Source organism: Megalobrama amblycephala, linkage group LG19, assembly GCF_018812025.1.
Source record: "Megalobrama amblycephala isolate DHTTF-2021 linkage group LG19, ASM1881202v1, whole genome shotgun sequence".
Taxonomy (NCBI): Eukaryota; Metazoa; Chordata; class Actinopteri; order Cypriniformes; family Xenocyprididae; genus Megalobrama; species Megalobrama amblycephala.
The window spans coordinates 35,304,834-35,449,012 of NC_063062.1; the positions used below are offsets into that span (position 1 = coordinate 35,304,834).

The 144,179-nt window shown below is 37.5% G+C and overlaps 3 protein-coding genes across 17 annotated transcripts; 1 reads left to right on the forward strand and 2 right to left on the reverse strand.

Annotated features, from left to right (window-relative positions):
- Window positions 1-11,395: 11,395 nt before the first annotated feature.
- ets1 (v-ets avian erythroblastosis virus E26 oncogene homolog 1) lies at window positions 11,396-64,304 on the reverse strand. 9 transcript variants are annotated; one of them, XM_048167800.1, is made up of 11 exons: window positions 63,898-64,304; window positions 61,593-61,691; window positions 53,627-53,777; window positions 27,533-27,652; window positions 27,279-27,308; window positions 26,345-26,545; window positions 24,865-24,942; window positions 23,651-23,896; window positions 22,027-22,287; window positions 16,133-16,251; window positions 11,396-14,192 (listed from the first exon to the last, which is right to left on the reverse strand). In XM_048167800.1, the coding sequence occupies exons 2-11, from the start codon at window positions 61,659-61,661 to the stop codon at window positions 13,977-13,979; spliced, it is 1,491 nt and encodes a 496-aa protein (XP_048023757.1). In that variant the 5' UTR covers window positions 61,662-61,691; window positions 63,898-64,304; the 3' UTR covers window positions 11,396-13,976. The 9 variants fall into 9 exon arrangements, with proteins under 9 accessions (XP_048023757.1, XP_048023758.1, XP_048023764.1 ...); XM_048167801.1 differs by having other exon boundaries at window positions 24,865-24,939; window positions 63,898-64,037; XM_048167807.1 differs by lacking the exon at window positions 23,651-23,896 and having other exon boundaries at window positions 24,865-24,939; window positions 63,898-64,041.
- Window positions 64,305-88,830: 24,526 nt separating this feature from the next.
- On the forward strand, window positions 88,831-129,702 carry fli1 (Fli-1 proto-oncogene, ETS transcription factor). Of its 6 annotated transcripts, none has more exons than XM_048167940.1 (10): window positions 88,831-88,974; window positions 91,791-91,905; window positions 101,062-101,273; window positions 101,376-101,527; window positions 102,485-102,688; window positions 115,082-115,150; window positions 126,024-126,083; window positions 126,402-126,464; window positions 126,705-126,752; window positions 127,439-129,702. In XM_048167940.1, exons 2-10 carry the CDS (start codon window positions 91,834-91,836, stop codon window positions 127,966-127,968), a joined length of 1,410 nt encoding a protein of 469 aa, XP_048023897.1. In that variant the 5' UTR covers window positions 88,831-88,974; window positions 91,791-91,833; the 3' UTR covers window positions 127,969-129,702. The 6 variants fall into 6 exon arrangements, with proteins under 6 accessions (XP_048023897.1, XP_048023898.1, XP_048023902.1 ...); XM_048167941.1 differs by having other exon boundaries at window positions 91,791-91,878; XM_048167942.1 differs by lacking the exon at window positions 88,831-88,974 and adding an exon at window positions 89,061-89,240 and having other exon boundaries at window positions 91,791-91,878.
- A 1,714-nt stretch (window positions 129,703-131,416) lies between these two features.
- Window positions 131,417-141,323, reverse strand: LOC125253809 (ATP-sensitive inward rectifier potassium channel 1-like). Of its 2 annotated transcripts, XM_048167947.1 has the most exons (4): window positions 141,185-141,323; window positions 137,269-137,350; window positions 134,938-135,036; window positions 131,417-133,150 (listed from the first exon to the last, which is right to left on the reverse strand). In XM_048167947.1, the coding sequence occupies exon 4, from the start codon at window positions 133,135-133,137 to the stop codon at window positions 132,019-132,021; it is 1,119 nt and encodes a 372-aa protein (XP_048023904.1). In that variant the 5' UTR covers window positions 133,138-133,150; window positions 134,938-135,036; window positions 137,269-137,350; window positions 141,185-141,323; the 3' UTR covers window positions 131,417-132,018. The 2 variants fall into 2 exon arrangements, with proteins under 2 accessions (XP_048023904.1, XP_048023905.1); XM_048167948.1 differs by lacking the exon at window positions 137,269-137,350 and having other exon boundaries at window positions 141,185-141,274.
- Window positions 141,324-144,179: the final 2,856 nt, after the last annotated feature.

The following is a 144,179-nucleotide window of genomic DNA, read 5'->3' on the forward strand; positions in this document are numbered from 1 at the left end:
ATCTTTTAACACTTTTATCAGTTTTTCTGTTAACTCACCATCTCGGCATAGACGTAATACCACCATCACCACTGAATGATGCAAGACACACATCATTACACCATTTATGACTGTTTATAACACCCTACCAATATCTTTGTCTTCTTTTAAAATAAATACATGAGCTTTACAGGAAACTGAATTAATTATCACACTCAGTCAAATGAGTGTGCTACCTAGTGAGATGGCTTTTGCGATAACTGATTTGCAATAAGATGGTGGTGGTTTTAGGCTAAAAGAGAATCTGATGAGTGCATGAGAAGTAAGTTAAGATGATTCATTATGGAAAATGTCAAAGTGGCTAGTACTATTTTTCCTCCCTCATATCCTTATCTTGCTTTGCTCATGTTATACTTATTCAAGAGCCTGATGGGGCTGATTTTTTGGTACTAGCCACTATTTTTGCATGCATTACTTTTCTATAAATAGCCAGATGTGGGCAGCTTAGGAGGAGAACATGATTTGAGCTGTGAATTTGAGATGAGGACATAAATGTCATCTTTCACCACTATTCACTGCCCACTGCAACAGAAACTGACAGGTCAGACCGCTGCCATGCATACTGAGTAATAGTAACATAACCATACCATAGATTTATTAAGATAAGTTCTTTGCTGATTTAAAGTAAAAAAACAAAAAAAAAAAAAAAAAAAAAAAAAAACAGTGAAGTAAACCCTATGGAGTTAAATATAATTTCTTGTAGTGTATAAAGGAAGCACAGTCAGCACACTGGTCAATAAATCAGATCAAGATCAATTGTTATGGCATAAGCGCTCATGGTTTAACAGGAAGGAAGCTCATATACTGTAAGCTGCCATATGCCTATAATAGCATTTATTTTTTTTCTATACACTGTTTACTTTTGACATATAGTGCAACAGTTGGTTCTGGAAGTTAAAACACTTGATTTTCTCCATAAAAATGAGTTGGTTAAACTTTATTTTGATAGTAGCATCACTTCTACCATAGCAGTGGGCCACCAACTCCCATGGAGCATTATAAATTATATACAACATTTTATATTTGTATATGTATATATAATCAATGATTTATAGCCAATAGTTTTATATTGAATCGTCATTATTGATTAGCATACATCATTTGTAATGCTTCATTACTGTGAAAGAGAGTTACTTTTCTCCCCCTTTTTTTAGATTTTCAAATATATTTTTGCCTGGAATCATGTTGTAATGTTATTATTATTCTCTGAGAAGCTTGGTTAACAACCTTTTATTGATATTTTTTTTTAACTGTTTATGAAGAAAAAGGATAGGAAGAAGTCTGCTGAAAAAGTGGCAAATGACTGTTGAGCTTTTTAACATCAAGTTTTTCTTTAAGACCTTCTTTCTATATAACTCACTGAAAAGGCACATTATAAAAGAGTTTGTTATGTTGCGTAAAATTCACCTGTGGACCTGTGCAGCGTTCTTTGCTTTGGAGGGATTGGATTCTTTCCCATTACCCTAGTAAACAGAAAGTAAACTGGGTTGTTAATCTTTCTGAGGGATGTTTATGTCCCCCCTTTTTTTCCACCACAAAGAAACAGTTGCTTTTCCAGATGCCAGCATCCAAATATCACAGAAGCTCTTGAAGGCTGAGGAAAACATGGAGCCGCTGGTAATGGGAATCCATGCTGCTGCTCCATCTCTTGTGTGTTTGTTTTAGCCCTTAGTGATCCACGAATCTAAGTTGTGAATATTTACGGTAAGTACCTGTTATTATTAGCCTTTGCAGCTGTTTATTTTCTCAGTACAGTTGAAAGTCATGCAGAGAAAAACTGCAAAAGCGACCACACATGAAAACTGTGTTTGATGGGTATTGAAGGGCAGTGAGACAATCGGTCGAGAGAGAGAGAGAGAGAGAGAGTGCTGACCTTGGCCTCAGTGGCTCTAGATGTCGTGGGAGAGCACGCTTACTGCAGCAGTTTGGTGGTCTAGCAGCCCTCCCCAAACCCTTTCAAAACCACTTCAAACATGTATATATGAGGCAGCAAGACTCATCTTCATCCAACTACCGTATGAAGGCCAGTTTTGCCTTGCAGTTTTTGTGTTTTTTGACTGCACAAAAGTGAGTCATATGAAACAAAGTGGGGCCCTTTTTTTCCGGCTGGGTGTAAAAATGCATTGCTCTGACTTCAAACAAATTGATTTTTAATATATTTTCCCTCTTTTCCCAGTAAAAATATACAAGAAAAACAAGATAAATTTAAGTGTAAGATATTAATAGTTGTTTTTAGAGAATATCATAAATTTATATATTTGTCTGTCTTTTGCTTAAATTAGTAGCTTAGCAAGAACATTTCTGTTTTGTTTTTTTCCAGTAAAATATCTTTGGAAGCTTGATACTGCCACTAAATATAAAAATAAAAACAGTAATTGCCACTTTTTATCTCACAATTCTGACTTTTTTCTCAGAATTGCAAGATTTAAACTCACAATTGTGAGTTATAATATCAGAATTGCTAGATATAAAGTTTTTTTTTTTAAAACACAATTTTTTTATCACGCAAATATGACTTTTATTCTCAGAGTTGCAAGATTATATCTTGCAATTCTGACTTTATAACATGCAATTGCGATTTATAAAGTCAGAAAATTCCTTCACAATTGCACATTATAAAACGCACTTGCAAGTTTATATCTCACAATTCTGACTTTATAACTCGCAATTTTATTTTGCAATTCTAACTTTATATCTTGTAATTGTGTTTATATCTCACAACTCTGACTTTATAACTTACAATTCTGAAATTAAAACTCACAATTCTGACTTTATATCTCAAAATTTTTAGTCTAATTATTTTTTAGTTATTTCTAATCTATCTATCTATCTATCTATCTATCTATCTATCTATCTATCTATCTATCTATCTATCTATCTATCTATCTATCATCTATCTATCTATCTATCTATCTATCTATCTATCTATCTATCATCTATCTATCTATCTATCTATCTATCTATCTATCTATCTATCTATCTAACCATCTATCGCTATATTTGTTAATAGGGTGAGAATAAGCTTAATTTGTTTAAATCATTTTAATAAATAAATACATTTATATAATTGAATAAATAAATGTTTTTTATTATTTATTTTATTTTATTTTATTTTATTTTTTGTTTGGATGTTTTTTTTGGTTTTTTTGTTTTTTTTTTTTTATGGGAAAACAAGACAAACAATTGATTGGTTCTGTTTTCGTGGTTCTTGGTCCGATAATAATTTTCAATTGGATGTCTTCTTCATGTGGCTCTGTCATTTATTCATTGTAATGCTCATACTGTTGAATCATTCATAAGGCCATGTAAGCGCTTACATATGAATTTGGCAATTTCCCTCCAAGAAATCTTTTTCCCACAGTGTTCACCATATTCCCCCCCATATTGGATGGAGCAAAGTCTGTGTTTGAATCATTCTAGGCCAAGTGTTACGTTTATCCAGATGCGTTTTCTATAAAACCTCTTAAACCTCATATAGGGATGAGAATCAGCGTTCAAGTCAGTACAGGCCCGGAGTCCATTAGGAGAATCCCAAGAACAGTTCTCCAGTGGGGGCCCTTGAAAAGTGGAGGGAGGGGGCTCTCTCTGGAGAAACTGTGATTGGAAGCAGATGTTGGCCCGAGAAAGCCACGGAGGAGGTGGGGAGGTTTCGGAAAATTCTCAGGCCTGAGTCTTCACTTTCTGGGCCCTGCCTCCGTCGACCAATCGGAGGACATCAGCGGCCCATTTGAAGGGTGTCAGGAGCGTCCCGATTAGTCGAGAGGCCAACCGTGGGCGCAGGGAGCAGATGTCCTGGGAAAGGCGTGCAAACTCCCAAACGAAGAGCAGTAAAAGAGAAGTGAAAACATTCAAACCTGCAACTGGACATGGAGCAGATTCTGCGCTCAGCCAGCTGCGCTTACATACACACATGCACGTCGTACACTTGTGCAAACATGTGCCTGGAATCGCATTCTGCGGCCAGCAGAAATGGACTCGGACATATAAATCTGGCTCAGAGGGGAAAGAGGTTGAGATGATGTTGATGACAACATAAGCACATTTTTCTCGCAAATACCAAATATTACATTATTGATGTGGGTTTTGCAGGCACAGCCACTTGCCTTTTTATAACAATACGAGCATAATAAATGCATTCAGTGCGCTTCATCGCGAGCGCTGACATGCGGCAAGCTTTTAGCACCGGAGTGTCAGGTATTGAATGCGGTGGAGATCGTCCACTGACCCTCCGTCTACCTTTTCTGCCCCTGTCGGCTTTGCCCCAACAAACACATTCGCTTTTCATTGTACCTGTCTGCCGGTTTATAAGCTGTCATGCCTTCTGAAACAAAAATCAATCAGCATTCTTGATGGAAAGTCCACATTACCATCTGAAGACATCTCCATTTCCCGTCTCGAATGGCAGGTCTGCAGCTTTTGGCCCCTCATGAATACGCCGCGGCCCCGGTAAGGGTGCTTTCATCTGGGTAGGGACACGATGAGGTTGTGGAGGTGTCTTTGTGAGTCAATGGCAAATTATGGGAGACCTGGACTAGGACAAGTGTAATAAAAATGCAAATTGCAGACAAAGCTGGTGCGGCCCAAGCCCCGACCCCCCTACACCCACATAATACACTCCCCACCTGTGGCTAAATCTGGGTCAGGACGTCTTCACTCAGAAGCAAGAGAGAGAAACATCAAAGTGCCTGTAGTACGCCGAATGAATGAAATGACATTTATGAGGTCTTTGTTGTTTCTTATTTTGTCATATTTAAAAGGGAATACAAATTGGGCTCACAATAGCATAACGAATGTATTTGTTATGAACATAAATGAGTAGATTAACCCATTAATGCCCAGATTCAGTGGCATATTTGTTAAATAAATAAATTTGTTGTCACGATAGTAAAATTAATGTATTTATTATGAACATAAAAGAGTAGATTAACCTATTGATGCCCAGATTTTAGTTTTATTTATTTATGTTATATTTATTTTTTTTATTTAATTTATAACAGATTAATTTGCATATTTAAATAAATAAATATAATAAAGATAGATAAATAAATACATATTTTTATTTTGTTTATTTTTAACTAATTAATTTATTTTCAGCCAGAGATTTCTTAATTAGAATCATTTGTATATTTGCAATAAATAAACAAATGTTATCATTTTATTTAAATGTCAGTACAAAATATAATTAATATAATTATTATGTACATAAACGAGTAGATTAACAAATTATTTGTTTTATTATTTGTTTATGTATTTATTAGTATTGTCTTAATTATAAACATTTGTATTTTTGTTCATTTGTAATAAATGAATGAATAAATAAATTAATTAATATCTAAGTAAGTATGTATGTATGCATGTATGTATGTATTTACCAGAGATGTCTTAATTAGAATAATTTGTACTTTGTTAATTTGTTATAAGTTATGAAAAGATTGAGATATTAAGGTGTTTTGTGCATGGTTGGTGCAACTTTAAAAAGTCATTTAACACCCTGAATAAATGACATTACATTACATTTATTAGGCCTTTATTGTTTCCTATTTAAACATATTAACATTAAGTACAAATTGGACTCACAACAGAATAACTAATACATTTACTGTGAAAATCATTAATGCATAAATTCTTCCCAGAGATGTTTTAATTAGAAAAAAAAAAGAAAAAAAAAAGTTAGCTATTTAAATATTTGATGTTAAAACAATCAAATTAAATAAATTAACTGTTGCCAAGTGTATTTCTGAGTGTTTCCAGGTAAAAAAAAAAAAAATTAAAAAAAAAATCACAAGCACCTTTATACATCGGCTTACAGTAAATGGGTTAAAATAAATATTATAATTTGCCAGCAGATCATGTGTCATCGCAGAAACCATGAGAATGGAGATAGATCAGACACTGATAGTCCAATAGGGTCGGCTATTGGGCTGTAATGAAGTCCCAAGACAGTGTTACTGATCCCTGGTAATATTGACCCGAACCAGATTCGACCGTTCAGGACAATGATCCCAGAATAGAATACACTGTTATGAAGAGGACATTGGGGAACCAGGAACGGGCTCGTATTTCACAAGCTCTGGCGTAATGGAACCACTGAGAAGAGCTTAACATGCGTCATGAGGGCCATCTCTCTCTCCAGCTCCTCACGGGGATACATGGCGCATTTTGCAAGCTAATTTATCACAGAAAGATCAGCTTTTGGAGCACAGATAGCCTCCCATCACCACTGACAGAACCAGGCGTTAGAAGAAATCACTCAGCAGTTCAGTCAGATGTTATTTAATATATGATAAAGTTTTTAAAGTAATTAGCGCCATAATAGAATGATTACATGGATTAATTTTTGTCAATGCAATTTCACATTCTGAAAGTTCTGTTTATATTAACCCTAAACGTTACAATAAGATTCAAAGCCCTGACCCGTCGAGGCATGGACTCCTCTGGACCCCTATAGGTGTGCTGTGGTATCTGCACCAAGATGTTAGCAGCAGTTCCTTTAAATCCTGTAAGTTGCGAGGTGGAGCCTCCATGGATCTGACTTGTTTGTTCAGCACATCCCACAGATGCTCGATTGGATTGAGATCTGGGTAATTTGGAGGACAAATCAACACCTCAAACTCATTGTTGTGCTCCTCAAACCATTCCTGAACCATTTTTGCTTTGTGCCATTTTCACAAATTGATAGAGACCAGGAACACCCCACAAGAGCTGCAGTTCTGGAGATGCTCTGACCCAGTCATCTAGCCATCACAATTTGGTCCTTGTCAAACTTGCTCAAATCCTTACGCTTGCCCATTTTTCCTGCTTCTAACACATCAAATTTAAGGACAAAATGTTCACTTGCTGCCTAATATATCCACCCACTAACAGGTGCCGTGATGAAGAGATGATCAGTGTTATTCACTTCACCTGTCAGTGCTCATAATGTTATGCCTGATCGGTGTACTGTATGTATTCTGAACAATACTTCAGCAGCTGAAGAAACTATTGAGATAATGTCACTGGAGCTGTGAGTATAACTATCGTTTTCTGTCTAATTTATGTCTTGGTAAATAGTCAGTCCCCTCCAATGACCACTCTGTAAGACGTAAATAAAAATAAGAAATAAAACATATGTAAACAGAGATCTAATAAAAAGGCTCTGGTAAACATCACGGCACTGCACAATGTGCACAAGGTGTTTTTGAATCTGATTGAGAAGATAGTCATATTAAAGCATTTACAGTAGATGCTTTGTTTTTTTCCCGTTGATTGGATCAGGCCTACACACCCCTTTCAAACCCATCGAAATTTCACTCAGATCAAGCTAAATCAGATGGGGTGAGGTGTTTAGATGAGACATCGATCCAATTATAAACTGATTATTTGGGATGTATGCATGTAAACAAAGCTATTGTCTCATGCATAGGCTATTCCATATTTCCAATGTTGTCATTTGATATTTTGTGTATAATAAACAAACATGGTAACACTTTATTTTGATAGTCCATTTAGACCTTCTACTAACTATAAGTAACTTTGCAACTAGATGTCAACTATCACTAGCAGTCATTAGAGTTTTAGTTCTGTTTAAGATCACTTTATTTTGATGATCCCCAACAGAAATTCTACTGACTATAAGTAACTTTACAACTACATGTCATCTTATTCTACAAACCCGAACCCTAACCTAACAGTCCACTAATACTCGAATGACTGGTAGTTGACATGTAGTTGCAAAGTTACTAGTAGACTAAAGTGTAATCAAATTTAACCTTAAATGTGTACTTTGTGTGTTTTCTTTCCACTAGTCTGAAAGAAGACTAGTTATGAAAGCAAAATAGCCCAACATGGCAAAATGGACCAATGTAAGCAAAATAAAAAACAGTGGTTTCGCCTGTAGAGTCTTGCTTTAAATGTTTCATTCGTTGAATATCTTGTCACGTCCACAACTGACCGCACACAAGCACACAATGTTCAAGGTCTGTGTGTTCTCGACATCATTCAGCACTAATGGGTTCACGTTTGCAGGTGGTTCCTCTCTTACCTTGTCCGCTTCAGATCCGCACGCAACTGCGATCACACACGTCACCAAACACACACTAACACTTTACCTCGTCACTTGTTCATAAAGAATCTGATCTTGCAAAAAATAACACCTTCAATAGCTACCCTAAATATGCATTTAATTATAAATATGGCATGAAGTTGATGAAGAAGATCTGTGTTTGGGAAGCGTGTCTCTCTCTCTTTTTGCACTTTGCAGTAGAAAAATTATGAAAATGGTTGTCAGGTTACACAAACACGGTGTATCTGTGGGTTTGAAGGCACCTACAGTTGGGGATTTCAAAAGGGTAATTTTCATATCTGACTGAGGTAATTTTCCATTACGGTTGAGTGAAAAAAACGAAAGAAAGGCAGAGAAAGAAGAAAAAAAACATCTTTGCAAGTGCAAAAGTGTTCTAAGTGGTGAAGTTAGGTGATGTCCTATGCCTGCACGCTGTTGAAGAATTTCTGTCTCTTTCTAGCGCACACACACACACAGTTTCAACCGTTGTGCACAGGAGATGGAGTAGTGTGTGGAGTTTGAGCACAAATATTTATGCGAAAGTCTATAGCTGGCCTCAGCTGTCTCCTGTCAGAGCAGAAGCAGACAAACAAGTGACAAAGTCACCCAAAATGCCCCACAAAGTCAAAATATAAGCAAGTATATATATATTTAAAAAAAAACAGCATCAGCAGCACCAAACAGAATGGCAAAAATAACGGCTATTTTTTAAATTCCTCAAAAACACTCCTATCAGACCTTCCCCGTTTTCCATTGTTTGGACAAACAGTTAATTCCACCCCAAACTCATACCACTGGTTGAGCCATGTTTTTGCAAGCTACAGCAAAGCAAAATTTACAACTTAAATCTATGTGGTTACACTTTATTTCAATTGTCCACTTTCCACTAACTATAAGTAACTTTGCAACTACATGTCACTTAACTCTCATTAATTTGCAACTGCATGTCAAGTAACTCTCATTAGAGTATTAGCAGACTGATAGGTTAGAGTTAGTAGTCACGTATAGTCAGTAGAATGTCTGTTGGGGAGCATGAAAACAAAGTGTTAGCAGATATTAAACAGACATTCTACTAATACTCCAATGACTGCTAGTTGATATGTAGTTGCAAAGTCATTTATAGTTAGTAGAACGTCTAAAGTTGACCATCGAAATAAAGTGTTACCCCCAAAATGAGTCTTTTTCTCCTGGACTGAGTCAGTAATTTCCACTTCAGCAGCACTCACATACACCAAACTTTACAGTTATATTCCTATCTGTGGTCCCACTTTATATTAAGTGGCCTTAACTACTAAGTACTTACATCAAAAAATAAGTACAATCTACTTATTGTGTTCATATTGTATTGAAAAACACTTTTGCTGCTATTGAGGTGTGATACGGGGAAGGTTAGGGAAAGCTTTGGTGGTATGGGTAGGTTTAAGGGTTGGTTAAGGGATGGGTCAACAGTGTAATTATAAATGTAATTACAGAAATGAATTACAGATGTAATTAAATGCAGGTGTTTTTAAAATATAAGTACAATGTAGAAACATGTATGTACACAATAAGTGCATTGTATCAAATGATTCATTTCAATGTAAGTGCATAGTAGTTAAGGCCACTTAATATAAAGTGGGTCCCTATCTGTATTCTGAAGGCTTTTACAGTGGGATTTGTCAATATGTATTTCACCTGATTTATATAACATTTGATTTCTTTTGAACCTGCAGGCTTTATCCACTGTTTGCTATTTTATCCAGATTGCTGTTCTGGAAATGTATGCATAGTTAATTAGACCATACCTAATTTGCATATTTAATCATAACATTTTAGAAAACTTGTAATATGAAACAATTGTCTTGTTTATTCAGCTGGGAAAAAGTGTTTTTTGTGTGTGTGTGTGTGTGTGTGTGTGTGTGTGTGTGTGTTGTCGGAAAGAGCCCTGAAAAAAAATTGAATCCTGCAATGCTTTTTTTAATGTCTAAATGTCAAAGCAGAAACTACATCTAGTATACCAGAATATGATATGTCTCTAAATAGAAAATGCTGATTAGCAGAATATCTGACCACCATGACCGACTAAGAAAAGCCCTGACTATTTCTCGATTCCCAGACCTAGTTACCAAATAACAATGGTAAAAAATCGTTTCTTGACCTCTGCTCTGATTAAGCACAAACCACTGACTCTTTCTTTCCACAGAAGCGAGACCTGCACAAAACTTTTCAGCTAAATTGTGAAGTCTATCATCCGTACCTTTGAGGTGAATCCCCTGCAAGTTCAACAGCAGCAGCAGCGTAGGAACAAAAATCAAAAAACGGGCATGGACAGCTTAAGGTATGAATCTTTGCAAAGTAAGAACATTTCCCAGAAAATGGAGAATGAATGTAGAAATGTTGATGTGTGTGATGAAAAGGGCAAGCAGTGGGTTATAAACCCCAGACAGAAACGGCACATCAAAATGTACGCAACATATAGAAGCAACTGCAATGCACATACATAACCTTCTGACGTTTGTGAAAAATAAAATGTACAGTTTCAGTGAAACATTGATCACAGTGATGTAGGCCTACACAAATGTACTTATTTGATTAATGGCCCAGAAATCAAAAAATGTTTCTTTGCATTGTTTGAAATGTTAAACCCTCCTAAAATGGTTTATTTCCAAGTTTCAATCAGATTTTGTAGCTTCAGATATTTGGACTCTACTGTATGTGTGACTTTTTTTATGCTTTGGCAATATAAACCTATATTTATACAGCCAAGAAAGCTTCTTTGGATCTTGATGGAGAGGACAAACAATGACAAGAAGAAGAGACGGCCCTTGCCATTTGTAAGTTACGTACTTGTGAATGGATTCATTGTGCCTGCTTTAGTTCTTACGTCAGTGGGCTTTATTTAGGGTCTTCGGTGCACACACGAGCAACCACAAATGAGCATATTCCCTAGCCCCTTCCTCAGAAGAGCCTGTAAGTCATAAAAAAGCCCCGTATGATGCTGCACGCATGAGAATCAGAGGTAGCAGCCTGTCTTTCCGTGATACGACGGCTTACGCTTGATGAAAAACTGCAGCTGCGGTATGTATGATGATTAGCAATGAAAGAAAGGAGCTGCTCATTTAACCAAGACTCATAATAAACAAAACCACAAATCTGCCGCAAAGCCTGCAGAGCGCTGCACAGAGAGGTGATAATTTGCATGCGTTAGCAACTTCATACCTGTGTTTATGTGAGTTACTCTTGGTTGATATGGGCGTGTCTTCCTTCGTGCTACTTTTGATTCAGCATTACTGCCAAAAGATTCATTTGGAAATGAATAACGAAGCAACACATGGATCGTTTTGTCCACATATATTTTAATAACATAACAATTTAAAGTACAATAAGAAATAGAAGCTACTGTTTATAAAACTCTCCAGCGGAACGTAATGATGGGCCAGCATCAGCCTTATCTATACAGAACTGTATAAGCAGACAGGTCTTTAAATTCCTTAAATTCAACTTTTTCTTTTTTTTTTTTTCCTTTTCATTTTCATATAAAAGAAAAAATCGCTACATTTTGTCCTGCGCTACCTTTTTTTTTTTTTTTTTTCCCCACGAAAGCACCAGCTGTCTGCATCTCATATTTCAAAGTTTATAAAATATAAATTATTGAAAAATATCAAAATGTTTGTGAACTAAATACATTAAAATTCTCATTTTAACAAAAAAATACAGAAATATAAAATATACAAAATAAGGCAAAATTGTGGGGAAATAAAAGCAACACTCCTCAGTGTGAACAAACATGTATGTATGTATGCATCTTTTCACACAAATGCATCACTTTTTACAATCAGGACAAAGACTGCATTATGATCTGGACCTTATTAAAATAAGTCATGTTTCCATGTTACATGTGGCTGGCTTTTGGTGTGGTTTGAGAATATGTCAGGTAACAACATCACTGTGGGCTTTAACTAAAATCAGGCTTGTTATTTCAGTGAGACTTTTTTTTTTTAGCTTGTTCAGGTGATGTAGCATTTTTTTTGTTGTTGTTCATAACTAAAACGAGCTTAAAGACTTTATTCTGAGCTCTTGTGAATATGGTTTATTTTATGAAATGTTATCTGTAAAAATAGACAATTCCAAAGCTCCACCAATTAGGATGGGTAGCATCCGCCTGTGTAAACAATACGATTTGTTTTCTTAGAAGAACGTTCTTTACTTTGGCTTTTCCCACAAGGTCTTGTGCTCGAGACCCTTCCCACACAGTGAATCAGTCGAAATGCTGCGCTGAAGACGGCGCAAAACGATTCTAAAACTTTACATTTCAGTGTCAATGTTGCACATTTTTCTGTGCAGTCTCTCTAAAAACAACTACATCTAAAGTATGTTTTTCATTTCATGGAAACTGCACTATATAACTCTGGCTTAAGTCCCACCCAGCGATGACTCAAATGGCCATAATACTGCATTTTAAATGAACCGTTACGAAACGTACTCCCATTTTCGATCTTGTGACATTTGTTAGCCAGCAGCAGCACACGCCATCATCTTTAAAGCTGCCGAAAGTATCAGCACGATCTGGTGGTCCTCCAATCTTAACGTTATATCAGCCACTACCATTAACAGTCACTTTCACAAACCATCTCGGAAATTCAACACCTCCCCAAAAGATCTTTCTTTGCCGCTGCAAAATCCATCTCACGTACTTCGACTATCCAGATGCATGCTGCGGCGTGCGCTTTTTTAACGTGGCTAAAGCGCACAGGATCGTTCTCAAGGTGCCTCACATGGTGCGGGTTTATGGCTTTCGGTTCAGTCTAGCGCTGCCAGCAAACCGTTTGATTGCAAAGAGGCCCGGTCGAATGACATTTCAGATGTCACCTTCCTACACGTGTTTCAGCTTGCCTCGAGAAGACACAGTAAGTTCATAAATGTGCTATATTAAGGCAAGACTTTATGAAAAAGGATTCACGTACAAACAAACCAAGGCAAGAAACGTTTGATGTCTTTTGTCTTAAAACAAGTGATGAAACGACACCAGCGGTGACATAAACGCACACTCTCTTTTTCACCACAAACGTGTGCGTGTGCTGCGACTGTCACCGTTGAGAAGCCAACGGCTGCTTTCGTTTGTGTCTCTCAGTTTGACTGAGGTATGTCTCTTTCAACTGAAAAGGTCGAGACTCTGGTATCTATTTTGATCTGGTGATCAAAAACAGCATTTTCAGCTATGGACATTGTGGTAAGAGCAACCGAACGTGACCTTAAAAGAAGCGGAAAGAATATCTAAGCACAGTTCGACTTCAATAAACCTTCATCTTCTGCATATGAAAATGTACAAAACGGTGCAATCTCTGTCCGGACAGCATCTCAATACAATTGGTCTCTCCACAAATTAATACTGACACATACAGATCTTTAAGAAACAATAAAAATAAAAAATACAAATAAAAAATATAAACTTTTGGTCCGGCTGAGAACTCACTTCCTCCTGGTGGGTATGCAAGGAGACAGAAACAGTAAGTAACTTAATTGTAAATATTTCTGCGATATTCCTCTTGTCTCTAATTTTGGCAACGCATTTAATAACAGGAGCATTCAGTCCAAGAAATGTCCATCTCTTTGTCCTCTGTTCCTTCCCGGTGTTTGTGCTACTGGGACAAAACGGCAGTTCTACCTGAACTTAGAGTTTTCCCTTCCCCGCAGAACTATAAACAATATAGACGCACAAAGTCTACAGATTCTAAACTTTGGTAAATGTTTTGACGCTTCCTTTTGTGTCCCGTATGAGCTCAAAACAAGACTGGACCACGACTAAGTGATAAGATGGAATGTGATTGGACCCGAAAATGGACGACCCGTTTTTTTTTTTCTTTTCTTTCCAGGGTCTGTGAGGGACTTTTTCAGCCTTTTACTACCCGTCCAAACTTTACTCGTCCGTGTCCGGCTTGACGTCTAACATGGTGTGGAGCTCTTCGGGAGTGTATCCCAGCAGGCTTTTCAAGTCACACACGAAGCGGTAGACGTAGCGCTTGCCGGACGTCTTGTGGATGATGTTTTTGTCATAGTAGTAGCGTAGACCACGACTCAACTTCTCGTAGTTCATCTTGGGCTTGTTTTTCCTCTTGCCCCACCTACGTGCAACCTAGGGGGGTCAGGGAGACACGGGTCAGGATCAGGAACCCAAAGAAAGAATCATTCGCAAAATACACGTCTGCTCATGAGATTCTATTGCGTGTGCAAACATGCAGCTCTCTCACTTGCAGTGGTTGCATAATGATTGTATCAGATACACTAGAGATAGACCAATAGTTGGTTTTCAACTGATAAGTGGTTGCTCCAGAACAACAGCCCCAAACACACTTAATTAATGTATGCATTTACTTAAAGGATTAGTTCACTTTCAAATTAAATTTTCCTGATCATTTACTCATCAAGATGTTCATGTCTTTCTTTCTTCAGTTGAAAAGAAATTAAGGTTTTTGATGAAAACATTCCAGGATTTTTCTCCATATAGTGGACTTCAATGGGCACCAAACGGTTGAAGGTCAAAATTACAGTTTCAGTGCAGCTTCAAAGCGATCCCAGATGAGAAATAAGGGTCTTATCTAGAGAAACCGTCACTTATTTTCTAAAAAAATGTTTTAATTATATACGTTTTAACCATAAATGCTCATCTTGAACAGGCTCTTCTTCTTCTTGTCTATTTGAATTCCGGCAGTGTAGACGCTGCTAAGTGTATTACTGCCCTCCACAGGTCAAAGTTTGAACTATATTCTCATATACAATATGCTAGTGCAAGTATATAACAATTAGTTCAAACTTTGACCTGAGGAGGGCAGTAATACACTTAGCAGCGTCTACACTGCCGGAATTCAAATAGAGAAGAAGAAGAAGAAGAGAGCTAGTTCAAGATGAGCATTTATGGCTAAAACATATATAATTATTATTATTATTTTTTATAAAATGAGCGATGGTTTCTCTAGATAAGACTCTTATTCCTTGTCTGGGATCTTTGAAGCCGCAATGAAACTGTAATTTTGACCTTTAACCGTTTGGGCTCCACTGAAATCCACTATATGGAGAAAAATCCTGGAATGTTTTCATCAAAAACCTTAATTTTTTTTCGACTGAATAAAGAAGGACACAGATATCTTGGATGACATGGGGGTGAGTAAATTATCAGGAAATTTTAATTTGAAAGTGAACTAATCCTTTAGCTAGCTACTACTTTTAACCAATAAAATTGGCTCTGTATTTTGGTAATATAAGCATGGTTGCATTTTATGTCAACTACATTCCAATCATGACAACTCTCTGAATAGTTTTAGCATGTTACTGAATATGGCAATGTTAATGTATTTGGTCTTGATGGACTAGACCTGCTACGCTGCTGCTGCTGCTGCTGTATGTATGGACATGCTACTCCCCAGACAGCAACACAGTGTCGGCCCAGATCCGGCCCACATCTGGTACATGTGGATTCCACGCGGTCCAGATGTGGGCCGGATCTGGGCCGACACTATGTTGCTGTCTGGGTGCTAATAGATACACAGACATGCTGCTGTGAGCATGTAAGAACTGCTGCTGCTGCATAAATAGACAGATCTCATAGCAGATCTAGACGGGTGGAGCTGAGTGTCAATCTCATTGGCTGCAGGACCAGCAGGAGCCAATCAGCTTGTGCCATGCAGTAATGATGTGATTGCTTGTATGTAAAGGACCATCAGCCTGCGCCATCTAGAGTTTCATGACTGAACTATGTCTACTAACTCATAACTCTCAGTATCAGCAGATGGTTAGGTTAGGGTTAGTAGAATATATTTATAGTTATTAATTTTTCAGTTTTAGTTATGATTTTATGGTCTTAGTTTTGGATTCAGTTAACTACGATGACCCTGTATAGTCCCATGTCCAAAACAAAACGTAAACAAATAAAACGTTTAATTAATTTGAGCAAAGATACATTTTTAATAAATTTTGAATTTCTTTTTTTTCTCTCTCTCTCTCTCTCTCTCTCTCTCTCTCTCTGAGTCTATCCTTCCCCAGCTCTACAGACAGCATGTTGAGTGCATAACCCCTCACCTCATCGGGGTCGGAAAGCTTGAACTCCCAGCCGTCTCCAGTCCAGCTGATGAAGGACTGGCAGGATTTGTCTGTCAAGAGCTCCAACAGGAACTGCCAGAGTTGGATGGGTCCGCTGCCTGAATAGAGAGAAACAATTCCACGGCTTAATACAATCCTGTGGAGGGTGTTCATAACAAAATAGTACAGTATGCATCATATGTCAAAATACCATATCATTACCATTCTAGATTTCCTTCTATATTACAGTATTAAGTATAAAAGAAATGTTAGATTTCATATAGCATATAACGGTTTCACATGCCATTAGCTTTATGTCACACTGCATGAAAACAGAGACGTGACACAATGGAGTATTGACTGGCTACTGCACCAGACTGCATGTCTTACTTGAGCTTTGGACTCTTTATGTGAATTCCAAACCACTGACATCATTCGGATTTTGCCCCAAGGCTAAATATCTGGCAGATAAATGCGTTTGATCACGCAAGCCATGATGTATATGTCTGCACGTCGCTCGGGTGCATTTGAAAGCACACATATGTGTGATGTCTACATGTGTGTGAACGACTGTGTGGGTGTGAGAGAGAGAAGCCCTTGGTGGCCATCTGCAAAACGAGAGGTTTTTCTCACAAGCTTTAGCACTGCATTCGCCCATAACCATGATGGGGTCAACTTTAAAGACTTTAGCCTTTCTGCACGGTGATATATTTAAGGAGACATTTGAAATATTGCAATCGTGCATCTTAATGCATTTAATTTTGAGAAGCAATTTAAGGACTGGCGTGAAGGGTTTATGCGGTCGTGATGACCTATAGAGATCCTGCAAGGGCTTCACAGCGTGTAGGCAACAGCAAAGCAGCTCGTGTACCCGTCTAGATAAGTTTTGGTTTTTCTTCATCTTGTGGTTTGTGAGCATTAAAATGAACTGTCACTTCATATCACACCTGCTGCAAAACAACAGCGAAAAAAAAATAGTCTAATTCCCTGCAAACATCAAGTCCTGCAAGTCTAGGGATGCACTAGTACCAGATTTTTACATTTATCAGTAGACCATCAGTATTGGATATTAAATTGTGCATGCTCATTTTCCCTATTTTAACATTCAGAATGCCTCTGACGTCATCTCAAAGCAAACCTTGAAATTTTTTTTTTTGTTTGTTTTTTTTTGTTTGTACGTTACAATGTTGTGATGCCTAAATTCACTAGTAGCATTTAAATTAATTTTATTTTTCATGTATTTAAACAAAATAGAATAGGATTTTAATGTCATTTATCGCATTTAAAAAAAAATAATAAAATAATAATTATCAGGCAGAATTTATTAAAATCATGCAAACCCTTATTTCTATGCATCCTTTCTTTGTAAATTGTAAAATTATTTTACAAAGTTTTACACACAATTCATGTCACATTATTTTCGGCTAAGATTGTGTGCTACATTATTTCAGTTATCTTATCAGCATAATTCTTTTGGTGAATTGGGTGGTAAAGCAAAGCAACGCACATGCAAAATAAATGGTGATAACAGCAGTCACAACTCATTCTTAGTGAATTCCCCACTGTGCGTTACATCCGGCTAAAAATATCCTTGCCGATAATGCAATAAAACACTAATGCAATTCTGAAACAGATTATCTCATCAACAATTCAACAGTTCATTCTAACCCTCTCCCTCTCCGTCTGCCTGCCTCTCCTTGTCTCCATCTAAACATATGAATCACCAAAATCACTCATCTGGATCAATGTAGTAATCTGTTTATGTAGGTAAATGCATTAAAACACATTCCACACGCACGGCTACTGTAACACACCCTCATTAGACCCAAAGGAGCCGGGAATGGAAAGCAATCGGTCTGTCCTCTACATGCCTAAACCAAACCCTCAGACTGACAGAAATCCAGCGCTGACTTTCAGCAGAGCTTTGAAAGTACATTAAGGCCACTTTGCTTGAAGTGAGAGCATGATTACAAGCAAAGGCAAGGATTTCATGAGGTAGATCTGTGAAAACAACTCAGACCAAAAGCATGGGGCTTAAAGGGATAGTTCACATTAAAATAAATATTTGTGGGTGAATATTTGTTGTTCCAACTCTGTATGACTTACTTCTTTCGTTGAACACAAAAGATGATGTTTAGCAGAATGTTCACGCTGCACTTTTTCCATACAATAAAAGTGAATGGAGAGCAAAACGCAACAAAAGAGCCATAAAAGTAGAAAAAGTAATGGAAACACTTTTCAGTAAGCTTCCATTTGTTAACATTACAAGAACTAACAAGTATTTTTATTCATCTTAAAGGTGCCCTAGATTATGTTTTTAAAAGATGTAATATAAGTCTAAGGTGTCCCCTGAATGTGTCTGTGAAGTTTCAGCTCAAAACACCCCATAGATTTTTTTGTATTAATTTTTTTAACTGCCTATTTTGGGGCATCATTATAAACGTGCCGATTTTATGCTGCGGCCCCTTTAAATCCCGTGCTCTCCGCCCACAGAGCTCGCGCTTGCCTTGAACAGTGCCTTAAAGTTTACACAGCTAATATAACCCTCAAAATGGATCTTTACAAAGTGTTCGTCATGCATGCGGCATGCATGCGTCGGATTATGTGAGTATTGTATACTGTTATATTGTTTACTTCTGATTTTGAATGAGTTTGATAGTGCTCCGTGGCTAACGGCTAATGCTACACTGTTGGAGAGATTTATAAAGAATGAAGTTGTGTTTATGAATTATACAGACTGCAAGTGTTTAAAAATGAAAATAGCGACGGCTCTCTTGTCTCCGTGAATACAGTAATAAACGATGGTAACTTTAACCACATTTAACAGTACATTAGCAACATGCTAACGAAACATTTAGAAAGACAATTTACAAATATCACTAAAAATATCATGATATCATGGATCATGTCAGTTATTATTGCTCCATCTGCCATTTTTCGCTATTGTTCTTGCTTGCTTACCTAGTCTGATGATTTGGTTGTGCACATCCAGACGTTAACACTGGCTGCCCTTGTCTAATGCCTTTTATAATGTTGGAAACGTGGGCTGGCATATGCAAATATTGGGGGCGTACATATTAATGATCCTGACTGTTACATAACAGTCGGTGTTATGTTGAGATTCGCCTGTTCTTCGGAGGTCTTTTAAACAAATGAGATTTATATAAGGAGGAGGAAACGATGGAGTTTGAGACTCACTGTATGTCATTTCCATGTACTGAACTCTTGTTATTTAACTATGCCAAGATAAATTCAATTTTTCATTCGAGGGCACCTTTAATGCAAATTTCAACATTAAAGGGATAGTTCACCCGAAAATGAAAATTTTGCCATCACGTACTCACCCTCAAGTTGTTCCAAACCTGTATACATTTCTTTGTTCAGCTGTATACAAAGGAAGATTTCTGGAAGAATGTTTGTTACCAAGCAGATCTCGCCCCCCATTGACAACCATAGTATTTTTTTCCTACTACGGTAGTCAATGGGGGGTGAGATCTGCTTGGTTACAAACATTCTTCCAAATATCTTCCTTTGTTTCTCAGCAAAACAAAGAAATATATACAGTTTGGAACAAATTGAGGGTGAGTAAACGATGACAGAATTTTCATTTTTTAACTAATGCACTATTAAAATCAAAGGTTGTATCTGTTAATATTATTTAATGGAACTGTGCTAACATGGACTAACATTAACAATGATTAATAAGTACTGTAACAAATGTATTGCTCATAGTAAGTTAACGCATCAACTAAGGTTAACTAATGGAACATTATTGTAAAGTGTTACCAAAGTAGTTATGTCATTGGTTCGTTAGTGTCTTAAAACCTTAAGTTTGGTCTATTTTTCACACAGAGCCATCATATCATTTTAGAAGAACTGAACTAGTGTCTGCAGTCATATGAACTACTTTTATGGCACTTTTGTGGTGCTTTTCTCCATCCACTTTCAAAAAACAGGGAGAACATTCAGCTAAACATCCTTCAGTAGTCTACGGTCTAAAAAAAAATGAGTGAACTGTCCCTTTAATGTGTGCGTGCGTCTATCAGGAAGCCGCCCTATAAAGTTAAAAATCAGCCGTCGCTGAAGAAAGTGTGTTGCGGTACTGTGGTTGTGTTGCTCTCCTCACAGATCTGATGGATTTGTACTTGCATATGTGATTAATGATGACAAACATGAAAACCTCAGAGCTCTGCGAGCAAATGGATCTTTTTTGTCACTTGCTGACTTAATCTACCTCATCTCTGAACTCTGTTGTGATGACACTGTGGCTAACACTAGTAAAAACAGGTAGTTCAGCCCATATATTTCTTTGCAGTGTGCATATGCACATATACACAGAAACAAACACAACAAAACAGATACAAACAAATGCGCAATTTACACTCTGCAGCATAAAATATCCACAACATGTCTCTTTTTTTAGCTCGGATCCAGCATAGAGAATTCCACAAGAAAACCAACTCAGGTACATGCAAAACGGTCCTTTGTAAGTTCAAAGGAACCTAAAATAGAAATGAAATGTGCCACACATCGAGTGGGCTCTGTGTTCTTTCTTTTACGGTAGGGGAGTGTACTCTTTTCTGTTGCATTTTCAGATATATGACATGCGCAGGTAGGTTTGAGACGTATGGCACAAGGTTAAAAAAGCCCCTCGAAGATGGGCCGATAAAGGAGCTCTCATCTTAAGTGCACAGGGCTGCTATCACTTTGTGCTGTTGCCAAGACGACCTGGGAAATGGGTTGAGATGTGGGCCGCAGATAAGGAGAACAAGATGAAAACAGCGGAGAAAGAAACGGAGAGCTGGTGGCAGTGACAAAAGCGACAAGAGAGAGACAGAGGGAGAGAGAGAGAGAGAGAGAGAAAGCCTGCCTCTATTTTGACTTGAAGAAAGCCGGGGTGTGGCATGTTTGCTGGGTACACGAGCTGCACGAAGAAGCCGCTGCAGCAGTTGTGCTGAGAAAAAGATTGAGATGACATTCTTATAGCATGTAACAAATGTGGCTCTGTGGTTACGATGTGCACCAATGCATTCAAAACTGGTGCACAACACTTTTTCACTGATCCAGTAGCAACTATGTCCCAGTAAGACATTCAGCAACGTACTTGTGATTCCAAATGCTTCCTGGTTGCAGAATTCAGTTTTTCATTACAGATATTTCTTTTCATTTGACATGTGCATGTATATATTATATGGGTTGTGATCAAATGTATGGAATAACAAATATGGTATAAAATATGATATTGTATATATTAAATAGCATCATATTTTTGATTTGATATGGTATGTGATATTATATATATATATATATATATATGGAATAACATATGGTTTTTGATATGACATGGTATACACTATATGGCATGGTACGTGATATTATATATATATATATATATATATATATATATATATATATATATATATATATATATATATATATATATATATATATATATATATATACAGAATTAGGACTTTTTCTCACAATTATGACGTTTATTTCTAGCAATTATGAGTTTATATCTCACAATTTTGACTTTTTTTCTCGCAATTGCAATTTATACCTCGCAATTCTGACTTCTTTTCTCAGAATTGTCAGATATAAACTTGCAATTGCGAGTTAAAGTCCATTTTTTTCTCAGAATTGTTCACATTTCGAAACCATTCCTCCTCTGAAATACACTTAAGTGCTGGTGTTCCCCAGGGTTCGGTTCTTGGTCCAGTACCGTTTTCCCTTTATATGCTTCTATAAAGCTGTCATTTCAGTCTTCGATGGCTTTCAGTATGAATCTAAAACTTTGATATATCTCAAGGTACTGGCTTTCTGCCTCATGCATTAAAGCCAAATGAGTCAGAATTCAAATGAGCAGTGACTGAACGTGGGTTAATGCTGACCTGTGTACCCAGCGAGCGCAGCTGCCGGGATGACCGGTTTGTCCTTGCTGAGGTCCGAGCGCTCCCGCACGTAGTCTTTGAAGGTGCCCTTGGGTTTGTGTCCGTGCAGTGCAGTGGGATAGTCCTCCGAGTCGAAGCTGTCGTAGGAGGGAACTCTCTGCAGGCTGTTGAACGACGACTGACTACTCCAGGACTGCGTCAGCCTGTCACAGCTCTCGAAACTGTCGATGCTCTCGAACGAATCTTGACCTCCCAGCTTACCTGAGATGGAGATTTCAGTGTTATTAAACGTTATCCACAGGCATTTTCCATTCCACATATTCAAACAGACAGGGTTTGTTGTATGGAAAAGAGGAGCATGTACATTCTTCAAAATATCTTCACAGAACAGACGTGTGCAGAATTATCCTAAATGTATATATTACAACTTAATGAATTGATTTAAGTGACGTCAAATCACAAAGAAGTTGCTCGTTTGATGAAGGGTGAAAGTATAGGACCCTGACCTCATATTTCTAACCAAAGACCAATGTCTTTTGATATAAAGGGTGCAAAGTTTCAGCGACTACACCAGGCAGGGAAGTTCAAGACCCAACCACGTGGAAAAATCTAGAACTGCTCCACACCGCACTGTGTTTCTCTTACACAATATCCATGTGGGAATATTTGGGTTTTCTCTAATTGGAAGAAAATCAAAACAAATTGCTTCTCTATTTTTGGCCAAACTGGAGATAAAAGGCCGGTCTCGATTGAATGTCAATTACAGAATGAAAGATAATACAGAGCTGGGCCTGATCCTGAAATCTTCAATTGAAAAATTGAAGCCACATGTGAGTTTGGTGGCACCACAAATACTTTCCCACGCAGGAAAAACACAGCGCGGTTGCCAAAGCTGGGATTTACTGCACATAAAGCCTACGCGTACCTAGAGGGCGAAAGCCCAAATCTCTGCGTCGTTCAATAACATACAAGCGACTTTGACAAATCTCAATGTCCAATCCAAATCTTGATCATTTGTTCAGCTGCATGAAGAGCGAGACAAGCTGTTAATTCGACGAGTGGGAGTGAAACCAAACGTACGTGAGGTAAAGTTACTTCGTGAGAAGCCGGAACGCTCTTTTCACGCTTTACACCTCTCGCTCCTTACGAGAACCTAAGGCTCACAAAAACACCTCGTACCCCAGTACCGTAACCTCACAAGGACGCGCTGACACAAAAGACGGCTACCAGCACTCTGTGGCTTCAAACATCTCTCACTTTGAAGCAAACATCTTTGTTTTTCTCTCCTTTTCCCCCACCGCAGTCGAGAGCATCTTGAGATGGTGTATGATAGAACCACAAATAAGCCTAACGGTCTGCTTCATTCCCTGGCGACGCGTGCATGACTGCAGTAATGCGAGACGAGAATGTCGTGACAGAGTTCGTTTTGAAGACCACACACTGCTGATCGCTGCGAGGGCGATGGGGATACATTTAAGCCCCGACGGGAGATTGTAAACATGCATCTAAGACGAGGGGAATTAGCTTTTGTTTATAACGCCGTATTAATCGATGCCTCAGACGTTATCTTGCATCATCTCAGTTTCAAAAGCATTGAAACACATGACCTTTGGCCCATACTCACCTCTGCTAATGCGACCCACACACATGTTGTCGGGTGACACGACTTCCTGTTTGACTGAAAAATAGTCTCCCTGCAGTGGATTGAGAGGTGTGTCTCGCAGTATAACGTTTGGATACTCGCTCTCGTATTTGAGTGACAGCAGGTCTTCTGAGCTTATGGGGTGAAGGGTCTGGTAAGACTCTGTTATGAAGCTCGGCTCTGAGTATTCGGAAGGAGGGACGCACTGAGGATGCTCAATGCCATAGTCTGGAGGACAGGAAGATGAAGAGAAGACAAACTTGCATTTAAAAAGATGACAGTTCATAGTGACCAAAAGCTGTTTGCACCAGGATCATTACGGTTAAAAAATAAATACATTTTATATTTATTTAAAATATTTTAAAATATTTACATATTTAATTATTATATTATATATTTAGATATTTAATTGTTTGTACTCATTTCATGATGTTTTACACTAAAGTTAATTAACGGTTAATATGCAAATATAAAAATACTGGCAAATAATGATACTAATTTTAGTCCATAAAGGAGAAATTATTGGTTTTGATGTTGCTGCATCTAAACTAAATTTTAGTTTCTTCGTCACACAAAGACTTCATATGAATAAAGAACAGTCATTTGTAGGGCTGTCAAACGATTAATCGCGATTAATCGCATACAAAATAAAAGTTTGAGTTTGCCTAATATATGTGTGAGTACTGTGTATAATTATTATGCATATATAAATACACACAAATGTATGTATATATTTAAGAGAAATGTGTTATTTATGTAGAAAATATTTTTATTTATATATAATAAAAATGATATCAAATATAAATAAATACATATACTTCTCAAATATATACACATGAATGTGTTTGTATTTATATATACATAATAATTATACACATATATTAGGCAAACTCAAACTTTTATTTTGTATGCGATTAATCGCGATTAATCATTTGACAGCCCTAGTCATTTGAAACACTTTCATGGTGCTTTCTTGCTTGACCGCAACAACTCTTTCTGTATGGACAAGTCTATGTGAATGTCATTTGAATGGCATAAGGGTGAGTTAATAATGACAGAAATTTCATTTCTCCTTCCTTTAAGGAAGGTTTAACTGCCTTTACAGACAGATAATTTCCTATTATAGTCATGACAGAGGCGGCGAACGTGTACTCAGGTACTGATGACACAAACTGAAAGAAACGACAGATACTCACTGAAAAAGTAGTCTGAGGGGTAGCGGGATTCCTGGAAACTGGAGGTCAGACCGTTGACAGGGAAATGCTTCGGGTCTTCTGTGTGAAAAAAAAAAAACACACATCACTAAACCTATGCACACTTGCGAAGCCGAACCTGTTATATAACAGATTAGGTTGTGCGAGGCAATGCAACAGAAACTACTTTGATCTGCGTGTCAGGGTGGCGTTTACTTTACAGGTTTTTTAAAATGTGACACCTCTTATGTGCTTCCAGTGTTTGATTTGACAAATCACAGCGAAGATTATAAAATCTGGAATCTAGACTTTTTGCTGAAGTTGATTGACTGTACTGCTTATCTTACTATTTTGCAAAAGTTACTTTATAAATGATATTAAACTGTAAATTCTGACAGGATGAACTGCATTCTGAGTTTCGGATACACTCATAAAAAAAATAAACTTGCAATTCTGAAAAATTTCAGTCAGGATTCAGACCTAATCATAGCACAGAAACTGCACTCGTTAAAATTACAAATGACTTACTTTTAGCTTTTGACCAAGGCTGTATCTCAATACTAGTTTTACTTGATCTTAGTGCTGAGATAACGTCAGTAATTTATGGAGTGCTGCAAGGATCAGTGTTAGGCCCTCTGTTATTTTCAATATATATATGCTGCCACTTGGTAATATTATAAGAAAGCATGTAATTAGTTTCCACTGTTATGCTGATGATACTCAGTTATATATTTCAACACAACCAGATGAGATCTACAAATTATCCAAGCTGGCAGAGTATTAAAGATATAAAAATTGGATGACCTGAAATTTTATTCTGTTAAATTCAGATAAGACTGAGGTATTACTTATTGGACCAAAAACCTGAACACAGAATCTCTTAAAGTACAACTTGCATTTAGAAGGATGTACTGTTACTTCATCCTCTACAGTTAAAGTCCTGGGTGATATATTAGACAGCAACTCGTCCTTCAAAAATCATTTCATATGTTACAAAAACAGCCGAAATTGTGAGTTTATATCTAACAATTCTGACTTTATAACTCACAATTCTGATTTTTTAACTCACAATTGCATGTTATAAAGTCATAATTACAAGATATAACCTTACAATTCTGAGAAAAAAGTCAGAATTGCAAGATAAAAAGTCGCAATTACATTTTTTTTTTATTCAGTGGCGGAAACAAGCTTATATATTATATATATATATATATATATATATATATATATATATATATATTATTTAATTTAAAGTTGCAGTACTAAAAAAAAACTAAAACTTAACTTTATAGGCATATTTAAAAAAAAAAAAAAAAATACTAAAACTTTAATTAGTATTAAAATGAAAACAGAAAATATGAAAATAAAATCTAGCTAAAATATTAACAAAAACTATATTAGTATTTAATTAATACTAAAATGACTGATTGAAGGCTGGTGTGTTTCATGGTAGTGCAGATGTTGAGGCGGTGAGGATGTCTACCTTTCTGCAGCATCTCTAAATGTTCCCAGAGGATGTCGCCCACAAAGTCCGGTGCCAGGTCCAGGAAGCGCTCTTTGCCCAATGCACAGAGATTGGCTCCGTCCATGCTGAACTTATGGAAGTCCACATTCTTCAGACTGAACTCATTTACCGTCCAGGTCAACCATTCTCTCACGTGTGCCTCTGTCCACTCACGGGGGTCTAGAGTAGCGAGAGTAAAAAGACATCTCAGTGTTACATGCATATGCAGATTGCATCATAAATTGCATGCTTATTTTTGTAATCGACTTCAGAAAATGTCTGGTAAGTAAGTATGCTATGCCTCAGAACTATAAACTGTCTAATATTGTGTACTAGTAATGCTGATGCATACAATATTTTAGTCGCAGGTCCGGTGGCTCATGGGAAATTATCAGTTGAGTTTGCTATACATTTGATGTCATGATGGGAGGAACTGAAATGGCTGTAATTTTAGCTCACAGACCAACTCTATCTCTGTCTCTGTTTCTCTTGACTGCGCACATGCTCACTGCGAACAGCTATTTCCAGACAGACGCAGACCTGACACAGACTTCAGCCACCCTAGACACAGCAAGCAAAGCCATCTTGTGGTCTGCCATAGTTTGGGATAGTTTGGGAAGCATAATTCATAACCTCTGCTGCTTCAGAGTACAATATGCCTATCTAGCAAGATTTTTTTTAGAGTGGCATCTGAAAAACAGCCTAGTGCTACAGAATACTGAGACAGAAACGATTTCCATTTAATTCCCTTTCTTCTTCTCTCTCTATCACTCCTTTCCTCCTCCAATTAATCTGATAAATAAGAACGAGTAGGAAAATATGTGTAATGTCGTTAACAGTCAGTGAGGTCACAGAAGTGTGTTTAAAAGGGAAAGTTCACTTAAAAATTAAACTTCTGTCATTATTTACTCACCCTGATGTTTTTCCAAACCCGTATAATCTCCTTTTGTGTTCCATGGAAGAAAGAAAGTCATACACGTTGGGAACAGCATGAGGGTAAGTAAATAATGACAGTACTTTCATTTTTTAAGTGAACTTTCCCTTTAAGAGAGAGAGCTACAGAAATGAGCTAAGAAACATGGATATACGATTTACTCTAGACAGTTAGAGAGCTTTTTTTTTTTTTTCTTTTTTTTTTTTAAAGATATAAGTGCTTTAGAGTTGGACCTTTAGGGATGGAGAGTCGCTGTTGTTCCCTGGTGAAGCCGCTGAAAGTGGCCAAAAGAGCCTGTGACATCATTTCTTTACTTCCTGGAGTCAGTAAAGGAACATCCGCACACTCCAGATCTGTTGGACCAAACAGAGACAAAATATGTCATCACCAATCACACACGTTCTCAAAACAGATGAATTGTTCTGATATACTACATTTAAAAAAAAAAATTAAAAAAAATAAGGTAAAATAATTTACATAAAAATTTACAAAAAAGAAATTAAAAAAAAAAAAAATCAAGCTAATAAAATAAAAATAAAAAGTAAAATAAAGTAAAATTAAATTAAATTAAATTAAAACATAAACAAATAAATAAAATAACAAAAATAAAATATAAATATATAACAATAAAAAATAAAATCAAAATTTAATCAAATTAAATAAAATAATATAAATATATAAAATATAAAAATAAAATGAAATTAAATAAGTTATAAAATTAAATTAAATAATAAAATAAAATATAATAAAATCAATAAAATAAAATGAAATAAAATAAAATAAAATCAATTAAAAATAAAATCTCAGATGTAGACATCTGCAGCCTGAGTTTCAATTCCACAAAATCAGTCTCCAGAGGTAATATAAGTCAATCAGCGTACTGCAAGAGCTACATAATCACATACAGGAAAAAGAAAAGAAAAAAAGAAAAAACACCAGCATCCTCAGCATCACACAATTAAGTGTAGTTGTCCTACATGTCTGCTGGCCATATGCACACCATCCACCTCTAACCTGACCTCCTAGACTGCTTCTCAGAGCCAAGGATGGTCTGCCAACACACAGAGTGAGCCATAGGTCAGATTCTACATCGATGATCACCTTCCCACAATCCCTTTTGCCCAGCAAGCTGTTCCATCTCAGTCTGCAGCCACAGACAGAGGGGCCTGTGTTGGCAGGGGTCAATAGTTAGGGGTGAGAGGTCATAGCAGAGGGGTGATGATGTCACAGCAGGCTGCAGGGTGTCGAACAGACACTGCAGTGTTGGAAAGCTCGCCCTCTCTGCTCGTGGGCACCCAGCAGGACACAGAGAGGTCTTTGATGAGTTAAACAGTACCCGATGACTTCCACTGATCCAATTAGGACTGCCGGGGTGGCAGTTCGAGAGAAAGAAAGGGTCTAGAAAACCCCCTGAGGGTCTAAAGAATGCCACAGAGCCAAGCGAAGAATCCGCCGTAATGCGATCAAAGACATGCTGGATGTACGGTGAGGGGTGATTATTCTATTACTGGTGGCCGTCAAAAAACGTCCGACTGTGACTCAGGCACAATGAATTCGTCTGGGAGCTAAATGCACAGTCCAGACTGTGGAAAGCGAACACTTTGTGTCTTTTTTGTTTTGTTTTTTGTGCAGTCTGCGACTGCTTTTCTACTGACACCCAGATGTTCTGGCATCTCCGCGCGGTTTTTAAACTGCCAGCCCTGGGCGCCGTATGGGTTTGCACTCGCTGTTGTCGATCCACATCACGACATAACCCAGCCAGGAATGCACAACAGCTGTCCCTCCTAACCTCATTCCCTCTCCTTCTCCCGATCTGCTACCCCGGTTGACTCGAACAGGGAAGGATTTGCAGTGATACATTATGCAGAGTGTCTTAATGGAGAAGAACAATGTAGTGCTCTTGTGTGATTCGATTAGAGCGAGATGCTGCAGTCTCCATTTACAGTGTTTAATTGCGCATTAGAGCCAGCTGGACGTCAGAGGCTTCATTCACTAGAGAAGAGGCTCGTTTTCACATTAGGTGATACAAGGCCAGAACTGCCAAAAAAGACCCTAGTAAAGTGCAAATGTTTCTTTGTAAAGGAAACATGTTTTACTTGGACAAAATATGACGCAGCAGCTTAACGAATCACAGGTTTTTACATTCGTGAAAAATGCAAAGTGTCTTGTGAACAATAAAGTTTGAAAGGGTTATATGTTTAGAAGACAACAAGGCAAATGACAGCTCTCACAAGCTGTGTAATAAATTATAGAGGACTTGAGAATGCTATGAAAATCAAATCAAGAAAAACCTCAAAAAATGAACCATCCATTTGAAGTACACTTGTAAAAAAAAAAAGTGCTCACTTGGCCAAAACCATGTATCTTCAATGACACATGAAACAAAAGGATTGTGAGATGTTTTCAAAGAAAAACTTTAATCTCCATGCTTTACATCAACAGATATCATCTGCATGCAGTGCAGTTACCACTGAGATAGCTGGAAGATGTATTCTGTGAACTCAAATTATCATTGAACAATCACACAGTATAACAAACACAATAAAGCTTTACTGTAAAGCTAGCTGAGAAAACAATCCACTTTTATATACCATTGGAGATTTATTTTAGCGAATTATCCCGTTCATGTCAATAAATGATTCACTGATTGAACATACAATTCATTGAGCAAATAAACGATTCACGGATTCATTTTAACCCCAGTGTCTTCTTTGTTGAAGGTAAATATTTAGTTAAATGTTCATCACATACATACACTTACATTCGTACATTCATATAAAGATATATCTTCCTCTTAAATACTAGTAACCTTTTTGGCAACTTTCTTAAAAGTGTAGCTTGACTACTTTAAATGGTGATTAGCTGTAAATCAGCTTTCCACACTGTATCACATGGCAATTTAATCAGAGAAACCAACACTATATCCTTCTATGAAGCAAATGAATACCTCAGCAGGTGAAGTTCAATGAATTTCCATAGAGAGTAACTAAACATTGCTACAGACCTTGGGCCTGAGCCATGCAGCCCCACATGGAAAAACCTTAATAACTTACAGTAACAGTGCAGGTGTGTATTGGTTGGTGTGGGTGTGTAAGACCGTCTAGGCTGTGAAATTGTGATTATGGTCATGAGGCCCTGGTGGTCTCATGGAGTCGGGTGGGGTGGGGTGGGGTGGGGTGGGTTCGGATGATTCACTTATCTGTAATGTGAGAGCGTCCAAGACAACATGAATGGAGTCCCCGAAGGGATGACATCACCGTTGGCATGACCACAGGGTCCCGCCCATCCAGTCCATTCAGTGTTTTCCTTAGTATATTCAGCGATTTAACGACTTCTAGCCAGGGCCGATCTACAGCCTAACAGATCACACATTGATGATAGTGTTAACGCGCCATTCTAATATTAGACACACTTCAAAGAATGTGTCTGCATTTATGCGTGTGTGTGCAGGGTCTGTCTTAAGTGCGTGAGAGACAGCGAGTGGGTGTGTAATAAAAGCCAAATAGCTCATTTGAGTCCCTCAATGGTCTGGACGGTATTTGAGCTTCTGAATGTTTTTTTGGGTCTATGTGCCAAATTAGCACATCTTACCACATTTTTCTTTCTTTTTGTTTCAATTCAGAGTTGACATCAAAGTCCAGTCTGAAAATAAGGTTGTGAGAGGATGTAGAACAAAAAGAAAATACTTCAACCCGCAAAAAGGTTCTGCCCTTTGACAATTGCGTGTCTCAGCAGGGTGTCAGGGTAGCCCATAAAACACCTTCAGTTCTTTATCTCTCGCATTATCTTTCACAGATCTTGTGACAGCAAGACTGTTAAACCTGGCCCGCATGAAGGAGGGCCATTCACACAGCAGGTCCGTGCTGAACAAGGCACGGTCAAGGGTGGGGGATCTAGTGAGAGAAGTTCTTGTTCTGCCCACTGTTTAGATTTCCATCTGAAAGCATGCAGACCGGGCCGGGCCGAGACAGGAATAGCAGCGGCCCACGATCGAGCTCCCAAAGGCAGCGCAGAGCCCATCCACCCTGCTGGGGTCACGCGTCGGGGGCTTTCCCGCCCTGGAACACTGTGGCTATTCTTAGAGACCCAGCCAGCGGGTGCCCCGGGTTCACTAGATGGTCTCACACACATGCACACACCACCATCAGTGGGTCACACAGTGAGCATTCAAATCACAGTGACTGACAGGAACCACTTTGAAAGGGGTAGTTCCTCAGTATAGTTAATTGTTCAGTCCGGTAGGGTTGAAACGGTGCCACTACTGTACATAGGATCTGCTGCTGACAAACCATAACAGTTTGCACTACCACAATCTAGCTGTTATCAGCTTCTTTTGTCTGCAATCATGCTTTTGAACTGTCCGCTACTGGCATGCTATGCAATACAGAGATACGTATAGCGATGCTACTATGCATACTGCAGAATGAAGCGGAGGCGGTTTGCAGCATGCAAATTCAGAGAGCATAACTGCATTGTAGGAGTGAACACCTCTAAAAGAACATGAGTGCACTTGGATCAGTGAATCTTACTGTTTAGACTTCTGAACAAACAAATGATGATCTTGACAAACAGTTTACTTTCAGCGACATTCTTCCTAGAAACCTCCTCTAAGTGTACCTGAAATTGCAGCACTTCATGAGGAGGGGAAAAAAAGACATGTTTCCAGCACTGGATATAAATATGTCCAAAAGCATTTCTGATCAAAGTGAATTCACATACGAGTAGTCAGTCGTGCCTGAGCTAAGTTTATGAGCAAGCGGCTTTCAGTATCAGGGAAATGAAGGAAGGAAAGCTCTGCATGCAATTAGCAAGCTAATGGCTAATGGTTTCTGCTATTGTGGATCCAGCCAATGACCAACAGATGCATTCTCAGTAAATTAATTCCCCAAAGACCGTATTGTTTTTATGTATCGTGCCACACATTCCTGTCTTGTTTTACAATCGCTAATGTGGATGGGATTTTTGTGTGAGTTTGTTCTGTGACCTAAAAACCAATGTGCCTTTGAGTTCAGCTCTAAATGGACCAATTACACAATTAACTGTACATAGTACCACAGCTGTAGCAAAGAAAATAGAGCACACAAGCCCAAAATAGATGAATGGGAGGCTGGAAAAGAAGATGCAATGTTCTGAAATACACCACAAACTGCAAAACACAATGGTGTGCTAACGCATCATCAAAGCGAATAAAGTGATGCATCATTTCAGTCAAATTCTCTATGGTGACAAATGTCAACATCAAATGTGTCAGAAAGCAGAAGCAGAGAAAAGCAGAGTGACATGCCAAATTAAGTCTCTGCAGTTCTTAACTGCATAAGAAATAGTTTGAAATGCCTTAAACAGGTTCCATTTGCACACTTTCACAAGTTAAAAAAAAAAGTCTAACTAACCCTGCTCTGTGGTTTTATGAGAAAGGGGCGAGTTGTCGGATCCCACCATGTTCAACTGGTGCAAGTGAACAAAGTCAAAGACTAGCCCTCATTATGACTGCCTCTTGGATCCGGTCCAGACACCTACACAGGACGCCTTTAACTGCCCTCATCCCTAAATCGCCTGAGCAGAGCCTCTCTGTCAGAAATATGTAGATAGCGGGGAGAAGGTTGAACGAGAAAGAGTCCCAGCTGTGGCGGCTCTTGTGACTGCCAAGGATCATGTGCCTTCTATTCAGCTGTACATCAAGTAGCACTCACAAACAGAGAGACTGTAAACCTAGCTACAGCCAAACACCTGGACCTCAGAGAACAGCTTAAGATCCCATATGTAACCGGACTGGTAGCCAGAAGCATTCCTTCAATATGCCTCTAAGGTAGGAAATGTGTTCAAAGAGGTGAGACAAAAGTAGGATAATTACAAAACCAGCTCTGACTACTGAGCCCTAAAACAGGTGACTTGGTGAAAGAGCATACACCGATGGGAGAGTGGAATCTGGGAACAGGTCTTCCTCTGCCTCCCTAAACTGTGAGACATGTAGCCAGAGCCAGTCAGGATGCCGCTCTGATCTCAAAACCAGACCCAACGCCACCCTCCGTGTCTCTCCGTTGTACTCGGTAGACATCTGCAAAACAGCCACAGCACAAAAACAAGAGTGGCATGGAAAGGCAGGCACCGGTCCGGCTGGCTTACTCACCTCAAGGGCCTCCCACCACCCAGGAGGCGGTCTGGAGCCCACCAGAGAGCCTCAGAGTGACTGGGAAGGGCTAATGTCTTATGGGAGGAGGGGTGGGTGCTGGAGTCAGCTCGGCAGGGGCTGTGACTCAGTAATTAGCCTGTAGCACGCGGCGGGGATGAGAAGACAGCACTAGGCAGACGCCACATCAGGGGCCAGGGAGACGAGGCGAGAGCCCATGTGGCCCACAGACGGTAGAGAGACAAATGTGAGGGAAAAAAAAGAGACATGGAACACAGGGGAGAAAATGGGTGCTGTAAAATGTTGGAAAAAATACACTGTGGTTGTTATTTCTTCCCTGCTCTGGGACATGCTGTGTCTTTTGCTTTTGTTTTGGTCTTTTGAAGTTCAGAGAAGCAGGGCCAGAGATAACTGTTGGGAAGACTTCAAAATGAACACAGTGAAGTGGGTCAGGACGTTTTTTGCAAGTATGCTACGGCTCTGACGTATCGTTCAGTCATTGTGACGCACGTAACGGTTCAGAAAGAGTTTGTTTGTGCTGTTACCTTGTACCAATAACTTGAACGAATAAAGGCTAGGACCTCCCTTCACGCTTTGATGACTAAACTTTAAAGGGGAACAATAAAAACGTATGTTCACCAGAACGCATTTCTGACAGGGGAGTCACTTAACCAGTGCACATTCTGCGAAGGGGGAGTCATTCACAAACAGTAGGCAACACATTCTGATCAAACAGTGTTTCATATTAGCCTCAAGGGCCGAGTCTGGTGAATCAATTCTGAGTGTCAAATATTAATCCAGCCACCTCAAAAACCTTTTGAATTCCCTACACTTCACGCAAGTAGATGTGACTCGTGCACTGTTCAACAAACTATAAAAATTGTGTTCAGGCTGAGTCATTTGTTTGGCTCCATCAAAGACCCACATCAGACTAACCTTGATTCCCCAGGTCTGTATTTGCACAGCTGTCAGGTAAGCAAGGCATGCTTAGGCCTGGCGAAAGTGCGAAGAGGCTGACATTACAGAAACCTCTCTGTTATGTAACTTGGGAATCCAGGCCATATTCATGACTATCTGCTTGAATTATTATATCTCTTCACACACCTAATAATACTTGGGTAATGCTTTTGAACTAGTGCCCAGTGTGTTGATATCTAAAGCAAGGGTGTACGAGCGGGGCCTAGCAGGGGTTTGGGATGAGAGAGTGCAGTGTCTTAATCAGATAAAAGCGGGCAATAGCCAGCCCACCCAGTCTTCAGACATTCCTGTCACTCACTGAACCTTGAGATGGACACAGGGCAAGAGTGAGAAAGAAGGCGAAAGGGAAGACCAAATATCCTCATCAAGGGTTATTTCTCTAGGACGAAATGAGTGGGAGGTGACCCCTGGCTGTCTCTCATGTTGTTGCTGACTCATTTCACTGTGCTAAGTAGTCTTTGGGCAAAGATGAAAGGAGTGACCCCATTATCAAGCATTCTGACTACGCCCCTTTCAAAGCAGAGCTCTCAGAAGATGCAGAAGACTTCTGGCACAGCAAAACTGGCTGGGTTGGAACAGCGTTAGCCATTTTAGTAGCAGATGTTACACGGGTTTATCTTTGACCATAAGGCCGTTCTAACATCTGTGCTGCGCCACAACACATGATTCATACTTGTGAATGACTTGTGGGCTCGCACGGTCAATTTTTCACGTAAACACTTTGGCTTCCAGACTCGCTGTGGGTTCTTGGAGATTGTTTTGTGCTAACTCCACGCAGTCTTATTTTAGCAATTCAATTAATGAATGTAAGTGTGTTTATCAAGGCTGTCCTGCTCTTGTGTAGGTCCCATTGTCTCTTCATGCACTACATGTCTCCAGGGTAAATCAGATAATCTTGACTGAACTCTAAACAACTTTTGTGTGACTCTTGATTGAATTCAACCATTCATCACTTTTGTATAAACAGAGTCAAAAAGCAAATGGGGGCAGGGGAAGGCGGGCTTGTTTTTGTACTAGCCGTTGTCTTCTCAAGACACAGCTCGCTTGTCTTGATTTAAGACCCAATACAAACCGGGATCAGGTGCTTAATGTCTACGGCCTCTCCGCATTAATGACGCGTGCACGCTAGAAACTATCATTTGTGCCAGTCTGCCAGGCGCATTGTGCTTAACATGGGACCCACAAGGTGCACATATCCATTCTTCCAGAAGACTAAAGAAGCAGACTAGCAGTAAACGTGTCTTAAGTGGATTTTACAGTCTTTGCCAGTGAGCTGCGTTCACCCTGGCCTGAACACTCACGGTTGACTGAACTCGAGGGAGCTCGTCTTGAGAAATTGTTTTGCAAGATAGCACGATATTTTGGCAACCCCCGCTGCAAGTATCAGCACTTTTTTTAACAGCACACAACTGTTTTTCCATGCGAGGAGAAAGCTTGTGCTTGTGTGTTGGTGAGTGTTTGCACATGTTCATGTGCCAGTGCATTTGTAAATGTAAACTCTGTGACTATGTGTGAAAAGAGAGCCGGCCCGTGTGCATGCGAGAATATGCAAGGGTGGTAATGATTCATATCACATCTTGCACATCTTCATTATGTTTTAGCTTTCGTTCTGACATGCTTGAAAAGTTGAATGCCTCTTTCCATCATGTATTAACAGCTGGTGGTGTGCGAGAGAGGTAGTAAGTCGGAATTCTGCGTGTATAGCCACCAGCTGTGGTCGAAGCCAGTCAGCATTTTATCGTAGGGAAACTAGCGGCCACTGAACTCACCCTGCCCTTCCGGGCCAAAGAAGAGGGTCATATTCTTAAAGAGTACAAGTACATGGGGCCAAGGCATGTGCTAACACTAACATCCCACTTGCATACTCGTCGCTTTATTCCACTCCTCAGGAGTACAGAGGGGGAGTGTGAGACTGCTGACTACTTAACCAGCATGGCATCTTCCCTCCCTCTCTCCCTCCCTTCCTTCACCCTGGTCAGGCATGCGGCCCCTCCTGAGCCAGGCTGGGTCAGCAGCGGTGGGGGTTAATGGATGTGGTATGAATGGACAGTGAAGCAGCATCATGACAAACTTCATTCAGTTGACATTGACCACTCTTTAGCCAAAAGGGAATTTCCCTGCCATGACAAGCATGCGTGAGATTGCACAAGCACACTCACATCAAAACACAAAAGTCGAAAGAAAGAAAGAAAGAAAGAAAGAAAGAAAGAAAGAAAGAAAGAAAGAAAGAAAGAAAGAAAGAAAGAAAGAAAGAAAGAAAGAAAGAAAGAAAGAAAGAAAGAAAGAAAGAAAGAAAGAAAGAAACTTTAAATCACTTAGCAACAAGGATGCCCATAATATCTGCATAAAAAGAAAAGAAAGCCCAAAGCTCAGCCAATGACCAAATAATGAACTTACACTAAATGCACAAGCACATTATATGACGCAATGTTCTGAAAGTCAGTTTGATATAAAAAATAATCGCTCTTGAAGCCTGCTGGACATGCATAAATGAAACACGACTATGTGAAGCTGTAAAGTGTGTCATGTCATGACAGGCCATGTGTGGCAGTCAACATCAGTCTGATGTCAGACACAGGATTTGCTAAATGAATATATAGCGCTCGGTCTTGCAACGTAGCGATAAAAGTTTTGAATAGATATAGCTGCTTAAATGACAATCAAACAACAAAAATATGTTCTGGATATCCTAATGCAACATCACAGTATTTAACCCAGCAGATAACATTTGCAAAGAAGTCAACTATAAAAGTGAAGATTGACTAAATTTCATAAGAGAGTGTTTACATGACTGGTGTAAGTAGTCACATGACCAGAGCTGTTAATTCCAATCTGAAAGATTCATAAAAAGAGGCATCATGTATGCATGTCATAACATATTTGAGAACTATAGCATTTAAAAAGTGTGTGAATAATTTATATTTGCTGCCTCATGATCGGTGGTCACATTTGTAGCCAGTGGGGGGGAAAAACACCTGAATAAATGACTATTTGATTCACATAATACAATTGGGAAAAAAAAGAGTTTAAAACTACTGTTACATTAAATGCAACAAAGTAAAAATAAAAAGAAATTGCATCATCAATACCTCGCCTGACAGTGCAACATGATGTTCGTCTATTCTATGCAACTTTTTATTGCATCTTATTGAGCAATTTTCTCCACCGGTTGCAATTGTGACCACATATAAAACATATTTCACTGACTTGTTTGAAATTAGGCTATTCTGTGAGTAAACTGCATGTTCTCACTTATCTGGGTTAAAATCTGGGATGAATTGGATAATGTTACTATATTACATAATAAAGATTATTTGTATACCAATAAATCAATGACTGGCACATCTGGAGCGCCGCATGCAGGCTGTTATACCTGTCCATCACTCACAGATCAGAAACATTTTACACTGCAACGAGTTTCAGAAATGTTCTGTTTGACATCAAATCATGAATGTATCTCGATTCCAATGCATTTCACAAAGGCAAGACATCAGTATGCACAAAAGTTACTCATAACTGACTGGACAAGTGACAACGACGCGTTTTTGCAGTAGGCTAATATAAAATCAAAACGATAAGGATGAAAAAAACAAAAACAAAGGCTACTTACCGTCTACTTTTTCAGATTTTATTATAGTTAACGGCTTAATATCGACAGCTGCCGTCATGGTCACGCATTCAGTGTACAAAGTCTGTTTCTATGTTTTTAGTCCCAAACGTGTCCTCCAAAGTCCGTCTATGTGCCGGGAGTTTCTTAGAAATTACACAGGTTTTCCCTTAACAAGATCCGATCTCTGAAGTATTCAAGTGTCTCTCTTCCTCCCTCTCTAATTCTCCGTTCTATCTCAATCAGTCTTTCATTCCCTCCCTCTGTTAGTTACCCCGGTCAGGGCGGTTCTGTGTGCGGCACGGAAGAGGCTGATCCCCGCGTAAAGGGGGCGGCGTTACTCGCTGATCACTATAAAATTCAATTACACTCCACTCAGCTGTCTATCACTAGACGCGACCTATGACGCGACGCACGCGACGCCACGGCACTGGAAGCGTTGAAGCTGCTCTTCATCTCAAAATGTTCACTAAACCGACTAATCAGCTGTGTGCTCAGTGCTCACAGTTCAACAACAATAAAATTGACTAATAACTAGCCTATATAAATGAACTTTTATATATATATATATATATATATATATATATATATATATATATATATATATATATATATAATTTTCATCTTGTTTTCTATTGGCTGTGCACAAGACTCAGCACACAGCTTCTGGCACATGCTTTTCCACAATTGTGAGTCATATGTAAATACTGTACAGTTATGCCACCACTGTGCATTTAAAAAAAAAAAAAAAAATGTGTAAACTTTTTTTTTCTTTTTTTTTTTTCAAATGTGGCTTTTGCATCCCCACCCCTTCTTTTTGCACTAAAGTGAAGCTCCACCAATCAGATGGCGTGTTGCATTTTAGTGTACAGTAATCAGGGATCACAAAGCTGTGATTATATCTGCCCTGGAAACGAGTTTGGTCATTTATCGGGCACAAATGCCACTTAAATAGTAATGGGAACTTCCCATTTGTTAATTTCACTTACTGTTACACACAGAGAAGCTGATATTGACAAAGAGAGCAGTTTCACAAAGAAACGCAGATCACATCTTGTCCATTATTCTGTGTGAATAGTCTTGAGCAATTTCTTCATCTTAATGAAAACAGTTGCCTAACACTACTGATGCAATCTACTGCTGAAAGTGTCATATCACCATAATAGTTCACAAACATCCATGTACTTGCATGTGCTGTTCTTTGGAGATTTTAAAAGCCAAGACATGCTGACCTCCAAATGATGAATGTGACACACCTCACTCTCTCAAGGAAAAGCTGCCAAGGACAAGAAAACTATTCGGTCTATTTAAAAACACAGATAAACAGTGTAATCCGCACTGGCTCGTGTTTTAGTATCTCATTTGTCATTGGGAATGGCTGATGCTATGCTCAGTTGAACTCTCACCGGAGCGCCGGAATCATTCAAGGAACAAAAGAGGATAAAAAGATATGTCTCCCGTCTGGCTAATAGTCTGCAAATGATCTGAAAGTAACGAGCGCTCTCATAACTTCGACCCAGCCCTCATAAACACCTCAGCGTATTTCCTGCCCACCTTGACTAGATCAGTAAAAATCCAACCCAGGATTTTACAGAGGATCCTCTCGCCACACCCACAGCGCTGGATTTGAATTGTTGCCAACTTTTGGAGGACATTTGCATTTCTAATAAAAACCTTTAAAAATATATATATACTTTATTTGCATTAAAATACATATATAATGCTCATTTTAAAGTTCATAATTTTATTTTTGAGGTTTGCTAGAATACATTTACATGATTTAAAGGGTTCTTTGATTATGATTTCACTTTTTTTTTACTTTAGTTAGTGTGTAATGTTGCTGTTTGATCATAAACAACATCTGCAAAGTTACAACGCTCAAAGTTCAACGCAATGGGAGATATTTTCTTTTACAGAAATCGCTTTTACAAATGGCTGGTAGGGACTACAACAAGCTTCTTCCTGGGTTAGTGACATCACAAACCCTAAAATTTACATAAACCCCACCCCCGAGAACACACAACAAAGGGGGCGGGGCCATGTTGGGCTGCTTTAGAGAAGAGGAAGAGTTGTTGTAGTAGAGTGTTGTTGTCATGCCGTCATTTTACGCTGAACTGCTTCACAAACGAGGGTCAATTCAATGCTGGATTTGCACAAAAGATTAACATCACGATACATTCTAGTGGATGAGTTGAATCAACTCCACAGCAACTACATAAATTTATCCACTAACCATTCAGAAACGTCCAGTTTCTCCATCAGTGTCGACTCCGGTTTGAACAATGTAAGGCTGAACACTGTTACTGACAATCCTCATTTTGGCTGCGTGAGATTCTCCAGCTTTGTTGTTGTTGAGCTGTTAAAGCTCCGCCCTCTTCTGGAAAGTGGGCGGGAGCAGCAGCTCATTTGCATTTAAAGGGACACACACAAAAACGGCGTGTTTTTGCTCACACCCAAATAGGGGCAAATTTAACAAGCTATAATAAATGATCTGTGGGGTATTTTGAGCTGAAACTTCACAGACACATTCTGGAGACACCAGAGAATTATATTACATCTTGTGAAAGGGGTATAATAGTTTAAAGTAAAAAAAAAAAAAACACTTGTTTTCCATACTGTACATTGTGCAAGCACCTGTTTTCATCCTCTGCCTGTTTTAGTTCCTGTCTCTTTAAAGCCCACCTTTCTGAAAATCCCAGTCTTCTCTGATTGGTCAGCTGGCCCAGTCTGTTATGATTGGTCAGAAATGTAATGCCCCTTACCATAACCGGTGCTTTTCATTTCCCAGTTCTTCATGAGCAGCTGTAAACACTATTATATCTATGGAGTATAACTTTGGCATTGGTATTGGAAGTTCATTTCATCTTTTTTGTTGTTGTTGTTTTGGGGTTTTTTTGCTCTCAAAGTAGAAGCATCTCCTCAAAATAGCGAAATAATTTACTCAACTGTTCTCTGTGGGTGGGTCAAAGCAGTCAGTAGGCGGGAATTATGAAAATGTGCAACATGATGACGTATCTAAGTTATGAAAATAATGGAAGGACTACAAATGAGGCGTTTCAGGCAAATATTTTCTGTTGGAGAAATGAACTCCTTTTGTGTTTTGCAGATCGTTTACATGCACAAACACCTGTCTTACACAAAAAAGCACAACTGGTGCACTTTAAAACAGCACTCAAACCTCAATGAATGTATATCTGGTTGGTCATGTTGTGAACAGATGAAATTCAATTTAATAAATCAAATCACCCTACTTATGGATTTGAGGAAAGATTGGCTCGCGTCTAAAAGGAGGTGAATGGAGGCGGAGGGATAAGGGCCTGTGACTGCTCTAACTTAATTAGCTGCCATGGTAACAGATTGCCTTTGCAATTTTCATGTGCTGATCCGCTCGTTTCCTAAGTGGAGCCCAACGGTTTTGACAACTGTGGGAACGGCTGCCTAGAACACTTAGCCACGTCATCGCCGATTGTTGCGTTTCCGTAAAACTAATTCTGACCTACCGTATTTTCCACAAAGAGCCTCAGCGATGGAAACCTGATGTAAGAAATGTGACCAGCTCAGGTCTCTGTATTCAGAATAACCCTATTAGCCGGGTCAATACTAGGCTGCAAGTACCGTGGTGCACATCTGCAAGTGCTGCTGAGAGGCCGGGGAGCCAGCGTTATTGATTATGTATGGATTTTGAAACAGGGATTCTACAGAGTGTCCATTAAGCTGTCTGGATAGTGTTTCATCCGACAGATATGAGCGATTATGGAAATGGCTGAGCCTTTATGGGGCTTCTGTGGTTGCAAGAACCCGTCAATGAGAGCTGGGTGGGGGAGGGGATCTTAATGGAAGGAGGAGCTCTCGTCCCCCCCTTCTGTCACTCACCCATTCACTCGTCCGCTCGACCCCCTCTCACTACCTCGCTTTGTTTTAAGTCTTAATGAGCTCCTTGTATGTAGTTTTAAAAGGATAGACCAGGCTCCCTTGCGCCCAGAGGCAGCCATTAAGACTAATGGGGTTGCTGACTAATATCAGAGCCAGAGGTTTGCTGAGTGGCCCTTTTTCTTCTTATACTCCCGGTCTGCTATTTTGATACCAGTTTAATAATCTCATTTTGACTCTATTGTATCACGTCGGATTGGATGCCATGGCTCTGTTTTTGAATGCATTAAAGGAATAGCTCACCCAAAAATGAAAATGATCCCATAATTCAAGCCAAACTAGGTGTATATGACCTTCTTCTTTCAGCCGAACACATTTGGAGTTATATTAAATAATATCCTGACTCTTCCCAGCTTTGTAATGCCATTGAGTTTTTGAAGCTCCAAAAAGCGTATCCACTCATCAAGTAATCCATACGACTTCAGTGAGTTAATAAAGGCCTTCTGAAGTGAAGTGATTGTTTTTTTTTAAGAATAATATCCATATTTAAAACTTTATAAACTGTAATCACTGGCTTCCGGCAACGGCCTTACAAACGTTTACAAGAGAGTTGAGTTGTAGGTATAGCGTAAGCTTAGGTGAGACTTGACGAACACGGAAATGCAGAGAATTGAGCAAAACCAAATGCCAGTCACGAACTAGAAGTCTAAAGGCCCGTTCACACCAAGAACGATAACTATATTTGTGTTCACACCAATGAACGATAACATAATGGTTTCAAAGTGTGTACAACGTGCTTTTGCTGTTCTTGTTGCATTTACACAGCTTTAACCAGCAGATGTCCTCAGCATGCTCTGTTTGGAGTGAATAGCTAGTGTAATCGATCTAATCTAACAGTGAATTTAGCTGACGAAGTCGATGTAGTGGAATAAAAACAACGCCTAGTCTTTTTCACTGCAACGTCAAAGGAAGCAAGACAATGTTGTCGAAACTAGCGCTGGATACCTGAGGTCATTTTATGTTATATTGTTTGCTAGCCTGGTATGATCTCATCATTAATACTTTTCACCATTTATTCCGAGGATATGACGTTTGTTTTCCATATATCCATTTTCTTTAAAGTATCCTTGAAAAGGGAGTTTGACTTGTCAAACGGTGGTGGCTTTTTCTGGACCTCTGCGATTAACTTCTCGCAATGTCGTCTGCCATTTTAAATGCGCGAATCCTTAAATTAGAATGGATTCTGATTGGCTGTCAATGTTTTATCGTTCAACAGCTGGAAAAACAAAATTGTTCTGAAAGTGATCCCATCGATATTATTTCTCTATATCATTATAGTGGTGTGGACAGTGCTATTCTTTTATATATAGAATGATTTTTAGAACTCTGTCTTTATTGTTATCTTTATAGTTATTGTTCTTGGTGTGAACGGGTCTTTAAACAAGACATTTTAAAGAAAATGTCGGAGGATTTCAATATAAGACAAAAAGGAGCTACGCCTATGTCCTACGTCAGGTCAGAGGTCACCCATCCGCTGGAACTTGACTCTCTTGTGAACGCGCGTACGGCTGTTTCCGGAAGCCAGTGATTATGATTATTAAAGTTTTAAATATGGATATTTTTCTTACAAAAACCCATCTCTTCATTTATTAACCCACTGAAGTCATATGAATTACTTTTATGATGAATGGATGAGCTTTTTGGACCTTCAAAAACCTTTCAATGCCAATACAAAGCTGGGGAGAGCCATTATTTAATATAACTCCAATTGTTTTCGGCTGAAAGAAGAAAGTTATAAACACCTAGGACGGATTGAGGATAAATTATGGGATATTTTTTATTTTTTGGTGAACTATTCTTTTAATCTTAAGTTTGTAATAGAAATTGTTTTTGAAAGAAGCTTTGGTAAGCATAAATCATAATTATTCCAAACTTCTAACCAGTAGTGTATTTGATCCCTGAAGGTTTCAATTGTATTGGCCATTGACCTTTTGCTTCATTCAGTGGTCAAATATATCCTTATGTTCACTGTCATGGATTAATTTTCCCATGTTTATTCTGTCTTGTGGCCACTGTATTATAAGATGGAAAAAAAAGAATTCAAAAATCAATGTTTACCAACCGGTCCTGACCAGGATAAGTACTGGTTCTGAACCGTAGGGTAACAGGATTTCTCAGAAACCTCTTCTGTACATTGAAAAAATATGGTAACATCTGGTTTTAGTCAAATCAAAAAATGTAGTATCATGGATTCAACCTAAATACTTTAATCTTCCAACAAAAATATATTTGTTATGGGTTAAATCAGGTAAAAATTGCTCTTAAACGTAGAGATTGTAGCTTCCCACTCTTTACAACGCACGTAGCCAAAGCTTCTGGAATTATAAGACATTCTGCGTGAACACGAGGGAGTCTTGGTTTTGATTCATAAAATTGAAATTCATTCATTCTCCAACTTGGATCGCAAGCAACATCTTAAGTTGTTGACTCCCCAAAACAAGCAGTCTCCAGGATACAGCAAAGGAAAAACACGTCTTGCTTTTTCTTTCTGGCCCGTCACACTTACTGGAAGCATGTGCTTTGCCTCAGAACTCTTCATAGTTCTATGGGAATTTACCCTGAGGAGAGAGTCAGGCTGTGTTAAGGACTTCATTAAGCTTCAATCATGCAGCCACCCTCTCAGTCAGACACTGGTGGAAGACCTCAGTGCAGACACAGCTTCTCTGGTCTCCACTGTGCTGTTGTCATGGTTTCGACAGTTATGAGGTATCAGATCAGGCTGGGTGAGAGTTGAGCAGCACAACATCAGGATAATGGCAGCGATCGACAAACAAGCCATGGATGCTAACAGGAGGAGTTTATGCATGACATGAAATAACATTTATGCTATATTTTATACATATTTTTTTTTTTTTCTGAAAATGCAAAATGCTAAATAATTAAATCAGTACATCAAATAACTTAAAAATGAGAGGTACTGCTTGATTAATGGATTATTTTCTCTTATTTGTATTATATTTGGAGCTTGTTGGACACAAACCAAAAAATGTATATGCATAACAAGCAAATGATACGTCTGGCACTAGTGCAAAGTCAGTTTAACATTATATAACAATAATGGCTAATAACCAAATTCTATACCAATTCTATACCAAATTCTATTATTCAAACTCTATACCACACTGTAAAACAATCTTAAAACAAAGATTATTGAAGTATGTTTTACAAGAAATAAATTAAGTTACTTGCCAATTTTTTGTATCTCTTTGTGAAATTTACTAGCAATTTCTAGGTGAAAATTGTTTTTTTTTAGTGAATTTTGTGTAAATAAATTAAAAATAAATTTTAAATTATAATAAATAAATATTTATAAAAGTCCATAAACATAAAATTTAAACTTAAATCAATAATTTTGGTTTAAATGAATGTTTAGCGTAAACAGTATGAGAAAATTTATATTGATTTTGAGATTTAACAGCGTTATCAAATGTCATCAGATCAATTTGTTTTTAAAAGATTAACTTTAAGTGAGCCTTAGATGACGGCAAATATTTAAATGTAAAAATAGGCTAAATTAGTATACACAAATAAAAATCCAATATTGACTAATAGTAATAAATATGTAGGGGTGAATTCAGGTTGATTGGGACACTTTTTCCCAGTCATCTCAATGGCAAAAATGTATATATATATATGAATATGAATATACCTTAAAAACAGTAAAGTAAAGTATCCGCCAACACATTTCACCCCACAGTACTGTAATGCTGCAATATAAAATAAAGCAACATGAGGAAATTATTATTGACTTTCTCATGGTGATACTGATCATTAAACAATGAACACACTTCTACACACACACACATAAAAATGTAGCAGACACACTTGTCTTTGTGTATTTCTGGTGTGTGTGTGTGTGTGTGTGTGTGTGTGTGTGTCCGTGCATGCGTGCGTGCGTGTGTGTGTGTGTGTGTGTGTGTGTGTGTGTGTTTGCAGAATAGTTAATGAGGACCCTGGAAAGCAGATGGGGGTTTACCGATGGGGGACTGGTTGAACAAAGGCTAAGCTCTTTCTTATCAATTAGCACTGCTAAAAAGGACATCTCTCTCCTCCATTAGCTCCACCACGTGTCTGCTATTCACCCCATTGTGTGGCAAATTAAATTACATCCCTCCATCTCGCCCTGTCTCCTCCTCCCCTCTCTAGGCGTCTTTGCCCCCCAGTCTTTCTCTCATTCACACACACACGCAATAGTCCTCGTCTGACAGCAGGCCGCGGTGCTGCCGCTCCTCAGTCCATTGATCTGAGAGGTCAGAGGCCTGCGGTCTTACTGAATCCATCATATACTGCAGGAATGCAATGATACGCTGGCCGTGTGCCTTTAAAACACTGTATTCATTAAATCACCCTCATGTTATTTCACATCTGTATGACTTTCTCTCATTTTGTGAAACATAAAATGATGTCTTGGACTGTTTTATTCCATATAATGAAAGCAGATTTAAACCTTTAAAGGATTAGTTCACTTCATAATTAAAATGTCCTGATAATTTACTCACCCCCATGTCATCCAAGATGTTTGTGTCTTTCTTTCTTTAGTCGAAAAGAAATTAAAGTTTTGGAGGAAAACATTCCAGGATTTTTCTCCATATAGTGGACTTCACTGGGGTTCAACGGGTTGAAGGTCCAAATGTCAGTTTCAGTGCAGCTTCAAAGAGCTCTACATGATCCCAGACGAGGAATAAGAGTCTTATCTAGTGAAACCATCGGCCATTTTATATATATATAAAAAAATGAACGTTAAATACTTTTTAACCAGAAATGCTCGTCTTGCACTGCTCTGCGATGCGCCATGCATTACGTAAACACGTTGGAAAGATCATTCGTGAAGTAGGCAGAAGAATCACAGTAATTTAATTTTCTCCTCCAACTTCAAAATCATCCAAAAACATTGTTTTACCTTTTTTTGTAAAGGCCGTTTGACTTAGTCTTTCCACATTCACTTTGTAAACACTGATTCGGTACTTCCGCCTATGTCACACGTGACCTTTCCAACGTGATTACGTAATGTGTGGAGCATCACAGAGCAGTGCAAGATGAGTATTTCTGGTTAAAAAGTATAAAATTTTTATTTTTTTTTTAAAAAATGACCGATCGTTTCTCTAGATCAGACTCTTATTCCTCGTCTGGGATCATGTAGAGCTCTTTGAAGCTGCACTGAAACTGACATTTGGACCTTCAACCCATTGAACCCCAGTGAAGTCCACTATATGGAGAAAAATTTCTCAAAAACCTTCATTTCTTTTTGACTGAAGAAAGAAAGACATAAACATCTTGGATGACATGGGGGAGAGTAAATTATCAGGACATTTTAATTCTGAAGTGAACTAATCCTTTAAGACATCATTGACACTCGCTCAACAATTTTATGTTCTTGCGGGAAGTCTGACAAATACAACCACAAATGATATTTTATGTCTGTTTCTCATCCAAGTAATTTTTATGGTGCTTTTTGCATTTTTAAGACATAAATAAATACCCATCCACTTTCTTTGTGTAGAAAACATGAGCTAAAACATAAGATCCTTCATGTTCCACAGATAACACCTCGAAGGTGAGTCTATGACAAAATGTTCATTTTTGTGTGAACCATCCCTTTAATTATGCAAATTCTGTTCTGCTTGTGTAACTGTTGCCTATACATTTGATTTTGTAACATCATGTTACATGGATCGGCTTTGCGAAAATCATAATGAAGAAATAAAGTGATTTGGAGAGGAACTGATGTTAGTTTCGACACTTGACCTTGTTAAGTGGAGCTGTAGTCCTAAACTTTTGCTCATGCGCACTTATAGCTGAAGTTCTCTCTCTCTCTCTCTCTCTCTCTCTCTCTCTTGTTTTGTTTTACAGTTGGGGGAAGTGTGTGCAGGACTGATTAGCATCACTGTTTCCTTCTTTCCCATAACCCCCAGACCCCCGCCAGTCGTCTGTTTATTTTAACCCAGAAAAAATGGGCCTTGGCCCACGAGGACGTGCCCCTCATCAGAGACAGCACTCTCCTCCAAACACACACATCTATATACAGAGATACAGGCTTAGCAGCGCACACACACACACACACACACACACACACACACTGGAAGGTGCTTCTACACATCATGTATGTGTGTAGACACATACACACACACACTTCTCAATATCAGTTCTGCAGTTTCTCCTAAATTCAAATGTCCAGTTGTCAAATCACGTACAATGTAAGCCAGAGGTGCCAGAGCTGTATAACACAGCTGTCAGTGTGGCCAAATGTGTGTGTGTTTAAAGAGCACGCACACACACATACACAAACACATGTTTGGTTTTCATGTTTTATGGGGACTTTCCATAGACATATTGATTTTTATTCTGTAAAAACTGTATATTCTACGCCATAACCCTACCTCTAAACCGACCCATCATAGAAAACTTTCTGCATGTTTACATTTTAAAACAATTTAGTATGATTTATAAGCTGTTTTCCTCATGGGGACCCAAGACAGTAGCAGACAGTCTACTAATACTGCTAGTTGACATGTAGAGGCAAAATTACTTATAGTTAGTAGAATGTCTAAAGTGGACTATCAGAATAAAGTGTTACCAAAAATTATTGCATAATGGTTGCATGGCTTATCTGTGGAAACACTGTAACACATCTAGAGCAAGAGTCCACTCTATTTGTTACATGGTTGCTTGCGTACTAAACAGAAGAGCGTAGTCTACTAATGCACTACATAGTACAGATGAATAATGACTTCTTGATGGACTTGAGGTGCAACAGAAAACTGACACAAGCTTTCTCACTCCACATACAGGTCCCATATGTGCAGAACACAAAAGCCGTTTACAGCTTGTCTCTGGTTTAACTGCCAGCACCTGCGTCTACAGCCTACAGATGCAGGACAAGTACAGCTACGCTGAAGCTGTCTGAAAACATGTGGCCGTCTGCGCGTGTCTGTGTGTGTTATGGTGTGTCGCGCGGCACGTTTCACGGCACACCTGGAAACCAAAGGCCGGCCTGCTGTTTCAATAATCATGCAATAAATTCCACCTTCATATGCAACAATATGGCACTGATTCATTAAACATCATAAGTCAGAGCTAAGGTTTTGCACGTGATTGCATCGTACAAAAAAAAGTACAGAGGAAAAAATGACGTCTGGAAAGCCAAATCGTGTAGTCAAAAGAATTTTAGTGAGCGTTCTCATTGGAAATTACATCAGGAACAACATTTGGTCACATCTTTCCGAAAGATATTTGCTGCCGTGAAAATGACGGAAAAATTGACATAATCCCTAACGAAAAAAAACACAGTCTGTCAGCTTTGAGGTAACGCTTAATATCATAACGTCATGCACGAAATTAGTTATAACCATGTATGACCACAGCATAGAGTAAGTGGAGCCATTCATTATCCATGTGAGCTAATCAGAAGGCCTATGTGGGAGCGGAGAGCCGTGAGAGCATCAAAAAGTTGCGAAATGCTAAACTTCCAGCAAATGATGGGTGAAAAGCAATGGGAAGCCAAATCACAGATGCTGCTTGAATTTAATTTAGTTCTCAAATCCGGTTTAGTGTGTCAATGGAGGGGCTGGGCCAATAAAAAGTGTATTAAAATGACAAATTGATGGCTAATTTTCCTTGTAAAATACGCTTTTAAACAGAGTACTTATAATGGAAATGATATACTTTAAAATGATATATTTAAATGGATAGTCCACCCCTAACAATGAAAATCCTGTCATCATTTACTCAACCTCATGTTGTTACAAACACATAATCGTGTCTCTTCAGAAGACTTGGATTGATTCATGTGGATTTCTAACGTTTTGAACCATTAGAGTTTTGGGGGAATAGACTTTCAATGCAAGGACAGAGATATCTCAGATTTCATTAAAAAATATCTTAATTTGTGTTTCGAAGATGAACCAAAATCTTACGGGTTTGGAACGACATGAGGGTGAGTAAATGAGAATGTTCATTTTAGGGTGAACTATCCCTTTAACTGTGAACTGAAGAAAAAGACACATTTACAACTGAATGAAAATGTATTATAGCTCAACTTTATTTTAAATGCAATTAACAAAGTGATTTTTTTTCTGACCCACTTATAGGGATAGTTCACCCAAAAATGAAAATTAATAAATAATAATTTGCTCACCCTCAACCCATAGGTGTATATGACTATCTTCTTTCAACACAATTGGAGATATATTTAAAAATATTCTGGCTCATCCACACTTTATAATGGAAGTGAATGGGGCCCAATATTTTGAAGCCCAAAAAAGTGCATCCATTCATCATAAAAGTCATCTATTGTTTAAAAACATTACTGTATTGCTTGCTTATAATGGGCCCAAAGTATGTTGGATTTTTTTTTTATATGTTTAATAAATGAACATTTATTAATAAGTTTCATGAATAGTAATTAAACAATAAACATTTATTAAATTGCTTATTAATTAATGTTCACTTTTGATTATTATGTGTCTGATTTTTAATTTCCAACATATTTTGGGTTCATTTTAAGCCAGATATACAGTCATTTTTAAACAATAGTTGGGTTAAATAAAACTACCCAGCACGCTTATCCCAATCACTGGGTTTGACCATTTTTAACCCAACTTGGGTTGTTTTTAACCCAGCATTTTTAGAGTGTACGGCTATTACAGGAAGTCATTTATTCATTAAGTTTTAAATATGTACATTTTTCTCACAAAAACCCATTGCTTTACTTCAGAAGGCCTTTATTCACCCCCTGGAGCCGTGTGGGTTAGCAGGTTGGGCAAACATTTAACCCAACCGCTGGGTTAAAACAACCCAATTGCTGGGTTTGTCCATTTTCAACCCAACTTGGGTTGTTTTTAACCCAGCATGTTTTATACATACATTCTTGAGAGAGTGGCGTGTTATGATGTAGGACATCGATGTTGTGTAGGCGACTCTCGCGAGAACCACATGTTGTTTACAGCTATGGAAAACCGTGAACAGAAGCGAGTTGTTTTAGCTATGCTGTAGATTTGTAATTGTCTTAAAATGGTGCATTCGTGCGTCTATCCTCTCGAGAACACGTGTACGGCTGTTGAAAGTCACTTATTATAGTTCATGAAGTTCTAAATATGTACATTTTTATTACAAAAACCCATCGCTTTGCTTCAGAAGGCCTTTATTAACCCCCTGGAGCCCTGTGGATTATTTTTATGATGTATGAATGCACTTCTTTGGGCTTCAAAATTTTGACCCCCATTCACTACCATTATAAAGCTTGGAAGAGCAAGGATATTTTTTAAATATATCTCTGAAAGAAGATAGTCATATACACCTAGGATGGCTTGAGGGTGAGTAAATCATGGGGTGATTTTGATTTTTGGGTGAACTATCTCTTTAAGTAGGACTTCAGTACATCTTTGTAATGTAATAATTGTCTTTGAAATATGGTTAAAATATACTGCCAAGTGTACTGACAATCATTCATGGTGAACTAAAACATGCCTTAATGTCATTTCTGATTATGATTTTTTATGTCATGTATTTATATATATATATATATATATATATATATATATATATATATATATATATATTTAATGGTCACAATTTTTTTTTTCTTTTTTTTTCTAACTGTTCTAATGCATATGTCTGAAGACTTTAGATCAAAGTATAAGGTAAAAAGTCAGAGTAACTTCTCCAGACAAGAGCTTCAGGGTGACAGGAGGGCGGCCCGTTTCAGTCTGACTAACAGCTGTAGCAGTCCAACGGTTTTTGTATGTGGTGGCTTGGATGACAGTTCAAGAGTGTGTTTTGAGGTTACCGTCTCACACAGGCGAGCTCGTTCGCTGGTTTAGACTTGACTAAACTGTGCCTCACCCATGACTAAAGAAACAACCGAGAAACAACATCTCTGGATTCTGCTGGCATGTTTCAGCCTCCTAAAAAACTCTCTAAACACACAGCCCATCGGATTAAATAAAACACCAAACATCAGAACATTCACAGCGCTCAGCCCTCACATGCATCACCTCCGAGGAAAAGGTCAAGAGGTCGTTTCTTTCCAGTTGACATTGTTTATGATGGTGCAACATACTCAGGCGAAGCTGGAGGCTTTTAGTGAGTGTCTCCAGCAACAAACATCAGCAAATCCCATCAAACCCGACCCGGTCCGATCCTCCTCGTGCTCCCCAAGGGGCCCTGAGGCTTGGGAAAAGGACGGCCGCTGCTGAGCCCTTGCGCCCTTGTACCCTTGTGGCCTTGTGTCCCGTTTGGAGAGGTGTCAACTGATAGTTGGTGCCACTGCTGTATCCACCCCAACACACACACACACATATTTATACATACAGATGGCGCATGTCGCCACTTTTTCCAGCATTTTGAAAAGCAGGGAGGCTGATGTCAAACACCGGGAGGAATGTACTCATTTTGAATAAACATTAAAAAAAATGTCCTGGACAAAAAAATCCAGAGCATGCAGTCACCTCCCCCATCTAACGTCACACACACACACACAAATAAAACACACACATACTCACACATACACTGAGTGTGGCAGAGAAAACATTGTTCTCTAGGGGATGACAGGGACATTGACCCCCAAAGAGATGCTTTTACCAGATGCCTCACGGTTTCCTCCTCCTCAAAATCTGAAGTGTGTGTTCGCGCGCACATGCACGTTGCATAGTTGCACATACAAAGATCTGTGTTACGCCAAACAGCCCTCAACTTTACATTTTGTCAAGAGTGTATTGACCTCATTCTGAGACACACAGTATTCCTGCACTTCAGAATCAATGTGAAACTACTCGCAACACAATGTACTTCTCAAATGTGATATTTTTAGAGTGAAACAGAATTTTCAATGAGATAAAGTGTTGGTTGGAATGATTTATTCGATCAGGAATTGACTTGACCAAAAAAGAGGGATTTTTGATGTCAGCAGAAAAGGAAAGTTATTTTAAAAGCGGAGCAAGTAAATAACAAGGCCTCTTTTCAAATTCAGAAATTATGTGAATTGATAAATTGTAATAATAATAATAATAATAATAAATGAAATATTTAGTATTATTAGTTATTAAAATATTAGTCAGATAAAATGTATATATATATAGATATATATATAGATATAGATAAGCTATAAATATATACATTTTATATAATTGTTTAAATAATTATTATTATATATAATAAATTATATACACACACATTACATTAAATACAATATATACACATAAATACAATTGTACATAACAGATGTGCATAATCCAATAATAATAATAATAATAAATGAAATATTTTGTATTATTAATTATTAAAATATTAGTAATGTATATATATATATATATATATATATATATATATATATATATATATATATATATATATATCATTGTTTCAATAATTAATTATCATTATATAGTAAATAAATAAATATTTATATTCATTTAAATATTATATATAGTAAATAATATATATATAAATTTATTGTAATTTATATGATTGTTTTAAAAAAATATTATTATATAGTAAATAATAAATTATATATAGTTAAAATAAGCTATAAATATATACATTTTATATAATTGTTTAAATAATTAATTATTATTAATTAATTATTTTTTATATATATATATATATATATATATATAATATTATATTATATTGATCCCCTTTATATCCTCCAAACACTCATCCCAACACACACAGCTCCTGATCTCTTACCGTTAGGGCTGTATTCGGGTCCGTTGGGCACCTCCTGCAGGGTGATGTGGTGGGCGTACAGGGGTCTGGGTGGAGCTGGGTTTTGTGGGTGGCACACTGCAGGAGGCTGCATATGTGTTACCATAGTAACGGCCATCCCGCCACTTGCCCTCTACAGAAACAAAAACAGAAGCACAAACTACAGCAAACTCTCTGACTAACTCTGGGCAAACAACAAAGCTGTGATGCTGAAAGTCACACAGATGATAGGTTAATTTTTGCAGTTTTGCAGCACTTTAAGCACAGAATAGTGATTGAAATATATATTTAACTACTTTTTTTGTGTGAAAGCTCTCTTGTCTTTCAAGAGGTTTGATTCATGACCGCTTACCACCGGTGATCGGCAAAGATTTTTACATATGAAATTCCCTGTGTGGCCTGAGGCAGATTGAGTTTCTGTTGAAGCAAAGTGCTTGAGAAGCATTTTCGTTCTTTTGATCTCGGTGGGACTCTGACGTCAGGCCAGGAGAAGGGGAAGTCAGACAGTCAAAAAAGAGACGAAAAGAAAGAGACACACTAGTAGAGAACTTTGCTGAGTCAACCCGTTCCTTATTGGGGTCATAGGACATTTTTTTTTTTTTTAGTTTTGGATTTTTCTAAAGTCCTCTTATAATGTTAGTCAAGTTTTATTTTCTAAGAAACATTTACATATGTAAATGTAGGCTGTAGGGTTTTCTGTCAGGTCTAATATAGTGTTCAAATGCCCTATTTTTCAATAACAGTCTAATGTGCAAATTGTGATGTAACAATCTGTGCTGAAATGTTTTCCTAAAAACAAATCAACCACGTTTTTATCATCGTTTATGTTTTCGTAGCTCTTTTATCTCAGAGAAAAGTTTGATTTCTCATGATGTGACCCCTTTAATAACAAAATATACTCAAAACAAAACAAATGGCTGATTATTTATGAGTCTAAATTAAAATATCAGTCAATGTTTTCTGTTTTACCGAAAGAAAGCAGACCAAGGATCAACTCTGGCCTTTAATATACGGATAAAAAAGCCAGTAAACATGCAGAAGCGAATTGTAGATTCACGCTCTAATTGTATCAATCACTCAGAAATCTCCAAAATCATCCACTGCAATCTGCGTCTAAGAGGCCAGCTGACTACAAACAGTCTGCGTCCGCGGGATGTTTTCTAAGCACAGCCACTGAGCCCCATTCGAAGGGAAAATACCTCATACAAAACAATTTGTTAACACATAAAGGTCCATTGAAATAGGCAAATCAACTTTCTTTGGCCAGAAGCATATGCCATCACATGTAATTGTGTGGAAGATTGTGAGTGTACAGTAAACAGTCATTGTCCTTGGGTTGTTGACAGTCTCGGTTAACTTCTTGAAAAGAATGTTTAAGATTGATGAAACAATGCGATTTTTGCGACCAAAGCATAACGGACCCTCAGACTATTGTGCATTCTTGTTGGCTCTGCTTTAGAAACCTGGTATGCAATCTACAGCCACACGCATGACTCAAAAATTATGTCCCGTTTTCAGTGGGGTTTTGATTCATGTTGTGAACTGCTGGGTACAGAAACAGGTTAAATGGTATCGGCATATCTAAAGCATCTTTGTGGTGAATAAATCAGCATTAATGCAGGGCAAGAGCATACGTCTGCTCTAGATTTATCTGTCTGAAGTGTTATCTGTCTGTAGAAAAGAGAGGTTTCCATTCCAAAGAAGCTGCAAGCTCTCTTTGATATGATTTATCAAGACCAAAGTGTTCAGCATGACTGCATGGTTGCGGTGCAAATAATAATTTGACGTGTGTCCGGTAGTTCATTTAGATCATCTGTACGTAAAATTAAAGGGACAACATGAGTCCAGTCATTTTTAAAGCCCATATCTGACTAACATAACTTATTTCATAACTATGGAAACTTGTTTCTGCCACTAAATAAAAAATAAATAATACAAATTCTCAGAATTGTGAGATATAAACTCAAAATTGCGAGATACAAAGTCCAATTCTGATGAAAAGAAGATTTACTTTTTTTCTCAGAATTGACATTATTTCTCACAATTCTGACTTTATATCATGCAATTCTGAAAAAAAAGTCAGAATTACCTTTTTATTTTTTTATTCAGCAGCATAATTCATTCAATTCAGTATTAATTGAATGAATTCAGTGTAATTATTTGTGAAATGTACTAGCAATTTCTGAGTGAAAATTGTTTCAAATTGGATGGATGGATGGATGGAGGGAGGGATGGATGGATGGATGGATGGATGGAGGGATGGAGGGATGGATGGATGGATGGAGGGATGGAGGGAGGGATGGATGGATGGATGGATGGATGGATGGATGGATGGATGGATGGATAAACCAAAGAAAAGAATGATTTGTTCAACTACTTTTCATTATGTCAAGATTTTCCATGAATAACCACAAAGATTTTAATTTTGTGATACAAGTTTTTGCACCACTTTTGTGATATTATTTTTTCCTTATGATGGAAGTCAATAGGGGAAGTCAGTCAACTGTTTGGTTACTCAAATTCTTCAAAATACTTTATTTTGTGTCCCGCAGAAGAAAGAAATTCATACAGGTTTGGGACAACTTGAAGGTGAGTAAATGATGACAGAATTTTCATTTTGGGGTGAATTATCCCTTCAACGCTGCTTTTCTGGTCATTTTGGAGCTTGACAGTCCCAGTCCCAGTTTTATTTAAATAAGTCCACATAATATTCATTTTCACGCGAACTATTTCTAAATTTACAAACATAAGAGATGCATAAGAGTACCCCTGCATGTTGAAAAAGATAAAGACAAAAAGAAAGAGAAAGTATGTCCACTATATTCCTCTTCAAGTGACAACGATAGCTTGTCAGTCTGTGGTGACAGAAGCCGCAGGTCTCTGAGCTACTGCCCGTCTCCAGTGCTGATCTTAGCGTCCGCAGCCTGACTGACTGCCCATCTGATAAAGCCTGCTGTTGAGGCAAGACTGTGGTTATCAGCCAAGACCTGGCAGCAGCTTTATAGAGCTGTGGTCGTTGGAGAATTGGTAGGGGGCTGGAGGGGATCATGGTTAAACTGTCCATTGCTGGAGTCATGGGGAGTGGAGACGAGAAGTCGAGAGCGGAGAGAGATATAGATGATGTTTGAGGGAGAGACGGAGGAAGTAGGGAGGACGGCAGTGGGATTTATGGGGAACAGGAGGGTCCCTTCCGATACAAAGGGCAATGCCACCCCTGCCCCCATTGACATGGCTAAATCAGGGAGCCGCGATAATGCAGAACATTTGTAGTACAACATCAGGTTGTGCAAAGAGGAAACTAGGGATGGGAATCTGAAAGAATTTGATGGTTCAGATTCTCAAACAGTTCCATTAACTGTTGATTTACAACTTTCTAAGGCATAAATAGTTTGGTAATCAAACTTTTTCACAGCTTTTTTAGAGGCAGCATCAATGCAATCTAATAATTGCGCCTTTACAATATATATATTACTGAACCTAAACATACAAGCTTGATAAAAATGCTCATTTTTGAAGAAAATTTCAGATGGCACTTAGAGGCTTTTGCATCTGAACTCTTCATATATATATATATAAAGAAGCTGAGAAAATTGCATTGAGAAATATGTGGAGTAGATCAAGTCCATCAACGCCCTCAAAGCTTCACAGTCCTATAACTCGTCCTGGGTCAACATTTCGTTCAGTAAGGCAGTTTCAATGTATATGCTTTTTAATGTTTGATGATCGTGTTATTTTATATGAGAATAAGCAATGCTTCAACCATTTTTTCTGCTTCTTCTTTGCCTGTGTTTTGATCTGGAGATTCTGTACTCTTTCAGAATAAGCATAATAGCGCCCCCTACCATATAACAGTGAAAACATGGAGTGACGGAAATGTGTTGTATGTGTTTTTTGACTCACTAAGAAGAAGAACCGGCTCATAAGATTCATTCATTCGAAAATCAGACTGCACGGGTTGTCCTGTCTGTTTTGCCTGTTTTACCTGGTTGTGCTTTATTTTGTGCTTTTTGAATCACTTAAAAGAACCGGATCATTTGTTTGGGAATCGGACTGCGCAGTGTGGTGTTGCAGCATTGATGGAGTATTTTAGTATACAGTGTTCCATCCGTTTCAGTGAAAGAAATTCTGATTATTTATTTTTTTATTAGTATTGTCCCCACTTTATATTAGATGTCTTTAACTAACATGTACTAACATTTAAATTAATCATTTGATACAATGCACTTATTGTGTACATACATGTTTTCACATTGTACTTATATTTTAATAATACCTGCATGTAATTACAGCTGTGATTAATTTCTGTAATTACATCAATAATTACACTGTTGACTCTTCCCTTACACTTAACACACCATGTGTAACGGTGCATGTATTCATCCCGAACCGTATGGTACAGACGGTTCAGTACATACAGTGAGACGATGAATACAGTCAGTCACAGGCAATTCACACTCCAATCCAGAAGGGGGTGCAAGCGGTAATGCAACGCTGTTTGCTAACCGCCACAAAAGGAAAAAGAGCAGAAGAAGAACAGACGATCTAGAAATGTGTGTAATTCACTCAACCAGTGTTTCAACACGGAAAGACATCAATAAAACAGCTTGAGAATAATATCTTGTGTAGCATTAGATTTACCTCAGGCAAGTCATTCTGTGTCCACACTCTACTTACACAAATCTACATATTTACCTACATATCGGTCCCTGTCTCTATGTCAGAGGAAGTGACGTCACCTGCATCTGCGCAGTGCGACCTGATGCAGCCCCTGAAGTGAGACACAGGAAACAGAAATACTGCAAAATAATAATAATAACTCGACTAAACGAGACGAAATAACGTTATAACATTTCGTCTCGTCTCGTTATGGTTAATGAAAATGAAGAAACATTTTAGCATAGTTTTTATTTTGTAAATCACATTTAGTCTCGTTTTTATTCGTCAACAATATTGCATTATACATTTAATTTTCGTCATCGTCACATGACCAGCATTTACGTCGCGTCTCGTCTCGTTTTCGTCATGTGATAAAGGTTCGTTGACGATGATATTTAGTCATAATTTTCGTTGACGAAAGCAACACTATTATAACCTTTAATATTATTGTAATGTTCTTAGCAATATAGCAATTTTATGTTTACCCCCTGCTGGACCGAACCTGTACCGAACTGTGACTTCAATTCAGAGATACGCACCGAACCGTCATGTTTGTGTACCATTACACCCCTAATATTTATTGATTTATTTATTTTATTTTTGCACTCTTTGTGGATGCAGTTCACAATCTGCATCTTTTTTTTTTTTTACAATGTGCTTTGCAACCCAAAGAACCTGAATGTGACTGTGAAGAGTGGATTTCGTGATGAAGTGGATTTTTATAGAATAGTCTTGTACAACCCTCAAGAAAAATTAAGTGTATCGTGTCAACAGATACTTAAACAGAAACAATAACACCAGACAATCTTGTTCTTTTAGTCTGTAGTGCTAATGACAAACAATATCTGCCTGTCTTCCTCAGGTTCCCTCATCTTCATGAGCGAGAGAGGGCTGGAGATGAGATCAGAGAATGTCTTTTCTTCCTCAGCGCATGTAAATTAATGAACCGGGAGGGAAGCCCCCTCCTCACAGCCTTTGACCATAGAGAGAGACAAGCGTCTCAATTTCAAAAGCCACAAGGCCACCTGAGCAGATTAGCTGAACGCTGAGTCGGGTGTGGATTAGCATGCGACCCTTTCCGGCTCAAAGACTAACAGCCCTGTCTGTGCATACTGATGGCTGAATGTCCTTCCTGAATCTTTATTAGACACCTTTGATTCTGCATCACCTGCACGGAATCCCAATATGGCCCGACCGACTCCTCGCCAGGACTGTTAAAATGTTCCCTTTTTACAAGCCCAACAAACTACCTTGACCCCACTAACCCCTAGACGGGGTGGATGGGGGTTAAAAGGAGGTAAATGTTTTTCCCTCAAAGCATTCCCATACTAATTCTTCTTGCACCTTGTGTATTGTGCATTTATTTAAATTTCCTCATCGAGAAAAGCCTGTAGCTCTCGAGTCACACACAGCGTTCTGCGTCCAAAACAATGTTCTGTGTTCAGGGGCGGATTTGGTGTCACCCCTGGGTTCACATCCATTTAATACCATTGATATTCACCTTTCTGCTGCTTTTGCATCTGCTCAGGCAATAGCAAGTGCATATGAAACCCATAGATGCAAGAAACGTGAGGTGACAGAATATTGTGACATAAACAAAAGTAGAAAAGTGCATGAAACAAATATGTTTTAAATGAACATTTTGATTTAATTGAAAACTGTTCGTTAAGCTCAATCAACAGCATTTGTGGCATAATTTTGATTACTACAAAAATAAATGGTTAACACTTTATTTTAAGGTGATGTACTACATGTAATAACAATAAATTATACATAATTACAAGTAACTTACCCTAAACTAACCCTAACCCTAACCATGTATGTAAGTAGTTAATGAATATTACTCAGTACTTATTTGAGTAAGTGCAACGTTACCATAAAATAAAGGGTGTTTGTGTAACAGTGTAATTATATATTTAAGTACTGAGTAATAACTACTTACTGTAAGGTAAAGATAAGGGTTTGGTTTGGTTTAGGGTTAGTTGCACATAATTATGCATAATTTATCATTGTACAGTAACATGTGTAATAAGGACACTGTAAAAAAGGTGTTACATTGTGAAAAAAGAATAGTTACTGTATAAAAAAAAGTATACTTAAAAAAATATATTTTATATTTATACTTTTAATACTTAAAAAAAGTTACCTGGTTGCTTTAAAATTTGGAGTTCATTGAAATTAAACATTTGAGTTAATGCAATGAAGGCGATTGATTTAATAATCAGAAACTCAAAATATGTTATCTGAACTACATTAATTATCTAAGTTGATTTGACAAAAGAAAAAAAATATGATAACAAATCATGAAAACAGTGCAAAGTGTAACCAAAAAAAGTTACTTTTAAAAGTAATGCATTACAATAGTGGATTACTCCCTAAAAAAGTAACTAATTGCGTTACTTTTTTATGGAAAGTAATACATTACATTACTTATGCATTACTTTTTCTCACCTGGGCTGGTTCTATTTTTGGCAAATGCAAAGGCCCTTTCACACCAAAAGTGAAATGAATAAGCATCAGACTGATCACAAATGTGATGTTTATCTAAAGTCAGTTTTGCTTTTCAGCAAAGTGCTTATTAATAAAGTGAGATCAAATATATAAAGTATAATTGTTTAATTTAATATATTTAATTTTTGCAGGTTTGTGCAATAATTTGTGCAATGAGTTTTTCATTCATTTTTCATTCATCTCTCATAGCGACAGAAGAGCTGTCAGTCAGTACATTGGTTAAGAAAGTAACTTGCATTACTTATTTGAAAAAGTGACTCATATATTTTGTTGTAAATTTAAAAGTAATGTGTTACTTTACTAGATACTTGAAAAAAAGTAATCTGATTACATAACTCAAGTTACTTGTAATGTTTTACCCCCAATTACTGCCTTACAATGTCTTGCTAATAAATGTGTAAAATCGGATATCATTTTACCTAAAAATAGGTTATCAAGTTAATGTTTGTTTATTTCTTCTGGCTTTACTATCTTAATGCTTATGGATTGGCCACATTTGATTCCATTGCAAGTGCATCACTGTAACCCTGATTTTTGTTTTTATTAAGTGAAAATGAATGTTTGAATTAATCAACATTATGCCACAAATGCTGTAGCTTTAGCATAAAACCTGGAACTGAATGTCATGCAAACAGATTGTGGGTTTGTGTTTGCTGTAACACAGAGTCAACCAATCCTTCAAACAGGGGTGTGTGTTCACTTGCTTCTTACACATGGCTAGTGTGGTGGGCAGCTCAGGCCAAACAGGGGTGATTTATAGTGCAAGGTTGAGGGGTCTTACCATTACACCCAGACAGTCAGGCGGTTGAAGAGCCTGACAGGAGGAAACTGGATCCAAGTAGTAACTCATTCTACAAGATGGAGCTGCAGCGATGGAGGCCTGCGGACAAGACACACACATGACCACACGAGAGGTGAGAGCGGCGAGGGCACGGACCTCAATCCATCAGACACTGTTTATCCAACAGACAAGCCTCCACCAGGCGTATGGTTAATCTGGATTAGTAATAACCTGCCACTCAAACACAGAAATAACATGAAGTGACACAAACGCAGCACAAGGGTGGGAACTGATGGTGAAGCAATAGAGCGTTGATCTATTGCAATTTTATGTTGCTTAATCGACCGGACTGGGTGGTGATCAGATCAAAGCAGAGTCATCATACGTCTTATATTTACATGACTGTGAAAGAAAATACTTTGTTTAGTGACTGTGTCCATTTTAAATAAGAATAAATTATTATAAATAGTGGTCAGCTGACACGGGTGGTTTGTGGCTGATACCAACACACCTTTGCTTAGATATCTAAATTGGGACATTGCATATCCTTCCATTAGGTTATAAATATTAAATCCAAAACCAAAACAGAAAACATTCTGCATGTTTACTTTTTAATAGGTGCTTAAATTATTTTTAAATCCTAATAAATTTTGAAATTGAGCTTTTAGTTATACTGTAATGTTGAATGTCTATACTTAATGATTACAGAAATATAAAAAAAAAAACATATTTAATATATTTTATCTATATTAATTTGGAGAGAAACTGAAATTATTATATGAAATATTATATGAAATTATTACAATTAAAAATAAAAAATCCAATGTTTTTTAATAGCAATTCATTTTTTTAATAGTGAATATATATATATATATAAAATAATTTAAAATATACAAAAATATACAGTCAATATGGCTTATTTTGATATTAATTATAAATAATTATTAATTATATATTATACATATTAAATATATACTCAAATACACAAACAACATTTTGAAATCAGAAAAGAACTTGATTATCGCCAAGCAGGTTATCAGCTGATAATATCAAAACAACAAGATATGGAATTGGTTTCAGTATAATACTAAAAAATAATAATATACTAGTTTTTCCAACTATTTTCAATGGAAAGTTTCTAAAGCTTGCTCAAAAGTCGTTAAATATCGCTAGATGATGTAATGTGCCAAATCTCGGCACTTTGAATTTTTTTTCTCTCTCTAATCTGTGCTCACATACTGTATTTTAATATAATATAGGCCTATAGCCGAATGTCCAATAAAGCTGTGCTCATTTGTCAGACAGTGGAACAAGTATGATATAGTGATCTGACTACATGTTAATCAGCAGTCCAAAAAGTCACTTTTCTGAAAAAGGGGTGTGAAAAGTCGCTAATCTAGTGACAAATCCAATATAGAGCGATGCTAAAGATTAACCTCATCAGAGACAGTCCAGTGCCTGGTGTGTGTCTCTTCTTACCCCTCCTTTTCTACCCTCCCCTCTCATTCTGTCAGTGTCCTCTTACTGTTACCCCTTTATCATTGTTTACTAGAGCGGGCATGAGAGAGAGAGCTGGAGCCCAGCTGTGAGGATTCTGTTTCTGGAAGGAGTTCACGATGCGCACATGGACAAGCTGGCCAACAACTGAGGATTCACCTAAAACAGCAATGTGTGTGTGTGTGTGTGTGCGTGTGTGTGTGTGTAAGAGAGAGAGAGAGAGAGAGAGAGTGAACATCTTGAAGTGCTTAGAGAGTGTGGCAACTGATGTTACTCTCAGTCAAAGGTTGAGTTGACTGATCTTCCAGAGGTTACCACAACAGTCTCTCATTTAATGGACATGTCACTATTCCAAATAGCCAGTATGTAAGAACAGAATTCAACTGTAATTTTAAATGCTGCATGTGTTGTACAAACTATGTAAATTGTTCTTTTGTATATCAGTTTCATGTAATTATAATTAAAAATTAACCATGCAGAATGTAAAATCGAAAACATCTCTCCAGACAGTTTACAAAGAAAAACATTAGAAAGCTGGATTTCAAAAGTCACATTTGAAGTCATAAAGTTGTAAAACATTCAAAAATCAACTTTTTCTCAGATAAAAAGACAGATTATCGGAACAATTCCTCTCGGGGTGTCAGTTTTGAGCTCTGTGAATAACGCGCGATTCATCCTGATCCAAACAGCAAGTTGAGAGCGACGCGCGCCGGGTGTCTGATGGTTTTACGCGCTCAGATTCTGTACTATAGAACCATTTTCTACTACAAAACATCAATAGAGGAATGAAAACAAACTTTAGTCTTACCGTTGTGAGGTTGATTCGCTGAAGGCTGTCTGCGGTGGGCTGTCAGCTCAGTGTGTACCTGGCTCCTCTTTGGAGAGGAAGGATAAAGCGCACTTGCTGGAGTCCCACCCTCTCCAATTACTGTATGCGCTCCTCTCCAAAACCATTCAGGACTTTACCACATCAAACAAGTGTTCAGCGATTGATATGAGAACAACGACTTCAGATGGGAACAATGGGAATATTGACTCTTCTTTTTACCCCCTTTTATTTTCTTCTTTTCTTTAAATCACATTTTGGTTAAAAATATGTCAGACTAAATTCGCATTCAGCACGTAAATGACATTAATGAACATTTAAAATGATGTTTGGGTGAATTACCAAAAGAGGTCAAGATGTTTTTTTTTTTTTTTTTTATCTAGTTTCAAACTAAAAAAAAAAAAAAAAAAAAAAAAAAAAAAATATATATATATATATATATATATATATATATATATATATATATATATATATATATATATATATATATATATATATTTCTTTCTTTCTTTCTTTCTTTCTTTCTTTCTGTCTTTTCTTTTTTTACCATTTTTTTAAACAAACGTTTAGATTTAATGATACTGAAAATGTCAAGTAAAGCTTCATTAATAATAATAATAATTATTATTAGTAGTAGTAGTAGTAGTAGTAGTAGCAGCAGGAAAAAATACATATTTTTAATTAACAAATATTTTTCCTGATTTCATGTAATGAAAGTCCTTTTTATGCAAATGTTATGGAAATATTGAATTTTCTTCTTTTTTTCCCCCCTTCCATTTATTTATTTATTTATTTATTTATTTATTTATTATTATTATTATTTATTTTATATTGTTTACTTTATTTAAATCACATTTTTGTTTAAAATGTACAAGTCAAAATTCAGATTCAGCACAAAATGACATTAATTAATGTTTAAAGTATATATTTTTTTTTTATTTATTTATTTTTTTAATCAACAAATATCATGATTTTTCCTAATTTCATGTCATAAAAAAGTCCTAATATTTATCTATCTATGTTTTGACAAAGTGTAGAAACAAGTTTTCTGTTTAACACACAAGCTCTTCCTGGCTTGACGGCGTAACAAAGGTTCAAGAGGAAGTGGAGCGAATGACTTTTCCCAGTTACTGCGTTAGTGGCCGACGGTGTCCAGCAGCTTGCGCTGATTCGGTAACGGGCTGGAGGAAAATGTCCATATAGAGAGGAAAAGGAAGAGAGAGACGGCCGGGGGTCACAATGAGTGGATTTCCTCTGCTCATGTCTGTCCAGCAGGTTGCTGGGCCGTGGAGAGGAGGAGAGCGGCACTGCCGGAGAGTCAGGGAGAGGTTTAGGGAGCGGTTTTGTTTGGACGTTCTGTCCAAGGTCCCTCTTTATGCTGCTGGTGGGAGGAAGCCAGTTTTGGGCCGGAGCGATGATGTGCTGCTGAGTTAGGATGAGTTTTGGATAAAGGAGAGGAGAAAAGAGGCTATTTATCGTGCCTGGTTCCTAAATACAGCTGCGTTGCTTTGACCAGATGAACAAAAAATGATGAGGCCTGGGTGGCCGTGACCTGTGTGCACGTGTGTGTTTGTATATTCATGTGTGTATTGGAGAGAGACTCCACCTGTGTGTGACAGAATACAGTCCAGAGATTGTCTTCTTTATGATCTGATCTGGCCTTGTTTGAAACAACAACATATTTACTCAGAAGTGACACTTGTGTATAATCACATCTGTCTGTTTGTTATGTGCATGAATACCAGAGTTATTTTAGCATCATTGAGGTTCTATTATAGTGGTATTAATAGTTTGAATTTGTTATTCATTTTCAATTTCCATTTTTGTTTATGTTTTAGTTTTAGTAATTTTGTTGTGTAATTTGGTCTTTTTTGTCCTTTCTATTACTTTTTATTTTAGAAAAGTTAAGCTAGTTAATCAGGACAAACTTTCATGTTGGCTTGGCAAAGCCTTGTCTGAAAGTTTTATAAGCTTCCTAGCATATTTTATTATGTTGCTAACAAGTTTTATCATGTTATTAACATGTATTAGCATGTGTCTAGCATTATTTTGCATTTTGCAAGCATGCTTTAGCATTTTATGTTGCTAACATGAATCAATACATTGTTAGCTTGATTAAGCATGCTGCTACCAAGGTTTTAACACATTTTTAGCATGTTTTGAGACATTGCTAACATGAATTAATATTTTATGTTGCTAACATGAATTAACACATTGTTAGCTTGATTAAGCATGTTGCTAGCATGTTTTAGCATGCCGCTAGCATGAATTAACAAGTTGTTAGCATTGTTTTAACTTATTGATGGCATGTTTTAGCTTTTTCCTAGCATGAATTAGCATGTTGTGTTACTAACATGAATTAACATATTGTTAGCTTGATTAAGCATGTTGCTAGCATGTATTAGAATGCCGCTAGCATGAATTAACAAGTTGTTAACATTGTTTTAACATATTGATAGCATGTTTTAGCTAATTTGCTAGCATGAATTAGCATGTTGTGTTACTAACATGAATTAACATATTGTTAGCTTCATTAAGCATGTTGCTAGCATGAATTGACAAGTTGTTAGCATTGTTTTAACATATTGATGGCATGTTTTAGCATATTGGTAGCATGTTTTAGCATTCCACTAGCATGAATTAACAAGTTGTTAGCATTGTTTTAACTTATTGATGGCATGTTTTAACATATTCCTAGCATGAATTAGCATGTTGTGTTACTAACATGAATTAACACATTTCTAGCTTGATTTATAATGCGGCTAACATGTTTTAAAATGCCGCTAGCATGAATTAACAAGTTGTTAGCATTGTTTTAACATATTGATGACATGTTTCAGCATTTTGCTAGCATGTTTTAGCATGCCACTAGCATGAATTAACAAGTTGTTAGCATTCTTTTAACATATTGATGACATGTTTTAACATATTGCTAGCATGAATTAGCATGTTATGTTGCTAACATGAATTAACAGATTGTTAGCTTGATTAAGCATGTTGCTATAAGATTTTTAACACATTGCTAGCATGATTAAGCATGTTTAGCACATCACTAACATAAATTAACAAGTTGCTAGTATGTTTTAACACATTGATAGCATGAATTAGCATGTTATGTTGTTAACATAAATTAACAGATTGCTAGTTTAAGTATTTTGCTAACGTGTTTTAACATGTTGCTAGCATGTTTTAGCATATCACTAGCATGAATTAGCGTGTAATGTTTGCTAACATTAATCAGCACATTGCTAGCTCGATTAAGAGTGTTGCTGGCATGTTTTAGCACATCACTAGAATAAATTAACAAGTTGCTAGTATGTTTTAACATATTGCTAGCATGTTTTAATACATTAGCTGCATCTCATTTCGGAGGCTGCGTCCTCCAAGTCTGCGGTTTTCTCGTGGAATTGGGCTACTTTTACACTGTTGCCGCGGGTTGTTTTTCATGTCCGCAGGTTGAATTGACCCAAAATAATGTGATATTTAGTTCCTGGAATGCGAATTTTACCAGGAGAGCCCCACCAAAAAGGCAAGTTTTACCCTCCGGAACACGATATTTACCGTGGGACCCCCCTGAAATGCCATTGGGCTAGTTTTGAGTAGCAATTTGGCGGGTTTTGTTGTGAAAACCTGGCAACCCTGGTTGCTAGGCTCTGCTAGAGATAGATGTTTGGTGGATGAAGCTTAAATACTCTATTAGAGTTAATGTACAAAAGTTTTCACCCCCTCAATGAAAGTCGATGAGATTTTTCATAGTTTTGAACGTCTGTTTTGATCCAGTCAGTTAGAAAAGTCTGATGGTCTGACCTGAGCTTGGTGATTGTAGCTTTAAAGTGCTGGGAGGAGCTACTGACTAAATTTATGGGCCATTTACACAACACCATTTTCAACTAAAAACGCAAAACATTTTATGTGTTTTAGTCATTCATTTACATGACAGCAGCATTTTGGGGGCCTGAAAATGCAAACTTTTGAACACGGGTTTCAAAGTGGACGTTATTGAAAATGGTACTGTTATTGTCTCTGTGTAAAGTACGAAAATGCAAATTTGTGAAAACAGTAGCATCATGATCATGTGTATTAAGTGTTCAGTCTATAGGCACGTAGTGTTTCTTTACAAAGTGACATCGCCAACTACTGGCCTGACAGCAGAAGACAGTGTTTTTTATCTTTTTTCTGTATGCGAAAAATGCAAATGAAAAACTTTACCATTTTTAGTGCATCATTGTCGTTTAAACATACCCTTAGAAGAAATCTCAGAAGAAGAAGACGTCAAGCCAACATAATTAAATGAAAATGAGAAATGTTTCCTTGGAAAATAGCTCAAATATAAATAAGCTTTCTTTTTTAATACTTTTTTTTTATTATTTCAGTTGATGTTTTTAGTTGTAATTAACTGTAACCCTGATGAACGACCAACATTAATTGAAATCATTTTCCAGACAATTATGTCCATGTTTTCCCCCAGCAAACTCAAACAGCCCAGAGAGTTTTTATCAGCAGCCCATTCGCATCTCGTCTAAAACACCTTGTGGATAAGTGATAAGACCTCCACGGCTGCCCCATGCTCTCATTTGTTTGAATTAGAAAGTGCGTGGTCAAAGATCTTCCTTGAAAGTAAATCTGGAGGTGCTTTCAAGTCCAAGGTGAGAAGCGTGAAGAAGTGCCATGTCAACCTGCAGTCTCTGAAGCGGCGGGGCAAACCAATCCCAGAGGGCTTAGGAAGGGGCAACACATCAGGGGCAAAAGGGTAGCTGCGTGACTTATGGCCATGTGGTGAGAGAAATGGGAGAGACGGGGAGAATAGGTGGGGTAAGATGCACCCCTTCTGATGAGCTAAATTGAATAAAAGGCAGTGAATGTGATCCAGATCTTCCCGTGTGCCCACAATGCTGTTTCAATTAACATGATGACTGGTTCAAAGGAGCTCCGCATGATAGAACTCTCATCACCTCCTGCATGCCTCACGCCTTCCTTATCACTCCAACACCTTTCATCCATCCTCGCTCTCTTTCACATTCCACACTCATCTGTTTGGGTGATACGTTTGTTATATGGGAAATGTATAATAGTTCATAATCATTGTATAATTATTGTGTAATTAATATAATTATTCTCAATTTTATTGATTGATTGATTTTTAATTAGTTAGTGTTAAAAAAGTTACATTTGGCAGAATTTCTGAATTTGAGAACTCTCAGACTTTTTAACATCTTCTCTATGGTGAATTCATAGAAAGTTTTAAAATCGGGGGACAATAATTTGATTTTAAACATTGAAAACATGTTTTCATTGCTAATACTAATATATAAATATATATTATTTTATTATATTTTTTAATTATTATTTTTTATTTATATAGATAGATAGTCAGAATTGCGTGATATAAACGCAACTTTGGCTTTTTTCTCAGAATTATGTTTATATCTCACAATTCTGACTTTATAACATGCAATTGCGAGTTATAAACACAGAATTGTGAGATAAAAAAAATTGCGAGTTTATATCGCAGTAGCAAGAAAAAAGTCAGATTTGCGAGAAAAAAAGTCTGAATTGTGAGTTTATATCGTAGTTGCGCATGAAAAAGTCTGAATTGCGAGTATATATCTCACAATTCTGAGAAAAGAAGTCATAATTGCGAGAAAAAAGTCAGAATTGCAAAAAAAAAAAAAAGTGAGAAATGTGAGTTTATATCACAATTCTGAGAAAAAAGTTAAAATTGCAAGATAAAAGTAATAATTGCAAGTTTATATCACAATTGTGAGTTTATGTTTTGCAATTCCGGGAAAAGAAGTCAGAATTGTGAGATAAAAAGTTGCAATTACACTTTTTTTTTATTTAGTGGCAGAAACAAGCTTCCACGATGGATGGATGGAATGAACGGATAGATAGATAGATAGATAGATAGATAGATAGATAGATAGATAGATAGATAGATAGATAGATAGATAGATAGATAGATAGATAGATAGATAGTCAGAATTGCGTGATATAAACACAATTTTGGCTTTTTTCTCAGAATTATGTTTATATCTCACAATTCTGACTTTATAACATGCAATTGCGAGTTATAAACACAGAATTGTGAGATAAAAAAAAATTGCGAGTTTATATCGCAGTTGCAAGAAAAAAGTCAGAATTGCACGAAAAAAGTCAGAATTGCGAGTTTATGTCTTACAATTCTGAGAAAAGAAGTCAGAATTGCAAGAAAAAAGTCAGATTTGCGAGAAAAAAGTGAGAAATGCGAGTTTATATCACAATTCTGAGAAAAAAGTTAGAATTGCAAGATAAAAGTCATAATTGCAAGTTTATATCACAATTGTGAGTTTATGTTTCGCAATTCCGGGAAAAGAAGTCAGAATTGTGAGATAAAAAGTTGCAATTACACTTTTTTTTTATTTAGTGGCAGAAACAAGCTTCCACGATGGATGGATGGATGGATGGATGGATGGATGGATGGAGGGATGGATGGATAGATGGTACGGATGGACGGATAGATAGATAGATAGATAGATAGATAGATAGATAGATAGATAGATAGATAGATAGATAGATAGATAGATAGATAGATAGATAGATAGATAGATAGATAGATAGATAGATAGATATAGATAGATAGATAGAATTTTTTTTTCCCGTACCATGGAAATCATTTCAGGAAATTGTTGAGGCAGTTGTTTTTTCTCTCATCCCTTTATCACTTTTTCCCCCACTCCATTGTTGCCATTCTCACGCTCTCTCCGTACGTCTCTCGCTCTCATTCTCTTTCTCTCTCCAGGTCAGGTCACGCTATACATTAAACAGAGCACTTTTCCCTCGCCACCAGCTCTAAACGTTCATCACTCACTGCGTCTGACTGCTTTACTGCTCGTGTCCGTTCTGCTGTCGTCACGGAGCGTGCAAGTGCAAAGCTCTGTGAAAAACCAAATCTCACAGATCTGTAACCCACCGCCTCATCACACTGAATTATCCCTCACACTAAACTGTTGGATAATTGGATTTTTTAAAGTGTTAAGGCAAAGGAATATGGAGGCCTTGAAGTGTCAAGACGCTGTTAGACCTTATAAAATGACAAATCACGACAACATCAAAAGTCTATCTATCCATCCTGACTGGGAATTCATAAACATTTTGGTTGTTTTAGTTTAGACAGGTGATATTCATGAGCTTTCATTATAATCTTCCCGATTATCGCAGGTTTCTTCTAACAATCTGAGGGGAGAAAGAGCGAGAGATAGTGTGAGAGAAAGTCCTCCCACTCATCTCTCGCAGGAGATCTCTCCTCTCTTTGATTCACTGCCCGGCTCTTTCCCTGAAGAAACTGTCCCACAGATGTTGCTCCAGCGACTACAAAGAAGGAGGTCTTTATGAAGACCGAGTCTATTTTAGGCCACCGTGTTTCCGAGAGGTACGGGGCTGATATCTTTTCTGCTGAAGCCTTGTTTTTATTTCTTGCCGAGGTATTTTTAGATAAAAGCCATGGATATGATGACAAAAGAGAGCGCATAATGCTTCATGACAGTATCGACTCTTGATCACCCGAACCCAAGTTTAGAACGCTAAACAAAAAAAGCTCCAACTGGCACTTGTGAGAATGAAAAGAAATGCTGGTGCCATAAAGACAATGCATGTTTGGACCAAATGTGTATCTTTTACCAATGCTGACAGGGAGATTTCTCAAAGTTGAGAATAATTCTTGCATTTTGAGAAGGAGTAGCATTAGGCCTTGATATTATCTTTAATTAAGTCCCCAATCCTTTTTACGAGTTGTAAAAATAGGCCTGCTAAGTCGTACAAACATCCCCACTATTTGATGCCTTGGAAAATGTATAGCTTTCTCCAGATGTTTCAAGTTTCTAGAAGGTTCTAGTAACACAAAGGCCAGGCTAGGACTTCTGCCCTTCCACTGGGCTTCGCAGTGGGCCTAACTAACCTCCGCCACGCTCCCTGGTCAGGACACTTGTGCCGGAACTCTTTCTAAGGAGCTTTGTTTGTCCGAGGCAACCTGGGAGCAGGGAGTGTCGCTCGGCCTCTGTTGACCACAATCGGATACAGTTTTTCTCCATGGAGGTGTGAATCTTGGCCAACAGTGAGAAAAGCTCATAGTGACTCAAGAACCCTGCATGGATTGTGTTCAGTGTTAAGGAAACACGTGTTTCTGTATTACATAAAACTACTGATTTCCCTTAAAGATTAAGCGCATAGTCTTACATTTACAGAGATGTGTTTTAGAAAACAAATGAATCAAACTGAGTGTATCAAACTGAATAAATCTTCTCTCAGGTCTACTGTTGCTTTGCAGTACAGGTGTTTCACCTCAGAGTGTCTCTTTATGGAGATGGATCACAGCAGAGTTTAATGTGTGCCAGTGGAGCAGATAGTCTGCTGGAAAGGAAGAAAAGAAGATTAAAAATGAGGGCAATTCAACAACGGAGCAAAAATTAATTCTCAGTCTTGATAAGATACTGGGATCAGTCCAAAACAAACAAGCCTCAAAATCCAATGGCACAGAACTTCTCTTCATTAGTGGTCCAAAATCTGACATTTAAAACACACACACACACACACTGGTTTGTTTTGCTATCTTAGTCAGGACATTGCATAGACTTCCACTGATTTTATATCAATGATCAATGATATTTTCTATCCCCCTACACTACCCCTACTCCTACAGAAACATGTTGTGCACATCATTAGATTTAAATAAAAACCTCTTTTGGCTGAGTTAAAACTAGTGAGGACCAGTCAATGTCCTCACTACTGGGTTGTGAAAGCATTTCACAATATAAGTGAGGACATTTGGTCCTCACAAGTATAGTCAAAACAAGTACACACACCCACCCGTGCACACACACGATGTAATTACGAGTGAAAAGTTGTGTGGATCACATTTTTTCCTCTCTTACTCCTCTTTTCACAAGAAGAGGTGCCAAACACAGATTATTAGTGCACCTCTGTGTGTGTTTGTGTGGCTTTTGGGAGACATGTCCTTAAAATGGCCTGTTTCGTGTATGTACTGATGGGCTATGGTAAGAGTTGAGTGACTCCAGCTGTCATGGTCTCTGTTTATAGCACAGCTTTCACGGCAAATTAGAAAGCCACCAAACGGATAAGAGACAAACTGTTCCAAAACGTCCAAAACTGATTTACATGGGGTTTTAACCAATAACTTGGCTTCACATCAGTTACAGTTTACAGTTTACTAAATAGTCCCGTTCTGAATATAACAAATCTATAGATTCTTGTTTTTTTGTTTTTTTGTTTTTTAGCTTACCATAATTAGAAGATTCTGACTTGTAAAAAGCATTCATGTCCTTGTAGAACTCAAAATTACAACTTTCTGAGAGCTCCAACTCTCATTTCGTAATTATGGTAATTCCATCATGATGTGAACGCGCCATTCAAATCTGATTGGTCGAGCAGCAGAGTTCCAAACATCCAACAACAATGGGCGAAAGGTTTGTATCACTCCGTTTGTCTGAGTTTGTTCCAGACATACTGTTATGGTGTTCTTGAATATGAAAACAATAATAATAGCCACGCTGTATGATCATTCCAAGAAGAATTTTCAATAAAAATGACTTTAAAATTCAGTTCCCAATGGCAGCTATTTTGAGCCCTAGCTTACACCTTTATGCCCTCCAAAACACTTACAGTAAAAGTTACAGTTTTCTTAAGGAAACAGGCTATAGGGTTTATGACTATGGACGGAATACAGTCTGTTTATTAGGGGTGGGGATTTTTGTGTCACTTTCTGCAGATTATTGTTATGCCAGTAGGTGGCAGCAATTGTCTGACTTCATAAGTAAATAGTTGACTCACTCATTCAAATGATTCATTCAAAACACTGATTCATTCAGGAATGAAACATGTGACTTATAAGAGTGAGTCATTGAATCATTCAACCAATTTGTTCAAAGAAATAGAATCATTCACAAACGAAACACCACCACTGTATGATGCAGCTGCAAGTTTGTTTGGAACTATTTTCACTGGCGAACAGACAACTGACAATACTGTGCTTAAAATGTAAGTTACTCAATGTAATATTAACATTTTATTTATTGAATTGTACACTAAAAAATGCTGGGTTAAAAACAATTCAAGTTGGGTTGAAAATGGACAAGCTCAGCAATTGGGTTATTTTAACCCAGCAGTTGGGTTAAATGTTTTCCCAATGTGCTGGGCAGTTTTATTTAACTCAACTATTGTTTAAAAAATGACTTTATTGCTCATTTAAAATGAACCTAAAATAGGTTGGAAATTAAAAATCAGACACATAATTACTAATAATAATCAAACGCTGAACATTTATTAATATGCCATTTAATAAATGTTTAGTGTTTAATTATTATTTATTAAACTTATTAATAAATGCTCATTTATTAAACATATTAATAAAGGTTCATTTCCAGCATACTTTGGGTACATTTTAAGCAAGAAATACAGTAATTTGTAAAGAATAGTTGAGTTAAATAAAACTACCCAGCAGGTTTGTTAAACATTTAACCCAGCTGCTGGGTTAAAATAACCCAATCGCTGGGATTGTCCATTTTCAACCCAACTTGGGTTGTTTTTTTAACCCAGCATTTTTTTTATTATTATTATTTTTTTTTTTGAAAAATCACACAATAATCGTTCTGCTTCCCACTGGGAAAAAAATGGTGCAGAATTTTCACTCAGAAATTGATAATTTCACAAACAATTACAAAGGAATGGTAAGTAACATTGAATTAAACATGAAATTCCATAGTAGAATAATTTTTTTTTTTTTTTCTTGTAAAACGTACTCCAAATTTCTCCAATTTTCATTTACAATTTCAACAGAAATAAAAAGCATCTTTCACAGTGTACTCCAATAACTTTTGAGATACGACCTAAGTCGTCGCTGATGTAGTTGGTGAAGTTTTCGAATTAATGATGGGGATTTGGATAGCCTACATCTTTTCAACTAGCAATTGCAGATCTTGTAAGAAAGTAGTTTCACACGCAACATTGTCATTGTTTACATACAGTCCGTTTACCTGTTGTATAACAATATCCACTCGCAAGAGTGCGTTATGACCGTAAATCAGCATATATATTATTGAGTTATATAATCTTTTTGAATAATAATCTTAGGCCCAAACCTGGTCCCATATCTGTGATGTTCAATGTCCATTTAGTACATCCATCAAAACAGCGATCCCACAATGCCTTTCAGGTGTTCCAGCTTATGTAAGGATGTAAGCAGAGTGTCATAACCTGCAGACCATCTTGAGGCTGTATTTGCTGTTTCCTGACAGAAATTGATGGCTGACTGTAGGGAGATGGAGAAGATCTGGGTGCAGCTGAAGGGGGTTAGATTACAGCCACATAAATAATCAGCCCACGTTCCCATCAAACTTCACTCTAAAATGGAAGAACTCCCAGATTCTCACAATACACACGAACACACACACACACTAATGCTAGTGTGCTTATTAAGTACAACCAACCAGACAACAGTATGTCCACACACACACACACACACTAGACAAACCCAACCACAAAACAATAGGAGTATTTTTAGACGTGGTTTAAGGATGTAGCGTCTATCCTGTAGTCTGATATTCAATGAGGAAATGGAATGAGCTCTACGTCTTTTTCTCTCCCTCTCTTTTTTCTTTGGTGGTGATTAAAACCCGTCTTTGCTCTTATCAGCAGTCTTGTGAATGTGGTTTGTTCCTGTCCTATATTTAATCTGAACTCAAATCAGCGCCCCCATAGTCAAAATATGCAGGACAAGCCTCTCGTCCCGAAGACTCCTTCACCTCTGCCCACGTTATCTGCCAGCTTATGCTCATTTATTTTAAACTCATAAGATGAAATTGCATGATAATTGTAGAAGGGACATCATGCATAGGTTTTTTTTTTTTTTTGTCAACTGTAACTAAATTTGACTCTGTGTTAATAATTTGCTTTGTGTTCTATGAGAAAAAAAATATGAGGGAGGGTATTAGAATTTTCAGTTTAAAACATGTTACTTTTGTTGTCATTGTGTTAAAAATCTCCCAGTTTAATATGCAGAAACAAATTTGAACGAGATTGATGCTAGCAGACTAATTTTATAGTTCTCTCGATCCATATTGTAACATAAGCTACTTAAGATGTAGGTAAAAGATAAAGGAAGGTACAGGTGTGTATGTGAGGGAATGTGTGTCAGTGCGGCATGCGATCGTGTGGGTGCAGAGTGCTTGTGTTTGTCTTTGCCTCTAGATGTATTTTTGTGACTTTGGCTGGTTGTACATGTCTGCGTGTTTGTGCTTATGAGTTCCACTCCCTCAATTACAGACGTCGTCAAGTGTGTGAGTCACAGCTAGTGAAAAACACAGCAAGGAACTGAATGTAATGGTGTCAAAAATGTGACAGAGTACATGGCAGCATATATATGAGCATTTCTTAAAATGGCAGTCATAGAAAAAAGGTCAGCATCACCTAATTTAAAAATATTATGATTATAAATTATTAGAAAATTAATAAATAAAAAATAAGCATAAGATGAAGCATAATTAGGTTTAATAACAATTTCACAAAACAATTTTGGGACAATATATGGTCAACGACATCTCACATTATTATTATTTTCAAATTTTAGTTTTAGAAAAGCAAATCTTTGAGTGCTATGTGTATAAAATAAATACATTTATTGCTATAAATGTCGTTTTTCTTCTGAATTGCAACAAATACCTTGAAAGACACTGATGCTTTTGTATACATTCTTTGGTCTGTTCCATAGCTCAACTCTGCCCTCTATCAGTCAATGGAAATTATTACATTACTTAATGTCTTCTGAAGACTCTAACTTTGAGATAGACATGGAAGACAAAGAATAGCTAATGCTTAATACTGAGATATAATTCTAACCCAGTAAGGGTTAAGTATTTGTACATATGTTTAACAGACATACATCACCATCCATGTTGAGTCTAATGCGGTGTGTGTGTGTGTGTGTGTTTGGCACATTACCACAAAATGTTCTGTCCCTTTAAGGAGGAAGAATGCTGTGGTTTTTGCCAGGGCGTTTAGAGCAGTGCCCCTGCAGTCAGTCACACATTTTTAGGCTATAACTCCCTGTCTCTTCTTTGGAAGTTTTATTTCCAACTTCATCTTTTAAGACAGGCATCCCATGTGTCATCATTTATTTTTTAGCCATTTCTCTAACTAAACAATCAGCAAACCCCCTCACTTATCAGGCAAAAGGAACATTTGTGTGTGGCTAGGTCTGTTTCCCGTTTCATACGTTTGTTTGTTGCCCCAGGGAACATGAGAGAAGGAGGGGTTCACTTTGTGCCTCCCAAGAAGGCCTATCAGTGCACACAAACACATTATGCTTGCAAGTGCCTCACAAAATGAAAGTAGATGATTGAAATGAAAGCTGAAAGTCTAGCAGCTAGTAAGATGTGGACAATTGTTAAGCAGTTGCAGTGTCCGGATGTGTCATTTCCTGCATCCCTGACATTGTTGATTAAGTATATATATATATATATATATATATATATATATATATATATATATATAGCCAACGATACATACAAGTAAAGATCATGTTCCATGATTATATTTTGTAAATTTCCCACCGTAAATATATAAAAAAAAATATTTTTGTTAGTGGATATGCATTGCTAAGGACTTGATTTGGACAACTTTAAAGGCGATTTTCTCAATATTTTGATTTTTTTTTTTTTTTTGCACACTCAGATTCCAGATTTTCAAATAGTTGTATCTCAGCTAATACTGTCCTATACTATCAAACCATACATCAATGGAAAACGTATTTATTCAGCTTTCAGATGATGTATAAATATCAATTTCAAGAACCCTTAACCCTCCTGAGTTTTGTGCAGGGTCACATATATATAAAAGTTGAATTGAATGTATTTGTATTTGGTATGACCTCTGATAAGTAACTTAAATAGTGCAGAATTTTAACTATTTTTTTTTTTTTTTTTTTTTACTAATTTTATGTCACAACATGTTTAATCGTTCTCATTTCTTTGCCCCAAAACTAGCTCAAAGAACCCCCTAGTGGTGAAGCACCACCACAGCAGGTTTCAGCGAGACAAGGGATCAATAGTATCCTGCTTTATTGGATCCAGATTTGACCGTCGGAGCCACAGATGAATGAGTTTTGTAGTCTGGTGAGCGGCTCACGTCGAGTTCAGGCTGTCAGACACGTCTGGAGGGGGTTTTGGGGAGCGGAGGGGGCCCTCAAGCAAATGCCTGAGAAAAAGAGCATGGCACGGTAAACCTGAGAGTCCTGTCCCACTTCCCCGGGAACAACACGCTCTCTCACAGGGCCGGGCTGTGGACAGAAATGAGAGGTGACAGGGTATTCATTTCAGTTGCTGCTTTCTTTAAGGGTCGGCTAAAAGCCTGTTGAATGATGAGTGGTCAGAGGATTTATTGAGGAGAGATGACTTTAAATTTTCTTAGACGAGGTGTGCAGTCATATGCCTTGACTTGCTGTTTTTTTCATCCACATGGCTCACCTGACTAGTATTAAATGCTATTAAGATTAATGCCCTAGAGTTCCATTGAAGGTCAATTAATTACATGAGAGCAGATATTAGGCTATTTATAGTTGCGACTTGGTGCTAAGTCTGGGTAAAAAAAAAAAAAAAAAAATATATATATATATATATATATATATATATATATCGATTTTAGATTAACGCAATCGTCATTTGAACGAACCTTACGCTAAGTGTATTCTGAGTGGCTGCGTGAAAACGTTTACATCGCATCTCGTCCTGCTGAACTATGGATCCCAAAGTATACTTCGGTTTATTATGCATAGGATACGCTAATGAATGCGTAGGCTATACAGTGAGCATGGCGTAATTTTCGTCATTAGTCCGCACGCACAGTATCCTCATGCCAACGCCAATCGTATGGGGAGTTTTGTTTTTCGAGCGGTCAAAATCACTCGCATTGAAGTCCAAAAATGGGACTGCACAGACATCAATGGGAAGTGTATTAACGGTGAATGCCCACTACAGCGGCAAAACTCCGCTCAGTGCGGCTGACAATGCTAAAATGCCTCCGCTTTTTTGTTTCTTTTTTCTTTTTTCTTTTTTTTGGCAAAATAATCATCACAGATACGCGTGATTACAGGCAAGCTTTGTTTCCGAATGGCCTATGAAAAGATATGCAGTCACATTTCTAAACTTTTGTAAACCTAGCCAGTATTATCAGGGTTAGGGTTACAGTTAGGGTTAGGGTTCACTCACCCTCAAGCCATCTTAGGTGTATATGACTCAGGTGAACACAATCAGAGATATATTTAAAAATAGCCTGGCTTTTCCAAGCATTATAATGGAAGTGAACCCCCCAAAAATGCATCCATCCATCATAAAAATAATCCATACGGCTACAGGGGGTTAATAAAGACCTAAATATATCTCAGATTGTTTTTGTCTGAAAGAAGATAGTCATATACACCTAGGATGGCTTGAGGGTGAGTAAATCAAGGTATAAGTTTAATTTTTGGGTGAACTATCCCTTTAAATATTGCAGTTTGGATACGTTTAAGAGAAAATCAGAGACAGCAGAAGGTTCATTAGGCTCCTAAGAGTGAATGCACGGATCAAATATACCAATACACATGTGTTTTCTTTCTCAACTGTTTAAGTTCACTGAAGACATACCCGACTGTGTTTACGTGAATACTCGTCAAGACGGTAATTTTGCGCATATACATTTGTGTCTATTTTACTATTTAAGCGTAATTGGTACTCACGAGTTGTTTTGAGGCGGCTGTATGTGTGTGCTTTGAGAGTGCAGAGAGCGTGTGAGCGGTTTAAACACTGACAAGACTTAAAAAGAAATGCAAATTATAAACTTTATTGATAATGTGACGCTGCCTCGATTGTGCAAGTGACAGCTCGCATGTAGTGCATACTGCATACACAATGTGGTGATGTGAAGCCATTTGTGCATTTTGGCTATGTTCACACTGCAGGTAAATGTGGCCCAAATCTGATTTTTTTTGCCTACTGTGATACTAAATCCGATACAGGTCAGATTTGTAATGCGACCGCAGCGTGAAGAGTCATATCGGAATTCATGCGATTTTTACGCCACTCGAGAACAACATTCGTCACGATTCTGCGCTCATGGGAGTCTATTCAAAGATTTTACATACCCAACGTTATCAAGGCAGTTGCGAAAGCTAGTCAGAAGGACAGTGATATGTCAGAACCCGTAAGTATTACAAAGAGAGCCCTAAATACAAGCAAAGAACATGAAGGCTCGTATCATAAAAGTTTCAAAACTCTGCTCTCTTTTGTCATTGTCTTTATTTTTCATATTGCCTGCACATAATTTGGCTATAAATAAACGAGTAATCGCTTACTTTAATGCCCTCCGTGTTTACTTCCGCATGACAACGCGCTGTGTGTGTTAAGTCCACGATTTCATCGCAGAAGTGACTTAATTAAGGGATTAGTTCACTTTCAAATAAAAATTTCCTGATAATTTACTCACCCCCATGTCATCCAAGATGTCCATATCCTTCTTTCTTCAGTCGAAAAGAAATTAAGGTTTTTGATGAAAACATTCCAGGATTATTCTCCTTATAGTGGATTTCACTAGACCCCAAATGGTTGAAGGTCAAAATTACAGCTTCAAAGGGCTCTACATGATCCCAGACTAGGAATAAGGGTCTTATCTAGTGAAACGATTTGTCATTTTCTAAAAAAAAATAAAAATGTATATGCTTTAAAAACACAAATGATCGCCTTTATAAATGCTGCATGTTCTACACCTTCCCTATTCAAATAATGTAAAGAACGTGGCACCAGTTCTGTTTTTTTCCATAAGTTGAATAAGGAAGGTGTAGGACATACAGCATAAGCTTTTTTGAAAAATACGGAAGGCGATCTGGCGGAAGCACTTGTGAGGCGATCATTTGTGTTTATAAAGCATATACATTTTTTATTTTTATTTTTTTTAGAAAATTACTGATCGTTTCGCTAGATAAGGCCCTTATTCCTCGTCTGGTATCATTTAAAGCCCTTTGAAGCTGCACTGAAACTGTAATTTTAATCATTTGGGGCCAACTGAAGTCCACTATAAGGAGAATAATCCTGGAATGTTTTCATCAAAAACCTTAAAGGTGCCCTAGATTCAAAAATTGAATTTACCTCGGCATAGTTGAATAACAAGTGTTCAATACATGGAAAAGACATACAGTGAGTCTCAAACTCCTTTGTTTCCTCCTTCTTATATAAATCTCATTTGTTTAAAAGACCTCTGAAGAGCAGGCGAATCTCAACATAACACCGACTGTTACGTAACAGTCGGGGTGTACGCCCTCAATATTTGCATATGCCAGCCCATGTTCCCAACATTATGAAAAGCATTAGACAAGGGCAGAACGTCTGGATGAATCATCAGACTAGGTAAGCAAGCAAGGACAAAAGCAAAAAATGGCAGATGGAGCAATAATAACTGACATGATCCATGATAACATGATATTTTTAGTGGTATTTGTAAATTGTCTTTCTAAATGTTTCATTAGCATGTTGCTAATGTACTGTTAAATGTGGTTAAAGTTACCATCGTTTCTTACTGTATTCACAGAGACAAGAGCCGTGGCTATTTTCATTTTTAAACACTTGCAGTCTGTATAATTCATAAACACAACTTCATTCTTTATAAATCTCTCCAACAGTGTAGCATTAGCCATTAGCCACGGAGCACAGCCTCAAATTCATTCAGAATCAATGTAAACATCAAAATAAACACTGTACTTACGCGATTAGACATGCTGCATGACGAACACTGGTGTCAAAAGTATTCACATTCAATACTCAAGTAGAAGTATAGATACTAGGGTTTAAAAATACTTCTGTAGAAGTTGAAGTATCAACTCAAGCTTTTTACTCAAGTAAAAGTGTAAAAGTACTGGTTTCAAAACTACTTAAAGTATAAAAGTAAAAGTAATGTAAGGAAAAAAATGCCATTAAGGACAAAAGCTTAGGCCACGCTACAGGGGTCTATTGTGCACTCCACCTCCTCAAAATGTCATCAATAACATTTATTGGAATGTAAATGTACATCCAAGCTTAACTGCAGGAATCTGTGAGGGCAACGGAAAGAAAAATGCGGGTAGTTTTGGTGTACCCAGGGCAGGCTTAGTAACAATCAGGGCTTGACATTAACACCCGCCAACCCGCCAAATGCGGGTAGATTTCAGCTGTTTCAGTTCACACCGCACCGACAAACACCAACAAACTCGTCTGTTGGAGTTTGTTGGATAGGTGTGATAACCCTGTTGGCGTTGGTTGGAGTCTGTTTTTACCAGACTGAACATGTTTAATCTGCATTTGTTTGGTCGTCTGAGCATCCAACAAACGGCAACAATCATGGCCGCCATATTGAAGGGTCGTTCCAAACCGAAGTGTTCAAAACTGGCCACTTTAAAGGGCCCTTCGGAATGAAGGATTTCGAAGGGTACAACTGATGGACACTTCGGGCCCCCATGATCCTTTGCACAGGGAAGTTGTTTGTCATCACAGAATGGGTACAGGAGGCTCGGAGTTCGATTTTACCTATAAATGAATGTATAGTATTTTTCTATAGGCTACTACTGTAATATTTATACGAGTTAGATTTAGTACATTATTATGGTCAAAACGACACTGTACTTCAAAAAAAATACTTTACAGCTTTATCAGTCCATTCAAATGTTTCAAATACATAGACACAATATACATTATGGTGCAATAAACCAAAAATAAATAAATATATAGGCCTAAACTAACGTTAAACAAAGGGCGCAGCTTGCGCTATCTATCCCCCTTGACTGTCTCGTTAAGATGACGCAGAAGTGCGTTCTAAAAAAGGAGTATTTTTGACCCCTACACCCTTCATCCCTTCGAAGCTCTCCCTCCGGAGGGTAAACCCTTTGAAGGGATTAGGGCACAGGGATGAGCCCTTCCGAATGGAACGCAGGGCCTGACGTAATCTAACCTGGCCACGAACCGTTGCCATGACGATGAGACAAGTCCCTGGCAAAGACAGCTGTTTGATCGCGCCCGCGCCTCACGCACACACAACAAAGCACTGGAAAATGACATCGCAGCTTGTTCGTTATAAAAAATAAAATACAGTTTAAAAAAAACAAACATATAAAATGTACAATAGTTCGTAGTGCAATCCGTGCCATTCAGCAAGAGCACTGCTCCACTTCACCGAAAGAGAGAGGTATAACACCATGAGAGCAACGCAGGTTTACCTTCAGTTTCGTTTTAAATTAATTCGTTTAGGCATGTTTAGCTACATGGTTGTATATGACTATGGGTCATATAAATAAAAAGGGTCGCGCTAAAAAAAAAAAAAAAAAAAAGAAAAAAAAAAAAGATTAAAAACCGGTGTATACGCTAATTAATTCAAACGTCTCTCTACCGAACTACCTAGCATAATTTGCAGAGGACGAAGAGAAAACAGCCGTTTGATAGCCTAAATGAGCCAGTAGTAGAGAAACATTAACTTTTAATAAATAATCTTTTTTGAGTAACGACCCCCAACACTGTCGTCCTTGCTGGAGTGTGACGTGATTTGTGTCATGTGCAGGTGTGATGGATCGCGTACAAACCAATAGGGTGTCAGAATGGTATAGCCTATGTTTATTCTCATCCAACCACAATCAAATTCACTCTATCCGGATGGTGCGATTTATCTGGGGTGCGTTTCCCGAAAGCATCGTTGGTGAACCATGGTCGTAAGTCCCATTGAACTCTATTGGTAACGACGGAACTTGCGACCATAGTTCGCTTTGGGAAACGCACCCCTGGATAGTTGTTTTTTTCAAGCCGGAATGAAAACAAGCTGAAATGAAATAGGAGTAACGAGGCTATTTTTAAAATGTAAGGAGTAGAAAGTACAGATAATTGCGTGAAAATGTAAGGAGTAGAAGTAAAAAGTCGTCTGAAAAATAATTACTCCAGTAAAGTATAGATACCCGAAATTTCTACTTAAGTAAGGTAACGAAGTATTTGTACTTCGTTACTTGACACCTCTGATGACGAACACTTTGTAAAGATCCATTTTGAGGGTTATATTAGCTGTGTGAACTTTGTTTATGTTAAGGCAAGCGCGAGCTCTTGGGGCGTGGAAAAAAGTTCTAGGGCACCTTTAATTTCTTTTTGACTGAAGAAAGAAGGACATAAACATCTTGGATGACATGGGGGTGAGTAAATTATCAGGAAATTTTAATTTGAAAGTGAACTAATCCTTTAAATGAGTAGTTTAAAAATGCATCTTACCTGTTTGAATCTCTATAACACACTGTGCTGTATAATTTACAGCTTTAAAGAGAGAATTTCTGAAATATCCAGTCCTTAGATGGCATGTTAAGGTGTGTGATCTACTAAATTTGTTGTCTCACTTTATAGTTTGCTTTTCTGGAGGTCTAAACTAAAATCCTTCTGTATGAAAGACAACCTGAGAGGTTTGATTAAACCAGATGTGTGACATTAGTGCGAGGTCATCTATTTCTTCGTTTGGATGGAGTTAACAGGCGTGATGATTGGAGTCTTATTAGGACATTCAGCACTTTCACTGCCACTGGTAAGGCCTTACCTTTATAAAGCTCTCTTATAAACCAACCACAGCGGTTTAATTTCCCTTTGCAAATTCTAATGACACGCATGAGTGGTCTGCAGTTTGCATAAAGATACATTTCCAGATCCGGTTTCACCTGTCTGTGAAATTCATATTGCAAACCATGAATCTAAAGAGTTCACACTCAACACATGAAATCCATGCGAGACTTTGTGAATAAGGACAGGAAAAAACAGACGGCCTTCTCCAGGTGTTCATAACTATTTGTAGTTTTATGAGGGCTGAGGGAGTAGAAAATAAGATTAAGTCACACCATTTCGCAGAACTTCTTCCAATCTACAGTGCTGAAATTACTGACATTTAAGTACGAACGAGTCTGATTGCGCTTGAGTTTTTGGTGGGGTTTAGTAAAGCCCTTGGGTTTATCCTGTTGCGTGTGGGCCTTGACGGGGTTAGCGTGAAAAGAGTTGCCCTGCCTTCACTGGTGCCGGCATCTCATTTACCCGTCCCCCCTGAGAACATAGAGAGATGTGGAAAATGAGCTATCTTCATCTCTGCTGTTCTCTTGCTCCTCCAGTTAAATAAATAAGACATTACGCTGGAGGACCCAGGCCTTCATTACTACATACTCGATGTAATCAGACACGTCTGTATGTTTCTGCATATTCCTAAATAGACAGATATTAGAGAGGTCCCAGGAGGTGGAGTTGGACCTTTGAGATAAGTCTCTACTGCTAACACCAGCCATGGGGGCTGATCGTAGATGGGATGCAGGAATTCGTCTCGTGAGAGACAGTTACATTTTTAACCATTTTTTGGAGACTGATCTGGTTCAAATACTCCCTTTTTTTGAGTGTAATCGTGATCCCCTTTAACCTTTGATTGCTAAAACATCATTCGGTCCCGAATAGTAATACTACAGTAACACAGAGTGATGCATAAAATATAAACTGTCATGTTAATAAGATGTTTAAAATGTAACACTAGCTTTGGGTCATGTTTACACAACAATGATGTACTAAAAATGGAAAAAAGAGAAGAAAAAAAAAAAAGTTTTTCCTTTGCATTTTGAAAAGTTTCGCGTATACACATATGTAGACGGCAGTGTTGTCAAAAAGATCGAAATGGATCTGCGAAATGTCTAAAAATGCTGTATTCTGCTGCCAGGCCAGTAGTTGGCGATGCCACTTTGTAAAGAAACACTATATGCCTATAGACTATGGGAAGTTCGGATCATTTTAGTGACTCTGATCTTTGAGTCTCATTAAGCAAAATAATCTTTTTTCAAGTAATTTCATTCATTTCGTTAATTTCAGCAGAATATAATGGAAATGTTACATAATAGCCAAACACAACAACTTAGCAAACGTTGATCACATTTAGAATAAGAAAAATATATATATAATGCAGCCAAGGCCAAATGATGAGAAAATGAAATTATTAATTCATTGCTTAGCTAGGACTTCAGGCTATGCAGTCTTTTAGTTCACCTCACCTCCTGATCCGAGTCGTTTGTTCTTTTATCACGCCACATCCCCATAGGCTGAAGCTATGCCATCTGTAATGATGATGAGTTCACCTCCTGAGTCTTTGGGTCTGAGTCGAAAAGAAACACCATGACAGAAATTTGTAATTTGTACACTGTAAAAAAATATTTTCATGATTTGTTATAACATTTTTTTTTTGTTAAATCAACTTAGATAATTAATGTAGTTCAGAGATAACATAATATTTTGAGAGCTGTTGATTAAACCAATCACCTTCATTGTATTAACTCATTTTTTTTTATTTCAATGAACTCAAAATTTAAGGCAACCAGGTAACTTACTAAAACCAACAATTAAACCAACCATTCTTTTTTTACAGTGTAAGAAATCTGAGACCAGGAATGCATCACATAACTGTATGAGTACAAAAACTAACTATGTGCTTGTTTGTAAGGAAGATTGGGAATTATTAACTAATTTCTGTTTCCAATATGGCTGCCACATCATGTGACAAAAGAACGAATGAGGAGGTGATGAACGAATCACTCTGAGACAGCTCGTTGTTCACGAATCATATAGATTCATTCAAAAAATGAATTCATGATCGACTACTATAGGCTGGACACATAATGTACATCCGCATGATGTCACTGTTTTCACAAATTCACATTTTTGTAGTTTACACGAAGGCAATAACTGTACCGTTTTCAAAAACTTGCACTTTGTAACCGGTTTTCAAAAGTTTGTGTTTTCAGGCCCCCAAAATGCTGTTGTCATATAAATGAACAGCCAAAACACATAAACATTTTTTAGTTTTTAGTTGAAAATGATATTGTGTAAACAGCCCCTAAGACAAGGAATCATGCTTGAATATCTTTGTATTTTCATTACTTTTACATGTGTATTCCTGTTCCTTATTACGGAAAATATGATTACAGTAACAGCTTTAAAGCAACAAGACAAAGGAGAGAAAAAAAAAAAAAAAAAACAACCATTTTCTGTGAACTAACGCTAACACTGTTTATTGTTCTTTGCTGCTGTCAAAAGGCATTTGGATGGAAGTGCGTCATCCAGCCATTGATATGTTCTCAATCCCGACATCTGTAAAATTCCACGAGTTACTCAGACAGGATACATTGAGTTAAAAAAAAAAAAAAAATGCAATAATAATAATAATAAATATATAAAGGTGTAGAAAACAAAACTTTTCTATGCTAAAGATTGCAAGACTTTTGCATTTTACATCTTTTAAATGATAGTCAGACCTTTGCAAGTACAGTGATATTGCCTTCAGATATGTTTCCCGTCTGGCTAAGGTGGCAATTTCCTGCTATTGTTCAAAAGAATTTATGTGATCTTACGGGAACGTGGCGTGTTATTCCAAATACTGTTTATCTCAGAGTTTACTTGGGTTTACCTAAATCAATCAGGTAAATTTAGACTCATGGGAAAAAATATCTCCTTTTGGGACCATAAGCTCAAACTAAATTATTACATAAAAATCCATTAGCAACGACACATATAATCCTTATGCAACTTATTGTAACACTGTTTATTACTGAACATATTGCACATTTTACATTGTAATAACTTTTTACAAAAGCAAGCAATTTGTAATAACAAGCAAATATGATTAGGCTACATGTTAAGTGATTTTCATTTGGTGTGAACTACACAAAAAATGCTGGGTTAACCCAATTTGGGTTAAAAATGGACAAACCGAGCATTTGGATTGTTGACCAATGTGCTGGTCAGTTTTATTTAACCCAACTATTGTTTAAAAATTACTTTATTGCTCATTTAAAATGAACCCAAAATATGTTGGAAATCAGACACATAATTACTAGACGAAACAATAATAATCAAAAGGTGAACATTTATTAATAAGCAATTTAATAAATGTTTATTGTTTAATTATTATTTATTAAACTTGGTATTAAATGTTCATTTACTAAACATATTAATAATGTTAATTTCCAACATATTTGGGTTCATTTTAAGCAAGCAAAACAGTAATTTTAAACAACAGTTGAGTTAAAACTACCCAGTATGTTGGGTCAAACATTTAACCCAACCGCTGGGTTACAACAACCCAATCACTGGGTTTGTCCATTTTTTAACCCAAATTAAAACCCTTTTTTTTTATATAGTGTATGTTATGTACTGAAATCTAACCCTAACGATGTCATCAAGCTTTCAGATCAACAGCTTATAAATCGTCATGTCTAATTTGTGAGAAGGTAATCAATGAAGAGTCTTTATCAAGTGTTTGGTTCTCTACTGATATTCAAACGTCACGCATCAGCAGATTCCCCACTGTAAAGCTGCCGCTGGTTCTTTGAAGGAGATTTCGGGTGGAGGAAATGGAGTTAGTGAAGTGAACGGGGTCAACCTAACAGGAAAGAGACGCTCACGGGTGACGCGTGGATGCGATGATCCTCACGAGACGGTCGGGAATTCTGCGAGACATCACTAAAAGAAAATAAACTAAAACATATAGAAATATCAGGGTTGTTTTTTTTTTTTTTTTTTTTTTTGTCGCCATATAGTTTTTGAAATGGCATGAACTAACGAAATAGGCAAATTCAGCAAATCTAAGAATGAATAAAATTGGAAAACTTTCAGAATGTCTTTAAATGTTTATATAGGGTAGTGTCTGCAGAAGATATTCGGATGGATATCCTCCGGTAAGTTTCACGCTTTCCTCCCCTCTCTCCTTCTCTTTTATGGTCTTGTGCTCATTTCAGTCAGATTTCCCTTATTTCATGGTTCAGTTGATGTGCAGGGGTGAGCTCGCGCTTTCTCATTGGTCCGAGCCGCCTCTCTCCCATCTCGCTTTCCCCATTCATACATCCCTCCTCTCCTCCTCACACGCCTCCTCAACATTACTCACACTTATCCATGACAATCACTTTCTCATAGACGGGACTAATTATTAAAGACTGGGAAAGAGTTCAAAATTACCGAGTGACAGTCAAGACAGGTGAGTTTGTGTTCGGTGTTTGAGGTTAAACACCGCAGAAGTTGAGCATTTCTGTTTTTTTAGTTTGACCCGCAGTAAGTTTTTTTGTCGCTGTGCAATGATCTGTTTCGTTTTTTTCCGGGATAAAAACACATGCACGTGGAACTACTTTTCATTGGCGAATAATTTGAGCTCCTTTTGCATTTTGGTATGTCGCTCCTTTGCTCTATTCCAATGTGTTGACAGTCAAGAGAGATGCTATTTGATGGATAACACGAGCACGCTAGGTAAGGCGCTTCAGATGTAACACTAGACGCTCTTCGGAGGAGAGACGATGCAGTTACTTAACAGTCCTGTTGAGCCTCCAGTCACTTAATTGGCCACAGATGCGGAATTCTATGCTCTTTTACCGTTTAGAAATTGGATGCATTTGGGAAAGTTTATGAGGCGAGCCCAGGAGCCCGAGGTCTGACGCTGCGAATATAAATCGAGCGAATTATAAGACTCCTGATTTATTCATCACGGTCAGTATGTTCAGGTATCGAAATGTCAACATCTCATTCTTTATCGCGATGGCAGACGACTGACGAATGCATTTTATTTTACACGTCATTAGTGTGTTGCTCTCATTTCGTTTATTGTTTCATTATTTGTTTTAATGTAACGTGTGTAATGTGGCATGCATAGTTCTTGATGCTTTATGCACACATTTATTTATAAGAAATGTTGTGTCACTAGTCATGTGCAATGTAATTACAAGCAGCTAAAAATGAAAACAAGTTTTGCCTGCAATTTATTTTTAGTAAAATCAAAGTGACAATCTGCAATCATACAATTACCACACAATCTAAAAAAAAAATGCTGGGTTAAAAACACCCCAATTTGAGTTGAAAATGGACAAACTAAGGGACTGGGTTGTTTTAACACATCGGTTGGGTTAAATGTTTGACCCAACCTGCTGGGTAGTTTTAATTAACTCAACTATTGTTTAAAAATGACTGTATTGCTTGCTTAAAATGAACCCAAAGTATGTTGGAAATTAACATTTATTAATATGTTTAGTGAATAATAATAATAATAATAATTAAACTATAAATATTTATTAAATTGTTTATTAATAATGTTCACCTTTTGATTTTTATTGTTGCCTCTAGTAATTATGCGTCTGATTTTTAATTTCCAACATATTTTGGGTTCATTTTAAGCCAGACATATAGTCATTTTTAAACAGTAGTTGAGTTAAATAAAACTGCCCAGCAGGTTGGGCAAACATTTAACCCAACCACTGGGTTTGTCCATTTTAAACCCAACTTAGGTTGTTTTTAACCCAGCACCCTTTCAGTCACTTTAAATTTAATTGAAGTAAGTCGTGTTGACACTCTGAAAACTAGAATAGAAAAACAGAAATCACTGTATTAAAATAAAGTGGATTGAAACAAAGATAGGCTACACAATGAATGAATATAAAAATAATGACTTTTTTTTTACACTGATGATTCGGGAATCTGGGCTAACCTGGTTGCCAAGAAAGGCCTTGTAAAAACTCAACACTTGCCACTGAAACAAACAAACAAAAATTGTATTTATTATAGGCTACCGATGTAATAGTCAACTCATCACCCTGCTATTCTCGAAAAATCCTCATTTAACGATTATACCCTCTAAAGAAGGATAAATAAACTTTAAGACAGTCAGTGTGTCAGTTGTCAGGGCAATTTGTGAGAAATAAAGTTCTGATGTGTTTACGTTATTTCTCTCGCTGTGTTTTGATATGGCCATCAGTTATTTTCATTGTGTTGCTGAACTGCTGTGGAATGTTAAATAATGCTCGTGCCAGTCTGCTCTGTAATTGCACGCCGAGGGAAAGGCAAAAGACACCGTCCCCGAGGTGCCCTTTCACCCGAGACTTTGTAAGCTACACTTATTAAAACGAAAAGTGTTTCAATATGTGGCTGCTCTGAAAGTGAAGGGGGTGGGCCTATATCGCTACTTCACAAATTGACTTATCTTATATAGCCTATATATAAACACATTCAAGAAGAAAGGGAAAGAGAAAAGAATCATATTAAACGGATATATTCTTTATAAAAGCATAACGATGCATAGAATAATTCATTATTATTATTACTAATGTTGCCTTTACTGCCACCTTAGCCAAAATTGCTCATGAAATAGAGGCTTGTGCAGTTAATTAAAAAAAAAAAAAAAATATGAACCTCTGGAGGGATGAAAGGTATAGGCTACAATTCTTAAACGAATAAATGCAGCTCTGTCTAACTGTGCTCCACTCGTGTCCCTCATATAAGCTCATGAACCAGATCTGACCTCTGTGTTTAGATGGCTGGATGTGGTTTAACGGGGTGGAAAGCAAGGTGTTCATAATATTCACAATAACTGCAAATGATTTTACCATTTATTCACGATGCAAGTATTCAGAAAATGCAGATAAACCAGCGTTTTATCTTGAAAATATCACTGTAGGGCATGAAGAAATGTATTTCTCGGAATCTGAGATGCAAATCAATTTTGAGGGGAAATGGCATAGCCATGGGAAATATATTCATGCAGGATAATTCTTTAATTCAAAGAAATAAATAAAATATTTTTTGTGCAGATTTGTGCAATTAATGAATGAGTATAATGGGGGGGAAATCGTTTGATCAAGATAAATTTTAGAGCGGTAGACAATCAGAATTAAGGAACAATTTGGTCACTTTGCTCTTTATCTAGCTAATTATTATCAGTATTCTATACTTTTTGTATTTGCTAATTTGTTAGTTTTGCACTGGACAAACTCTAGTTTCCTCTAAGATGACCTGTGGACTTGTTTTTTGAAGGGGCCGTGAAGTGAACATCTCACATTTCCGGGCTCTCTGTCCAATGAAAATGTTTCAGACCGTCCCAGACACTTCGTCTTACGTCAAGGTAAGACAACATCGTCACTACGAGCAGGTAATGTTGGAGGAAACAGACTGGAACTTCTAAATTGCCTTTTTCCTCTTCCAAGATACGTTGATGACTGATGTAAATGGCTTGTAAAAACGCGGTTTTCCGGATTCACCTCTCGTCATATTTGACGTACAATGAATGATATAATAAGAAGGACGTTTAAGTTTGACGACTGGGTTAATTTGTTTACGACACATCTGGGAGAGTGTGCACTGTCTCTCCAGCTTAGTCTTAAATTTGATCTAGTCACTGAACGAAGAGACAGGCCATTTTTGACCTTCACAAATTGCACATTATTGTATTTGACGTGGTGCCCTTTTCCCGACATGCTTTTAAAGAATGTAAACATTGCAAATGGCAGACATCTGTTTTTGCATGAACTGGGTTCGACCAACCAAGGAAGTTTCCATTTAGAATTCAAACTCGAGCTGTTTAAGGAATCTCTGCAGATGGGTTTGGGTCCACATTGATTATGCCACTTCTACTACAGAATTGCTCACTTTCTTGGTGCAAACATGGTTATATACCTCTCTATGAAAGCTATGTTGTATTATCACTGTTCATTGTTTTACAGGCTGAAAGGTACATTGGCATATTTGGATGGTTATTTATGGCAAAGTGCCACAGCAATAACTTTAATGTATCAGAAGGCTTAGTGCACAGCGTACAGACAGAGCCATGAAAATGAAGTATTGTGCCTGCTAAAGTCATTCATTATATCTTTACAATCAGCATACTTTCCAGAGCCGAGTTGTTATGTTATGGAGACTTATTGCCCCCCTGCATAAGGGAGCTTTTCATGCAGACGCTATAGTTTGTGTTCCTCCACAGAGGGGCTGCGTTTCACAGTCCCACGAACAGTCCTCGATTTGTTTCGAGACATTAGCAGCGCAGGAATTTTGAGGGAAAACCTTCTCTTTGAAATCCAGCTTTCTTTCCACAGACTGAATAATAAATAGTGCACTGCGTGCAGTAGAGTTGGGCTACGTACATACAATTAAAAGGAGCAATGGAAAGAGTGTTTGAGAAGATTATTATTATTTATTTATTTTCATTTTGCACTTATTCTTATTTTTCAACAAGTAAACAAGTTCCGGTTAAGACATTCTTCTTCCACAACCAAAACCAAGTTTTGTTTTGGACATATATTTAACAAATACAGCCTATTCAATGAATATTTCCACAAATATGTCCCCTCACCCTTTTTAATTCGCGCGCTGCAGATAAACGGTCATATTTGAATGTTGTTGCTGCCGGGCAGAATTTGAGCGGGAAAGGGATTTACCTCATCACGCCTCAAGAAAGACAAGTTTCAGAGAAATATTCAGCTTCATTCAGGCGAAGCCACGGGTTAAGGTTTTTGTTTGGTTAAGGCCGGGCGAGACTGGAGCTTTCCAATAAAAATAAATCTCAAATTAATTATGGCCTGGAGCAGGAGTCCAGACAGTTTGGTGTTGTGTGCTGCAGTCTCTATTTTTTCGACGTGCGTGTCATTCTCAGCGCGTGAGAGGGAAAAGGGGCTCGTGACGGTCTCGAGCAACCTGAGAAGCACCATGCCTCGCGATTAATACTTCCGATAGATAGATAGCTAGATAGACAGACAGACAGACAGACAGATAGATAGATAGATAGATAGATAGATAGATAGATAGATAGATAGATAGATAGATAGATAGATAGATAGATAGATAGATAAAATCTATGAATTAGGTATATTGGCTATAGATCAACCTTTAGTTATGTAATTGTATGGTCGAAAGTCCGTGTACCACGTTGTTCCCACACCGTTTTTTCTTCTTTCTTCCTTTTTTAAGATGAGGAAGCCTCTGGTCTCACTCTGGGTTAGTCTTGCTCCGGCACTTCAGGGTTTTTCCAGTAGCGTTGGGCCACTGGCTTCCCACAGGTCGTGGTTGGGAGAAATGCCTGGCTGTCAAGCTCCAGCGTCGAGCCAGATGTTCTGTGGCTCACTACATAAACCAACATGCATTTGTTTATTGGCCTTCCAAAATGTTTGTTACCGCTGGACTCCTAATGACCTGGGCAAGTGCCACGCGGGAAAAGAGACTGATTTTCTAGGTTTAATGATGCACCCCGTGGATGCGTTTGGTCTATTAATAAAAAAAAATAATTTATTTTGGACACTATCATTACATCTTGAAAGTTGAAAACACACTGTATCTGGAAACAACCACGATTTAGAAGCAGATTATGTCTAAATGCTGGATTTCAGTTGACAAAGCAAGATAAGATTCGTCATCAAACGATCTACTAGCCTATATAAAATGTCTGCCCACCAAAAATGCAGTTGGTAATTTTAAATGAAACGATTGCGTTCACCATTTATCTGATAAATAGTTCAGCTTCGAGTAAAGAGACGTCTCATTTATAATAATCGAAAAGGAGACCATAAAACATAATTATACTGTCATTAGTGACCCCTCTCCGCCAGATCTCCGTCTCGTCATGCGCTCAGAGATAATGGTGTTTTAATTAAAAGAATTGTGGAGTCTAAGCAGCCCCTCTAGGGAAACATATGTTTCAGCGATCAAGTCCCAAGCTCTGTGAAAATGATGTCCGCCCTTCCACACATGTCCCATAACCTGATTTGATGATCCAACGCTATCTCACGACCAATTCGTACATATTTTACTAGGTGGCTAATTCGTGCGACCTCACTGTACGAATTCATACTAGTTTAGGGGCGGGGTTTAGGGGGGGTGTTAGGGGTAGGTCATTCGTACGAATTCATACGAATTTGGCAACTCTTAAAATACGTAGGATTTAGCGAAAAACGTACGAATTCGTAAAATACGTACGAATTGCAGGGTCGAATGATACAGATCTGCATTACTCAATCATAAGTAATAGATAGTTCCGAGGAACACCCAATTCCTCTCCTTCTGCTTTGTCCGATTCCTTTACTTTGTCTTATATTCCCCACTCAATCAAGAATGCAGAACACAGAAATCGATAAATATATGCCAACACCGTTTATTTGAGTAAAAGAAAAGTCAGCGTTGTTTTGTGCTCGAGAAAGAGGCCCAGACTCGAAATGGTTAAACAAGGTGTCTCCGTTAATTACTGAGCAGGCCTCAGGCAGGAGAAGCCTTGACCCCTAGCAGGATCCAGATGTGGCGCTCTCGAGGGGGCCTCTCCCCCCTCTAGACCCCCATGTCGCAAACAGTGCAAGCCAGCGGGCGCAGACTCAGTCTCGCTCCCCTAGGCATGGCCCTCTCGGTCAGGGGGTCTCAGGATCCGGGGGTCTGGTCACGTTCTGGGCTGGCTGCGAGTCTAGAGCTGATCGGTAATAGAACTCACCATAAAAAAAGGGGGGTGGAGATTCACTCTCTCATTTAGAGAGGGAATCACAAGGAATATAATGGTCATTACTAAATAAAATTTATGCAAAATATATTTTTTTTTTTTTTTTTTTTTTTTGATACTGCAAAATCAGTGTTTATATAGTGATGAATAATGTCTTTTTTCCAGAACAAAAGTAAATATTTATATTGTCTAGAATAGAGACTGTTCCCCTCATTGCACATGAAGATATGAAAAAATGTGAGACCATATGCTATTGATTTTGAGAAATGTTGAACAGCAAGCACACGAGAGGTATCAGCCTCTCTATATGGTCCATACGGAGAAATGCTATTCATGTGCATTCAGAGGTGCGCACACGTGTGGAGCAGACAGACTCGACGCTGCGGGCTTCGGTTTTATTAATGGAAACCCATTTTAGCAGCGAAAGAAGTTCGGACAGACTTGTCGCATTCTTCGCTTCACCATAGGTAGATTCTATTCGCGTTTTCCTTTATAGCGGAATACCGATCGTAACATTATGACGTTATTATGCATTCGATTTCAACAATCTGCATTCATGCAAAAGATGTATAAATATATTATTTTATAATAATATTTTTTTTATCAGCTTAGTCTAGTTTGTTATTTGAGAGTTGTATTATTAATTATTATGTTTAACTACCAAAATCGTCTATTTTAATGTTGGAAAAAGCGCAACAAATGTAAAGAGCTGGCAGGCATTCTGTAAATATTTCCAGGCAAAAACATGTACAAAGGAAAGAAACACTATTGTTTTGGTGTCTTATCTTCTCGGGACAAATATCCTGCTTTGGGTGCCGTAATGAAGGCAGGGCCAGTGACACACACACACACACACGCACACACACACACACACACACACACACACACACACATACACGGCTTCCTTCTCAAGCGCAGTGACTTCACTTCCCAAATTTAGAGGAAAAAAACCATCCGGCGAAACTGTCTCTGTCTCTCCGCCACATATCGGGGGCTGGAATTAATTCAGACGCGTGTCATGTTTGGAATATTGTCGGGCTCCACTGAAAATTGCGCAAAATGGACGGAACTATTAAGGTAAGAGTGGAGGAGAGGGATCTTTCTGAGATGGACAGAGTTTGAGAGCTTAGACGCCTGTAGTTCTGCCTGTCTGGGACTTTTCAGCCGCTCCGAGTTGCGCTTTTCCTCTTCTCTCTCTCTCCAAGTTTCCTTTTCCTTTTCGTCGAAACTTTGTTGAAAGTTGAAAACTATAGCGGAGGATACGGGCGTTCAGGCGCACACTTGGACGCTCGTAAAAACGCACGGGCTGTTTGTGATGGAGTAAAGATGTTTCGTCAAGAAGAAGAAAGAAAATAATAGCCTACGTTTCGTTTTAAAGATTAGAATAGCGAATGTCCGGTGCTCGACGAGGCTGCTTTTGGTTTTCAGTATATCGTGGCGCGCGCGTGTGTGTGAATGCAGTGCAGTGGTTTATATAAATCATAAAGCTTTAGGCTGGAGATGTGGCTGCGCAATTGGAGTGGCACCGTGCCGAGGTTTTCCAACCATTCATATAGTTCAAAAGCCGAGCCCACCCACAATAAAATATTACTCCACGATCTTTTCCTTCTTCTGATAACTGATAATAATTGCTATACTGTACTCTTGAATGGGTTGTGTTTACATAAAGTAAAAAAAAAAAAAAGAAAAAAGAAAAAAAAAAAGCTTGCGCTCTACTTAGAAGAATTAGTTATGTGTGGTCCACGCCGCTACTCTGCATTTTCAGTATTTTAGAGAGAAAAAAGGATAATCCCCATATTCAATCTCTGATTAAAACAGCTATCAGTATTGGAATTAAATATTTCAGAGCATCAAATAAGCTAATGATCACTGATTGATTGTTGACTCTTGTCTGGAGGGGAGGGCTGCAAATTCAAACACTCCTTTTTTTGCGGTCATATAAGTGGTTTTGGGTGTGGTATATGTTGGGGCCGTACACATCATGCTTGTGTTAGATTTTATCATGTTAAATAGACTGTTTCGATTGCAGTGGGGTGACTGAGGACAGAAGAAGGAGATGATTTTAATGCAGCACTCGTTCACTCGCTCACAAAGAGCATCAAATTCTTGAATGTATAGCATTAAGAAAAAAGTGTCTGTTATTGTATGATCAGTGTTGTTAGTACCTGTTAAAATAGCATATTATTATATCATTATTATTATGTTATTGTATTAATATTATTCTAACATTGTAATTTCTCTGTACTTAACATGCATATATGCATATATATATATGTATATAAAGTCAAACCAAAAATTATTCAGAGATTTTTTATATGTTTAATATATTTTTACTAGTGAGTGCTGGACACTATAGTTCATTTATGCAAGTGAGGATAGCAAAATAAAGTAAAATGTGACATATTATACCCAAAAATTCTTTATACAGTGGACTACCTGTAAAATTGATACATTTTCCAAAAATTATTCAGATACTTTGACCTGACCATGTTTTGCTTAAGTGTTATCTGTCATAATTAAGATAATTTTTTTCTGACACAGTTTAACTCTGAGATCTTGTCATTTTATTACCATTTTTTTAAATTATAGTGGATAAAACTGTATTAATGAATGAAATGTTCAAGGTGTCTGAATACATTTTGGTTTGACTATATATATATATATATATATATATATATATATATATATATATATATATATATATATATATATATACAGTCAAACCAAAATATATGATCTTGAGAGATTCATATATGATATCCATAAAACATGTTTATTTTGAGTCCCACAATGACAAATCATAACCCTAACCTTTCGATTTTAAATTAAGTATATAGTGTATAGTGTATAAAATACAACTCATATAAAGTTTTACCCATAATTATCTTGAAATACAGTCATCAATTATTAGTATTTTAAAATTGCATGTACTAAAGCATGAATTTGCGTATTATTCCTTTGGAAATTGACTCAGATATCTCTCTTGATTGATTTTTAACTGTAAACTATAGTGGACAATGAGGAGGGGGTCTCAATCCACGGGTATTTCCTGTTCCACACAATCTGGTTTCCTGTCAGGTTTCCTTTTCCTCTTTAAACAAAAGACAGGAATGGCCTCTGTATAAAATAGCACTGCGCTTTTAATGGGGTCTGTACATCCGACTTAATGACGTATCTTCTGTGGGACAAGCAATGATGATTGTGGCTGTTAAATTTCTCATATGAAAATTTTCAAAATAGCTTCTAATATACGATATGCATGCTCAAAGATGGGCCGTTGGCGTACCTCACCGTAAATCTACAACACCGAACCAGTGTAACCCTGTGGTTCTGGATGGTTTAAGCGAGCCATGAAGGCACGGCCAATTTATAGCTCAAGGAAATTGGCACCTTTGTGAGTATTTTAACCTCACTGTCACAAGAAGCTTGCACTTGACCATTGCTTAGCACTCTATTTCATAGGGATGAAGGAATTTCGCCTTTTGACAGGCCTGTCTGTACATATATAAGAGCGTGAGTGTGGAATTAGATTTTCCTATTTTTACAACCCTCTGTAATCTTGGGAAAGACTGACTGCCAATCATGAATTATATGGTGGAGGCTGATATGTCTGCGTGTAAGTAACGTGTAACAGTCATAATAGCAGCTCTGGCCTTATCTGGCACCAAGAGGGCATTCCTTAACTCTGCCATACTTATCATGCCACAGGCCTGCTGCTGTGGGTCGCCCCGATACTGTCCGCGGGACACTGATCAAATTGATGACGACTGTCACCAAAGTTCAAAAAACCAAAGAGGGAAAAATAATAACTAGAAGCTGATAGAGTGTCCCTGCAAGATCCCCCTCAGCCATAGAGTGAATGTTTCATTTTTAACTAAATGAAAGCATTAGAGTATTAATTGTGAAACGCACACATTTGGATCATGTATGTTTCGATTAAAACATGCCAAAGAGGAAGCATTCTTTTGTTATCAAACAGTATCAAAGCATTAATCTCCAAAATCACCCTCAATGATTCCCATCTTTCAGAGTCTCTGGCCTTGTGTCTGTATAAATGGATTTTTTAATGGTGAATTTTCACATTTATTGAGTATAAGTTTCAGTGGATGTTAAGAGTTTTACAGGTGTTTGTAGTTGATGTAACAGCGGGAAACCTAGGCGATTGATTCAAGATAGTTTTCATAAAACTGAAAGAAAGGTTTGACTGAAATGTGAATGGAGACGATCACATGCACGTGTAGACGCGGCTCTCTCCAGAGGAGCCTGTCTGCTGCGTTTGTTTTCTTTAATAAAACTACATCACCCCAGCTGAGCGCCGGCAATGAGAGCAAATGTAGAAGTGACCTTGCCTCTGTTCTGTCTCACGTATGAGTCATGAACAAGAAATCTTTTACTTACTGAAAGTCACATTTTGAAATTCTTCTCAAAAACAAAAGGTTTAAAAGTCGATGATAAGTTGAATGAAATTTTAACGATTGTGATTTGACTAGTGATGTTAATCACGATTAAACATAAACATAAAAGTTTGTGTTTACATATATATATTTTAGAGATGCACCGATATATCGGCCAATAATCGGTATCAGCCGATAAAAGCAAATTTTCACACTATCGGTTATTGACCGATAGTTTAAAAACAGCCGATAGTCAGGGCCATTATATATGTTGTCAATCAAAAGAGGGCAGGAAAATGAACTAAATCTGTGCTTTGTGTAAAGAAATTGCTAGAAACCAGTTTGATGTTCAATATTAATAGTAATTATATGAATTAATAATTTAGTTAATGTGTGCTAATATTAATTTGAGTAATGTTTGTTTATAACTGATACCAGTTACTCTGAAACAAGATGATGAAATGGAGAGAATAAAGTTTTTATTTGCATTTCTTTCAAAATATAATATTTGAAAATATAATTATTAATTATTAATTATAATGAAATCATCATTAATTTAAAAGAAGGTATAAAAGGCAGAATCCCCAAGCCATTGGTATGGGCTATTGGTATCGGTGGAGAAATTTTGTATCGGTGCATCTCTAATATATATACACATATTATGTTTATCTTAGATGTGATTAATCACGATTAATCAATTTGACAACACTAGTTTTGACAGTGATAACTCTGAATTAAATGGTTGAATTTTATTATTATTGTTTTTGTTGTTATTCTTATTTTTTCTATGCCACCTGATACATAAAACTGTCAAAGTCAACATGAAATCAAAATGTACTACCTTGTTTACATTCATAAGTGCACATTATTCCTAGAAAAATCTTTTATCAAAACACTATAGATTGCTCCGTCCAGGGGCGTAGTTTGTGGGGGGGATGGGGGGGATGTAACCCCCCCCAATATTCAAATCCATCAGTTACAACCCCCCCAATACAATACAACCATACCAACGTTCAACCCCCCTAAAGTTGAAACCAAATCTATGCCCTTGGCTCTGCCTCTAAAACATGACATCACAAATCCCTCTTGTTTAACCCCTCCCCTTCAAACACCTGTCTTCATTCTGGTATATAATTCCTACTTTTCACAATCCCATCAATGCCCAGTGGTCCTATCCTGTTTCACATTTATGTCAAATAAAGTGAAATAGTTACAAACTGTGTTTCATGCTGACTTCAAGCCATTTGGTTATATGTAAGCAATCAATCCCACTGCTTCATTTGCACTCTGCATCTGTGGTTCCAATGCCCTTCAGCAAGAAACTATTTAAAAATTTGTGTTGCTTAATTCTGATTACACATGATGAACTGAAAGTCATTTGTCATTTGCTGTGTGCTTTAATGAGAAACAGTGATATAGTTTCCGCCCTACAATCCTCCAGGAGGCGCTGTCAGTGGTGAGTGAAGACCAGTCTCTGTTTGAGCCTCCATACGCTGCTGCTGCTCCCTTACCCAAGACGGACATGACTGCATCCGGCGCACAGGATTACGGTCAGACCCACAAGATCAACCCTATTCCTCCTCAGCAGGAGTGGATCAACCAGCCTGTCCGAGTTAACGTCAAACGAGAATATGATCACATCAATGGATCCAGGTGTGGCACAAAAACCTCATTATTCTGTGTTTGTGAGAGTTGTTCTGAATTAGATGAACGTTAGTAAGCAGTAGCCTTTATCTTTCTCTCTCCCCCTTGCAGAGAGTCCCCGGTGGACTGTAGTGTGGGTAAATGCAATAAAATGGTGGGTGGGACCGACACATCTCAGATGAACTATACTGGCTACATGGATGAGAAGTGTGCTCCGCCCCCAAACATGACAACCAATGAGAGGAGAGTCATCGTCCCAGCAGGTATTCATAATTCGTCTCATGAGGACAACATACATACGCTCTAAAAAATGCTGAGTTAAAACCAACCCAAGTTAGGTTGAAAAAGGACAAACCCAGTGATTGGGTTGTTTTAACCCTGTATTTGGGTTAAATGTTAACCCGGGTTAAACATTAACAGTTTTATTTAACCCAACTATTGTTTAAAAATTACTTTATGGCTGGCTTAAAATGAACCCAAAATAGGTTGGAAATTAAAAATCAGACACATAATTACTAGAGGCAACAATAATAATCAAAAAGTGAACATTTATTAATAAGCAATTTAATAAATGCTTATTGTTTAATTATTATTCATTAAACATATTAATAGATTTTAATTTCCAACATACTTTGGCTTCATTTTAAGCAAGCAATACAGTACAATAGTTGAGTTAAATAAAACTGCCCAGCAGGTTGGGCAAACTTTTAACCCAATCGCTTGGTTTATCCATTTCAACCCAACTTGGGTTGTTTTTAAACCAGCATTTTTTTAGCGTTTACACAACATATTGAATGCTACATTAGGGGCACATTATTAACACCAATAAGATATTAAAATAAAGTAGTTGAATATTAAAAATTCAGTTCTAGCATTTCTAACAGTATTAGGTAATAGGAAGCCAGCAGTGGCCATTATTATCATCTTGTTTTCTTGAGACTGATTTTCCTCATGATCTCAATGATTGCTGTTTCTGGAGAAAATAAGAGAAAATAATAATAATGCATGACCTTTGGAGGTTTGGAACAGTCATTATTTTTGCATTTCTGGTTGTTGCCACTAATGTTGCGTAAATGATCACTTAAATTCTCTGAAAATGTTTCTGTTCAACAAGACAACAAAAGATCTCTTCTCTGCTTGTGTACTCACTTTAAAACGGTTGAAGTGATATTGGATATTTGTGGTTAATATTTGGCTTTATTTTGTGTTTGCCATTTCAGACCCTTCTCTCTGGTCTCCAGATCATGTGCGGCAGTGGTTAGACTGGGCCATTAAGGAGTATGGGCTTCAGGAGATCGACACAGCCATGTTCCACAACACAGATGGAAAAGAGCTTTGCAAGATGAGCAAAGAGGACTTCCTGAGACTTACCAATGTTTATAACACGGAGGTCCTGCTCTCACATCTCAATTACCTCAGGGAAAGTAAGTCCACCCCCTTTATTGTATTTGATTTAGACTGGCTAGTTTGGGTCTTTCACTTTTGCTGCCATTCTCTTAGTTGGTTTGTGCCCACAAATGTGTTTTCTATGGCTTGCTTTATGACGAACATATCTTAAGCATAATATTTTAATGTGTTTGTAACACTCTCAGAAAACTAGGGTTGTACCATTTCAAAAGGTACACTTAAGGTAATATTAGGGGCTTTCACATCATAGGAACACCAGGGCCATCCCCCAAGAAGGGTCATTTTCCTGGTTGCATTCGCACCGGCAGTATAAACTCTGAAGTGATGTAATCATCATTTACATTCTGCCACTCTGGTTGTTGTGCAGGACTTTTATTTTGATGGCACTGAGAACGTCTTAATTAGTTTACGATCTGTTTAAAAGTCCTATCTAATATGTTATATCAAAGGAAGTAAATGGTAAATGAAAAATGTATTGTAGCATTTGCCATGTGGTTGATGCCCAATGACGCTAGCTGAGCAGAAATACATAATCATGTTTTGCTTGGTCCCTTCAAAGTCAGGTTTGAATTCCTCCTTAGTGTAAAGGTTGAGAAGTGCATAGACTTCGGCGCTGGCTCATCTTTCAATGTTTTCCATGTTTGTGGAGTAAATGTAGACTATAAACTGTGTTTACACTGCTTTTTAAAAATGGCGGGTGCCGTTGTTTCGCATGCTTTTGGCCAATCAACGTACACTTATGGCACTGGTAGTTCCTATTGTGCTCACTTAGAACCTACTTTGAAGTTGGAGTGAATTTAGCCCTACTACTAATTTAGCCCTACATTTTTGTGGGGTGTTCCTTTAGTTATAGGAACACCCCAAAAAAGTTGTTCCTATAACTAAAATCGTTCGAAAGCAGGTACTTCTGCCAATAGTTATAGGAACTATGAAAATGTTCCTCCAGTGCGAAAGCCTCTAACATACCTTTAAGGTACTAATATGCACCTAATATGCACCATTTAGGGGTAAATAAGGTACAAAAGTGTACCTTTTGAAAGAATACTGCCCCAGTGACAGGATTTATACCTTTTTTTTTCTTTCTGAGAGTGTTTGACAAGACATAGATAAATAACTAATCTCACACTAGGTCTGATTATCTTTGATGACAGATTGCATTAATGACTTCAAATCAAAACCAGCTTAATTGCAATTTCATTGAGCAAGACTTTTTAGAGCAGTGTTTATATTTTGTTTATGACTATTTATGAGGTGCCAAGCAACTGACCAATAAATCGTTCCCAAACTGGTTCGAAAAGCTTATATTAATTGTACCACAACAGTAAAATGTTTGGAAGTAATTGTAACTGTTTAATGCATGACTATCCATGCGAGAAATGGAGCCAAAGTGGTCTAGTTTATTCCACATGGTTGCTGTCATTGTTTTTGCCACGCCGTGGCAGCGTCCCTCGAGCCACACCGAGATCGAGTTTACAACAATATTTTATAAGATACGTTTTAATAGTTTGCACATTACGCTTGCTTTTATACCACTTGAATGGTTTAGTAGGGAGCGCTCCTGTCTCGCTCCACCTGCTCGACTTTTACTGGACGCATTTGGTTTGGCAGAGGTGCAATGATTATGAATTTCAGCAACCATCCCATCCAGAGCATCTCCCCCTGAGAGCTTTCGGCCTCAGACTTAGAGAGATGAAGCCCAGGTGCATGGCCTCAGGAGACTGGCCAGCGAGGCCCTTGCATGCACACTGTTGAACGGGAAAGTTTATCCCTAATTTACAACAGAGGCATCTTGCCCCATTTCTCTTCCAAGGGATTTCTTATGTTATTTCCCTGCATGTTTTGGCAAGAATCCCGTGGCTTTGGCGAAAACTAAGCCCACTCATCCACTTGAATACTTCAGTGCCATCTATAAGCGAAATGTCGGGAGGACACGCCGCATCTGTGCGTGGATCGTCGCTTTGTTTGCACGAGAACTGTGTCGGTAAACAGAAGCTTCGCGTTCTCTGAAGGGTTGCATTTAGATGCAATTTGTTGGGATGGTGAGAGCAGCTGGCCCATCCAAACATTATGACAGCAGCTCGCTTCTGAGGTGGGTGGAGTCCCAACAGGGCTGAGTGGTTAAAAACGGTCCTCCTTAAAAAATAGTGATGGATTCTGCTGTGAGGTAATGGGAACTTTATTCCGTGGGTGTCAACAGTTTTGTGCTGGTGGCCAGGCTGTGGGCCTGCATACAGACTCGGAGTATAACAGAGAGCCATTGTGAGTTGTAGGGCAGAGCCCGGCCTGTCTGCGAGCTGTCAGGTGGTTTTTTTAAGAGAACTCGGTTTTGGAGTTTTCATTAGGGACGATTGCCCCGGGACTGAGCCAGAGCTTACGCGCCGGGCATTGTGGATCTGCCTTCTGCTCTTTCTTTGATTTAGCCTGTGTGTTTTGGAAACAGAAGAAAAAGTTCGTAATCCTCCACTCCACCATTTGTATTGCCTTGGAAGGCGTCCCGAGTGAAAATCAAATAATAATAAGAGAGATGGTCTTGTCCCATCTTCCAGAGGCTACTCACTCTCCGCCAAAAGACATTTGAGTTCCTTTTACCTGTTTGTGACTAAAGGGTTGGTTCACCCCAAAAATGAAAATATCTCATCGTTTACGTTTACCCTCATTTAATTCTAAACCTGTTTGACTTTTTTTTTTTTTTTTTCTATATGGAACAAAAAATTTGATATTTTTAAAAAGTTTTTTTTTTTTTTTTTTTCGTACAATTGAAGTAAATGGTCCAAAACACAAGGCCCAAAGCAACCTAATATTTGATAGATAGATAGATTGATAGATTGATAGATTGATAGATAGATTGTAGTTAATAATATAACTTAGATTACACATTTTTCAGTTTTACTCAAATTAGGGTGATGCAAAAATGAGTACTCCCCACAACAAAAACTACTGCATCTAGTACTTTGTATGTCCTCTATATGATTTTTAATGACAGCACCAAGTCTTCTAGGCATGGAATGAACAAGTTGGCAACATTTTGCAACATCTACCTTTTTCCGTTCTTCAAGAATGAGCTCTTTTAGAGACTGGATGCTGGATGGAGAGTGATGCTCAACTCGTCTCTTCAGAATTCCCCATAGGTGTTCGATTGGGTTCAGATCAGGAGCCGCTGAATCACTTTCACCCTGTTCTTCAGAAATCCAACAGTGGCCTTAGATGTGTGTTTAGGATCATTGTCATGTTGGAAAAGGTCACGGAGTGATGGTAGCATCTTCTCTTTCAGTATAGAGCAGTAGATCTGTGAATTCATGATGCCATCAATGAAATGCAGCTCTCCGACACCAGCAGCACTCATGGACCCTGACACCACCATGTCTCACTGTAGGCACCATGCATTTTTCTTTGTATTCCTCACCTTTGCGATGCCATACAGTTTTGAAGCCATCAGTTCCAAAAACATTAATCTTGGTCTCATCACTCCAGAGTATAGAGTCCCAGCAGTCTTCATCTTTGTCAGCATGGGCCCTGGCAAACTCTAGACGGGCATTTTTGTGCCTGGGCTTTAGGAGAGGCTTCTTTCGTGGACGGCACCCATGCATGCCATTCCTCTGCAGTGTATGCCATATTGTGTCACGGGAAATAATCTCCCCAGTTTGGCTTTCTACTTCTTTAGATAACTGCAGTGAACTTGCATGCCGATTTTCTTCAACCCGAGGTGGAGAAGACGACCTGGACGTCTCTGTGAGATGGTTGCAGTTCCATCTTTTTTAAATTTTTGCACCACTTTTTCTACAGTAATCTGACTGATAAGTAAAGCTTTGCTGATCTTCTTCACCTTTCTTGTGTAAAGAAATTATTTTCTTTCTCATTTCTTGTGACATTTCTCTTCCATGTGGTGCCATTGCTGACAGTAAGAAATGGGGTTTTAACACCCTTTTATAGTCAGCTGTCTGCTGGACACCTGTGTAATGAATAATTAGACTCACCTGTGGTTGAATTCTTGTTAAATTTGTAGTCTAAAATTTAGCTTTGCTCCAGAGACTTTCAGTGGGGTGTACTCATTTTTGCATCACCCTAATTTGAGTAAAACTGAAAATGTTAAGTTATATTATTAACCTTACTTTCATGTTATAAGTTAAACAGATGTTGTATAAAACTTAATCTTGTCAACATCTTGGAAATTGTTTTTGTTCATTGAGATATTGTTTAAAATGTTACTTTTCAAAGAGGGTGTACTCATTTACGCTGAGTACAGTATGTATATATATATAATTATTATTATTAATATAATATAACTATTATTATTATTATTATTATTATTATTATTATTATTATTATTGTTTTATAATTGTTTAAAAATATATCTCCTTTTGTGCTCCAGAGAAAAATAACAAAAACTCAAAAAATATATGATATTCATGGTAAGCTGTGGTTGCCAGTCTTTTACAAGACGACTTGTTCTTTTTCACTTTCAAAACAGTATGTCTCATTGGATATATTACAGATGTCACTGAATAGAGTAAGGGAACATACTGTTCACAAATTAACACATTTTTACCGCATCATTTTTACAGCCTTTTACCATTAAAATTACGATCATTTTTATGTGCCAAAAGCTAAAAGCCTTCTTCAAAATATATACAGGTTTATAATGACAGAATGTTCATTTTTGGGTGAACTATCCCTTTAAGAGGAGCATGTGTAATGTAGTTTACATGTGGGAATGTGTGTACATGTATGTAGGACCATATGTTTAGCTTTCTTTTGAGCCCCGGGGCCCGGGGTTTGAAACCGAAGATGATCTTTTTCCTCTTGTAACACAAACAAACACAATCACAGCCCTCCACAATTAAGCCCTCTGGTTCTGCTCACACTCTCGACCTGGATCTGCAAACACACGCACACCCCGCATCCTTTCCGGTCCCGACTGTCCGCGAATGTGACGGTCTGCAGTGTAATCATTTAATACACATATGGGTACATGCTGTGGTGTTTACATAGAGTCTGATTAACATTCCTCCGTGTCATTAAGCCTATACACAGCGGAGCAGGGCAGGGACTGGCACCGCCTCTGGCCAAACTGCAAGCAAACGCTGACTCATACAGTACACAAACACACACACGCACATGCATCATAACTAGCTGAAGATGCAGAGCTGGTGAATATGTTTTGTGATGCTGAAGCTCAGTGGTGCTGATATCTGTAGGAGGTTTTGTTTTGACTTTGCAGTTGGTCAGTTATTCAGATTTTATTAGCGATTGCCGCCCGCTCACCAATGTGCTTTCAATTTGGCTGCAATTTGAGAATTTGTTGGAATTTCTTTGCAGGAGGGGAGCAGTGCTGAACTGCTGCCTTTCTCTCAGCTTCCACACCGTACAGACTGGAAAGGTGTGTATGTGTGTGTGTTAGAAAGGTTCCAGGAGTAAGACCATGTATGCATAAAAATAAACACTTATGCTCACAAAGATCTGAAAAAATGTGACACTTGTTGAATCACTTGCAGCTCTTCTGTGATTAATGTATTTTCAGTTCCTGAATTCATTTTATTTTGTTTGATTTTTGGGGATTAAAGTAAAAAAGTGTAACCTTCTGGTAGTTATATTAAAGAAAGATGGCTTATCATCTCATTATAAGGCTGAAATTGTTGTAGTTTAGCACAATCTTTTATTATTTCTTTTAAAAGAAGCAATCAGTTTTGGTTTTTTAATATCACATTTTTAATATCATGAAAACTTCATGATATTCTCACATGCTTGTGTGTCATTTAGAACTGAATTGAGAATTCTTAATTCAAACTCTAATTCAATTGCTAAATTTTACTTACAATTTTGAATTTAGCAAACAGAATGCAGAACTGCAATTTGAATTTGATTGTAAAGAAGTAGATCTAAAATTAATTGGAATTCAAAGAAATTCATATGACTGATTTTTGACTTGTGTTGGGCTTTTTTGAAAGTTCAGACAGACACATTAGATAGATAGATAGATAGATAGATAGATAGATAGATAGATAGATAGATAGATAGATAGATAGATAGATAGATCGTAGGGATGTAACAGTATTATCAATTTCATGGTATTGAGATAGCAAAATTGTCTCGATATTATCATGGTCACATGACTGTATAAAATGATAGGTCTTCCGGGCAAAAAGTGTAGTTTCCCAGTTCCGAAAATGGTTCTGATGTGATGGTTGGGCGAAGTGCGAGGAGCATATCCTTTAATAGAGACGTCTCATCTCATGAATAGCCCTCGCGCTACTCATAAATACATCAGATATCAATGCAGAGAGAGAAAGAGAGAAAGATGCACAAAGCTGCACAATTAATCTTCACCCACATGATCTAATTCCTGAATGACAAGTAACCCGTGTATATTACACCATTGACAAAAATAACATTTGCAACATTCAAATCTGCATTCGTGCTGCCGCTGATCTAGAGAGAGTTTAGATATAAACAGCTTCATGGTCTTTTCAACCACACAGTAGCCTGTCATTATTTCTGTGTTGCAAATAGCCTATTCCAATTATCACAGAAGAATACAAAAGTTTCTTATTCAGATGTAAACACTGATGTCTATGTTACAGATCAAAATATAATCACCTTTTGAAAGTAACCGGGTGCTTCAAATAACGACTTTATTGATTGCATTACGCCACTAGGTGGCAACAAATTACTGTTAAAAATGTATCTATCACTGAATCGTTCTTTCAGAAACAAGTGAAGTCTTTATGAATCCAACTTACAAAAATATTGTTTCACCTGTCTGGATCTTAAATGTGTGTTCAAGCATCTTATTTGTGTTGAATTTGTGGTAACACTTTATAATACGGTTCATTTGTTAGCATTAGTTATTAACTAACATGAACTAATGATGAGCAATACATTTGAGAAAGACACTTGAAAAGAGGACAGGATATGACATGGTTACTTTGTATATCATTGTAATGTTCAACCATCGTTTAATGCATATGGTACTTTTTTCATTTGTCTGTTTTTTAAATATTGCAATAAATATCGTACTGTGAGATTTTGATATTGTTACATCCCTAATAGACATGATTTTGTGATGCAAAAAAAAAATAATTTTTGAGTTTTGATATTTTTAAAACTTAATACTCAGTTAAGGTGAAAGGGGAATATAGTAATTTGTACCTACAGGTTATACCTCATGACAATTTTACATTCATTAAAACAATGGTTTTGTAGAAAATAGAATGAACATTTCTTTTTTTTTCTTGAGTACTTGGAACACACTACATATTTTTTTTCTCTTAAGTTTCTTTTAAGAGAATCTATTTGTGATTCACACACACAAACACACACACACACACACGTATGTGTCGCAGCAGTCGTTTCGTTCAGTGCTGCAGGTCTGGCTGTAGTTATGAGACAGAGTGGTCACAGTGATAATTCAGAGTGGGACATTCAGAGACCGTTGATGGTTTACACAGACCATAAACATAAGAACAGCTTATTCTCTCTCTCTACGTCTCCCTAGCCCTCTCTCTCTCCCTTTCCCACAAGCTTTTATTGATCTGTCCTCCATTTGTGGTGGATTATCACTCATGTTGTGTGTTTCAGCACCTTCCTAAATACTGTTGTGGGACTTTGTGTATCTCTGGATCTTGATCAACATTTCTACTGTTCAGTTTCTGGAACATTGAGTCATAACTTATAAAGCAGCTCAAAAGTTCAGGATTAAACAAACATCAGTGATCTGAGCACTGTTGCTGTCACACATAGATAGATAGATAGATAGATAGATAGATAGATAGATAGATAGATAGATAGATAGATAGATAGATAGATAGATAGATAGATAGATAGATAGATAGATAGATAGATAGATAGATAGATAGATAGATAGATAGATAGATAGATAGATAGATAGATAGATAGATAGATAGATAGAGTTGCAAGAACAAGTTTGTGAACCACTTGCAGAAAATGTGAAAAATCTTAACAAAATAATAGAGATCATACACAATGCATGTTATTTTTTTTATTTAGTGCTGTCCTGAGTAAGATATTTTACATAAAAATTGTTTACATATAATTCAGAAGACAAAAAAATAGCTGAATTTATTAAAATGACGCCGTTCAAAAGTTTGTGAACCATTGATTCTTAATACTTTGTGTCGTTACCTGATGATCTATGTTTTTTGATGGTTGTTCATGAGTCTCTTGTTTGTCCTGAGCTTAAACTTCCCAGCGTTCTTCAGAAAAATCCTTCAGGTCCTGCCGATTCTTCAGTTTTCAAGCATCTTTTGCATATTTGAACCCTTTCCAGCAGTGACTGTATGATTTTGAGATCTGTGTTTTCACACTGAGGACAGTTGAGGGACTCAAACTCAACTATTAAAAAAGGTTCAAACATTCACTGATGCTCCAGAAGGAAACACGATGCATTAAGAGTCAGGGGGTGAAAACTTTTGAACAGGATTTTTCTTATTTTGTTTAAATATATATATATATATATATATATATATATATATATATATATATATATATATATATTATTATTTTTTTTTTTCACTTAGTACTGCCCTTCGGAAGAAACAGAAAATACTTACATGTTTCCCTGAAGACAGATTAAATACAATTTACCTTGATCTTCAAATTTCAAACGTTTTCACCTCCCCGACTCTTAATGCATTGTGTTTCCTTCTGGAGCATCAGTGAATGTTTGAACCTTTTTTAATAGTTTTAATAGTTTGAGTCCCTCAGTTGTCCTCAGTGTGAAAAGACGGATCTCAAAATCATTGTCACTGCTGGAAAGGGTTTAAATATGCAAAAGATGCTGGAAAATCAAAGATTATGCAGGACCTGAAGGAGTTTTCTGAAGAACAGAGCTCAGTTTAACTGCTCAGGACAAACAAGAGACTCATGAACAACCATCACAAAACACAAAAACAGTCATGGATCATCAGGTAACCACACACAGTATTGAGAATCAATGGTTCACATACTTATGAACTGGGTCATTTTAATAAATTCAGCTTTTTTTTTGTCTTATGGATTATATGTAAACATCATTTATGTAAAATATCTTACTCAGGACAACACTAAATAAAAAATAACATGCATTTTGTATGATCTCTCTTATTTTGTTAAAATTATTCACATTTTCACAGATTCTGAAAGGGGTTCACAAACTTTTTCTTGCAACTATAGATAGATAGATAGATAGATGAATGAGTGGATGGATGGATGGATACTGCAACAGATGGAACTCAAAGACTTTCATCATGGGAACAACGTGAATCACAAAAACATTAACACTCATAAAACTCGGCTGCTGCTTAACAGAGATGTTGTAGTGCAGAATGTTTGTCTTTATTTTTCATGCGTGTTTTCTTATAAAAGTTTCTGTCTCTTTCATGGATTTGGGGGGTTATTTTTGTATGGGAACAGCAGTATTTGATTGCCATGTGGGGATCACACCCCACACAAAGACTGCCCTGTTCTGTGGCCCCAACAGCACTGCTTAGGGGGGTCCAGGGGCCTAGAGGTTAAAATATGTGTTCAATGTGCTCTCCTCCCCCATAAAACATACTTACACAGACTCACACGTATATTAAAACACCCTACTATCTTCTCTGAGCTGGTCAAAGAACAAAGAAAAATGACAAATATCACCCTTTCCTGTTCTTCAACAAAGAAAAATGACAAATATCACCCTTTCCTGTTCTTCAACAAAGAAAAATGACAAATATCACCCTTTCCTGTTCTTCATTCAGAAAAACAAATAATCCCTCCTTTTGCATCTGCTGAAATCCCACCGCTATAACCATCAGCCCTCCATCCATAGTAGGAAGAGTCATGTTTTGCCAGTGCAATTTTCCTTCTGTTTTCCTTTGCGCTGATTTATGAGTTAAAGCAGCTAAAATTAAGAGAGCGCTTCAGGGACGGCTCACTGGAAACACTCTCAGACTGCACATGAATGCCTCTCTCTGTGCAAAGTGTAGATTGTGTTTAGATTGTAATGACAAAACTGAGGAGCTTGTGTGAAGAGAAATGAATGCTTGATGCTTTGTTATATAATATGCACTTAGATTGCTTGTTACAATGTAATTACATAGTTATTACATGTTTATGCACCTCAATTGAAAATAACATTAATTTTATATAAAAACTAAGATATGAGCCCAATAGGTACAATATTCATGGCAACAAATTTATTATAAATGCAAAAGCATAACATAAATAAAATATTCTAAAATTGTATTATTATTTTGTAATATTATATAAGTCTTTTCAGAGAATGTATGCTGAAGTACATTTGATTTTCTTCTGTTGGCTGATTTTAACCTCACTGAGTTGATTAATAATTTAATAGTTAAGAATATAATCATTTATATAATTAAATTATTTATAATATAATTTCATGATGTAATATATCCTATATATTATAATATTGTATAATGAACATATATTAAACATTAAAATAAGATGCATTACATAAAGCTAAATTTAAAGTCTTTTCAAAGAATGTATATTGAATGTAAGTGTATCTGATTTTTAACCTCACTGAATTTCATAATAATTCAATATTTAAGAATATAATAGGCCTAGAACTTTATTTATGTTATTATATTATGTTATTATATGATAATATTATATAATATATGTTCAGTGGTGTAGTCTAGTTTTTTGTAGTGAGTATACTGTGATTTTTCCCTCCCAGCCTCATACTCACCCATCCCAGAGCGACACCCCATAAGCACCGCCACACTCGCTAATGCATATAGTATGTAACTGATCTAGGCTACATGTAATTGAGAGCATTCTGAATTCTGCTTATGTGTGTTTTATCAACATGTCAATTTATTATAAGCAAGACAAGACTTTAACAGTCAATGACATTGATTTTCTTCAGTTTAGTGTCAATCACCATCTAACTCAGCCAGTTAAGATCTGCATTTAGCCTTAGATGTTATATGAATATGGTCCCTGGAGCATAAGTTTTATCAGCTGGCAAGTTTCAATGCACATTTAAAAGTGCAAGTTGCAACTATTATTACAAAATGGGTTAAAAACAACCCAAGTTGGGGAAATGGACAACCAAGCAATTGGGTTGTTTTAACCCAGCTGTTGGGTTAAATGTTTGCCCAACGTGCTGGGTAGTTTTATTTAACCCAACCGCTGGGTTAAAACAACTCAACTGTTGGGTTTGTCCATTTTCAACCCAACTTGGGTTCTTTTTAACCCAGCAGAGTGTAACAATAATGGAAAGATGAGGCTTATCAGTATGTCATAATATCATCCCGTTTGGACTTTGTTTTCTGTTTTGCACCATTTCCTGCCAAACTGTCACCATAGTTATGCATTTCAATTCACTAACTTGAAATTTGATTCTTTACCAGTTATTTTGGATATACTGTATATCAGGTACAGTACATGGGAAATTGTCTCAAGAAAAAAAAAAAAAAAAAAATCTCTCAACTAATGTTGTAAAATATACATGGGAATCAGTTGGTACTACATTAATATTGAAGGTTAAAATGAACTGATTTGTATACAAACTTAAATTACACTTAGGAAATGTTCATAACAATAAAGTTATAATAGGCCTACTTACTAATTATTTCTACTCCAATTCGTTTTTTAAAATATAAACATTTAAATGGTGGCTGTCAACTTGACAGATTTATTCAAACATGCATTATATAGGCTATTGAAGAACATTAAAAATATAATATATAATAATTAATATGTAATATGATGCATATATTTAGCTAAATGCTTCTCTCTAGAGTTCATTTTTCTAGCTGACTTTTATTTTACTTTTTATTTTATTTTTAACTTTTATTTTAGACGCAATTAATCGCGATTACACACATATTATGTATTTACAAACGTTCGTTAGGTGCGATTAATCGTGATTAATCGATTTGACCACTATATATAACATATAATATTATCATATAATAACATAATATAATAATACACACATATTACACACATATTATGTATTTACAAACTTTTGTTAGATGCGATTAATCGCGATTAATCGATTTGACAGCACTATATATAACATATATTATTATCATATAATAACATAATATAATAATATAAATAAACTTATAGGCCTATTATGTTCTTAAATATTGAATTCTTATTAAACTCTGAGGTTAAAAATCAGTAATTGCGATTAATTGCATCTAAAATAATTTTACACACATATGTATTTACATAAAATTTGCTTGCAATTAATCACGATTATTTGATTTGACAGCAATAATATTATTACATAATTTATATTAAATATATTACAGATATAATTACATTAAAAAAAAAGGTCTTGACAGAGAATCTATATTGAATGTAAGTGTATCTGATTTTTAACCTCACTGAATGTATTGCTCCAACATCTTTATCATTCTAACATCTATTTTTTGTTGTGTGTATCTCAGGCAGCTCATCCATATCATACAACACACCATCTCATGCCGACCAGTCTCCTCGCTTGGCTGCCAAAGACGGTATGTCTCACTGATTATCCTCAAAATACCTCTTTGTCCTGCTCCAACAATAATGTTCATGTGTTCTGCGTATACATTTGCAATAATACCATTTTCACTTGAAATCCTTATGGTACCATCCACGGGTTACTAATTCTGAGGCACAAAAGGCACATTAGGTGAACAATGCATATGGATATGACATGAGGAAGTGAGTCTTATCATTTCATCAAAACAATGGCATTACAGAGTGTTTAGTTGGCCCCTGTCCCCTTTCTCCACGTGGATCAGAGCAGGGCTCCAGGCCGAGGCGAGGCGAGGCGCCCAGCAGGTGCTGTCTTTGTGTGGCGCAAATAAAAAGCATCAAGCATTCAATTTCCACCTGAACATGGACAGCAGTGGGCTCTCAGAGCAGAGAGACAATTAGCAAGACAAAAGCCACGTGCCACGCTGGACTAAACCTGCAGGAAAGAGAGAGACAGAAAAAGGGTAGAGACAGGTGTCCCAGTGAACAATACAGCAGAACTGGACTGAAACGTCTACAAATTGTGTTAATGGAAGACACGTGTGCCACAATAACAGTGATTTAGGGGCGTATTATACATGAGGATGTGACCTAAACTGATTTATAGCATTGAAAAGGTGTTTTACATCATAAATGCAGTGCAATGACATTTTTTAGTGTACTATAGTATCAAAATCAGTTTCAAAATGACTTGTTGCCTGTGATAATAGAAACTGCATTGATGTAAAATCAGACAGATGTTTTTGGAAATTGATTGGCTGATAGCCATGCGATATTTCAGTGATAACAGCACTCCTACTGCCTTTTCACCATTTGTATCACTCCGCTTGAAGTGACCGTCATGGCGGCCGATCAAATCAACCGTAATTTTTACAAATACTACTATTTGTACCACAAACTGTAGTTTTAATAGTTTTTAAGGCGAGAATGTAGTTGTTTAGACCTGAAATATGTGACTCATATTTAATAACAGCGCCTATTTTACAATTTGTTTTGACGTTTTCGGAGATGCGAGCTCGAGTGCATCAGCGGCTGTTCAGTGCTTCTGTAACCGCCGATAACAGCTTCATCTCGGCCAGTGCCTCGGGGATTTGCCGCTGGCTCTTATAGTGGTTAAACATGAGACATAATTTAATTTGAGTACATAGAACGGGCAATCTTTGGTCTTATTAATCTATTATTTGTTCCAGAGCAAGTCGAATTGTGCTATATTAAATTTGATAATAATAAACGTTACGTTACATCCTTATATAGCACATTGGCTAGAACTAGACGGGACATATCAGACTCTTCTCCGCTCTTCAAATACGTAAAACATTAAACTTTATAAACATATGTTTTTTTGAGTAAAGAAAACGCTTTACAATTTTTTTTCAAACATCAGATCTTTATTTACCTTTGCATTGCACAGAGGAGATGTCCAAACTGCATGCGCACTTCATTCACGAGGTGAGGCGGATTAATGAGGCTTGATTGACAGTTTGAGGATCCAATGGAGTTAGGAGGTTTTGTCACAAGCTCTTTAAAATCCTTTTCATTCGTTAAATATTTGTAAAACCCACATACAAGTGTAAATGGTGACCTAATTTTTTACTACTGCTTTATGTTTGACTGAACTGTACAATTGTGCTTATTTGTTGTTCTAAATATTATTGTTAATAAATATGATTTTATATAAATATGTCCATTAAGTAATATGGATTGAGTGAACATTACATTAATAAGCCATTAGATGGCGGCAACACTTTACAGGAGAATGAGTCAGTGAAGCACAAGAGACTTTTAAATTGAAAGGAACTTTTGCAAAAGGAAGTTGTTTTAGCGCTGTGGTGTAATGGATGTTATGGAAAATTCCCAAACTGTAAAAAAGGTCGCTTTCCTCAGCGGACATTCAAACGGACTTGTATAAAGGATATAATATTATGGACATCGACTTGAAGAATGAATGTAATGCAATATACCAGACACAGGTAATAGACTACTCTCTCTCTCTCTCTCTCTCACTCTCTCTCTCTCTCTCTCTCTAATACTGTACAAAATTCAATGTGTTTCAATGAAGCGACTCAACGTTCCTTCGTTACTAGTTCTAAAGTGACGTTTTAGAGTTAGTAACGGAGGCTTGGTTCAACTGACAACTTGAGTTTTGAAACGTTCCTTCGTTACTAGTTCTGAAGTGACGTTTTAGAATTAGTGACGTTTTAGAATTAGTAACGGAGGCTTGGTCCAACTGTCAAATTGAGATTTGAATCCGTGGCGGAAGGAAGTAGTGCTGCACAAAAGAGGGTTTTAAAGACACTCCGTTGTTGTTCTTATTTATTTACACACTCGTGCCGTTGAACTGTTGTATAAACGCAATATCACACTAGTAGCCGTGCGATATGGCTGTATATCAGCACGCTGTGATTACCTACGGCACTCGGCCTGCGGCCTCGTGCCTACGGACGAATCACAGCGTGCTGATATACAGCCATATCGCACGGCTACTCGTGTGATATTGCTCATATATAATATATATATATATATATATATATATATATATATATATATATATATATATATATTGGATTATCTCAGCAAATAACGTAGGACTACTGGGTCAATTGAATAATAAGTACATGACACCAATGAATTAATATTCATGTGCAAAGCTGCTAAGTTTTAAAACTGTGTCCCCCAAAGTTTTTAGATGGCTCATGCGTGGTTGATTGTCAGATTTACATGACCACAGAGATGATAGACAACGATTGCTGTGACTCATTTATGTAATTTAGTTGTGTACTTTCCGATGATAACACAAGATACACATCCAAATTAAATCAGCCTCTCAAACTCATCAAGGAAATCGGCTTCCATAAACCATTTAAGTAAACGTTTGACAGTCTCTCTGGAGAACGGACCACTTTGGCCATTCCCACTTGAGAAAGCACAAGGCTGCAATAACAATGATAGTCCTGAGCTCCTGAGAGTACTGCTATCTGGGCAAGACCAGAGGACCGGCTGTCCTGATAAAAGCCAGAAGTCAGACCACCTGTTCTGTACTACGAGCCAACAGACACATATTAGGGTCATTAGTACAGTGAGCTTGAAGATAAGATAATGCTGAGAAGGCTGTAAGACCTTTGACCCTCTTCTCACAGCTGTCAATCATAGTAGAGCACTAAGTGCATAATATGCTGTGATGGACAAACTGTTTCATGAGAAAACTTCTTGAGCATCCTTGGAATAATGCTTAAATACTGAAATTTACTTTAGTTAGTGATCTAATCAATGGCATAAAAATGCTAAAACTCATAAAAAAAATAAAAGTGTCCATTTAACAGGTGGCCATTCATCAGCAGGAGATTGAACTTTAGATAGCAAGACTTATGAGTTGGATTTATTTTCACATATACCCTTTCATCTTAGGCCATTTATTCCAGGTCAATTTTTTTACCGGGTAGTTAAAGATTAATACTCCATTTAGAACAATAAATACCATATTAAACTGATCGTAACAACTGATCTTCTGTTTAGTATCCTAAATGGCTCTGTTTCAAAACTCACTGTTCCAAAATGTAGTCAGCGTAATTATGCTTCCTTCGAAGTCTCTAAGTTCCCTTCTTTTGGCTACATTGTAAGGAAGTTAGTTTGTAATGTTATATATATTTTATAGTTAGTTTATATATATATATATATATATGAAAATATACTCAGTAAATGGATTGTTTTTTGATTAGAAATTAGTGTATTGTTTGATTAAAATGAACCCAAATTTAAAATGAACATTTATTAATATATCTAATAAAGGAACATTTATTAATAAGTTTAATGAATAATAATTAAACAATAAACATTTATTAAATAGCTTATTAATAAATGTTCACCTTTTGGATGGATGGATGGATGGATGGATGGATGGATGGATGGATGGATGGATGGATGGATGGATGGGTGTATGGATGGATGGATGGATGGGTGAATGGATGGATGGATGGATGGATGGATGGATGGATGGATGGATGGATGGGTGTATGGATGGATGGATGGATGGGGTGAATGGGTGTATGGATGAGTGGATGGATGGATGGATGAGTGGATGGGTGTATGGATGGATGGATTGATGGATGCATGAGTGGATGGGGATGGATGGATGGATGGATAGATGGATGGGTGTATCGACGGATGGGTATGGATGGATGGATGGGTGTATGGATGGATGGATGGATGGATAGATGGATGGGTGTATCGATGGATGAGTGGATGGATGGATGGATGAGTGGATGGGGATGGATGGATGGGTGGATGGATGAGTGGATGGGTGTATGGATGGATGGATGAGTGGATGGATGGATGGATGAGTGGATGGGGATGGATGGATGGGTGGATGGATGAGTGGATGGGTGTATGGATGGATGGATGGATGGATGGATGGGTGTATGGATGGATGGATGGATGGATGGATGAGTGGATGGGGATGGATGGATGGGTGGATGGATGAGTGGATGGTGTATGGATGGATGGATGGATGGATGAGTGGATGAGTGGATGAGGATGGATGGATGGATGAGTGGATGAGTGGATGGGGATGGATGGATGAGTGGATGAGTGGATGGGGATGGATGGATGGATGGATGGATGGGTGGATGAGTGGATGGGGATGGATGGATGAGTGGATGAGTGGATGGGGATGGATGGATGGATGGATGGATGGGTGGATGGGTGTATGGATGGATGGATACTATTTTGCCCTATATTTTGTGCTATTGTTTGTTTTATATTCATTTTTCTTATTGCAGCATTAGCTCCACGAGTTGCTCCCTAAATAGCTGCTTTAATCGCTCACTTATGAGGTTCCAGTTCAGCAGGGCAACTCACCAGATTTCAGAACAGAGCCTATAAGTCACACCACATTCTTTTGCACTGTTTTGAATGCACGGGTGCGTCCTGTATAAACGGCCACTTGGACAAAATGTACAACCTCACTATAGACATTGTTTTTGGTTAAAAATGGCCATATACCTTGAACTTTTTTTTTCAGTATAAACCGAGTCAGTCTAGACGGCTGGCTGGGCGAGAATCTTGTTTTGACTAGGAGAGCAGCAGCCTGGTCTCTTGAGGAGACGCCACACCCAAACACAGCACAGCACACTAACAACACAACTTGCTTGAGACTGGCTAGGCCTCGTGATATTTAATGCATTCCCTTTTATTTAAAGGGAAGAATAGCAGACCGTCCTAACGCACGCATTAGTGACAGTGAAGCAAATCCAAATTTATGGCCCCAGAATCGGGACTGGAGACATTTTAAAAAGCATCGGATCCGTTCTATCCATATCCCAGATGCACGTCTGTCTCTTGTTTCGCAGTCGAATTCTGTTGCGATTGAATTAGGAATACGGGCCTCGCTGCTCTTCCGTATTTGAGAAGATCTGGTGGTCGTATCCATCAGTGTTTGAGTTCCTCGGCTCTATCAGACAGTAGCGACGGCCACCACCGCTGTTTTCTTTGCAAATTCCGATGATGTGTACCGTCTGCTCTCCATCTCTCTCTCTGTCTTTCTCTTTTCTCCCCATCGGTTTGTGACCCCTCTTCTCCTCCTGGCTGCTGTGTGTTTTTTCATGGTGGAGGGGGATGAAAAAACGAGGGAAAAAAAGGCCAGTAAAACAAAGAGAGGTTGTGTGAGCAGACTCGGCAGGCAGGAAACGTAACTCTCTCAGGACTCTCTCTCTCTTTCTCTTTTTCTCTTTTTCTCTTCTCTCCGGCCCTGCTCCAGATCAGATCTGACAGACACTGAGAGAGTGAAGGATGGAAGATCGTTAGAGGGAAAGAGTGAGTGTTTGAGGACAAAGAATGATAGAAGGCTTAAAATAGAGGAACATTAAATGAAAAGCAACTTTTCCCAGATATTACCCGGATTCAGTGCCTAGATGTGCAGCACGGTTCGTGCAGTTTCAATATTTATAGTGATTGTGCATCTGATGTGCCTTGAAGGATGGGTTTAAAATATGCTGGGTTAAAAACAACCCAATTTGGGTTAAAAATTGACAAACCCAGCGGTTGGGTTAAATGTTTGCCCAACGTGCTGGGCAGTTTTATTTAACCCAACTATTGTTTAAAAATTACTATATTGCTGGATTAAAATGAACCCAAAATAGGTTGGAAATTAAAAATCAGACATAATTACTAGAGGCAACAATAATAATCAAAAGGTGAACATTTATTAATAAGCAATTTAATTTAATAAATGTTTATTATTTATTTTTTATTCATTAAACATATTAATACATGTTCATTTCCAACATACATTGGATTCATTTTAAGCAAACAATACGGTAATTTTTAAACAATAGTTGAGTTAAATAAAACTACCTAGCAGGTTAGGCATTTAACCCAGGTAACATTTAACCCAACCGCTGGGTTGGTCCATTTTCAACCCAACTTGGGTTGTTTTTAACCCAGCATTTTTTAATTGCATGACTTCTGAAGACATGAAATATAGTGTAAGAGTTCTTTAAACCACTTTTATGATGAAGATGTTTGTTTGTTTAATTATTTGTTTGTTTGGTAATACTTTACAACAAGCTCTCATTTATTAACATTAATTAATGAATTAACTAACATGAACTGGCAATGAGGAAAATATTTTAAGTATTTATTAATCTTTGCTAATGTTAATAAAACATCTCATAACTAATGTTTCTTTTGATTTTAATAGTGTATTACTAAATGTTGACATTAATAACTAAGATTTATGTACACTGCAGAAGGATTGTTCATGGTAATTAATGTAATTAACTGATGTTAACAAATGAAATATTATTGTAAAGTGTTACCATTTATTTTTACTTTAGATAATGTCATTATATAACTGTCAGTTTGTGGAAACTTCTGTATGGATTTTTTTTTTTAAAGTTTAAAGAGAAATATCAATTTTGGGGTGATTATTCCTTCATTCTATAAAAATGTTGGGTTAAAAACAACCCAAGTTGGGCTGAAAATGGACAAACCCAGCAGTTGGGTTAAATGTTCGACCAAGCTGCTGGGTAGTTTTATTTAACTCAACTACTGTTTAAAAATTACTGTATTACTTGCTTAAAATAAACCCAAAGTTTAATGAATAATAGTTAAACAATAAACATTTATTAAATTGCTTATTAATAAATGTTCATCTTTTGATTATTATTGTTGCCTCTAGTAATTATGTGTCTGATTTTTAATTTCCAACCTATTTTGGGTTCATTTCAAGCCAGACATATAGTCATTTTTTAAACAGTAGTTGGGTTAAATAAAACTACCCAGCAGGTTGGTCAAACATTTAACCCAACCACTGGGTTTGTCTTTTTTCAACCAAACTTGGGTTGTTTTTAACCCAGCATTTTTAGAGTGTTTAATCAAGATCAAGTTAAAAAGGCTCAGAACAGATCACAGGTAAAACTATATTAGTAATGTCTTGCTTAATGTATTGCTTATGTAATACAAATTGCATTGTATTGCAATGTAATGCTCATGTCCTCTCAGTTAAGTTCTTTCACGATAACCAGGAGCAATGAAAGTCTTGCTCTTTCTCACTCAAGCAGATGCTTTTAGAGATTAGCCTCTTCCTTTTTCTTGGATTCTGCTTTTGCTGAGAAACGCTGGCTGGAGATACTGTTTTGCTTTTGAAACGTAGGCCATGTACTTTTATCAGCACTTTCCAAACTAAACATTTTTCTTTGTCTTCAGAGGTTAATGTCTCGTAGTTCCACCCAAAGCTTGGAAGAGATTTCGAACACAGTGACCAGAAGAGGGCAGTGTTTTATCACAACTGCAAATGTGTGAGCCCTGTTCAGGTGGAGCTGTGTACTAAGGCTTTAGCCATCGGGACGGTCATACCACAACGGTTACGTTCAAAGACATAATTCTAGTATACTAACATTGGGCCAACATTTTTTGGCCGTCTCTGGCAGTTTCATCCATATGGTCGTACACAGAGCCGCTCTAAGCCCTAGAGGAAGCACTCGCTCTGTATCCGAGGCCAAAAAGTCCTTCTAGGGCATATAGAAACTTGATTAGTGCCAGTCATTGGTTCATTTCCGTTCGGGAAAAAGGGATCACTACAGTGCTGCAAGGCATGATGGGAATGTTTTAAGAGTATGTTTGAGAATGAAGGAGAATCTGGCCATTTTCCTAGGAGATTGATGCGGTGTTGCCATAAGAGAATAAAAACCTGTTTCCTGGGGTCACGATTACAGTGAAAACACATGCACTGAGTTATTAAACATTTTTGGAATTTTGTTCAATAGGATCCATTCATCATTCTATCATTCCATCCATCCATCCATCCATCCATTAGTCCATCCATTATTCTATCATTCCATCCATCCATCCATCCATCCATCCATTCATCCATCTATCCATCCATCCATCTATTATTCTATTATTCTATCATCCGTCCATCCATCCATCCAGCCATCCATCCAACCCCACCCACCCATCCATCCATTATTCTATCATTCCATCCATCCATCCATCCATTAGTCCATCCATTATTCTATCATTCCATCCATTCATCCATTAGTGCATCCATTATTCTATCATTCCATCCATCCATCCATCCATCTATTATTCTATCATTCTATCATCCGTCCATCCATCCATCCATCCCGCCATCCATCCAACCCCACCCACCCATCCATCAATCATGCCATCCATCCATCCATCCATACATCATTCCATCCATCCATCCATCCATCCATCCATCCATCCATCCATCCATCCACCCATCCATTAGTCCATCCGTTATTCTATCATTCCATCCATCCATCCATCCATCCATTAGTCCATCCATTATTCTATCATTCCATCCATCCATCTATCCATCCATCCATCTATTATTCTATCATTCTATCATCCGTCCATCCATCCATCCAGCCATCCATCCAACCCCACCCACCCATCCATCAATCATGCCATCCATCCATCCATACATCATTCCATCCATCCATCCATCCATCCATCCATCCATCCATCCATCCATTATTCTATCATTCCATCCATCCATCCATCCATCCATCCATTAGTCCATCCATTATTCTATCATTCCATCCATCCATCCATCCATTAGTCCATCCATTATTCTATCATTCCATCCATCCATCCATCCATTAGTCCATCCATTATTCTATCATTCCATCCATCCATCTATTATTCTATCATTCTATCATCCGTGCATCCATCCATCCATCCATCTATCCAGCCATCCATCCAACCCCACCCACCCATCCATCAATCATGCCATCCATCCATCCATCCATCCATCCATCCATCCATCCATACATCATTCCATCCATCCATCCATCCATCCATCCATCCATCCATCCATCCATCCATCCATTCATCCATCCACCCATGTCAATAAATCAGCTAATTCTTAAGTAGGTTTACAGAAAATGTAGAACTTCAAATGGCATCTCTGTAGTAAAACTATCATTAAAACAATATAAAAAATAAATTGATAATATTAGCAATAATAATAATAAAACCTAAGAAAATAGCTAAAATACCAGCTCTGCACCAGTGGTATTTTAGTATTATTGATATATTATTATAGTTTTTGTTAATATTGTGCATTTGATTATATTTGTCTATATTTCCGGTTTTCATTTTAATTTCAGTTAAAGTTTTATTTTATTTATTTTTTTGTCATTTTTATTATGTTATTATTATTATTATTATTATTATTATTATTATTATTATTATTATAGTTTTTGTACAGTTTTAATTATTAGTTATAGTTTATTTAGCTTTAGTTATTTTAGTACTTCAACTTAAACTAAATGTAAATAAGAAATGTTGCAACTAGCTGAAATAATATTTTTTATATTTTATTTTATTTTATTTCAGTTAATATTCAATTTATTTCAAATTTTTTTCATGGTTTTGGTTTTAGATTTAGTTTTAGCTATTGATAATAACCCTGCTCTGTACCGCAATAGAATTGCATAAAAAGAAATAAGCAGATTACAGGCACCGTAGATGGTAATGCACTTGAATGTGTCAGTCTGTGAACTTTCTGTCCATTTGAAGTCTCAATGCTCTCTATAGCCAGTGCATCACTATCAGCACAAATATGATTTGTATTTCATGCATTCAGAATAAATGCACTCTGTAAGGAAAGGCCAGGAAAAAGAGTGCAGCAATGATTCAAAAGTGAGAGATAAACTGATGGATATTGATGGATAAATGAACACGATTCACTGGGTTTTTAGGAGTTCCAACAGTTTTAATGAATCAATTTATTAAAAAAAGATGCATGCACTTAACCAACATATATTTACAGACTTTCACATTTCAAAATGTTCACAATTTACTTGGAAAGTTATTGGAAAAGAAACTATTTCATGTTTTTATGTTGTGCTAATAAAACATGTGATGGCAGGAAATATTTCATTGTTGGAACATAACGCATACCACTGAAGCCTGGGAGACTGATATAACTTAACTTGTTGGCTCAGAAACCCAAGTGCTCAAAATTTGTGTGCAATCTGTGGTTCTCTCTAAAAACAGAGACAAGCTGATGATCATGATGTTCTTACATCCAAACAGATTCTAACTGCAATCCTGACAGTGTTATTATTGGCTTCTCAGTGAGCTTGCATTAGTACGTGTGTAGTGAGTTTGTCAGATAAAAGCAAAGAGCTCTAGCACAATCATACGTTTCTTAAAAGACAAAAGCAAATATGAACAAAAAGTCTTCTCAGGTAAGGACATCGAGTGGGATATAAACTGCTACAATCAATCTAAATAAAATTTAGCAGGAACAATAAAACATTTTCCAAACCCACATTCAGCTTTTGGAATAGCAATAGCAGGTTACAAAAATACCTTTAAATTCTTTTCTCTTTTCTCCAGATGCGTCTTATGATGCTGTACGGAGGGCAGGCTGGTCAAACAACATGCACAGCAGCAAAGGTGAGTCAAAAGTCGACCTTGATTCATTTTCTTGTGCTTTTTTTGGGGTGGACAGACTCTTGTAAGCATCATCCATGGTGGGCGATGTTCTTGATCTGTGATTTAACCTGGACAGTAATGCTGGAGAGTCAGCAGATGGCCAGGCTTTAGTTTAGGGACACAGGGAGCTGAAGGGGCCCATTAAGTGCTTAGCAGTTCGGTCAGCCATTGCCCTTGTTTTCTTTGGACCGAGACTCGTGCTTCTGCTCGTCCAGACGAATGTGCTGAACTTTTCTCTCTCTTTCTTGCTGTCGCGCTCTCTTTCTTTCCATTTCTCAGGCTCTCCTACAGTGGTCTCTCCGAACGTGTCCAAGAACACTGAGCAGGCTCGGCCTCAGCCAGGTAAGCAGGAATGTGGCGCGTTAAAATATATTTTCATATTTATATTTATGCATTTGGCAGGTGGCAGCCTAAAGGTGCACTTGGAGTATATAAATTCATTTTCTGGGAACTGAACTCATGTCGCTTTTGTTGCTAGTACTATTCTTCTAGAGTTCAGCTGCTGGATCTCCAATTAAATTGTGTCATTTGCCAACTATCCAGTTCAAAGGTTCATCCAGATTCATTTCTCTTTCCTTTCAGACCCTTACCAGATATTAGGACCCACTAGCAGTCGACTTGCCAACCCAGGTAACAGAAAACGTAATGGTTTTGTATTTTAAGAAAACCAGTTCAATTTAGAAACTTATTTTATTAAGATATTAATATTTTATCAAGATTATGTTCTTGCTATGGCCAGTAATTGAGAATCAGTTGATTCTGTACTATCTCTCTGCTATTCCAAAATACTAAATAAATTAAAATATCACAACTAAAACTACAATCATTTTTTGGTAACACTTTACAAAAAGTCTCATTAATAAATGCATTTACTAACATGATCTAACAGTGAGCAATATGTAATATAATATAATAAATACTATAAAGAACTATATGTATAAATTAGGGGTGTCAATCAATTAAAATATTTAATTGCGATTAATCGCATGATTGTCATGAGTGAACTCGCGATTAATCGCAACTTAATCGCACATTTTAATCTGTAATCTTTACATTTTTTCGGTAACAAAACATCGAAAGCTCAGCCAAACAGCTGATCATAGCTGCACAGGACGAGTTTTTATTTATCATCTCCATAAATATATCTAGTAGTAGAGCTAATGCAAGGGCTAGAAATCCATTGGGGTTATCCTTTGATTTTTTTTTAAATATTGCAATAGGAAAAAGTGTCCCAATCAACCCAAATATATATAAAGACCCAAAACGGTCGATGTATCGTGCATCTGTGGTAAAATTCTCTCTCTCTCTTTGTCCAGGTTCCGGTCAGATCCAGCTGTGGCAGTTCTTGCTAGAGCTTCTCTCTGACAGCGCCAACGCCGGCTGCATCACCTGGGAGGGAACCAACGGCGAGTTCAAGATGACGGACCCAGACGAAGTAGCGCGTCGCTGGGGTGAGCGCAAGAGCAAGCCGAACATGAACTACGACAAACTAAGCCGCGCCCTGCGCTACTACTATGACAAAAACATCATGACCAAAGTGCACGGCAAACGCTACGCCTATAAGTTTGACTTCCACGGCATCGCTCAGGCCTTGCAGCCCCATCCGACCGAGTCCACCATGTACAAGTACCCGACCGACCTGCCGTACGTACCGAGTTACCACGCTCACCAGCAGAAGGTCAACTTCGTTTCGGCCCATCCTCCGTCCATGCCCGTCACGTCCTCCAATTTCTTCGGGCCCACCCCCCCATACTGGAGCTCTCCGACAGGTGGGATTTATCCCAATCCCAGCGTGCCACGTCATACCAATTCACATGTGCCTTCTCACCTAGGCAGTTACTACTAGATCCCCTCACCTCTCACCAGCTCCCCGTATGCCAAAACTTGAACCGCACTCGGAGCGAAGACAAACCAGGAAGCTGGAAAGGAAGGGATTTTGGCTGAAAAGTTTGTATAAGGAAGCAGAAGTTGGAAAAGAAAGAGAAAGTACAGACAAAACGGACCAAAAATGGCTGATCCTCTTCAAAATGGAGTACTACTTATTCAAAGGACTTGGGTTGGTGTTTGTTTTGGAGAGTTTGAGCATGTTTCTCGTGCCTTTCCACACCCGAAAGCTGCACCGATGGGCCAGAGTCCCTTTCTACCAAATAAAGACCACATCTATTATGTATAAGTCGGCCGGATGACCGAAAAAACGAATCACTGTAAACTCACCCTGTGTGTTAATGCAATTGTGAACCGAGTGTTTATATTTTTGGACGTAGTCCCTGCTTCCCTTTTGGATTTTATCTAAACCCACCTTGGTTACATGAATTTATCTTTTTTAGTTGTGACTGAAACTCTCTTTTCTAAAGCAAATCTGGCAACTGGAAAAAAATGTTGGCATTCAGCCGCCATGTATCCTCCTTGCTGGAGGACGTGGCGTCTGGTTGTTTATTAGGAGCTTCTCAGGCTAGCTGGCTCAAGCTAAACTCTCTTACTCATCTTTAGCACTCCTCTATGCTGATGACCAAGACAGTGTTGATGTGAAAGCTTTGTCGAATGGATCGAAACCTGCTTTACATTTCTTGATGCACGATGTCCCGTGTGAATCTCACTGTCCCCTCATTGGCCAGTGTAAATCCGCTCGATTTCATCTCAAAACAGCCAAAGTGTTAAATTCACATGAGATGTATTTGCATTCCTGCATGTCTTAAAAATCCTAGATTCTTGGATCGCTGAATGTGGGCGTCATGCAAAGTACCTCTTCGAAACGATATAACAGTTAAAACAGCAGCACGAGACGTTGAAACCAGAGATTCGCGAACGCTGTGCGTTTGTCAGACCTATTTGCTAGTATTTTTTTTTTTTTTTTTTTTTTTTTTTTTTTTTGATCAAAGGTCAACTAGGCATTAAAAGCATCTTACTGTATAAATTATGCAGAGCTATTTTCATATGTGACAGTGTTAAGAATCATACGTTAATACGAGTTGACCTCGGTCAAAATGCAAACTTTTTTATCAGTTCCTGAAGGTAGTAGTTTGTACTACGTAGGTGTTTTGTATCTGTACATATGGGCAATAAGTTTATGAATGTTTTCTTGTATTTTTCAGAAAATGCATTTTCTAAAGTTCTTGGCGTGTTTCCATGACAACAAGAAAGTTATTTTGATATGTAGTTGATATTTTTATTCACTAAAAGCAATTGCCTTACCAAACATGCTTAGAGACAATCGGTTTTCCAAAGTGCCATAATAAACCCTCAATGCCAAATCGTATTACTGGCAAACGTATGTGCCTAAAAAACAGTGTTAGTTTCACACAAGGGTTTCCCCTTTTGTATTTTGTAGCATTAAGACAAAAGATGATCAAAAATTCCCAAATGTCCATCTCTGGATCACTCTCAGATATGAAGGAATTGTGCTATTTTATATATGCAAGTATTCGGATATTAAATTTATTGCTATATAAATATATATATATATGAAATATTGCAATTAATCTTTTTTGTTAATTTTGTTGTTTCTGCAATTTAAGTATTACCTTTTGTAAAAGGGTCTGTTGAATAAGTAAAATGTGACAAAATAAATGTTTTTACATTACAAATCTCTCCATATAACTTTTTTTGTGTGTGTGTCCTTTGGCCGATATAGTGATATTTTGATTGAATTTGTTAAAAGGGTGGTGTATACTAAACATGTATTTGCTTACACTGAATTTATATGATCACATAAAAGTCATCAAATATTAAATCACACTTGCAAACAGACCAATATGAAAATCTGTCTGACATTAACATAACTGCTGTTCATGAATCAATCTTATGGTCTAGACTACATGATATGACATCTGAGGACCATGATGACATTAAATCTGTTGAGTATTAATGAAGGAACACATTTAAATGATCTGCACAAGAGGAGGCTATATATATATATATATATATATATATATATATATATATACCTTGTCTCCTCACTCTCGGCTGGTTCCTATCCCAGCCAGGGTTCCCAGAACTCTGGGTTCGGACCAAATTCCGAGCTTGGAGCCCTCCCCTCGGACAACACACCAAATATGCATATCTTTTACTCTATCTGATACTCAATGATGTAATATCAGTGCTAAAGGATTATAAACACGTATGGATAGTCTAAGGTAAGATGTATTAATTCAATGTTTGGCAGTGAAAGCTCTTCGGGGTATTATCTTCATCCCACATCTAATATATTTTAAAGGCTTTGTATTATTTGATGTGTCATGTAGTGAGTCAGCAGGACACAGCCTTAGACAACTGTACTCCATCACGCACCACCCTTTCTTACGCATAAGACTACATGTTTATGTCTTATGAGCTATACAAATTTCCAAGTAATCATCGCTGCTAAGAGGAAAGCCGTGACACTGACTGCTTTGTTTATGTCTACGATGAGACTTTTATGCAGGATCCACATTAGGGCCCTGCTGTCTTAGGAGCCTGGGACTGGGAATGGATTTTTTTTTCTTTCTTTTTTTCTTTTTAATTAAAAAAAAAAAAAAAAAAAAAATGTGTATATATATATATATATATATAAACAACCTAAGTTGGATTAAAATTGGACAAACCCAGTGATAGGGTTGTTTTAACCCAGCGGTTGGGTTAAATGTTTGCCCAACCTGCTGGGTAGTTTTATTTAACTCAACTATTGTTTAAAATTAAAATGAATTAAAATTGTTTATCAATAAGTTTTATGCATAATATTTAAACAATAAACATTTATTGGATTGCTTATTAATAAATGTTCACCTTTTGATTATTATTGTTGCCTCTAGTAATTATGTGTCTGATTTTAATTTCCAACCATTTTAAGCCATCCATTTTTAAACAATAGTTGAGTTAAATAAAACTGATCAGCACGTTGGGCAAACATCTGGGTTTGTCCATTTTCAACCCAACTTGGGTTGTTTATATCCCAGCATTTTTTAGATAGATCAATCAATCAATCAATCAATCAATCAAACAGTCAATTGATCGATCAATCAATCAATCAATCAATCAATCAATCAATCCATCCATCCATCCATCCACCAATCCATCAATCAAACAAACAGTCAATCGATCAATCAATCAATCAATCAATCAATCAATCAAACAATCAGTCAGTCAGTCAGTCAGTCAGTGTGGATCCAGCACTGTGGATATAAAACCAAGTTTGTCAAGCTGACAGTTTGTCATCTATAGCTTTGTCTTGTACGCCCCCATGTGGTCATTCTTAGCTGTGAATGCTGGAAAATGTAGGTTGATTTTAATAAAGACACTTTAATGAATTAACACACCAATTCCAGTTAAATATTTTTTTAATTATAAAAAACTGATATTTACATATTACAAATGACATTTACAAATTCAATAATACAATATTAACAATATCTATTAATTTACAAAGGAACATACCATCCCAGAGTTATTCAGAGCATAAAAGCATCTGCTGGTTCATTGGTATTTGAAATCAGTTCATCTTTGACTTTTATTGCTCCTCTCTTTCTATAAAAGTCAATCTTGTGTTAATAAACTTCCAGTTAATACTCACAACTCCTAACACAATGACCCTGTAACAGAAGACAGTTCTAGGACCATTCACACTTTATACTTCTGATATTGCCAGAACAAAGAGACAGTTGACACAGTTTTGAATGCTAGTCGCTATAAAATAATAATAATAACTGCAATATGGGCGCTCCACTTTTACTCTCTCAAGACATCATTTTGCAGTTTTTCTAAAATAAGGGGTATTTCAAGACATAATAACACTCATCTTGCTCCTTGTGCTCACTTTGAGAGACAAAAAGCATTTATGTCCAGTGCTTCTGGTATAGTGCAAGATGTTGACCTCGCAATGTTGCTCCAAGCAATAGATACAGTACGTGTCAGTCAAAAAGCTTTACATTTTGGTGCTGCTGGGCGGCTCAATGTCAATCACCTCAAAGCCCTGGTTATCAATGCCAGTTATGGAGTGGTGATGGTGTCCTGCCTCATTGTGGTAGCAGTAGGCGCAATGAGCGGTCGGTACGGACACCACTTTGGTGAAATTGGAAAAGTCCACGCGATATTTTCCCTCTTTGCTGCGGGAGATGATAGGGAGGAAGTCGTATCCCCACATGATCTCCTGAGGGATGTAGGAAGTCCTGACCTGGCAGGAGGAGCTGGTGGACTCGGCCGTGCCATCGAGAAACACCACAAGCTCAAACTCCTGCTGATGCAGAGTGTCCACGGCCATGTCGAAGAACGGGCTGGTTTTATCGATGACGTGGTAGAGAGTTAAAGGGCACACGAAAAACAGGTTGTCCTTGCCGGCATCCACCATGAAGTCGATGCTGACCTGGTCCATGATGATGGTCTCACCTTCAGGGGTGATTGTGGTCCTCAACAGCTTGCCGTAAATCTGACTGCCAATCATCAGGGTCTTGCGCAGGTTGGCCACGCGGATCTGAAGGCAAAGAGTGCCTTTTTTAGGGCAGATAACTGCGGATTCACTGAACGTTATGGTCTTGGCTCTCTTCTTGGGCAGGGCGATTTTTGTCATAACCACGCCGCACCAGAAGCAGTTGATTATGGCACCCATAAGACTCTGAATTATAATCAGAGCCACGGCTCCCGTGCAGGCATTGGTCACGTACAGATTGCCATAGCCGATGGTGGTCTGGGTCTCCAGCGAGAAGAGGAAGGCGTAAGTCAGGTCGGTGACACTGTAAACACATGGCGTGTGATTATTGGGTGGATTCTGCCACTCTAGGTCACCGTTGTCTCTGGCGATCCAGTACCAGATGAGGCCGAAGATAAACCAGCTGAGGGTGAAGGATGCGACAAAATGCAAGATGACAAAACGCCATCGGGTCTCTACGAAGGTGGTCCATATGTCTAGGACATATGCAAAGCGATTTCTGTGCATCACGTTGCCAAACTCGATGTTGCAGCGGCCATCTTTGGTCACCAGGCGATATTTGCGGACCCTCCGCTCTGACATGTACTCTTTCAACACCTCTCTCACGGAGCGAGTCATTTTGAGGGTGTGTCTGGGAAGAGAATAAAGAAATATTTGTTATTAGAACCAAACCAGGACCTAATGCAAAACTGCAAAACTGTGGCTCCAGTCATTTGGTTGCTACAGCGTTTCAAATGAGGACAGAGAACATGTTGTCCAACAGACTGGAGTATTTAGGGATAAACACCAGCTATTGTTATGCATGAGATAAGATAGCCAAATCTGTCCACATACTGTACGTGCATGTGAACACCAGAGGTGGTTTCACATTTTACAAACAGTAAACAATTCTTTTGAATTTGGGTTATTTCAAACAACATTCCCAATGACACATTTCATTGCAATGTTATTAGCTGCTGATGCAGTTTTTTTTTTTTTTTTTTTTGCATTTTGGGACTTTATGAGAGTTTGTTTGAAACTAGCTATAATTTCCCAGGCTGTGCTTAGTGCAAGAAGCCATGCATGAGTGAGTGTGTTAATATTAATTAGCCAAAAGCCAATCTCTGAATTCTTAGAAAATGACATCAACACTGCTGATAAAGTTTCATAACATAGTAATTAGCTAGGAACTGTGCCAAAGTAACTATTTATGAATCAATTATATGACACTGTAATCATATATTCAAAAAAAAAAAAAATGCTGGGTTAAAAACAACCCAAGTTGGGTTAAAAATGGACAAACCCAGCAATTGGGTTGTTTTAACCCAGTGGTTGGGTTAAATGTTTGCCCAACATGCTGGACAGTTTTATTTAACCCAACTATTGTTTAAAAAATGCTTTATGGCTGGCTTAAAATGAACCCAAAGTATGTTGGAAATTAAAAATCAGACACATAATTACTAGAGGCAACGATAATAATTAAAAGGTGAACATTTATTAATAAGCAATTTAATAAATGTTTATTGTTTAATTATTATTATTGTTTAATTTAATTATTATATTTTGGGTTCATTTTAAGCAAGCAATACAGTAATTTTAAACAATAGTTGAGTTAAATAAAAACTACCCAGCATTTTGGGAAAACATTTAACCCAATCGCTGGGTTTGTCCATTTTCAACCCAACTTGGGTTGTTTTTAACCCAACAGTGTAAGTTGATTTGAGTGTTCATTTCAGCTGGAAACTGAAACCTACATTTTTCCAAAAGGCAAATGACAAGACACACTTGTAAAAGTATTTAAGTCGGTGTTTGATAAGACCTTCTTAAAATATGACCGCAATTTAAAAAAAAGATTTAGTTTTTAACTATGCATACAAGTGCAAATTAGTTGAATCAATAAGTCTTCAGCGAATTTCATCTCACACCTGACTGCGTTCGCCAGGCCTCCGTTTCCGCCGCAGGCTTTGATTCACGATCATTTTACTCCACTTGACACATTCTGAATGTTTCTTTGTACTTAATTACAACAGTAAATAAAAGCGTTGATAAATGCAGGCATCGCATAGCAGCGTGTTCAGGGCAGTTAGCTGCGGGTAATCTCCGCTTATCTGTCGTTTATGAGCGACTGAGTGCTGCTCGAGATCCATTTGTTCCATCTCTGGAGTGTGCTTAATGTTTAATGCAGAGTCTATTAGAATACACATCAACTCTGTTCTGAAGCTCAATTACAGCACAGAATAGCAACTGTTCAGCCCAGCCAGAGGAACCCGCAGTTCCCATCCACCACCAATCATCTGCTGCGCAGATTTATGAATTTAATGTTCCCAAAATACCATGAGGAATATCGGTGCTGATGAGCGAGCCAGACTGCACATCAGATGAGCAGAGATTTACATTGCAGACCAGACCAGACACACGTAGGAAAGATGTTCAGCTTACCTGCTAGAGAAGTCTGACGAGGTGCGAATCACAAGCTTCCTCAGTCGCTCACCGGTCCACTTGCTTCTTGTCCGCTCTTTCCCGTCTTTTAAATGTGAGCTAAAGCAGGAAATTGGAAATGAACATGTGTGTGTTACTCATTAATAAGTTGTGTCCCTCCTCAACTGTTTCACACTCCGCTACTCTCTCCTTCTCTCTCTTTCCTTCCTTCCAGGTGTCTGTGACAACTCATGCCTGATTCTTCCCTTTTGTAGGCTTTCCTCCTACTCACATGGTCATCCCGTGTTTATGTGTACACAAATCGACAAATGCATACACACAAATGCTTTACACAAGAGGAGTGCAGAGTGCCTTTACTTTCAAGACGGAAGTACGTATCAACACACGCACAAACTCCTGCATGCTTGATCAGGACACGCCGGTACCCCGACAAAATCACTTTACTTTTTGCTTTACCATAAATATTCGTCAGCAGCGATGGTCATGCTATATTAAATGATGTATGCAGTGATAATCAGGGTTCTGTGAATGTTTCAGGTCATTAGCAAGCTGCAAATCACAAAGGTCACAGGTCACGCTTTGCTGCAACTAAAGAGGATTTGATCTGGTGTGTGAAATTGATGAAACCATTGCCGCAGACTAATATTCAGACACAATCCCATAGTGAGACTCGCATTTGTAAATAAATTTTTTTTGTCGTGTGGATTTCAGTGTCTATCCGAACATGCGTAACTATATGTGTGCTAGAAACACACTTTACTTCATGTTTGTATTGTACATAATTCTGATCTGATTCAAAGTCTAGAACAAATATGAATCATTCCATGCGAGTTCAGTCTGGTCTCTCAGATATTCAGAATCATCTTTCTTCTAGCAAAGCAAATCAGATCAGAAATGTGAAAAGACATATCAGTGATATGATACAGAAGATGATGAGATCCAGGACTGTGGAAGTTCACAGACCGACTGGCATTTGAGACGAGCTTTTCCGAAGTAATCTCTCATCTTTCGTTCTCTGTTCTTTTGTTCTTTGGACAGTGAGTGAAAAATGACAGTGGTTTCGACCTGAGAACTCAAAGCCTTTCCCTTTCCACAGAGACTGATTCTACAAGTCTGCTGACATTGATACGGTCCTTTGTCATCGAAATGAGGGACTGATGTTGAAATTCTCATTTGTTGTTTTAACAACCAAATCATATAATTAAAGCTAAAAAATTTCTGTGTTACACATTACGTTATACAAAAGTTAGTTCCGGTCATCAAATCTGATTCTAACTGAGAGACGCGCAAAAGTTGTTCCTCCACTGTTTGTAGCTAAATATACAAAATAACTATATTGTTTCTAAAATGTGTGTGGTAACACTTTATTTTACAGTGTCATTTTTACATACGTTGCATGTAGTTACTATAATAATAACTATAAATTATATATAATTACATGTAACTAAAACCAAACCAAACCCTAATACTAACCCTATAGTAAGTACATGTAGTTACTTAATATTACCAAAGTCTCTTTAAGACGAGTCATTTCACTCTGCGACCATCTTTGAAATGCCTCTCGGGCATGCAAGTGCAGCTCCTATCTCTTTGAATGGGGAAACCAAATTCTCCAAAGCTGTTTGCCAATTTCCTATTTGAAATCATCAAAGAAATCTGACATCAGCTGTCTCATAAATTTTGTTTCTAAACACTCAATTCATGACAAAAAATGTCATTTTTCAGGCTGCATCAAGCTAACGCGCATGCACAGATTTAAGCGTGCATCTGACTGGAGAACTGGAGCTTCTAACGGACTTTACCAATCGCTATTGTCTCTTACTTAGAAGGCGGGATTTATTCCTCCATATTGCGTGTTGCACTTTCTCCCATTCATAATAATACGAGTGCATCGTCTTTCTATATAGAAAGTATTTGCTATTACTCAGTACTTAAATGTTTAATTACAGTATAACAAAGCACCTTAAAATAAAGTGCTGTTAACAGCAGGTGTTCATCATTAATGTTCAATCATCACTTAATTATCTCATTAACTCCGACACTGCTTCAATGGTACTTTAATTCAGTAGTGTGCACACACGTGAACAATAAGCAGTGTTAATTAACTTGGGCATTTTTCTGCGTATCATTACATAAATCTTATCTATTTCATTTACATATGATATGAATCACATTAAGTTTATTAGTTTATGTTAAAACTATGTCATCCAAATGGATGGAAAATTTGAATGTAATTCAATTACATAAAACTCAAATTTAGACCGAAATTTTTTTGAGTGCATGTACATTTCTAAGAAATGAACTGCTATATTACAGAAATATTATACTCACAGTTAACTTGCACAGTTAATAACTGTGATTAACAGTTCAAAATGTGATGTTAAGGATAGCCTGGATTCTGACCTTCTTTCTTCTGTGGAAAACAAAAAGAAAGAATTAAAAAAAAAAAAAATGTTTGACATTTCTCAAAATATCCTCTACCACAAAAGAATACAGGTTTGTAATGACATGAGGGTGAGTAAATGATGAGTGAATTTTCCTTTTTTGGTTGAACTAACTCATAAAACTAGAAAAGAAAGATATTCAAAGCAATGCAAAAAAGCTTTGAGTAACATGTTGAATGTTAGTTTCAATTTAGTTTCACAGTTTTCTTTCATGATTAGATTTCAAATTGGCCTTGTGTTGTCTGGTTAACTGAATCAATTTAAAGCAATGGTGATTTAGAATTCAAAGAGCCTTGAGCATAAACACAGATAAACGTTTCTCAAGTATTACCACACTTTTGGTTGTTTTGCATCAGTATAGTATGTGATCAAATGACAAAATATAATTTAGTCTAAACGACTCTTCATTGGATGTCCACAGCTGTTGTTTAAATCACTATTCTGAATAGTAAGAAACTGATCTTGATCTTTTAGGTCAAGAAGATACCCTGGTTTTCCTGTCAGTCATTCGGCTATAATCTTCATTCAGTTCAATACCTTTGTGTGCTTTGACATGGCGAAGACCAAATTTACCTCAGCAAAGCTTTCAATGGAAAATCCATAATAAACTTTTCAATAATACCAAACCACAAAATGTTGCCTTAGGCTGCCATTCAAGATCACTGATCCAAGAAACAAGTTTTTTCCACACAGACTTCTCTGCTACGATATGAACTTATGAGAGTATTTGTGTAAACGGCAACAGTCGTACATTTCAAATCCATTTTATATGACAAAACGCCTGTCATTCTATTTAGGAAATGCTGAGTCTCTATGGCCATGCATGGATGTTTTACTTCACAAATTATTTTGAAATTCATTTCTTTTCATGCATGAAAATCGGCCATCAGGACTGAACAGAACATGCTTTTATGAAAACCTCCCAGCATATAAAATGTTACCAATAAGCACTGAAAGGACTCTAAACTGGAAAAATGCCTGACTTTCTGAACTTTTCCCTCATTCAAACATTTCACAGAAGCATTGCCCGCTTAGTCGAGGTGGCAAAGTAAAGTTTCTCTTCACCCTTCTGTGATCATAATGATATAATCACCTGTGCCAGGTGGCTGAGGGGGTATTTCACTATTGAAGTGTGAACGTTAATGACCAACTTAGTTCCGTTGAATGACTCGAATGAGTCACACGCTCCAGGCGACACTCCCACCCATATTTTCTGCTTTTGTTGCCTGCTTTTTTGACTTCTAAATAGTTATTGTAGCTTTGGATCATTTTGACGCTCTCTCAGTCTCAGCCAGCGGCCGAAAACGAAAGCCAAAAGTCATACTCGTTATTTGCTATAAGCTAAAATCTATTTAATAAGTTTTTTATTAAAACAAATTAAGAATATGTTTTGTGTATCATTGACTTCAAGTCCTGGAAGTCATTATCATTCATGGCCAATGTATCATTCATTGTAAAGTCATGGTCTCTATTTAAATACCAGCAAAAACCTGAATTACTCCATAAACCAACCTTGACTTGACATAAAGGGATCCAAGGAAACAAGTCATGCCTTTAACTGTCATTGAAAGAATGATACTGCCTTAATTCATTGTGGTGTTTTGCTAGTGGACTTAAACAAATGACTGTTTAAAATGCAAATGTGCCAAATTAAAGTTTAGTGTTCTCCACTCAATTGTCCATGCACAACTGCTATAGTGTTTTGTAATGAAAGGCCTAAAGCTGTAGAGTGTAAATCATGCAAAGGTCAAACTTTGTGAATCCACAGCACAGGTTCATCAAGACCTCGTTTAGATTTAAGGATTTATCCATCTAGGACATTAAAGGGATAGTTCACCCAAATGAAAATTATCCCATGATTTACTCACCCTCAAGCCAACCTACAGTAAGTGTATATGACTAGCTTCTTTCAGAAATATAAAACCGGAGGTATATTTTAAAGGGATAATTCACCCAAAAATGAAAAATTGATGTTTATCTGCTTACCCCCAGAGCATCCAAGATGTAGGTGACTTTGTTTCTTCAGTAGAACACAAAAGATGATTTTGACCATTGCCGTCTGTCAGTCGTATAATGCATGTCAATGGCAACACAATTTATAAGAGTCAAAAAAACATGCACAGACAAATCCAAATTAAACCTCTGGCTCGTGACGACACATTGATGTCCTAAGACACGAAACGATCGGTTTGTGCGAGAAACCGAACAGTATTTCTATAATTTTTTACCTCTAATACACCACTATGTCCAACTGCTTTGTGCATCCGGTTGGTGAGGTCTGAAAACACGCTCTGATGATGCAAGTGATCTCTCGCGTATATGTCTGTGAGTGCAAGCGATCACTTCCGGCATCAGAGTGCATTCAGGCCTCACACACCCATTGACATGCATTATACCACTGACAGACGGCAAAGGTTGGAGTTAAAAATCATCATTTGTGTTCTACTGAAGAAACAAAGTCACCTACATCTTGGATGCCCTGGGGGTAAGCAGATAAACATTACATTTTCATTTTTAGGTGAACTATCCCTTTAAAATATACTGGCTCTTCTAAGCTTTATTATGGTAGTGAATGGGGGTGTGTGATTTTGAAGCCCAAAAAAGTGCAACCATCTATGATAAAAGTAATCCATACGGCTCCAGGGGGTTAATAAAGGCCTTCTGAAGCGAAGCAATGGGTTGTTGTTGTTTTTTTGTAAGACAAATATCCATATTTAAAACTTTATTAACTGTAATAACTAGCTTCCAGCCGATAGCCGTACACATCTCTTTGTGGCGAAACAGTAACCCCTGACCTGACGCAATGAAGAACGTGGAAGCACAGACAATTGAGCAAACCAAAACACCGGTCATGAATTAGAAGACTAAAACGAGAATTTTTAAAGAGAAATGTCAGAGGATTTCAATATAAGAGAAGAAGAGTTTGAGTTTGTTGCACAGCCCTATTTGAACGGCGAGAGGCGTCTAAGCCTAGTGCAAGTCGACTTCACTTCAGAAGGCCTTTATTAACCCCCTAAAGCCATATGGAATATTTTTATGATGGATGGATGACAGATTTGGCAGACACATTTGTCTAAAGCAATGTACATTGCATTCAAGGTGTATCAGTTCATGCCTTTGCAGGGAATCGAACCCATTAATTTTGGCTTTGTCAGCAGTGTTTACTACTGTTTAAGCTACTACATTTCCAGTGAAAATTAACATCAAATGTGCGATTGTGCATAAATATTTTTGTGTGGATTTGAAGAGAATATCTAATGCATATTTTATATAAAGAACAATATATTTATTAGTAACCATTCAATTAGGATGAATAGGGGGTGGGGTTAAATAAGTTTGTCTTCTTCCCACTCCTTTTTGAGCTATAATAATATATAAACTGTGAACATGTCTGAAATATATTTATAGATACTGTTATTCCATTTTTTTTTCTTTTTCTTTTCTTTACCCAGTGTGGGTGTAATGTATAATATTGTGCAATATATTTATTTTTCTGTGTACAATATTTTTATTTCTATGGCTCGAAATAAAGTAATCAAATCAAATCATTTTTACAAATGTATTGTCTTAATAAATCACACACACAGCTTTGAAACTTGATGCAATAATCAAACTAAAATGTCCAGTCTCTATTACAGTTAAATTGATTAAAAAAAAAAAAAAAAAAAAAATCAGAGATAAATGTGAATCATCAGTCATTAGACCATTGTTTAGCTAAAAACATGTGTGTTAGGTTTGATGGTTTAGTCAGCTTCTTTTGTTAGTATAGCTTGTAGTGTATTTAGTAAAAAACGGCAACTCACCTTCCTTTAGTGTCGAGAAAACTTTACCTCAATCTGTCAATACACAGTCCGTTGGCACTTCCTTCTTCATCTAGATTGAGCTGATTCTGCATTTCAGGCCTCTTTTTGTATTCACTGAGAGTACAAAGAGTTCATAAAATAGATACATAGTACTTTATAATGTGCCAGAACCTGTTTAGATCCTCGGTTGGCTTGATAAACTACAGCAGTCAGAGCTGGTGTCTAGCCAGCAGAAAGCTGTCAGTATAGGCAAGGCCAAGGACGGTTGGCAAACAGCGTCTGTATATTTGCCAACAGCTCCTTGTTTAATTCAAGAAGGAAAGCATCTGAGAAAAAACCTATTTTCTGCTCCATGTCTTGCTTGAAACATCACCTCTAAGTACTTTAAGAATATTTATGGCACTAGCAAGTGGAACCATTGCAATTCTGGTACTTTCTGAAAGGTGTCACCGCTGAGCAAACACACAAAATTGTTGCTTGTTATTGACATATGGTACTCATGAATAATCAGCTTCATCAAGTCTTCAGAGCTGCACATGAAACCTCTGTTTTCAGACCCGAATGTAGCTGTAATGTCTGCTGAATGCACAGCTAATGCAACAAACTAATCCTCTCTTCTGTTAACATGACAAGCATTCATGTTATACTCTCTTATGTGGGCGCTGAACACCACTTCAAGCTAAAATGAAACAGTCCAGTGTGATTTATTATAAAACTCAGCTCAGAGGGTGAGTAAAGTGCATTGAACTATTGAACACTACATATATAGTGTGGCCGTATACATTCATTAGTAATGCTGTCACCTACAGTAAAAGTGAAGAGAAACATCTTAAAGCCAAAAATGAAAATGATGTCATCATTTACTCACCCTCATGTCGTTTCAGAGCTGTATGACCAAACAGTTTCGGTAACATTGAATTCTATTGTCTAGACAGGAAAAGAAGTTAACAAAATATAATCTTACACAGAATATTTCTTCTACAGGTTTGGAATGACATGAGGGTGAGCCATGGTTACATTTCCATTACTTAAAATAAAACAAACATTCACTGAAATAAAATATATAAAAAAAAAAATATATATATATATATATATATATATATTATTTCAGCTAGCTGCCAAGGCAACATTTCTCATTTTCATTTAGTTTAAAGAGGCTATACGTAGTATTCAGAAACCCTTGTTATTAGTAACGCTGGTGACCATCGTTATAATCGTGTTGCTGCAGCAGGGATTAGGCAAAAATGGACTTCTACAAACGCAGGTATTTATTTATCCAAGGGAACAGAACAGCGAACACATCTAACAACCATACGAACAAGAAGAACGGACAAGGAGTGCAAGGAGTGAGTCCAACATAAAGGGTGTGCTGATGACGAAGAACAGGTGCAGGGAATCCAGGGAGAGCGGGAGAGATGATGAGGAAGAAGTGAGTTCAGGTGTGGAACTGGGAGGATCATGGGAAACAGAGTTCAGGACGGGCGTGACTGTAACAGCCGTTAAGTGAACATATTGCTCCTGCACACCTAATGTACAAGAGACTGAACGTGATTCAAAGCCTCGATATACTCACAACAGAGATCTTTTTCGTTCTTTCAGCAAACATCCTGACGGCATCCACAGCTGAGTGTGACGTTTAGATGAATATGTAAATATGTGCTGCACGCTTTCCTCTAAATTACAAAAGAAACACACAACAAAAATGCCTGCGGTGAGAAAACAACAGCTAAGAAAGCAACTGATCATAGTGATATGGATGTTTGCACCAGCTCTGCAATTCACTGGCATCATGTCGACAGAATAAAAAATTATTATGTTAGTTTAATTATAAAGTACAAACCGATTCCAAAAAAGTTGGGACACTGTACAAATTGTGAATAAAAACAGAATGCAATGATGTGGAAGTTTTAAATTTCAGTATTTTATTCAGAATACAACATAGATGACATATCAAATGTTTAAACTGAGAAAATGTTTCATTTTAAGGGAAAAATAAGTTGATTTTAAATTTCATGGCATCAACACATCTCAAAAAAGTTGGGACAAGGCCATGTTTACCACTGTGTGGCATCCCTTCTTCTTTTTATAACAGCCTGCAAACGTCTGGGGACTGAGGAGACAAGTTGCTCAAGTTTAGGAATAGGAATGTTGTCCCATTCTTGTCTAATACAGGCTTCTAGTTGCTCAACTGTCTTAGGTCTTCTTTGTCGCATCTTCCTCTTTATGATGTGCCAAATGTTTTCTATGGGTGAAAGATCTGGACTGCAGGCTGGCCATTTCAGTACCTGGATCCTTCTTCTACGCAGCCATGATGTTGTAATTGATGCAGTATGTGGTCTGGCATTGTCATGTTGGAAAATGCAAGGTCTTCCCTGAAAGAGACGACGTCTGGATGGGAGCATATGTTGTTCTAGAACTTGGATATACCTTTCAGCATTGATGGTGCCTTTCCAGATGTGTAAGCTGCCCATGCCACACGCACTCATGCAACCCCATACCATCAGAGATGCAGGCTTCTGAACTGAGCGCTGATAACAACTTGGGTTGTCCTTGTCCTCTTTAGTCCGGATGACATGGTGTCCCAGTTTTCCAAAAAGAACTTCAAATTTTGATTCGTCTGACCACAGAACAGTTTTCCACTTTGCCACAGTCCATTTTAAATGAGCCCGGAGAAAACGGCTGTGCTTCTGGATCATGTTTAGATATGGCTTCTTTTTTGACCTATAGAGTTTTAGCCGGCAACGGCGAATGGCACGGTGGATTGTGTTCACCGTCACCGTCTGGAAGTATTCCTGAGCCCATGTTGTGATTTCCATTACAGTAGCATTCCTGTATGTGATGCAGTGCCGTCTAAGGGCCCGAAGATCACGGGCATCCAGTATGGTTTTCCGGCCTTGACCCTTACGCACAGAGATTGTTCCAGATTCTCTGAATCTTTGGATGATATTATGCACTGTAGATGATGATAACTTCAAACTCTTTGCAATTTTTTCTC

Excerpts from the sequence above, each read along its gene's own strand:
- ets1 (XM_048167800.1), bottom strand. The coding sequence starts at position 61,661 with ATGAGTTACTACTTGGATCCAGTTTCCTCCTGTCAGGCTCTTCAACCG. Across the intron at positions 27,653-53,626 it reads ACCCGAATACAGCCCTAACG|ATCTGGAGTGTGCGGATGTT; the intron begins GTAAGAGATCAG and ends TTGGTCCAACAG. Across the intron at positions 24,943-26,344 it reads TTTAGAGATGCTGCAGAAAG|AAGACCCGAAGCATTTCCCT; the intron begins GTAGACATCCTC and ends TTTTTCACACAG.
- fli1 (XM_048167940.1), top strand. The coding sequence starts at position 91,834 with ATGAAAATGTTTCAGACCGTCCCAGACACTTCGTCTTACGTCAAGGTA. Across the intron at positions 91,906-101,061 it reads AACATCGTCACTACGAGCAG|GAGGCGCTGTCAGTGGTGAG; the intron begins GTAATGTTGGAG and ends ACAATCCTCCAG. Across the intron at positions 126,753-127,438 it reads CAGTCGACTTGCCAACCCAG|GTTCCGGTCAGATCCAGCTG; the intron begins GTAACAGAAAAC and ends CTCTTTGTCCAG.
- LOC125253809 (XM_048167947.1), bottom strand. The coding sequence starts at position 133,137 with ATGACTCGCTCCGTGAGAGAGGTGTTGAAAGAGTACATGTCAGAGCGG.